Source organism: Coturnix japonica, chromosome 11 (assembly GCF_001577835.2).
Source record: "Coturnix japonica isolate 7356 chromosome 11, Coturnix japonica 2.1, whole genome shotgun sequence".
Classification (NCBI taxonomy): domain Eukaryota; kingdom Metazoa; phylum Chordata; class Aves; order Galliformes; family Phasianidae; genus Coturnix; species Coturnix japonica.
In genome coordinates this window covers 8,443,990-8,586,285 of record NC_029526.1, presented here as the reverse complement: position 1 = coordinate 8,586,285, position 142,296 = coordinate 8,443,990, and the positions used below count along the sequence as shown (strand labels likewise).

At 38.4% G+C, this 142,296-nt stretch overlaps 8 protein-coding genes across 19 annotated transcripts in view; 2 read left to right on the top strand and 6 right to left on the bottom strand.

Moving 5' to 3' along the window:
• TDRD12 (tudor domain containing 12) overlaps nt 1–17,853 on the bottom strand; it is a 21,126-nt gene extending 3,273 nt beyond the window's left edge. The window contains exons 1-23 of one of the 5 annotated variants that reach the window (XM_032447153.1): nt 16,870–17,853; nt 15,161–15,213; nt 14,206–14,361; nt 13,767–13,903; nt 13,004–13,123; nt 12,014–12,069; nt 11,197–11,282; nt 10,571–10,769; nt 9,946–10,022; nt 9,495–9,599; nt 8,929–9,114; nt 8,143–8,296; nt 7,764–7,891; nt 7,197–7,388; nt 5,942–6,070; nt 5,380–5,497; nt 4,522–4,658; nt 4,230–4,435; nt 3,976–4,075; nt 3,404–3,591; nt 2,873–3,077; nt 2,650–2,742; nt 983–1,152 (exon numbers count right to left, since the gene is read on the bottom strand). In XM_032447153.1, coding sequence (XP_032303044.1) covers nt 983–1,152; nt 2,650–2,742; nt 2,873–3,077; nt 3,404–3,591; nt 3,976–4,075; nt 4,230–4,435; nt 4,522–4,658; nt 5,380–5,497; nt 5,942–6,070; nt 7,197–7,388; nt 7,764–7,891; nt 8,143–8,296; nt 8,929–9,114; nt 9,495–9,599; nt 9,946–10,022; nt 10,571–10,769; nt 11,197–11,282; nt 12,014–12,069; nt 13,004–13,123; nt 13,767–13,903; nt 14,206–14,361; nt 15,161–15,181 — 2,963 coding nt within the window. In that variant the 5' untranslated portion in view covers nt 15,182–15,213; nt 16,870–17,853. The other 4 variants (XM_032447150.1, XM_015873928.2, XM_032447151.1 and 1 more) reach the window with 4 other exon arrangements.
• Nucleotides 17,854–18,160: 307 nt separating this feature from the next.
• On the bottom strand, nt 18,161–20,930 carry NUDT19 (nudix hydrolase 19). The gene is made up of 3 exons (XM_015873946.2): nt 20,194–20,930; nt 19,913–20,120; nt 18,161–19,657 (listed from the first exon to the last, which is right to left on the bottom strand). Exons 1-3 carry the CDS (start codon nt 20,893–20,895, stop codon nt 19,431–19,433), a joined length of 1,137 nt encoding a protein of 378 aa, XP_015729432.1. The 5' UTR covers nt 20,896–20,930; the 3' UTR covers nt 18,161–19,430.
• A 5,486-nt stretch (nt 20,931–26,416) lies between these two features.
• Nucleotides 26,417–30,635, bottom strand: RGS9BP (regulator of G protein signaling 9 binding protein). Its single transcript, XM_015874031.2, has one exon. The coding sequence runs from the start codon at nt 30,299–30,301 to the stop codon at nt 29,588–29,590; it is 714 nt and encodes a 237-aa protein (XP_015729517.1). The 5' UTR covers nt 30,302–30,635; the 3' UTR covers nt 26,417–29,587.
• Nucleotides 30,636–30,656: 21 nt separating this feature from the next.
• On the top strand, nt 30,657–65,288 carry ANKRD27 (ankyrin repeat domain 27). 5 transcript variants are annotated; one of them, XM_015874026.2, is made up of 29 exons: nt 30,657–30,850; nt 39,621–39,751; nt 40,619–40,729; nt 41,762–41,918; nt 43,429–43,583; nt 43,883–43,942; nt 44,037–44,090; nt 44,175–44,240; nt 44,315–44,391; nt 44,734–44,855; nt 45,295–45,373; nt 45,781–45,913; nt 49,262–49,354; nt 50,137–50,264; nt 50,716–50,798; nt 51,364–51,479; nt 52,264–52,356; nt 52,723–52,920; nt 53,231–53,290; nt 53,404–53,523; nt 55,442–55,486; nt 57,112–57,234; nt 57,764–57,961; nt 58,281–58,400; nt 58,993–59,154; nt 59,983–60,091; nt 61,387–61,468; nt 62,203–62,275; nt 63,391–65,122. In XM_015874026.2, exons 1-29 carry the CDS (start codon nt 30,670–30,672, stop codon nt 63,655–63,657), a joined length of 3,396 nt encoding a protein of 1,131 aa, XP_015729512.1. In that variant the 5' UTR covers nt 30,657–30,669; the 3' UTR covers nt 63,658–65,122. The 5 variants fall into 5 exon arrangements, with proteins under 5 accessions (XP_015729512.1, XP_015729515.1, XP_015729516.1 ...); XM_015874027.2 differs by lacking the exon at nt 30,657–30,850 and adding an exon at nt 30,961–31,288 and having other exon boundaries at nt 63,391–65,288; XM_015874028.2 differs by lacking the exon at nt 30,657–30,850 and adding an exon at nt 32,063–32,246 and having other exon boundaries at nt 63,391–65,288.
• A 391-nt stretch (nt 65,289–65,679) lies between these two features.
• Nucleotides 65,680–68,857, bottom strand: PDCD5 (programmed cell death 5). The gene is made up of 6 exons (XM_015874032.2): nt 68,725–68,857; nt 68,458–68,498; nt 68,028–68,089; nt 67,338–67,429; nt 67,038–67,109; nt 65,680–66,644 (listed from the first exon to the last, which is right to left on the bottom strand). The coding sequence occupies exons 1-6, from the start codon at nt 68,788–68,790 to the stop codon at nt 66,597–66,599; spliced, it is 381 nt and encodes a 126-aa protein (XP_015729518.1). The 5' UTR covers nt 68,791–68,857; the 3' UTR covers nt 65,680–66,596.
• Nucleotides 68,858–70,078: 1,221 nt separating this feature from the next.
• Nucleotides 70,079–114,326, top strand: LOC107319315 (neural-cadherin-like). Its single transcript, XM_015874041.2, has 33 exons — nt 70,079–71,206; nt 78,134–78,331; nt 79,127–79,352; nt 81,736–81,937; nt 82,264–82,375; nt 83,190–83,439; nt 85,368–85,510; nt 85,726–85,898; nt 86,827–86,995; nt 87,683–87,853; nt 88,294–88,466; nt 88,873–89,040; nt 89,619–89,868; nt 89,975–90,102; nt 90,930–91,116; nt 91,820–91,963; nt 92,512–92,795; nt 93,308–94,922; nt 95,528–95,621; nt 96,629–96,813; nt 96,997–97,226; nt 99,891–100,168; nt 100,935–101,149; nt 101,703–101,830; nt 102,356–102,483; nt 102,964–103,087; nt 103,466–103,646; nt 104,241–104,407; nt 105,185–105,449; nt 105,964–106,144; nt 106,925–107,169; nt 109,378–109,532; nt 110,599–114,326. The coding sequence occupies exons 1-33, from the start codon at nt 70,180–70,182 to the stop codon at nt 111,010–111,012; spliced, it is 8,610 nt and encodes a 2,869-aa protein (XP_015729527.2). The 5' UTR covers nt 70,079–70,179; the 3' UTR covers nt 111,013–114,326.
• Nucleotides 113,300–138,086, bottom strand: DPY19L3 (dpy-19 like C-mannosyltransferase 3). 2 transcript variants are annotated; one of them, XM_032446976.1, is made up of 18 exons: nt 137,956–138,086; nt 136,436–136,569; nt 132,525–132,615; nt 131,575–131,696; nt 131,201–131,346; nt 130,581–130,704; nt 130,092–130,226; nt 128,400–128,531; nt 127,712–127,813; nt 126,808–126,881; nt 126,499–126,657; nt 126,024–126,140; nt 125,556–125,667; nt 124,963–125,019; nt 122,735–122,817; nt 118,223–118,355; nt 117,352–117,510; nt 113,300–116,721 (listed from the first exon to the last, which is right to left on the bottom strand). In XM_032446976.1, exons 1-18 carry the CDS (start codon nt 138,056–138,058, stop codon nt 116,560–116,562), a joined length of 2,145 nt encoding a protein of 714 aa, XP_032302867.1. In that variant the 5' UTR covers nt 138,059–138,086; the 3' UTR covers nt 113,300–116,559. The 2 variants fall into 2 exon arrangements, with proteins under 2 accessions (XP_032302867.1, XP_032302868.1); XM_032446977.1 differs by lacking the exon at nt 131,575–131,696 and having other exon boundaries at nt 132,508–132,615.
• Nucleotides 138,087–141,243: 3,157 nt separating this feature from the next.
• The window catches only part of ZNF507 (zinc finger protein 507), an 18,488-nt gene continuing 17,435 nt past the window's right edge, over nt 141,244–142,296 (bottom strand). For all 3 annotated transcript variants that reach the window (XM_015874034.2, XM_015874033.2, XM_015874036.2), the window contains one exon: nt 141,244–142,296. This exon is cut by the window's right edge and continues 2,624 nt beyond it. The gene's annotated coding sequence lies outside the window, so the exon portion shown is untranslated.

Sequence of the window (142,296 nt, the reverse complement as noted above, 5' to 3'; positions counted from 1 at the left end):
TGAATACAAGAAGACATACTTTTAAAATGAAATGTTTAAAAACATTAAATATTCAAAGGATTCCTAATGAGAATTGGAAATTCTATTTAAGTTTTTAATTTTAACGTAAACAAAAAATAGTGCAAAACTTCTAAATGCATTTCCACACAGAAACCAACCAGCCAAATTGTTGTCTTAATTTTATCAGGGATTTAATTGACTTCTTCAGTATTTGGTACAATGCTGTTTTGATTGTATGACAAAAATGATGATAAAACACCAATGTTTATAGTTACTGCTGAGCAGCATTTTACAGAGCCAAGATCATCTGCAGCAAAGGGCCCAAGGAGTTGGGAGGAAACAGAACTCTGACAGTTGACTTAAACCAGCCATAGGGATATTCCATAGCATATGACATTATCCAGGAGTTCTGAAGGGGGCTGGGAGAGGAAGGAGGAGTTCATCTCTCACTCTCCTGTTGCTTGGGGGAGCTAGCTTGGCATCTGTCAGGGGCTGGTGAGCAACTGCTGATGCATGGCTAACCATATACATTTATACATACACACACACCATAACTACCCTTTTCCTTTTCTCTATCTTAGTAAATAGCTTCATCTCAGCACATTGGGTGGGGGGAAACAAAGCAAAAGGCCGCGCAGTGCTTAGCCACCTGCCAGATTAAACCACAACTATGTATGCCTTCATTGTATGCATTTTAAATGGAAAACCTTGGAATCCTTGACAGACCACAAAAGTTGTGCCCTTCCACACCACATATTTACTCAGTTAAGAATTTCTTTTTAAACAGCAATGTGCACAGAGCTGTTGCTATAGAAAACATCATGTAACCCCATTCATTAAAGAGTACTGCCCTAATTATGAGAGCAAATATCACAAACAATATTGTCTGTTTAAATAAAAATCATACTCTACAAAGAATAATGTAAATATCCAGTTATTTCCCTAGTAAAACAAGAGCTGAAAATAATTTGGAAACACTCACAAAGGCTCCAAATCCTTTGTGTGACTTGATACCTTCATGTGCTCACACAACTTCTGAAGTTGCAATATATGTTCTGGATTATCAGTTCCCAGACCCGTAGACAAAATCTCAGATCGCACGCTGTATTCATTGACATACATCTTCAAATCTGAAAGCCTGGTAACCCGGACCTTGAATTAGAAAGTGTACCACATGAACACAGCTCAGATTGCATCTCTCCAACTCTAAGCTATTCTTTAGATGAAAAACATTAGATATCTGCCCATTTACTTCTGATTTTTTTGAACCTTGAATAACTTGCTAATATTTAACTGTTCTCAAAATACCAGCATTTTTTAAATTGTAGTAAGTGCTCAAATAACCAATAGTTACTCCATCTAGAAGAATCAACCTAAGTAAATAAGTAGGACAATTCTTGAACCGATTCCAGAAATTACAACCAAAATATATACCATACAGTTATAACTACTTCACTAGGTCCCTCAGTTTATGGACTGGAAAAAAAGCAACAGCTAGAAATCAAGAGGAAAAGTTGAGGTGCCATACCAGAAAGGAAGTACTGAGGTAAAATATTTGCAAATAATTTTCTCTTTCCATTCTATTTTTCAGTTCATTGAATGGACAGGAAAACAAAGCACAACACATTTTAAAGTGGAGGAACAGCCTCATGTCCTCTTGAGCAGAACCAGAACAGAAAAAATGCCTCATGATCACGTGTGCTTTACTTGGCTCATCAAAATGATCTGAGGATGCCTCATCAACTCCCGACTGTAAAAAAGATTCTACACCTTCTGAGCAATGTTTGATAGCAATTAATGGAAATCCCAGCTCTTAAAGTTATTTTTGACACAACAAATTTATTTATGCCATTAGTAAAGGTATGAAAGGCATCTGATTTTTCTATTTTTCTTCTATGTCAGTACTGCAGTCGTTATATCCAATTGATTGTTATGGGAATGATTCTGGATGTTAACAAAAAGTTCCATTTATGAAAAATGCACACAACACTGCCCATTAGTTTTCCACAAGACCAAGAAATCATCCAGATGTAAGTAGGAGTGTAAAAACAATACAGAAACAAGAGCTCTCATTCTTCCTACCCTGATGAAAAAAAATTAATGCAAAAAACATTTAAAAGCTTGTTCTAAACTGCAGAAAAAAAAACCAAAACAATAAAACTGGCTACAGGGTTGAAAGCAAAAAAAAAAAAAATTAACGCAAAAAGATCATTAAATCTGAAAGCAATCAGCAAATTTATCATGGAATAAAAACAAAATCATAATACAACTAGTTAAACAATCATCAATCATTCCTAGTGTGAAACAAGTGGCACCTTCCCTTTAGTCCCACTCCTAACCGGTACAAGAACCAGAAGAGACAGTAAAGGATTAGAAATATAACCAGAATAAACTAAGGTATAAGAGGTCTTAGGTACTCGGAAACAACCTCAGAGTATATCCACCTGGACAAGGTATCCAATTGGCTTCTTAGTACATCCAGTAATAGAGAGTATACAGCCTTTCAGCAGTCTATTTTAGTTCTCAGTCACACACAAATAACACTAATTAAAATCAAAACAGGTACCAACAGAAAGCCAGGTATGAACGAATGTTCTTGCTATAAAGGAGTATTGCTAGAAACATGCAACTCAACAATACCACACGTACCATTGGGTCAATCCATACTGTATTTCCTAAAGTAAGCACTACCTTTGCTTCATGAGGTTTTCTTTCAATTTTCTTACGAATACGATGAGTTACCTGGGGAAAACAAAACCGTCTTTGAAATGTAAAGCAACATAAATTGGCAACATAAATTTTTCTTATAGAAAATAAACACACAAATTAAAGAACTTCAGGAAAATACTATAAAGAAACCAATGACTATTACCCTTGGGTTCCATTCTGTGTCATTATCAATGGGTTTAACTCTACAAACTACAAATTCCACAGCCTGAGGTGGCAGATGCTGAAATCTTGCAGGTAAGTGAAGAAGCTGAGAGCTTTGAACTTGACTGGTCCTGCCTTCATCTATGTACTCAATTTTGATGTTAAAATTTTCTTCTTCTTTTGAAGAAGTCTCTACCACCTGAACCCTTCACACAGTGGAAGAAAACAGAATTAATATTCATCTCATCCGTTAAGAATGCTTCAAGTACTTTTAACAAAAAGTGGAAGATTCAGATTAAAACATTAAACTATAATGTTTATAATAACAAATACATATTTGTATTTTTCACTTGACAAACTTTTTTTTTTGAAGTTTCTTTAAAACAAAGACTGATCTGTATTGCATTTATTTCTTGTCTTTGGAACATGGTGTGGAGACAGAGGTTGTTCTCTTTTTAAATCAAACACTGATCTTTTCTTTAAATATATATAAAAAGTATACATGAATAAGTAAAAAATTAAACATATTTACCTGTGAAAGACTGTTTCCTCACAGAATCCATACAAAGCTAGCTTCTCTACCTTTTGAACAGCAACTCTATTGCTCGTTTCCTTAAAATACTCATTGATTTCTTCAGCAAGAATGGTATATTGGTCCTCATGTTTATCTACTATACGACCAAAGTAGTTTGTTGCATTTACAATATGGAGAGGCAGTACCTGAAAGCAAAAAATAAATTGGGGGGCAGGGAAGAGTGTTTCTGAAATAATGAGATACATGATATAAATATATAGTAGTAAATAAAACATAAACCCCCTTTGCATTGAAAGTTAGGATAAAAACCTCATCATTATCAACACAGAAGTAAATCTGAATTACCTGCAAAACAAGTTCAGTTCAAACTAAAGATAAAATCTGGCACACTTGATGCTGCAACCCCTTCAACAGACCAAAAAAAGCTGAACAAAAAATTCCTTAACTACAATACACATATTATAACAGTATTCATGTAATTTGGAAAAAAAAAAAAAAAAAAGTACTATGCTGATGCAGCTATTTAAGACCTGCCTTCTTACTATCTGGGACAAATAAAAACAACTTACAGTCACATATCCAGAAGTCTGTATAGGTTTAGATGGCATATTCTGGAGCATGTCTACTTGTAAATTAATTTGATGACGATCTGGACACACCGTTCTATTCCTACATAATAAAAAAAACCAAAACACACGAGCAAAATCTGATCTGATGTACACAACAGGATAGTTAATGAAGGAATTAGATTAAGTCGTTATTCAGGGCATACATTTGTGCAAGGACGAATAACGAGCTTTAAGATAACTTAGTATTTCCTTACTTGCAAGTCCCAAACATTTTAAGGTAGGTGCACAACGGCCGTGCAAACTTCTTCTTTTCTTCAGCTTCTAGCACCCCAGCCAGTCCTGGTGGAATGTCAGCTTCAGCATGCTCCAAATAACGCAGGATACCAACAGTATGGCACTCACTGGTTTCTGTTAACATTATGACTGACCTTGCCTGTAGACAGTCTTGATCAGATGAATCCTAAAAATACGTGTTTCTTCAGCTTTTATTTATCCACTATTAAATTATCACACATGAATATTAATTTGTTGAAGATTCATTCAAACCTTTATCACATTATAGAAGTTGTCAGACATGCTGTATAGACGCCGACCGAAGATTATTGGAGAAGAAGGAAAACTGAAATGTATCACACAAGATGCATCTGTAATCTCCAAGAACTGCATGCAGTCATCTGTCAGAACTGAACACATGGTTTATACATAAGGCAACTGCTATACTTGTGACATAATGCTTCACATGCCTTACTTGCAATAGCTGCTTCCTCCTCCTCATCCACTGACTTAAAGGTAAGGTCTTTTCCCTATACAGATTCATAAGATACTGCATTTTTTCAGTAAACATTTCTGAAGTATATGGAACACAGTACTACATCACCTCTAGTTCAACTCTGCATCTTGTAGCAGTATCAATGAAGAAATACCATAGGACACAGACAGATATTTCACGAGAGTAAGACTGAAAACATTTCCAGTAATGCAGAAATGCTAATCTTTGTATAAACCTATGAATCAGGTACAATTAAGTCAATCTTCTTGCTCTATAATATAAAAGGGTAGAAAATATGTTTAAGATCAGGTAAGAGTCTTTGCTATTGCAAGCAACTCCACCAAAGCATAAGGGAAATAATTATACTATGACTTCAGAGGTTCTGAATTTCAAACTGAAAATATCCTCTGCATTAGCAGAGGATCATGAAACTAGGAAAGGTCTCAAAGTGTTAGAGGTTCTCATAAGGAGAAAAAAATGTTAGTATAGGCATAGCACTAACAAATAAAGAGATAAAGTAATTTGGACAGAATTGACCTTGCAAAGCAAAGAGAACTTAACATAGTTATTTGACGGAGGACATTAAGTCACCATGAATAAATAAACAAACAACCAGAAAACAAGATGATACTCACCTAACACAACACGACTGCCGCTGCCGTAGCTTTTTGTCCAATGTTCTAAGAAACCCTTGATATTAAACTCCATCTCTTTATGTATTTTGAAGGCAAATATTGAATTTCTCTTCAGTGCCTGATGACAAAATAAAATCTGTACGTTTTTCCAATACAGTAATAACTGCTCTAAGAAACTCTTAGTAATTTATCGTAGTATCTGGCATACCCTTAGTAATGTAAAGAACTGAAGGCAAGGCAGAAAAAGAGGAGCAAAATAGTGAAGTTCTTAGGTTCTTTAAATGAAAAATACTGAAGATGAAGTTTACTTATTTCCTGCACAAAGCAAAAACTATAAAAGTTGGCAGCTGTGTGGAACTTAATACTTAACATTCTATTGTATGTCATTTAAAACGTGCAAAGTTGGTATATACAAATACTACTAAAAACTTTCTCTAAAAGCATGAACATTTGTAGCACCCTCCTTTTTTTCTTTTCAGTGGTATCATTTGTGAAGAGTGCAAAATTTAACCCTCAGACATTCAAAAGAAAACACACACAAATTTAGGTACTTTGTTTTTACCTTATGTACTATTTCTACTTCATCTATGGAATTCGTGAAAACCAGCACCTTCTGAAGATTATTAGGGGTAAAATCCATCATTTTGAGTAACACAGCAATTCTCTCACTGCTCACACAATGCTGCACAACCTAGAAATTGAGATAAAAGATGGGTGCTAGTTAATATAGTCTATACACATATACATATTTTACAACGTACTCTTCCTTTTACTGAGTGCTGTGCATTCTTACATAATATGGCCTAAATCATGATAGAAAAGGTAAATGGTTGCTCTTAAGTTTACAGTAAATACAATTCTCACAGAGATAAATTTACAACAGCTTCCAGAAGAATATATTCACATCAAAATTAATAACCTATATTTAAGCATTTGACAAAATACTCCATTAAAGTTACAGCTGTGATTTCTCATTCATTCTGTTTTAAACGATTTTTCAATTGAACTTCAGCATTGTCAAGTACCACTAAAAAAATTACCTTAATACTTCAAAACACATGCTGCACTCCCTGAAATACTTCTATTAAATAAAGCATCAAAGTACTGACATTTTCAGTTCTGCTCAACCATTTATTAGACTTCTCACAGGAAGGGATTTGTCGTCTTCTTCTGCACTTAAATACCTAATGTTGTAAGTCTCTTAAAATTTTCAATTATAAATAATTTTTAGATACAGAATTCAAGTTGTACTTAAAACCTTTTATATTATTATTTTTAAGGACTCCACCGGATTTTCCAGCAATTAACAAGCATCTAAGAGCTCTTAATATCTTCTTGACTTAAGATTTAGCAACGTAAGTTCTTCACTGTACATTATTTCACAGTGAAATTGTTTTTTAGTTGCTGTATTTTAGGAAAATTTGCCTTGTAGTTCTGTCACTCACAATTCAAACAGTGCAAGAACTTTCTAATTTATTTATTTATTTTTTGTCACAAAATATATGATTTGCAAATGCTTACATAAAATTCTGACTCATACGCATTACAGTGGATAGTTGAGAGAACATCTTCACCTCAGCCCTAGAAAGAAAGTTAAATCACATTCAGCTAATGCAGAGATTATTTTGTATGTTTCCTAAGAACCACCTCAGTTCATACATGGGAGGTTACACCTGAGCAACCTGAACTGCAATTCCAGCACTATCCAGTCAAAACAAATAAACAAAAAACCCAGCAGCTACATATATTGAGCCTGATCACTACAAACAACAGAATATCTTAGTTAACAAATAACGACACCACCTCCAAGTTTTTACCTGTTGCACATTTCCAAAAATGGAAGCTTCTTCCAAAGCTGTTATCACAATGTAAGGATCATTCATGAACTCCTTTATTAAACTTCCTACATGTTTATTCCACCGAGTTCCAACAGCAATAATTTGACGTGGTGGATATTTCCATTCCTCAGTAATGCGGCCTTTCTTGTAGTAATTCAGTATAACAAAAACCTATAAAACAAAGAAGAGCTTTACAATCTTAGCCCATTCCACCAATGAGTCTGTAAAAGAAGTGGAAAGAACCCTGCTCTTCCTGTCAAAAACTAAACTAAAACCACCATCGACAAGACTCAAGTTTCATATCCCAAGCCATGACTTAGCATTTCCACTACAACTGACTGTACGACTATATTTTTCCAGCGTTTCAATCTACCAGAAATATGTATAACATTTCCATTTTATTTATTTAAATTACTTTGTCTTTTCTCAACACTACCACAGCGTCTGAAGAAAGCTGGTATCTGTAATGCCATCTACTGTCTTCAAGACTGCTAGGGGCACTAAAAGTGAAAGGCATTTTACCATCAGAATGCATAACCTATTTACCTGTTCAGCAGCTTCAGAGAATAGTACCTCCATTTCATCCAAAATAAGATGGCTGAGTCCAGAAAACATTAAAATGTGATATTCATACAATCTCAGAAGGCTGTATGGTGTAGTCACAATTATTTCACCTACAAGTTATTGAAAAAAAAGCTATGAGTATTTTTAATTTGTAACCTCAAAGAGTAGTAAAACAGCCTTAACACAATTTACTGTTAAATAGTAGTACTGAACTTCAAACATATCACTATGGAGTTACAGCATTAAATAAACAGTATAATACTATAAATTAGTAACTTAGTTACTTATTTCACAATTTCCTGACATTAAGACAGCCCAGTGTTTTCAAGCATCATTAAGAAAATAAAAAAAATATTCTTACATCCTTGGATTTTCGCCGTTTCAGCTTCTTCTTTGTTATTCCCAAGTATTATCAACACTGGATGAAGCATCCTGGAGCACCTGCTGTACTTTTTCAGTAACTCAAAAACAAGCTGTGCCTTCCTCCAACCAGGACATAAAATAAGCACCAGTGGCTACATAGGTACACACACAGATTACAGTGTATTACCTACAGTTCTCAACTTTTATCTAGAACTGTACTATTGCAACATTTAGGGCAAAGAAAATCTGAAGAACATGCCTTCAAGCATTTCCAAAACAAAACTTTCAGTACTGCATCATCTAATAAATGCAGATGTTACAGATCTAAGGAATCACATGCCAGGCTACCCTGAGACAAGAAGGACACATGCAGTAACTAGCATAAAAAGTCTAAAAAAATTTAATAGCAGTAGCATCTGATCTTACTTAGCTTGCACTGCATCACCTCCACAGAAGACCCTTAAAACTTCAATAGCTCTATTCTGAGATCTAATACAAGTTACAGAACAATTTTCAGTATTTTAAAAAGCTAACACAAATACAAATTCAGTGAAAACACTTAAAGTGACGCAGCAATAATCACTTGTTAAGTATTGCTTACTATGTCTTTGTTGTATTCACAAAGTCCAACTCTGTAAGCTTTTATGCAGAAAACTTACATAAGTTGTCAAACTTCAAGATCACATTAGATACATACATTTTAGATATCTGCTATTTTTTGCATTATTATACTGCATCAGCACTTCAGAAGAGAAAATCTGATAGTACTTTAACACATACGTACTCCATTCCTTTTTGGCAAGGCTTTGTAGCAGCTTTCCACTTGCAAGATAGTAAGGACTGGTGGGATATATATGAAAGGGTCATTTCCTTGATAGGAGATGGCAACTACATCACATCCTCGAGCTACTGCTGGCCAACAGTAAGATTCTGTGAAGTTAGGGCCTAAAAACATATCCTGAGCAAGTTCCTAAAGAATGAGATATTAAGAGTTACGTGTGAAAACAGTGCATTAACATATTTACAAAAGCAGACAAAACATGGAGTATTTTAAGAGCTTTCTGATCCATTTCACAATAAATATCCTCAGCACAATATGAAAAAAAAGAGTTAAATTACTATAGTAAAATAATGGGAATAATGGCTAATACGTCAGTAGAAACCTATATGATGCTTACAAGTATCTGTGTCAGCATCTCTTTAAAAGTTTATTTCATCATATGAAAAATATCTTAAGACATTCCTCAATCAAAATAAAGTATCACTATAGTCACATATTTAGTTTATAAAGTGACAACACCATACACTTGTTAGGAGAAATTCAGCATAAAAATCAAATGTTGGTGTTACCTTTTTCAGACTATCATGAAGTGGTGCTTTTTCCAAAACTGGAGTTGGCTCAATTTTGTTGCTAAGAAAGACAAAGCTTCGTTCTTCACTAAGGTTTTGAAATCTCTGGAATCATGTAAGTAGAATACAGTATTGAAGGCAATACATAATAAAACATCAAGTAGCTGTAGAAGACAGTTCAGCTGGCCATTCACAGAATATTAGAGAAGCAGAGCAGGATAATCATTTACTGCTAACAATACTGATTCCCATTTCCCCCCCCCCAAAAAAATTTTCTTAATTAGGTGTTTCTCTTTAAGTTCTGTAGTGGTTGTCACCTCCAATACCCAGCAAAACTGGAAAAAAAAAAGTGATTCAGAAGAATTGGACAGGTGACTACAATATTCCTTATCCGTCTGATGTACATTCAATCAAATTCACCTTTGACAATTTATTACAAAACAATACTTACAGATTCATTATTTTCATTCAGATCCTTGTCTGACCTTTTGTATGTTTTTTCAAGAGAGGAACTGGACACAGTATGACCTGGGAAGAAGATGAAATTTTCAAGTTATATGAACACACAAATCCATTATTATTATTAACAGCCACAGCTACCACTGCTTTTGTTTAGTTTCTTGTATTATTTGCTAATAGTAAAAAAAACAAAAAAAGTCCTCCATGAGGATGGAAAGTTGCACACCTTTTAATGGATTGGAATCACTACAATTAGCACAACCTGTAAATCCTACAGTTTTACAACTACTTCTGCTGAAAATAAACCCATCCAAATGCAAAACAACAGTACTGCATCAAACAACTGATTTCAATAATACCCAATGCTATAAGCACATTAACAAACAAACACCAATACAACTCGCTCCCAGTTTTTGTCTCACGCAATACAAAACAAAGAACACCTCGAAGTATTCCTGCATCTGGTGATTTGATGACTGTGAACTCATAAACATCTTTTGTTAACAGAGTTGTCTGATTCAACTACTGGATTCACACTGAGACAGCAGGCTTAAGTTCAATATATCCACTTAAAGATATATTATATATTGTATGTTTCTAACATATATTGTTCCCACCTGCTTCAAGATTCTTTGGTACGTTCTCTTGCAACCGCACTGGCCTGAAAGCAAGTGCTGGATTAATGATTTCTACTGGAGGAGAAACAATATTTAATGATGTCAGGTTATCTTGTTCTTTTGCTGGACTTGGAATATTCTCTCTAGCTTCCTCAAAACGAGCAAAGTTCTTTAACACAAGATCATCATTAATGCATACCTAAAAAAAAAAATTTAAAGTATTAACACTTGAGCAGTATTACTGCTTTTTGAATAAATACAGAGTAGGAAAGGAAGCTGTATCTTCTAGTACCTTCTTGAAAGAGATTTTAATTAGCTGTAATTTCATGTTTCATGGTTTTAACACTGATATTAGCACTCACTTTTTTTTAACCTATTTGTCAACTTTTTTTTTATATTAGTCTCTTATATTTGCTTCTTTTTTATAAAATAAAATATAGTAATAATAATTAAGAGGGTAACAATATTACTTCAATTTTTAACATGACTGAAACACCTTTAATAAATAACACAGCACTAACTGTATCTGACATAGGACAAAACTCATTAGTAATGCTTTTCAGCCTTAAAAATTGCAAAATTATGATTTGTGTACCAACAGGTTTACAGATATAGAAGTATCCTACCTTTTCATCTTCTACCGTCACATAAAGAATAACATGAAATATATCACCTTCCACAGAACATAACTTCGCTTTGATTTGGGTAGTTGCTAAAATATAGCAATAAACAAGGAGATCTATTAACACCTCACTAGCAGTATTTTTCAATCATTCAAAAAATAGAACAATTAGATGATTGTGATCTATTAATTTCAAGAGTACGAATGTTTTGATTTTTAAAAGGAATAGGAACCAAATTAAGCAATAAGATCTTAACATTAGAAAGGCATTTTTCTCAACCTCTGAAGGAAAACTTGCAAGAGTTGGAACAGACCAGTGACTGGTCCACAGATACTAGTCAGACACACACCAGAAGTATTTACAATCCAACCTCAGATGAACAAAGCATAGTGCCATAGAAATTACTTTGAGCACAATCCATTTGATGATGTAAGTATAACATTCTCTTCTGAGCTAATGTTTTATGTTCCTGCCACACAACTAGCAAAGACAGCTTTTAAGCTGATTCAAAGAATTAAGCTAAATACAAAGAAATGTGCCACTATTTAAAACAGTTGTGCTACCTTATTCAGCCTGCCCCAGAGAACGACACAACTTAGACACCTGACACAGCTTATGGAAAAATGGAAGCCCTCAGTACTCGAGATGCACAACTACATATAATTCTGGCTAAGTCAATTCATACAAAAAGAACTATACAACTCATTTCTATTAAAAATTCAGTGAAAATTCAAAACATATATTCAAGTACTATGTTTCTCTGCCAAGTTATTTTCCCCCTAAACAGAAGTACCAATTATGATTCCAACGAGATTTTTACCTTTCAGAAGACTTTGAAAATACCACGTAGCAGCATTATCCCATCTTTTGGCTGGTCTAGGGAAACAAACACAACCAGTTATCCCACATCATCACAAATTCAAATGGTAATCTGAATAGTGAGGCATGTACAACAGAAAACTGTAAGTCATGCTAAGTCTCAAAAAACACATCTAACAAAAACATTAGCAGAAACTTAATACTTTGAATATAATTCTGGTTTTGATGTAACAAATTACTTGAAAATTAATGGATATTGCTTTGCCAATATATGATGGACGCATCCAACATAAAACAAGCTAGTTAGAAATAAAATAGTATAATGAGAAATAAAGCAAGAATCCATTTACAGAACATATTAATTACTTGAAATCAATACTGAACGATTTTAAAATGAGCACTTTATAAACACTGAAATTCTAAAAACTTAAAGGACTGCTACAAAAACTTAAGCTGTCATTGCCATCATCTGCAGCTGCAAATATAAAATATAAGGGTTCAAACTAAAAACAATTAAACATGCTCAGGTCCTCTCTACTTATCAACTAACCTCTTGATAATTCACAAAAATAGCCCACTCAAGATGCTGTTCCTATCCAAACTAAGCTACTATTTTTTCTGTCAGAGTATGTAAGTAAAACATTAATTTTCTTTCAAAGTGTTTAAAAAACACCTGTTGGACTACTAAAGAACACGGAAGAGCTGGCAGAGAAGCTTATGTGTTAGCAAACAAGTAACAACCAAGTAACACAGCCCTAGGATGGTAAACAAAGGGCAAAAACTGCCAAACACATCAAAATTTCTTACAGTTTCTAGACAAATATCAAAAGTTTCAAATAGATGAGAAAACAAATCCCAAATGTTCCGGGACAGAGTTTTATTTATGAATTGCTCTTTAAAAAACAAACAAACAAAACAACGTTTTATTCTTGAATGAAATTTTACATCTAAGAAGTGTGTGACAAGAACACAACTACTGAAATCTACTTACACTATTTTTGCTGTATCTTCACAGAAGTTGACACGCAATGTCACTGGCTTTGTGCAATACAATCTACATTTTTTTGCTCTAAATGGGATTTGTGTAAATTTTTCCATTGCAACTCGAACACTTAAAAGAAAAAACAGAAATAATCTCACTTTATAGATTACATTGTCCAAAAGTCACTGGTTTTTCAAAGACATTCTTTTATTATCCTACATATGACAACACAGTTCTTCTAGATGTTTGGCTCCTACTGTCAAACTCCACACTTCCCATTTAGCAGAGAAAGCTCAGTTTAAAGTCTTTTCATGATAGCATACATATGTCTTCTGGCACTGCACACACCATTTGACAATTCTTACTCTTAAGTAAGAAATAATATATTACTAAAATTATTAAGGAAGAAATTAATATACTTACTTGCATTTGTACTCATTACTCTTAAAAAAGAAGGTATTATTTATATATTGGTCAAGACACTAGTGAAAGCTACACCGTTATCCCTTACACGTAGCATTTTGTTTTTATTTTTAATATCAATCCCTCATTAACAAAGGAAAGTAAGTTTCAGTAATGTTAACTGGCAGTCACACATTTCAATCATAACTGCCATATTTAAATCCCCAATGACAATGTAGAAGTTTTTTGTGGTGTCACTTCAATTAAACCAGAGCCCTGTTAGTATTTAGTTAGAAAAAACAGTCACAATATTTACATACATTAATCAACCAAATAAATTTCTGTACTGCCTTGAAAAAAAGACACTTACTCCTTTGATTTAACAAAAGTATATTTTGCATAATCCACTAGAAAACATTCTATTTGATAATAGTCTGCACAGTACATGATAGACTTAACAACCGCTCTACACCAGCACTTCAGCTCCTCGCTGAAAACCACACAAAGCTGAAAAAGAAACAAGAGAACAGGTTCTCATAAATGGAATAAATTACTCTTAATTTTCTTAGAGGCAAAAATATGGTACTTACTGTATAGCCCTAGATTTACTTTGTAAACTGTAAACGTTACAGCTAACACAGTTATGAAGCTACACATAAGAAAAATATCCTATACTGATACAATTTTCTATTTCATAGCAGTAATTTAAAAAACAATTTAAAAAAATTAACATATCTTGGATGTGCAAATAAACCACTGCAAATATCACATTATTTCTTTTCATGTGTAAAACACACCAATAATTTTACCTGGTTTTTTTCTAATGTTATTGGCTTTACTTCATCTTCATAAGCTTTGTCATAGAATTGATTCATTTCTGCATTCAGCTTTTCATATTCTATTTCCTCAACGACATGAGGCCCACATCCTTTCATAGTAACCCAAAAGCAGCCTGGATCTTCAATCTGGTGTGAACGGCAAACAAAAATAACAAAGAGTATCACATCCTCCTGAAGTGACAGGATACTTCTATGAACACCTGGGCAGTGAATGTAAAAATAACATGCAGTCCTTACTGAGGTACGTTAAAATTATGAGAATATTAAACAAACAGAATATTAGTAACAAAACATCTTTAAGCATCAAAGCTTCTGCTCAATAAGTGATGTCTCAATTTGCACTCTTTAGTACCACAGTACCATATCCATCCTGAAAAGTTGTAGCATTATTTAAAAGGCTCGTTAACTGAACATAATGAGTTAACTGCAATCACAGAAGCTTTTTATTTGAACATTACTTCTGGAGCATACAACAAACAGCCAAAAAAATACCAGATGCCAACACACTTTCTTCAGGTTCAGAAGGTCTATAAGACAACATTTAAATTAGGGCCACAGTCTTCCACTCAACTTCTTTAAGCATTTTACATACTAGTTTTTTTAGATAATAAGGTTACACAGCATTCGAGGAAAATAAGTTTTTGCACAATGTCCTGCAGGATTCAGTAGATGCTATATTTAAAATTATGCAGGATACCTTCCATTTTAAATTTTAGCTGCATTCCTATTAACTTTTCATTAGAAATCAAGACAAAAAGAAAATCAAAAAGAGTGAGAAAATCTATATAATCCACATATATCCCCAGCACACGTATAAGAAATGACTACTGAATAGAAATAAAAGCATCATCTTATTTGCAAATTTGACTTCCAGTTTCATTGAAATAAACACCAACCAACTTAGCTTTCAAAAACCCCAGCTTACTCGTAATACGAAGACTTCCATAACGCCCAGCTGTTCAGTCTTCTTCAACACTACTGTAAGAAACCAACAAACGTTTAACTGTTTTAAAGCTTTCACTGGTTTTGAAGCATAGCTAAGAAGTATACAACAAATATACATGAATAAAAGACTTCTAACTACATAGAGACCTAATTGAGATTTGCCATCCACCTATTCACATACTGATTTTCTGTTATGCTACCACATCAGTTATATTTATTATCCTCAAACTACTTACAGTCTATAGGCTGTTATTTTACTCCCAAAGGCCAAAGCAAATCTTTTGGTTAAAGGATTGCTACAGCTACCTGGTCACCCTCATCAACACCAGCAAGAAACTCAAACATTACTAAAAAGAAGCAAACACAGACACGAGTCCCATCCTCAGCCAGTTTTAAATATCACATATTGCTACTTATATTTCACACAACACTCACATCGAACAGAATTACAATAGCAACACACACCACCCGCCACATCAAATGATGTACACTTGTCACGGTTTTGCATGACAACACTCTATTTTCACAGACTTGTGCATTGCAACACTGCTCCCCACAGCACTGCTCAGCCTATTTCTTAAAAGAATTTACACTGAGGTAAGTTAACAAAGTATTTCAGGAAAGATAAGCCAAGCCAGCACTAAAACTGCTCATACAGTAACTCCTGCTAAAATATGATGCCAATAACACACAAGGAACCTAACTTCTTCATGTCTCTCTAAGCATAAAAGCTTGTAAGAGATCTATCAAGTCACTAAGGCCAACACACACACAGGAAAAGGTCTGGTTCCCCTAATAAACTGCCACTCCATCACTAAGAGGACACCAAGGCCTGCACCCGACCACAACCCATCCAACACCACTATTCACAGAATCACTGAATGACCCGGGTTGGAAGGGACCTCAAGGATCATGTAGTTCCAACCCCCTGCCTGGCAGGGCCACCAAACATACACCTTCACTAGATCAGGTTGCCCAGGGCCCCATCCAACCTGGTCTTGAACACCTCCAAGGACGGGGCATCCACAACCTCCCTGGGCAGCCTGTTCCAGGGCCTAACCACTCTCCTAGTGAAGAACTTCCCCTGACATCCAACCTAAAATCTTCCTCTTTTAACTTAAAACCATTTCCCCGTGTCCTGCTATTGTCCAGCCCTTTCAAAGAGTTTACTCCCCTCCTGGGAGTAAGTTCCTTCAGGTATTGAAAGAATGAGGTCACCCTGCAGCCTTCTCTTCTCCAGGCTGAACAAGCCCAACTCCCTCAGCCTGTCTTGACAGGAAACATGCTCCAGCCCTCTGATCTTCTTTGTGTTCCTCCTCTAGACCCACTCCAATATGTCCATGTCTTTTTTGTACGGAGGGCTCCACACCCGGACACAGTACTCCAGGATTCACCTCAGAAAGACACTTGATTACAGCAACAGCTACTTTAAGCACACAGGGAAAGGTGGAAGGACACCCTTCAGACAACATGGGTCTGATGCAAGCACTCTAAGTTCTAACACCCTGCCCCTACCTTCCTCCATCTCACAAAGGCACCTCACCAGCACAAGAAAACACACAACACAACAAATTCCAATAAGAAACAGCATTTTCTCCCTTATTGTACCTTAAAGTTATACTCTCCCTTAAAGAAATAAAAGCTTTAGGCACACAATGCTGCATCAAACACTCACACCTCAGCACTCACCACACAGAGCTCCACGACGCTGCACAAATCCCGCCGCCTCCCGCGCTCACCAATAAGGGCGGATGTGCCCTCAGGCTGCGCATGCGCAGCTCCGCCTCACTGAGGCACCGGGGGGAGGAGGCGGGAAGGCGTTGTCAGGGCTGGGGTGTGCTTCGTTTTCAGCTCTTTAAACGCATTATAGTGGAAATAACGTGTTGTGGAAATAGAAGGAGACCTCAGAGCAGCTGGCAGGGGGCAGGTGTTGCTGCCTGGGCCTGCAACGGGTCTCGTTTCCCCTCAGACTTTCTCAGTTTGAAGCACAGCATGTATTGAAAGACTTGTGGAGGCAGAGGGAGATTGCGCTCGGTGTTTCTCTCTTGGTATTAGCTACGCTGAAAAGCATCACAATCTCTGAGAAAGCACCTACATCTTTTTTGATGATGATCATTCTACTACTGTATACTCACCATTCCATCTAGGCCTTTATTATTATTTATCATCTCATCTCTGATTTGTCTTTGTGCAGCCCAAGGGTGAAGCACTCAGCTGGAATCCAGTCCCCCCCACAAGCAGCAATCTGTTCTTAAGTGCTTCAGTATTTCAATTCCACAGTTTTAACCACCACTTTTTAACTTAATGTCGCAAGATATTTACTGTCTGTATATTGTAGAACATTTATGTTCCTATTTGACAGTTATATTCATTTTTATAGCGAAGTAGTATCTTTTCTGTTATTTTTGTTGTTGTTTGGCCTTCAAGCTCCCCCTACTGGACCCGTTCACTTTTACTAGTGTAAAAAACAAGTTCCAGGAGGCAATCAGGAGAGGCAGACTATTCATTTAAGCAGGTTTAGTATTGAAGTCACTACTTTTTGACGTGCAGCAACACTTACACAACCTATAGGAACATACTGGACCATAAAAGTTCAGAAAAAATCTAACCTCGTTGCAGAATCACTTATTTAAATAACTCTGAAGCCAAGGTACTTGTGTTATGCATAAGAACAATGCTGATAGGCATGCTTTTTCTTCTTACCTACCTAGTATTACAGTGCCTGGTGTTAATCTCTAAGCGCTGCAAATCATGTCAGAGGGTAACACAGGATCCATTCTTTGCTTCTTCCTCTCACCATTTTTCTAATTTTCCTTTCATCTTTATGCTGTAAAGAATTAGCCAGAATACTGTGAAGGACAATGCTTCACAGCAGCAAGGGACTTCTAAACCTAGAATCATCTGAGCGTGTTCAATAAAATAAACAGAGAAAAAACAGGAACATTTTTCCAGTCCAAATGAATGCTACAGACCAGTTCAGTATAATGAAAATACTGCAGAAAATTTTATTTTAATTGAAATACAGAACAAAAGTTGAGACAAAGCTTTCAGAACAGCTTTACTGTCTAATCTTAAGTCATCCTTCCAGATGAAGAAGGTATCACATCACAGCTCCGTATGCTCCACTTACTGCTCCCTTCCCCCAGATAAAAGATCAAAGAGTAGCTGAGCTTCCTCTGAAGTCTTTTAATCTCAAAGACACATTAAGAAGCACAATGTGGGATACTGGAATGTGGAAATAGTTGTTTCCAAGGCAGTACGTTATTTCCTGAACTTTTGGAAATCTTTTTGGAGCCAAACAATTCATTTTTCTTTTTGAAATTACAAGTAACTTGAAGGTAAAAGTTAAAATGAACAAAAAGAATGTTTGCACTCAATCTGATAGATGATAGTTTATGTCTAAATTCTCTCTACCTTTGAAAATAGTGACGTTTTGCATAAATTACCATTAACATAAATTATTTCATTTTATCAAATATAAATATTGCTTGTAATAAATATTTCATAGAATCATTGAAATACTTGGGTTGGAAGGGACTTCAAAGCCCACCCAGTTCCAGCCCCTTGTTATGGGTAGGGCTGTCCCCCACCAGCTCAGGCTGCCCAGGGCCCCATCCAACCTGGCCTTGAGCACCTCCATGGATGGGGCATCCACAGTTTCTCTGGGCAGCTGTGCCAGTGCCTCACCACGCCCTCACTAAAAAATGTAATGTTAGCTAACAAATCTGGATATATGCACATACACTGTTTTTCCAAAATTTGAAATATATCAATTGAATTGGAACAGGAGCTACATTCATTTCTAGACCCAGGTTACAGGTTTAGAAGAATAGTAAAATAATTCTTCAACTCAAAACATACTTGTTTTGAACATGTGATACACCTTAATTTTCAGTAAGAAAAGGACCTCTGTGACCCAACAGAGCAGCTGGAATCCCACTACTAATGTGTAAGTAGAATAAGTTGGTCATTGCTCAGTATAACTGGTATCAAATCACTCTCAAGTTTATCCAGGTAATTCAGTTGGTGATCGTATAAAATTTTCAGTAGCTTCTGAACATCATAACTGGCACAACTATGAAATTTCAAAGACTCCAGGAATTAGATACAAATTGAAAACCTACAATCACATTAAATGCTTTGGCAAGGAATATTTAAGTCTGTTGTCCTGAATAATCGGAAACTGTTAGAAAGGATGAGAAACACAGTGAATATGTAATTAAACATATTCTAGCTTCAAACCAAACAGGTTATAATCTGCTATTGTAGTTTGAACTATCAGTGTTTATCATCAGCGGATTCACGTGCTTATATTTTGCTTGAATATTAACATAGACAGCAACACTGTTGGTATTTTTTATTACTATCCTGTGTAATATACTACCCTCTTTCATGAGATCTTCAACTGTCTTATCTGTTGACATTGTTGGTTTCTTTTCGCCTGTATAATCTGGATCTTCTGGGTATAACTCGTCACCTGAAGAAAACAAACAGAACAGTGTTTAGTTATACAATGCCTGGCTTGTTCTACAGCTGTTTGATTGAGTGATACTTGCAATTTTAACAAATAAAAAAGGGTGGCAGAAGAAAAACAGTAGGAAAAGAGTGCAGTAATGTGACTTCCGAAGGTTCTTCCCTCACAGTTATAGATTGGCTTATGAAAAGTGGCTCAAGTATTTATCAATTCCCAAAGGTTTTACATACTTCAAAGAACCTTCATCTGTTGTCTTACCTGGTAAGAGCTGAATGAAGCCATCTGCAGCAGTTAACATCACAGGCAGCCAACGTTCACATCCCTCTAGAGCTCGATCGGAGCTGAACTTGTGTAAGGCATCCAGTGAGGAGAAGTTGCACAGTCTACATACTTCATAGAACTGAGGTGGAGCGAGCCAGATTTCTTGAGATTTAAAGCGTTCGATAGCTTCTAGGGGCGATGACCACTGAATGAGGAAAACAAACCTGAAATAACTGCTTCAGCAGCAGACCAAATTACGAGTCTGCCGCCGCCCTTACCATAAAGGCCGCTATCTCCTGGTCGTCCTGCACGGTGTGCGGCGGCCTGCTCTCCAGACAGCACAGGTAGAAGGCGGTGTCGTAGCGCCGCCCGCCGCGGCCCGCCCTGCCCACCGGGGTCAGCCAGTTGCTCCACTCGTGCAGCGCCCAGATGTCGGGGACGCAGCCCAGGTGCCGGCAGAGCTGCAGGAAACACGCGGGGTCTTCCTGCACCCGGCGCCGCCACTCGCCCAGCTCCGCCGCGGAGAGCAGCTGCTCGGCGGGCAGCGAACGGACCGGGCCGCTCCCGTCCCGCGGCCGGTCCCCCGGAGCCAGTAGGAGGATCCCCGCCTCCTCGAAGGTCTCCCGGATAGCGCAGATTCGGAAGGCGACCTCCCCGGGCAGCGGCGAGCCCAGCTGCTGCCGGTCGGTGGAGAAGAGCGGGGCGCGGCTGCTGCCCGGAGGCGGCGGCCGGACGGCGCCCAGCCCGCAGCGCGGCGTAGCGGGCAGCAGCCGCAGCCACTCGGCCGAGAAATCCGCCGCCTCCACCAGACCGCCCGGGAACACGTGAGCGCTGGGCATGAAGCTGCTGCGGGAGCTGCGCTGTAAAAGCAGCAGCTCGTAGTCACAGGGCCCCAGCGGACACGGCGCCCGCTGCCCTCGCGCGCCCGCCGCCAGCAGAACCGAAGCCGCTTCCCTCCAGTGCCGCAGCCTGGGGTTCATCTTGGGCAGCCGGGAGGCGGCGGCCGCGATCGCGCTCCGAGGTCGCTCGGGCAGCAGCGCCGCCTGCGGTACCGGAGGAGCCACTGCAGCCCCGAGTTGCGGAGGTCGAGGGGATGGGATGGGATGGGATGGGATGGGATGGGATGGGATGGGATGGGATGGGATGGGATGGGATGGGATGGGATGGGATGGGATGGCAGCTCGCGTGACGGAGCCTGTCAACCAGCGGCCCCAGTTCTCAGTCCTGGTCGGTCCTAATCCCGTAAGCAGTGTTCGTGCGGTGCAAAGCTTAAGTAAACGCAGCGGGTTTGCAGGCACGTGGCAAATGGCTGAGGGAAGCAAGGAGATCGCTGTCACTTCACTTGAAAAAGTAAAAAAAAAAAAAACGAAAAACGAAAAAGAAACCCCAGAAAGAGGCAGTTTGCACTTCCTGAGTTTTCACAGCACCGAGTGTGTTCACAACAGGACAAGGAATGTGTCCAGTTGTTGGTTGCCTCGAGGCGGCGGCTCTATTCGAGCGGTGCTGAAGGGACAGTGGTTACAGCCCCGGGAGTCGCGGGAACCGAGAGCTCCGGTTTGTAATCGGAATATGGCGAGTGCCCGAGGCCTCGGGGCAATCCCGTTATCTGTGCTTCACATTAGAGGGACAAAAATTATGTCAGTAAAATTATGTCAGCTCTTCAGCTAAACGTTCGGCACCTCGGGTTGTTTGACTTTTTTTTATAAGCTTTTGAAGGGCAGGGCTGTTCATCATCGTTCTGCTCCTGATTTGGGTTTGGCAAATACTCGTATACCCTCCCGTGCCTCTGACAACCACTGCATTTTATTTTCTATTTGTGCTTAATCCTCATGGGATGTGAACCGTCACTGAAATGTTTAGAGGCAATTGAACCAGTGGGATCCCAGAGTATAGCAATCGACAAAAAAAATAATATTCAGCACAGACACAGCTGGATCCTACGTTCATCCTGATGTCAGGCTCCAGACAGCAGGGAATAGGTCAGCCACTGAGCTGATTATACGGAACTGGGGCAGAGCAGCAGCTGCAGTACAGCCAGACAGCGCTCACGTTTGCCCTCAGTCTCCCCCTTCCCCATGAAAAAATATGCATGTAAAACCAAGAGTTCTTGCAGCCTCTTTTTTGGTACTAGCTTAACCACTATTGCCCATCAGATAAAGTACATGGCGCTTTCCATCGAAGACATTTTGAACCTGAAATCGTGGAGATTTTGTCATGTTTGTTTTCCTTTTGCATTCATTTTATTTATACATCTTGTTAGGAATGTGCTTTGTCTAAAAGCTGCTTTAGTGGTAAAATATTAATAAACTGTGTAGGTCTTCTAAGATTTAATGTCCAACAAGCATGATTGCTGATCTAAAAGATTTAAGGTCCATTATGTTGGATAATAATAGCATGAAGGCATTTTAAGTAGCAAGTAGTCATGTTCTCTGGAACATTATTTTGCAACATTTTTCCAGGAAAATCTGGTACTAGAGGACAGTGCAGATTGCATTGTTAAGCTTCTAAACAGGATCTTATCTCATTTTTATTTTATTTTTTTTTATTTTTTCAACTCAGAGTAGTCTGAAGAGTTGCCATTAGTAGGGTGCCAACAAGCTGGAATATCCTGGATAATTCCTGCAGCTTTACTGCTATACAGCAGTATTACATTTGGCAGATCTAGCTTTGTAGTTATTCTTTCATAGGTGGAAATGTAGTCTTTAGGCTGGAATATACACTGCATCCTTAAGCATATATAAAATACAGGGACTGTGGCAGAGAAATAGTTGTAGTTATAGTATTGCTTACAGCAGTCCCTTGGAACAGAAGACAGGTAAATGTGAGTTAAGGCACATTATTCTCCACTCCTGTTGCTGCATTTTACCAAACAACCCTAGGGTATGGAAGCCACCTCCACCTGTAAGGAACTTCCTCTCAATAGTGTCTTTGAAAAAGTAGTTGAATATTTTTTCACAGCAGAGCTGAACCACCTCATGCAAGATTCCAGAAGCAGATGAACAGGTTCTGAGGATTCCCTGCACAAAGATCTAGGGTGCAAAGCATTGTTTTACTTCCTCTCAGTTTCCACCTAAGAAAGGCAAAACCTAAGCACTGCAGATGCGCATGCATCTCCTCTTTCAAAGCAATATTTAGGTTGCTGAAGATAGTTCAGATAAATATGGAAAATGTCCTAAAGCCAAACTAGATTTAGGTTAAGTATAAAGCACGCTTATTTTATTCATCTCCAAATTACATGATTTCTTTCTTCAATATATCCTGCTGAAATGCAGAGTTCATCTCATTGGTACATAAAATTTTGAGTAACGTTATGAGTCAGTTCAGAAAGAATGCAAAATCTGAGATACCCTTTTACTCACGAAAGCCAGACCTAAAATGAGGATAAATTATATTGCATGTCTGCTGAATGATGAATCAGTGCAAATCGCACCACTTCAGCAGTTAATTATGGATGAAAAGTAAGGTTCATCATAATTTCACGATCTAATTTTATTTACACACTGTCCTATGACTTGGATGTGGTTACAGGAAATCAGTATAACTTGCATCTGATAGAAGTTTGGTCCCCATGCAGGTTTAGTGCCTCACATATCTAACCAAATGTTACAACTTCATGTATCAAAAAATGAAGCGTTTAATAAGGATGTCTTAAAATGCCTTGTTTCAAATGGAGAAATTCTAAGGCTTTTAGATTGTTTAAGCTCGTGAATTACAACGAATAGGCAGACTTACTAAAATAAACAATACATTATAAACTGTACCCTTTTCCAAGTACTGTGTCCAAAATGTGAATAAATGTCAAATCTTGACGGTGCAGGTTTGTCATTAGAGCATCATTAAAATTTGTGGTTACCTTCATAGCAAATAATTTCCAACAGATGAAAGCAAATCAGAAAACTAGGTTACAGATAGCATTAACAACTGGAAATGTTCTGCTTCCAACAGACACATGATGGATTATATCTCTCACGCACACTGAAATGATGGTTCTAATTCTGCAGCCTTTAATTACATGAGCACTCTTTATACGTGTCATTTCTCACGAGTAGTGATGGTGTACATGAGCAATGATCCAGACAACTCCATCTGGGACCCAGAACTCGAATATATATTTATATATAAAGTTACACACACAGTTAGCATGTTAGATTCAGTTGCTATAGAGTACATTTGTGGTGTGTGAAGTACTCCTCAGTAACTCAGTATTTTTTCTTAAGGTAGTTATACATAGTGTGTGATGTCATATTTACTCTTCTTAGGAAAAAAAACCAACATGATTTTCAAAATAATGTTTTAGGCTGTGTAAGTCCTTAATGCTGATATCTCAGTGAGTTCAGCTGTACGTATGTGAGTATGTGTGCAAGTGACAGACTTGACTGATCATGTACTTCATTGGTTTTTCTTCATACATAGTGAAAAACTGACTGAAGTTCCAAGAAGGTGAAAGACACACCTTGTGCCTTTATTCCATGGTTACTGTGCACTGAGTTACAACCAGCTTTTAGAGGATTTGTTTCTATAATGTGATGTAGATGTTATCAGTAAGTATATGATAAATAAAGCCATGTAATAACAGTGTAAAAAAAACCCATACAATACAATAAAAACAACAGGGAAAACCAAAATAAAATAAAAACAAAACAATAACAAGGAAAAACCCACAAATGACACTGTAGAGGCTCAGGAAGTGGATTTCTGCCTCTTAGGAAAAGCACTGTTGATTTTCTGACAGAATGACAAGAGCAGAACAACGTAATTACTTTCTCTAACTGGTCTCCGCATTTCACAGAATTTCAGAGCAGCTGTAATTTTATTTGTTTCTGCCTACACGGCCTCTAGGTGCCATGTAGTGTTTGTGCTTGGCTGTACAGGAGGACTCAGAGGAGCCTTGCTGTTGGTTATGTGCCATGTGACTTTTCACCTTCTTAAAGGTTTATTCAGTGGTAGCTGATTAAGCTGCGTTTCCAACTGCATTACAACACTGCAACAGCTCGCTGATAACAGATTCCATCCTTTGGGGACCGCTTCATCTCAGTAGCATGAAACAGAGAAAAGGAGTTTTCTTTCAAGTAAAATTGATACCAACATGTAGCTAATTAAAATGTTTTTGATATTTTTACTCTTATTTTGTATTCGGTTAATCAGAGAATGGGTTGTCAGCTCCAGTCAGATATTCTATATTTTCCCAGTCACTCTGGATGTAAGACATTATGTTCTTACAAGTCATAGCTTAATACCTTGATGCAGTTGTTTGCTATTTAACAAAAAACGTACTTTGTTTATGTAAAATGAAGACAGTATTTGCATCCATCTGTCTCCTTTCAGTACCTTGTCCTTCCCTCAGCACAGATATAATTTTATGAGAAAGACAGACTTTTCTGATCCTCCTTTTGCTGTATGCTTACCATAGCAAATGCTGTTCACGTGTAGACTACTATTTTGTCCAGATCTCTTCCCGCATTAAAAGACTTACATAATCGTATTGAGAGAGAGCACTTAGAGATCTATAATCCACTGGTCTTCCTGAATGACTTTTTACATAATGAAAATCTGTGAAGGGTAAATATGTTGAGTAGGAGTTCCATTAGCACTTAAATATAATAGATTTCTGGAAAATATATATAAATAACACAAACCTTGTGTTATAAGATGGAAAAGAAAGCACATAACCAATCCTTACAGACTGTAAACAGTAAGCATGTATTTAATTCTTAGTAATGGTATCAGCCAGTTTCCTTGGTTGTTAAATAACTGCATTCCCATCACAGAGATTCCATGTTTACTTGAAGAATTTTGAAACCAATTTTATTTCATGCTCATAACGCTGTTAAGTTTAAAGTGTCATTTGGGCTGCAAGATGAGGAGAGCCACTTAACTGTGGTTCTGCATTCATTTCGTTAGCAAATTAAAAAACTAACATGGTCTTACATTTATGGACTGGGAGTCCTGAAACAAAATTACATATTGCAGCATTTAGCAGATCTCAGTTCAGATAGTTTGATACAACTGCTCATCATTGTTGCTATCAATACCACAAGACTAGATTTTATACTCCTTCAACTGTGTACATCTTTTGTTAAAAAAAATACTAGAAAAATGAGGACAGCATTTGGATCCTAACACAAGAGGATCTTCTTCAGGTTATTCTGACCTAAAATCTCTAGATTTCAACTTCCAAAGCCAGTGGTTGAGACTTTACTCAATGCTCTTGAGCAAGCAGTGTTGAAAGCAACATCATGCCTGCTGTCCTAAAGGGAGCTGTTTCTTAAGGCAGAGGTTTTTTGACTTTTCAAATGCCTGATTTCCCTGCTTTATAAATTTAGATATATCACTGTATTCAACTTCATGAGAAGGGTGTGTTTATTGAAAGACAACGTAATGTGAAGTCTCATTATGTTAGCTTAATTTCTGTAGTTTCTTCTTTAGAAGAGCTCATTGAAAAGGCCCATCAATATTCCAGTTTTTGTTTGTTTGCTTTTAATCACTACTGCAAACCAACCATTAAGTTATAAGAACATACTTTATTTTAAGTTAAATAAATAGTGACAATAACAAGTTTCATTCAAGTGTAGAAAATACCACTCATGCACAGGCAAAAAACAATAGAATTCAAGTCAGTGATAAGATTTCAGTATTCAGCAAATTTAGTGTGTGTCCTATGAATAAGGACAAAAAACTGAAGTAGAACAAGATTCAAATTAAGCAACGAGCATCTTCATTTGTAGTGAAAACACAGTGACGTTCTCATTCACTGGTCAGCAGCAGAGTATTTGTGTTCTCATCATGCTAAATTCAGAGTATTTGAAATTTGACCTTCCATTTCCATTCTCGTTCCACTTCCACTCCACTGGGAAAAAATCGATGACTCTAGCACACTTATTTGTTTCTTAATTTAAGAGAAACATCAAAGCTTTTGGACAGTGGTGGTTTCAGACCATTTTGATTTGTGTACTCATGCTCCTAGACTCTGTCACATTGTGCATACACTTGTTTCAAGTGTGCTTTTTTACACAGGAGATTAATAACAGGAATTAATAACACTATCCATTTAGAAGAGACTGTAACGATCCTCTTAGAATTCTACTTCATCTTTTGATTTCATATATAAAAAAATACAGACTTTAATGAACAAATTAACAGTGGATAAATCTGAAGCCGCCTTTGTCTTAGAATCTCAAAAGACGTTATTTTTACACGGTTCAATCCTTTACTAACTGCATGCACACTCAAATGAAGTAAGACTTACATAATTACCAAGTCTTCAGGTCCTGCGTTATTGAAAATCAAAGCAAAAAAGTAATGGACTGAAAATATTCAGCTCATGAGCTCACCATGGCTTCCTTTTGAAGACTTAAAAATCCCTCTATACAAATAACTGTTGCTAAATGTTATATCCACTTTGTACCAAAGCACAAAATAATGAATGCAGTAGATGTTATGTTACCATGTTTTTTTTTATCCCCCAGAAACCCGACTCACATTACTGGGGTTTTCAGAACATGAGTTCAAATTCCCTGATTTCAAAAGGAATATGACATTTTCAAGAAGCAAAGAAAAAAGTCCAACTTCTGATGCACCTTCATGTGAACTAAGTAACAGGAGACTACAATGACAAACAAACCCTTAGTGACTAGTGGTGGCCATCCTTAACAGTACATTCTCCTGCAGCTTTTGCTGTATTTTCTATAAATGTGTTTACTCAGTGTTATTGTGAAAGAGTTCTCAGCATTTAAATCAAAACACAGCTATTACACCTCATATATGTCTAGACAGACTGAAGCAGTAGCACCAATTAAAACAGGCTTGACTGTTTAAGAGTGCTGCTCAGGATCTATCCTAAGTTCAATATGTACAAAACACATCCTATGGAATGACTGAAACACAGTAGAAAGGAAGAGTCTTATACATCAGTTCCTATGTGAATCGTGTCTAGACTGGATCAATGTGCATTACTCACAGCTCAAGCCTTCACTTGGCATTCTTTTTCCTCACTAGATTCAAACTTGTACATGCTTTTTCTACCCAAATCCAGTTTTATTACACATTTAAAAGTCACCTGCTGCTGTTCTTAAAAGTTTTGTCCTCAACTCAAAAACTTATCACCTGTTCATATATGTTGGTAACATTCACTAACAAAGATAGATTGTTTTCTAGTAACTTCACCAGCCATATCTGATGATTACCTTTTGATATGTGTCCATAATAACTGGGGTGGCAGACTAATTATGTATTAAAACCCCCATGTAAATGGGTCTCTATAATTGCCCTGCAGAATGTCTCATACGCACTATAATGTATGTACTAAGCATTCCTGAATGAATGGTGTGTATTTACATGAACAGAAAGAATCTCCATAAATTACATAATAAAGAACATTAACACATGGGTCCTTTTACGAGACATAACAGAGCTTCTCTGCAAAGTCAGTGTCCCCTCAGTTCTACATTTCAACAGGCAAGTTTTAGGTAAACACTGGGAGTTTTCTGCTGCTCTTGCTTTTATCGTCCCAAACTGCAGGGTATCCAATTGGACCAGTTATGTGTCCAGTACTACAGACTTCCTCTTTCCCAAATGATTTCTCAGAAATGAATGAGACATGAAACAGATTTTTACTTTTATTTTTTTAGCTTTATCTGCATTTCTGCAAAGACCTCAGGAGTTTGCAGAAACGTGACTGACTGTCAAGAAGCCCAAATCTCTGCCCGTCGACATGAGAGACCATCTCTTTTGGGATGACTAGAAAGGTCTGCTTTCACCCTACATCGCTGCTGTTTGCCAAACTATTTCCAAAAATTATGTCATCTGCTGTTGGTGGATTCGCTGCTTCTCATCTCATGGTCAGCTCTGAAGTTCAGACAGATTGCATCGATAGAAAGAACCTGACCAGAGGCAAGGATCAGCCTTTCTCCAGGGGGAGACAAAATCACGGTAAATGTGGAAGTAAACCACAGGGCTTGCTAGTATTTTTCTGACTACGCAGCTCTACCTTTGCTCTCTCAGGGTGTGGAAAGCCATCCATTTGTGCAGTGCCAACCTCGGTATCTGGGTTCTGTGCAGCCCAGTCTAAAGCTACAAACTGTACTTGCTGAATACTGCTAGTTTGCTCTGCCCTCCTCCACACCTCCCTGATCATTAACGTTTATTAAAATAGATATTTACATGCTCTTACTGGTGTGTCCATCCTTTTTCCTCCACTTAAATAATATCTTGTGTATTGCTGGAAAAAAAAAAATCCCAATCCATTCTGTTTACTGTCACACAAAAACACCTGTGTTGGCCTCCAAATTTGTGTCAGTCAGAAATACTGTAAACAGTGAGCAGCAGCAAACTGCAGAGCCTAGTCAAGAACAAAAAATACAGGCTTCTCAGAGTGACAATCTATTAATAGCAGACAAATCGCTGTTATAGCCAGTAGTGATAATACCTTCAGTACCTCACAGTTAACCCTTACAAGTCCAGCTAACAAACACATCCTAGTTTGCAGGCTGATCTGCATCTTTTTCTTCAAAAAGCATGAAAGGAACTGTGCATTTCAGGATATTGAGAGGCAGATGTTTTTAGTTACATTTCCAAGTGCTAGGATTAGATACTCAGCGCACCCAGGTGACAAGAGACGTGTGGCACGAAGCACTTTTGGGCGGCCCTGTGAGAGCTCTCCAGTGCCAGCACAGTCTATGAGAGTTTTACCACACACACTGCCAGCACAATAGCAATAATGAGAACAGCGGAGAAAACAATCCCAGCCAGAACTTTGCTGATATCGCAGAAGGATTTATTTTCCTCCACAGAGATCATGCCAATGGAAGAAGCGCCCACGCTGATGGTGGATTTGAGTTCAGCCCCAGGGTCTTGCTTAGCCTCTACCGTCCACTGGGGGACATTGACCTTCATTTCCATCTCGTACATCATTTCTCCTACCTGGTTGATTTCGTTCTCTAGGTCCTTCAGATCCACCACGTCAATGTTGTGCTCGGCCTCGTACTTCATGTTCTGGACACTCATGGCCCGGGCAGCCACACCAGACGTACCCCCGCTCATGCCCGTCTGGATCAGGTGTTTTTTGGGGACGTTCAGCGGGAACTCGTGCCCCAGCTCCAGGGCTCTCCTCATGTCGATCTCCAGGATCTCTAGGCACGTGGAGAAAATCACCCATAGTCTCTCAAACTCGGCTTTGTCCTCCTTACTCACGGTTTTATCCCTCAGCACCGCGGTCAGCTTGTTCCTGTTGGCCACCGCCAGCTCCTGTGCTTTCTGCCGGGTCTTCTTCAACTCCTCGCGCAGGTTCTGCGAGTCCGAGGTGCCGCCGATGGTCAGCACCATGTGCCGGTAGCAGGCGGTCACCCTGCTGAGCGCGTCCAGCAGCGCCTTGCACTCCTCCTTCACCATGGTCCCGCCGTCCGGGCGCCTCCTCCGCGGTTACCTGGCCCCGGGATCGCGGAGCTGCCCAGCGCAGCCGCTCCCAGCGCTCATGGCGCGAGGCGGCCCCGTGTCGCGCCGCCCCGCGGTCCCTCAGGCGGCTCCGGCCGCTCCGGGCAGCATCGCTTCCCCCGCTACCGCCGGCGGGAGCCACGACCCGGGCGCGTCATCCCGCAGAGCGCCGGGCGTCCGCCGATGGGGCGCCGTACTTTGACAAGTGCCAAACACGGGACAAAGGCGAGCCCGAGAACTAAAGCTGAGGCTCTGCAGATCGGCAGCTCTCGCCGCCCGCTGTCAGCACCGACCCGATCCGGCGCAGCTGGGCGCCGCGCGGTCACATGGCGCCGAGCAGGGAGCGCCCGCGGCCTCCGGGCGCGGCCCGGGCCGGCCCTATAAGCCCTCGCAGGCTCCGCCCCTGGAGGCTCCGACCCCCGGCGGCCGCCCGCTTCCTCGTTCGCTTCCCGCCGCTGCCCGGCCATTGGCTTCGTGCGGCGCCGCACCGGCCCGCCCTGGATCCCGGTATGGCTCGGCTGCGGCGCGGGGCGGTTGGGGGGGCGGTGTCGGTGGGGCGAGCTGCTCTCACTCCTCTCTCACTCCTCCTCTTCCTCCCCCAGCCCGACGGTCGTTTTCCGCGGGGCCGCTCCCGGCGGTGCCCTCCCGGAGCGGCCGTGTCGCGGCCTGTGAGCCGTGCTGCGAGAGGGGAGGTGCCGGCCTTGGCCGCGGCCTGCTCCCGGGCTGGGGCTGCCTCGGAGCCGGTGTGGCCTGGGCCGGCTGTGCTCGGGGCGCTGTGCTGTGCTGCGCTCCCCGCCGCGTTGGCAGCTGCGGCTCCGGCGGTGTCCGGCCCTTGGCGCGGCGGCTCCCGGTGCCCGCGGTCCCGCTGCCACCTGCGGGTAGACCCGCTGCCACCTGCGCGGCGTGGGGAGCGCTGAATGCAGCGCTGAACTTTGTGTCACCCCGGTACGTGCATTATTTATACCAGAGGAGTGCACTCGGGTTCCTACCGGGCTGTGTGCTGCATGCTTTCTGTATATCGGTGTCACGAATACTTCAGCTTGTTTGTCGGGGGTGAGAATTTGTGTATTTTTCCTCCTTTTTTATGGATTGTTTATGAAGGCCCCTAGGAAGTGTGAATATGGGGCCTAGAATATCTAAGGGTAATTGAAATCAAGTAATCAGACATCAGAAGGTTTAGCAAACACAAGCTTCTTACTATCGAAAATGGTATGTTAGTGGCTGCCCTTGTGTGTGTTCTGAAATACGATGTGGTCAGTGAGGAGCTGTAGGCATGTTTGTACACACACCTGTGTCTTCCAGGATAGATAACACTGATGCTGAGCACTATGTAGCGGTCTGGGCTCTGTCTCTTAACACATGTTTCACCATAGCAGACTTCTGGAGAACTTGCTTGTCATGACGTGCACAGCTACTTATGCCTTAATGCTCCTGGACAACTGTATGGTTTGATGTTGCTACAGTAACTTATGAGAAGTGAAAACATCCTCCAAGAGGTTGATCGTGACCCTGTCCCTTATCGTGGCAGCACAGTGTGAGCCACAGGCAAGATGTGGTGCTGTGCTAGGCAGGCTCTGGGCAGGCCGGGTTCCTGGGGCTGTGCCAGGCCTGGGGGTATGTCGAGGCCGTGTTCCTTTTTTATGATTCAGTTGCATGGGGAGTTTGGTCCTTTGCTTTCCTGACTGCTTTTTGTTCTGCTTTTGTGTTGGACCAGGCCACAAGTCGTGTGTGGCTTCTGCTGTACCCATGTGCACCTGTGGAAGAAACCAGCTGCCAAGTCCTGCAGCAGGCTGTGGGGTCACTGTGGAGCCACTGGGTAGCTCCCTACCAGTGGTAGGCAAGGTGTGGTGAATCAATGTCTGTTCCTTGCTGGAATGAAGAAGCACAAGATGCTTTTGACCTTGTGAGTGAAGTTTTGTAACTGCTTAATTATCGTCATGTGGTAGAAGGATTAGCTCTACCTTTCAATCTGGAGTCCTGTGTGACTTAAGCTTAATCCTAACCACATTACATGTCCATGTGTGTGTGGACAGGATCTGTGCTGCTGCACCTTACTGAGGCTGCTGTGCCTTGTGGCAAGCCAGAATCTTGGAACTTGGTCTCTCTCAAATCCAGACATAGCTGAGGAGGGGAAGCGATGTTGTTTTAGGAACATGTGACTGTGTGAGTCCAAAAGCAGCAGCAGTAACAATCTGTGTCAGGTAATGCCTAAAAACATCTTTAGGTATGTCATGTGTGGAGAAAGGTTGTTCTGCAGATGAGCTCTAATGAAGTTCAGTTGTATGCAATTAACAGGTAGATTCTGAAAACTCTTTAAATTTATTTGTAGCTTATCAAACGTGATGCTTTGAAGTCCTGATAACCCTTTCAAAGGAGATGCTGACTAGCTGAGACTTTGTCCAGAATTTTTGACAAAAAACAAACCCCAAAATTACAAGGGAGTTAGGAAGCAGCAGAATGAGTGCAAGCAGAAATGTTTGCTGGCTCTGTAGAAGGGCTTCCTTCCAACAGGTGTTTATGATAGTGTTTTTGTACTGCAGTACTCTTAAAAACTGCAAAATACTCTGCTGCTTCTTGAGCATTAGTGCTTGTTAAATCCTGTATCATTTTAATAGACTTAAGTGGTATTTTAGGTAAATACAAATCTGTTTTGTTTGAATGGTTGCTAAGTCTTGCCTCATGGCTTTGCTTCTGGGATGAGCTCACACACTGAGTTCAGGCATCCAAATGCTGTGACCTGAGATGGTTGAAAGCCACTGAGATGAGAATGGAACGTAAGGATTAGATGCAGTGTGAACAAAAGTGGTTGAGTGTCTGATAACACAGTGCGGCTTTGTTCAGATAACTCCTGGCTTGTGTTTTGTAAAGTGTTTTGTCATAAAGGGTCTTGCAATGTTGATCCAGAGTGAGAATTTTCATGTCTATCATGGAGGATCATCAGTCTGATAAGTCTTTTCTGGGCTTGCTGTCAGGTGGCTTTCAGTTACCCTGGGCCAGTGTACGGTGCCCGATGTGGTATTAAAGCCAGTAGTGCTTGGAATTGTTTGCTGTGCTGGTTGGAAGAACTTATTCTGTGCAACTGCTCCCACCTTCCTTCCTCAGTGGTCTGTGACTCTGTAGTCAGTGTTTGTCTCCATTTTAATTTGTGCTCCCAGTGTGTAAGCTGAGGAGTTCTACAACTTCTTTGCTTCTGTGAGTGAAGGATCACCATAATTGGCTTAAGAAAACACCGTTTATCTTTGTTCTTTAGCACCTTAGTTTTTGTGTCTTTTAGTGTGGTCAGTCCTCTGTGAATTTGTATGCTGGTACCTCTGCAAGGCTGCAGGGGTGACATTGTGTAAATGCATTGAGCTGATGGTGAGAACTTTGTCCCTTCTGTTAATGTTTGTTCTCTAAATGTGTTCTTTTTAATCTCTGTAGTTCTACTGATCAGCCTTTTCTGCTCTCTTCCTTCACAATTTGCTCAGGATTCCCAATTTGAGTCCTGAGTGCAGCCTTATTAATGGTAAGCTACAGAACAAACACGGCTGAGGAATTTGCAGCTACTCAGAATATTTTTAAACCTGCAAGAGTTGGGAATCCAGTCTCTCTTGTGTTGTTAGGAATGCAGCTTGTTCTAAGCACCTGGCTAATGCCAAGAGAGGTGATCTCTGAAATCAGGGGAACTGACTGAGAAGAGTAGGCAGCATCCTGTTGGGAGGGTGAGCTGCACATAGAGTGCTGGTCAGAGGGATGAAATAGGTGGCTGGTGGGAGTCAGGCCAGTATGTACTTTAGCCTCAAGCCTGAGAGAAATGCACATGTTTTAGCACCAAGCTATAGCGTGAATGCACTAAATTAGAAACGTTGAATGTTCTTTTTAAAAATGAGCTCTGGTTTAGAGTTTTTTGGGGGCTCATAGTGGAAAGCAGTGTGAGGGATGGGCAGAATGCACCTCCTGCTGCCAGGCACTGTGCTATGCCCTGGGGTGCAGCGTGGTGCTGGGAGAAGTGATGAGAGATGAAGCTGTCTGACCCCAAATAGGGAAGTGGGATCTGCATGGAGAGGGATGTGCTGAGATACTCACATTTCCTCCCCTCATCCCGAAAAAAAACCCCAAACAAACAAGAAACCAAACACTGCACACAAAAATCTGAGCTCTGTACCCTTCATCTGAAGAAATGTGACTGCGGGGGAGATACAGTTGAAAAAGGAGCATCTTCCTGGAATGGCACTGACCTCTCTTTCCCAGAACCTGCTGCATCATGTCAGGCTCACATTCTGGGATGATATAACTGAGTTTTCCCTGGGTTTCTAGGAAGCCTTGAGCTGACTGATACAGATTTACTACTTAATACTCTGACAGTTCAGAGGTGATACTCTGATATACTTCACTTCAGTAGAAGTCACTATGATCTGCAGCTGATTGTAAGAGGCAGAAATAGTTTCCTCTTTACCTGTCCCTTGTGGTGAGCAGGGTACACTGGAACATGTCTCACAGCAATAGTTAACCAGATGCTCAGTGCTCATTTGTTAGGGGTGGGAGTCCAAACTGTGACGTTTAGCCTCAAGTAGTGTAAATATGAGGAGTAATACTACAAATAAAGCTGTGGTTAAAGTGGTAACTAGTTTTATTTGGACTGAGACTAGTTAAGTCCCACTGTTAAATTTCTGTTTGCAGAGTGCTTTAAGATATGCTTAGATTCAGCTGTAATACTAACAAGCGGTGCTCTGAGAGATATTTGTGTGTGTGTGTGGGGTGAGGGAATGATCCCACTGTGTTTGAGAAGTCATTTGGAACTGGGGAACAATTGTTTCATCCAGGTTTCTTTCTGGAGAGCTTTACAGTTTGCTAATGTGGTAAATAAACTTTACCAGGAATGTCTCAGTATAATGTTTAGCTGTTCAGAGATAAACAACTTGTAGCTGAGTAATAAGTTACTGCTTGGTCTGATTTCTGTCATTCTTTTGAGCTTTTCAGCAAGTGATATGCTAGTTATTGGTTTACTCAGCTGAAGTTGTTACTGTCATACAAGAGTCTGCAAGCAAAGATGAAATTGATGTCAGTGTGTGAAATGAGGAAGTCAGTCTTGTGCTGTTCACCACTGAACATGAAGTGTTTCCATACAGAATCCTTTGTGCTGTTATGAAAGGCATTTTCTCTGTAGTATGTCTCATTAGGTCTGCAGTGTTAATGCAGGATATTCTGGAGGTGTACTTCAGAACTGAATAAGAATTTTTAGAATGGGGACATAATGTAGCTGTCAAGTAAAAGCAATGGCATCTACTTCAATGACTATTTCAAAATGTTTCTTAAAAAGAGCTGGAAATGAATAGGTCTGTGGAAAGCACCTGATTTCAGTATCTCTAACAGGAAACCTGATGACAAAAACTTTCATAGCTAAGTCCTACTTATTGCTGTCAGTACCAAAGGTCATAGGACTTGGTTTCCACTCTTTTGGAAAGAAGTGATGTGCTTGGATTCATTGCATGGCTTTTCACTTCAGCTGTTCCTGGTGCAAGATGTGTCATTAGAACTATCACTCTGTTCTTAGTCTACAAAGGACTTGGCTGTTCTAAGGGTATGATTATGTTCTTGTTTTCTTTTTTTTATAAAGAGTAACATAATGCTTATTGGGTTCTCTGATGTGCTGGCTTCTGTTCTTCCAGCAGTCACAGCTATTCCTGTGTTTACAGGCGTGAAGCCACGCAGCAAAGTGGTTCCATTTAAACATTTTGAAATTAGTACTTATGTATTGCTTTACAGCTTAGCATGATAGAATTTAATAAACGTAGGGAATATGGCTTATGAAAATTTTAATGGGCTTTCAGTTGTGTTACCAGAACTCTTCAATGCTTATATGACTTTGTGCTTTTTCCTGCTTGCTGAATGTTAGTAAATCTAAAGCTGCTCGAGGTGCAACTAGAGGAATAATTCCACCACTTGCCCCTTCAGTTCCATTAGACTAAAGTTGGATGCTGTGTTCTGCCAGCGAATTCTCAATGGAGTATTCTAATGCGTTCTTAGAATTACCGCAGTGCATTAGCTGTAATGTTCAGATGCACTTAACTTTTGAGATGGAAAGAAATTGACTTATCTCAAAAATGCTCGAGCCAAAATTTGGGGGGGTCTGTAATGTATTCTTCAGTTTCTGTAGACTTGATCTGTAGAAGTGTAGTGTGAAGGACTTGGCTTTGTTGTAATTACTATTACTACGTGGCCTATAGATCCCTATTTCTGTCTCGGCAAATGTAGCTGATTAATTGCTTCAGTTAATTTAATGAACATTTCATCCTTTCTTTTGCATACCCATGCATTAATCAGATACAGTAGCCATCCAGTAATGGAGCAGTGCACAGATGTAGGGCTGAGGGAAAAGAGTGAGAAAAGAGAAGAAAATGGAGAATCCATTCTCAAAACAGCACTCATTTGATTACTGGCTGCTACTTCCTGCCTTGCAGGGACTTGGTTGCAGCTTTATGTGCCCTGCTGGCAGACTGGAGTCTTCAGTCTGCTTCTGCTCAGGGTGACCTGCAAACACTTCTGTGAACTAAGCTTCTGTCTTCTTCGATGAGATGCAGTTTCTAGAGAAGGGAGGTTTATGGGATGTGTTCTTCCTTCCCTTTTCTACTATGGGAAAGAATTCTTTGGACTTAGACTATTAAACTGCAAAAATGGGCAATATAGCAATTGGAAACACATGCTCACTGCAGTTTTGTCTCTGCAGTCTGATGCTTAGTTGCCTTCTTGTGTCATTGTGCTCTAGTCTCACCTCCCCACTGCTCAGCACCTGGCATCCTAATACCTTCATGCACACTGCATAGAGGGTCACAGCGTTCTCATCTACCAGTTGGCTGGATAGTGAACATGAATTCACAAATAAAAAGGCAGGTGAAGATGTTTTCGTGGGCAAGTTTGTTTTGGAAAGCATCTCGGGAGATCATATAATCTAGTGAGGCTAGAAGGCTGCATCTGTATCGCTTCCAGTAGAGGTTTGTTTAACAGGTTCTTAAAGATTTACAATATCAGACACCTGATAGCTTTGACAAGTGATCTAAAACATGTGTTTATCTTTATTTTAAAAAGTTGTTACCTGACTCTCTTTACCTAAGCTGAGGCCTATTACTTCTTTTACAGATGTGGAACAAAATGCCCTTGCTGAGACCTTGGTACATCTGTGGGATTTTCTTACTTACCTCATGCAGTTGCTTTGCCTTAGCTAGTATCATTGCACTGTGTTCTACATCCCCCTTTTCTGCCTTTCTCACTTCAGATTCTTCAGTAATATGAAGATTCATCATTTCATCTTCCCTGAAGTGCACCCAAAAAGGAATACAGGACTCCAAAATAAGCTTTGCCGAGGCTGATGATTTTGCTAGCTGCATGTGTTCATACGGCCCTCTGTGACATTTGCCTTCCGTATAACAAGCTGGTGTTGAATCTTGTTTGAACTGTGAGCTCTAAGTCATTTAAGGTCTTACTGGAATTATTGCTTAGCTGATTGTTAACAGGCAGTTAATAGATAAATTAGTCCTGCTTGGTAAGGCCCATCTTAGGGCTGTGATAGCCAAATTGATATCCTTTCATGGAAGATATTTTTCCACTTTTGGAAGGCGGATGAACTGTTTCATCTGGAGCTTCATAAGGAAAAAAAACTGCTGGAGACAGTTACCTGCTGCTGCCTTAGTTGTCTTTAGTGGCTCATGTTGAGGTGATCCAGGCTGCAAGTAACTGCTGATAACTTCATAGTGGGAATGACTTGCAGGCTTAACTGATTAGGTTTGTGTTGAGTTCTCCTTGTGCCTAATTATAAGGAAGGATGAGACTGTACGTAGATCAGGTAACAGACAATAGATCAGTTAACAGCATAGCTGAAACTGAAGGACTATTTAAAAATCTGTGTGAATTGGGAATGTATTTTTCCATCCAATTATACTGTAACACAGTGGTTTCATGTCTCTTTACCAGCCTGTGGAGAAGGACGTGTTTGTGGTACCAGTACAGCACTACTGTAGCTCGGTATTTTGAGTACTACATGATAAGCATCAGAATCTCACACTGAGCAGGTATTGTGCTTAGTAAAAGTCCAGACTTGAGAAAGCAAGGAAATCACAGAATCACAGAATGGCTTGGGTTGGAAGGGGGGACCTCAGGGATCATCAAACTCCAATCTCCATATCTAATACTAGACCAGGCTGCCCAGGGCTCCATCTGACATGGGCTTTTTGAACCTGGAAATGCTAACTGTATAAAAGTGGCTTGCTCAAATTAAAGTTCTATTGCTCTTCTTACCTTTTCCTGGTATGTATAGCTGAAATTGCAGGAGGAAATCGTGTGACTTATGTTTATTCTTTCCTTGGACAATCTGGACAAATGGAAAAGACATAAGACAGTCTACTTAATTAAGCCCCTGTAAATCTGTTAACCTTTGTTCTTTAGAATAAAATAATGCTGAAGTTATTCTAGAAGGGTCCTACTAGGGTTTTTCATGTCCTTGTGTCTAGAGAATTAAAAGTAAACAGAGGGTTTAGTGCCTCTGGAAATCCTCTTTCCTTGTGACGCACCTTGTGATAGCTGTCCAGTGTCTGGCAGTTGGATTTCTGTCTCTGGTAGCTTTTCTGCTTTTCTGCTCACTGTTTTGCCAGATGTTGTGTCAGTCTGACTTTGGATGTTTCAGACCTTTTCTGTGGAAGTAGAGGTTACCACAAATATTGGATTTCATTGGTGTCTTTTTAATTACTACTTGGTTATACATACCTGCTTCTTGTACCTTTCCTATAACTTTCCCTGGAAAGTTGGGGATTACATTACACGAGGATTCCTGTTACACTGTCTGGGTGTCTCACCAGTCAGTAGTTGTCACTTACCTGAGCTTACTGTGAAAGCATCAGTGTCCCAGTGTTGTAGAATTTGCTGTGAAGAAGCTTTTAATTCCTGTCTTCTGGTTTGTGTTAGACCTTAGATTGTGTATCAGAGTGGTTATCATGTAGGTGTTAATATCTCTCTTCTTCCATTAAGATTTTTCCCAGCAGATCATGCACTTTAAAGGGCAAAGGAGACATGAAGATACATGTGTAACAGGAAATGTTTTCTTTGGTGTTTGTGGACATGGTTCTTTCTGAATAACTTTTGAGTGACTATGATTAATTTCTCATTGGTTAGGCAGGACATTCACTGCTCACATGGGAGACCTGAAGCCACTTTTTCTTTTTAGACACTGCCCCTTTGGTATTAGGCAGTTTTACACATTCACAGATACCACACAGTATGCATTAACCATTCTCCATATGTTTTCCAGAAAATCTCCTTGAGGTATCTGAAGTCCATATGGCTATGTATGATGAAGACCTCTTGAAAAATCCCTTTTATTTGGCCATTCAGAAGCGACGTCCTGATCTCTGCAGCAAAGTTGCAGAACTCCATGGTATTGTAAGTATAAATAAGTGTATTCTAAATTAACTTATTAAATAGCTGCAAATTTTTATTTAAATTCAATGCTTCTTAAGACTTATGAAGTTCAGCACAAGTCTGCTAAATATTTTATCTGCAAATGTGGACCTCTTGGTAACTGTGCAGTAGTAACACATGGAAGTGAAAGCTTCTAACCTTCACAGGAAACTTGCTTTCTTTTATACGAATCAGTTGTATATTCTTGCACTTGTCAAATATCCGCAGAACCCAGTTGTTCTATTAACATGCAAAATTGTCTTTCTGTTCTTGAGTCTGACCTCTTATGCTGGTGGTTCTAGAGCTGATAATGGAATGACTCTACATTTCCAGCATAAAAGTATTTGTATTGTGAGTTATACTGCTGCTTCTGGAGAAGGAAGGCTGTCATTTTAAGAACAGAAGCAATTTGAAGATGCATTTCCTGACAATGAAATGTATTTTCTTTCAGTGTGTATAGAGTTCCTGGTATTGAAAGGAATGAGATCTCGCACTACGTAATTTTTCCTCATTGAATAGTATTTTCCTGTAACTTGAAAGTGCTCACACACTGCTTTTACTCCAAATGACTGAAATTACTCCAAGAAAGTATTGTCTGAATGGAGAGTAACTTAGTTAAAAGAAGAAACTCAGGATTCCTTTTGTATTGGTAGTAGGAGTTTGAGCTTCTTGACATCAGAACAAATTGAAAATTAGATTAGCATTGTGTATATGGATGTTAAAATGAGTCTTGCTTACTAGTCAAGAATTTGTCTTTATCTGCCAATCTATTATAGTATAAAAGGCAAAAGCAATCAGAATGGTGATTTATTGTATTTATCTCCAAATTGTGATCTAACTCTATTTTAGGTATTAGTTCCATGCAAAGGAAGCCTTTCAAGCAACAGTCTTTCCAATTGCCAGTTTGAATCTTATGTACTGAAGCCGCTAGAAGAAAGTTTTCAGACCTTAAATGGAAAGGTATTTCCGTTTTGGTATCTTGGGGACACTCTGGTAAATGATTCACTGCAGTTGGTAACTAACTGAACTAATGGTGGCTACAGGAGCCAGTGAAGAGCTAGTGCTAACTGGCAAATATATATATCAGCCATCTAAAACAGTGTTCTCTGGGATATGTTGCTTTCTAGTGATATGTGTTTTGATATGCTCTCAGGAGTGATTATCCTATTTAGATGGTTCTGACTCTGATTTTCGGTTTACTACATCAGTGAAGCAGCTTTGTCAAGCTTATCTATGTGTTTTAGTTATGGAACTTTTGACTGCGTAAATGGGTTCTCTCCATTTTTGGCTGTTAGGAATCCTGTTGCCTGGCTTAAGGGCCATTTTCACTTAATTAACTGCATCTTTAGCTTTCATGCTGCCTGTACTGTATGCAGATGCAAGTTCACCAAGGATTAAGACGACTAAGATAATACTGAGTAGTATCTGAGGCCTGATTTAGAAACTAATGCAAAGCCATTATAACCAATGCTAACACTGCATAGATTTAAGATGAATTTTTTTTTTTCCCCACTTGCCATTTTTGCAATACAGTCTGAGATTTTTGCACCTATTTGCAGGCAGTTATTTAGGTATTCCTACTGTAGATGTTCACTCTAGAATTCTTTGGGATATAAAGCTGAGCATGAGGCATCATAGATAAGATAGATGGTGTCTTACTAAGGTGAACCGTAGACAACAAATATAAATTGCTTTTTTTCCAGTTACTATTCTACTAAAAGTGCTTGAAAATCTGCAAATAGTTACTTGGTTTCAGATATTCTCTAAACTAACTTTAGCAGAGGGCTTGAAAGGAAAGTGAGTACAAGCAAGATTTAGCTGGCTGTTGTAAACTGCAGGATCCCTGTTTCAGCCTACACAGCGTGAGAATATGAAAAATCTGGAGTCTGTGACTTTTCCATGTTGCAAGATTCTTATTTCCCTGGGGGTATAGCTGTGCAATGCAGAAGTTAGAAGAATTGTTTTTTGAATTTTTCCACTTCTTCTTTTCAGGAGATCTTCATACAAGGAAATCTTGTCATCTTAGGAACTGGTTTTAACTATCATCTCTCGGTACCTGTTCTTTTTGAGGAAACATTTTACAATGAAAAAGAAGAAAGCTTTAGTATTTTGTGCATAGCTCATCCACTGGAAAAAACAGAAAACACAAGTAGGTGTTGCAGTGATAAAGTGATAACTGTTGGTCTTGTTTGCACAGTGATCAAATCAGTATCTTTATTAGATGTATTTAATTCATTCTGAGAAGTGTGGAGTTGACTGAAAGCTCACAGCACTTACTGATATGCTGGTGTGGGTGTTAGTATGTTGTTGTAAAAGCATTAAGTTGGTGCAAGCCAAACTTTATTTTTATAGGGCTTGTGTCCCAGTCTCCATGGTAAAGAATTATGGAGTACTTGATACAGCTTTTGTTTTGTTTTTTTTTAACAGTACTCAGTTTAGTGTTGGCTGTTTAAAGGTAGAATTTAATCTCCTTGACACCTGTCTTTGGATGAAAGTGGATGCACAAAATTGGATTGTGGTAAATTCGTAGTCACTTCATTAGTGTTTAGAGGCTGTGTAGTATGTAGCAGCTCATTTGGAGGTCATCTGTCTCATTTCATTTAATGTATTCTTTTTTTTTTTTTTCCCTAATATTAAATAAGCTGCTTGGTGAGGCTAGAATGCACTTTCCAAGGCTGCTGTTCAAGCTGTGAATGTAACAGGATTTCCTTATGGAATTTTGTACCAAATAAGTAACTGAAGCTTCTTGAAATGTTTGCTTTTTTCTGAATTAAAAGCATCTCATCTTTCTAAATAAGTAATAATGTAAACAAATGACAAAGTGGTACTGGGCAAGTGTGAAAATAATGCTGTGAGAAGTGTGGATGTTATGCTGGAAGTAAAATAGCTGAAATACATAGAGGCTCAAACTGTAAATAAGAATATATGCATAAAATCTGTTTTTCAGTTTTTTTGGCTATTATTAGTGTAGTTGTACAGCAGCCTTTCAGAACTGAGGTGACTTGTAATTTCTAAGTAATTTGAAATGAATGAGATCTAAGCCTATTATTAGTGCATTGAGTGCAGATGAAGGGCTTGCCTAGAGGATTTTTCTTGGAAAATCTATATATAAATAAATGAATTCCAAATAAGGGATCAAACTGTATTATTTAGAAGAAAAGTGGATTTGATTCAACATGTACATGGAGCAACTTTGCCCTCTCATTCAGGGAAAAAAAAGGTGCCTATAATAATAGGCTATTAAATAGGCTATGTAAAAGTTCAGGATGTGGGTGTTTTTATTTTTTACAGCTTATTTAGAGCACGCTATCTTCCTGCATGGGCACTCAGTCAGTACTGTAATATGCTTTTCTTAAATTTCATGCCTGTCTCATGCTTCAGTTATGAGCAGCAATAAATTACCCCAGAGTGAAAGAGCATGCAGAATCAGTTTTTAGCTATTCCAAGCAGATACTTGACATAAAAGGCAAGAAAGCTGGCTCCAAGTGGGGTTATTTAACCGCAATAAGTTTTCATAATTGAAAGCAACACCTTCATTTAAAAGCGTAGTAAGCTGAAATAATGTTTCAATACACACAAGCTGGCTTGATATCTATTACCAGGAGGAGCTTTACTGTGCATGTGTATTCAATGTGTTAATTCTTGGGTTTCATTTTTAGATGAATCTACAGCTTCATCAAACCTTTATTCTCTCAAAAATATCGAAGATGTTAGAGAATTCTTGGGAAGGCACTGTGAGAGATTTGATAAATACATAGGATCCTTCTACCGAACATTTAAAGAACATGAACGGAAGAGCCTCCGCCACTACATTGTCAGTATTTTGCTGCTTAGTTCACTAAATATAATTCATTTCACTGCTTTGGATATCTTTTCCTGTTAAGATTTGCTATGTCAGAATTGTCCAGGGAAGAATGTAGGGAGGGAGGAAAGAATTTATAACTGTGTATTGCTGCATCTTGACTGTTATGGAAATGCAGTTCTTGCTAAAGATCTTATTTTGCTTATTGATACTGTGTGCTTCTAAGTCAGGGAAGCTCTCCTTTCTTTACTATTTTATGCTTTGTTGCTTCCTATTATTAACACAAATCTACTTTTTTTTTTCCTTCCTAGGATTCTGTCAGTGCACTTTATACCAAATGTCTCCAGCATCTTCTGAGAGATTCACACTTGGTAAACACATCACTAAATACAATAGTATGTAGCATTACTTAAGCAATACATCATTTAACTCTCTTGCTGTTTATGTGGCTTTTCCTTTTTTTAGAAGATGCTTGCGAAGCAAGAAGAGCAGATGAATCTGATTAAACAAGCAGTTGAAGTAAGCATCTGAAATGAAGGAAAACAATTGGCAAGCAATTTTAGCTGTCCCTTTCATGTCTAAGCTACTGTTCTTTTCCAACAGATGTATATCCACCATGCTATTTATGATCTAGTCTTTAAATATGTGGGGACTATTGAGGCAAGTGAGGTAAGTTTGATTGCTGAAGATTAACTACATTAATCCAATGCATTTTAAAAACTTATTGCCTTTCTGTTGATTAGGATGCTGCTTTTAACAAAATCACAAGAAGCCTTCAAGACCTCCAGCAAAAAGACATTGGAGTAAAGCCTGAGTTTAGGTGAGTGTTTTTGAGCCGTCACTGAGATCCTGTCTCAAATAGCTTTCGGACAGGCCAAAAAGTTATCCTTCAGACAATAGCAAATTTTTGTTATGCTTCATTCCTTTGAGATAGAACAACTGTGTTCTTTTAAGGCAGTTGTTTCATTGTTACTTCTTTGCTTATGGGGTTTTATGCCTCCCTTTTGATCTACAAGGTGCAGAAATGCAAGTGTAGGGTAGAGATAGAAATGTGCCAATACCAGTCTTCATTTCATCTCTGAATAAGTTCAGACTTGGATTTTAGACATTTCGCACAGGAGCTATGATGTATGTTGACAATTTCTTTCAAATTATTTCATAGTTTTAATATACCACGAGCCAAGCGAGAACTGAGTCAGCTGAACAAATGTACTTCCCCTCAACAGAAGCTACTTTGTCTACGGAAAGTGGTACAAATTATTATGCAGTCACCTAGCCAAAGAGGTCAGTAAATAGTGAATTAAAATAAAGCTCTGAGATTAGTTTTCTCTTAACATCTATGCACTGTGGTGTATAAACACCTGTTTGAATTAGTCTTGTGGGTTAAACAATTACATTGAGGTCTGCTGATATCTGAAAACAAAATCATTGCAACGCAAGCTCCTCAGCACTTTAAGATATGAGTGAGCTGAAGTACTTGATTAACTGTATGTTTTAGCTAGAGCATGTGGCAAGCTTATATGATCTAAGACTTTCTTAGGTGGGAAAAGTGTCATTAAACAGTGAAGATTGCTATTGGCTTATTCTTGTCTGCTTGTCTGTATTCCATGTTAATCTTGAAATCAAAAGTCTAGCGACTATAAATGCAGAGCTGCGTTTATAGGCATCAGTTTTGGTTTGAACTGTGAGATTACTAATATCAGATGTAAATTCTTTCTTCTAGTTAACATGGAAATCATGTGTGCAGATGATCTTCTCTCTGTCTTGCTGTATCTACTTGTAAAAACAGAAATCCCAAACTGGTATGTAACTTCTTTGGTTGTACAAGGCTCCATCATATTGCATTTAATGGTACAGTGGGGCCAAATGTTTCTGGACCTCTAGTAATAGCCTACCCAAAATGCAAGAGGGGTAATGTGATTCAGAAAACTAGTCAGATAAACAGCAAAGATGTGACAGAATTCAGGACTACTGGGAATTTGTGTTGATTCCAAGTCTGGAAAACTGTTGTAATGGGGAAATCTTCAATTTACTGGATCTGTATGTCCAGCTCAGAACAGCTATGATATTGCCAGCCTAACAGTCTTTCTAAAAGTTTTTTCTTAACTCACATTTAGTATCTGCCTGGATTGTCTGAAATGAGCTGTGATATTAACATATGTCATTCTAGTATCAACTTTAATGGTTCACTGTCTTAACTTTATTTCAGGATGGCCAACTTGAGTTACATCAAGAACTTCAGGCTTTGCAGTTCGGTGAAGGATGAATTGGGATACTGTCTAACCTCAATTGAGGCTGCAATAGAATACATACGACAAGGCAACCTCTCTGACAGATCAACAGTAAGCTAATCTTAAAGTCTGTCAAATGTGGTTTTGGTAAGGTTGTGCAATTATGTACCACTGTGGGGGTAAATCAAATCAGAAGAAGCAAACAGCTAACAAGTTCACTTTTCACACCTTGAAAGGTTAGGAGGCAGCTATACCTGAAGCAGAAGATTAAATATTCTAATGAAGTGCTAGTCCTGTAGCAACACTTGCTCACTGTAAGAAGCAGATAAATCTGAAATAGATGTCTCTCTGTTATGACTAGAAAAAATGTCATCTCTGTTTTTCTGAATTTTAAGAAGAATTTTAATACTTGTCTTCATTCTGTTGTGGTTGTGAAAGCAGTGCAGTACATCATAGTAGGCATAGCTTGAACTTAAACCATTTTTCTTGGAATTTTAAAAAGCTTAGCTAGCAGAATGAAGATTTACTGGATAACTTTACATTACACTGCAGCTGAAGTTCTTTAAAAATAAGTGTTTGCAGTGCACGTAACTCCATTAAACAATGTTGATAATTTAGTGGGAGTGCAGGACTGTATCATGTTAAATGGTGCTTGAAGGCTGAATTTGTTTCTCAGGATTTCTAACACAGCAGGGACTAGAAGTTTGTGGATTCATTGCAGCTAAACCTTCTGTCTATCAGGTCCAGTCCCTTTGGGCTACTCCAAAATGATATTGATGTGACCTTAGAAACTCCTGTACTCTGAAAACTTTCTAGCTTATTAGAGATATCCATTCTTGTATCTTCTGCTTAAAAGAAAATTAAAAGTCTACTGTTGCAAAACTGCTTCTTCATGCTCTGTTGTAGAAATTAAAATAGCTAACTCAGAACCAATATGAATTTTGGTGTGTCGGTTTGTCCAACTGCAGAGCACTGGAATGTAATTGCAGGAGCCAGACTAGTGGCTCGGTGTGCAGGGATTGGGATGGGACGACCTGGGGCACTTAAACACTTAACTGTCATTTTAGTCTTTTTGCTGTTTGTGGTTTTGTTTTTTGTTATTCTCTCTGTGAATTAGTCATGCATGTGTTTGTTTTGTACACAAAAAAGCACTCTTTTATGTGTAAAGAAATTATGGTGGTACTTGTTTGCAGTGCTATTTCAAATTGTTGAAGGAAAAAAAGAATAAAAATGTTAGTTTAAAAGGAAAACAGCTCTCCAGTCAATTTTGCTTCCTGCAGTCACTTGGCTTACATTAATAATTAATACACAAATAGCAGTGCTAATGGTCTGGAAGGAGAACTGGAGCCAAAGTAGAATTATCTTCCACAGAAATGTCAGCAAATTAAAGAAAATAAAAACTGTTTCTGATGAAGTGCCTGCTCCTATCTCTTCTTATACAGTATGACTAGCTGTTTGTTTTGTTTTTTCTTTATGGGCTAGAATTGCCCTCAGTAACTTCTTGGTAAGTATCACCGACAATAGAATATTGTACTTATTTATCTGGGAGGTGCTTGTCTTGAAAGATGAGCTACATCTCAGTTTGTGTGAGGGCTGTCCCATGCTTCTTACATAAGTGTCTGCACCAGTATACAGTGTTCAGAAGAGTGAGCTGAATCAGCTCCAGGCCTGTACTGCTAGTTCCCTGCTTTCTGTACTTATAAACATATACTTGTGTATATGAGCAAGCAGCAGGAACTCACACACTTCTCACAGTAGTCAGCATGACTTGAAGACTAGATGGGGAGGAAATAAAAGGAGAGCCTTGGAGACAAGGAAGTGAGTCACCCCTTGGTCTCTATCACAGGTTAAAAGGAAAGACCATTGTCCCTACTGCAGGTAGAAAGGAAAGGTGGCACACCTAGTTTCTGCCTCTTTGTTGTAGCAGATAGCTTCACTATGGGAACTGAAAAAAGGGAGTAAGGAGATGGATGAACGTAGCAGAAACCTCTGATGGAATTGTGCTCCCTTCAGAAACCAAGCAGTTTAGGTATTTCCTTTATTCTGTGATAAAGGGAGATCTGCTTTCTGCTTAAAAGCAGCAGTTGTCAGATTGATACCCCACAGCTTCCATTTACAGATTGTGCTCGAAGGTTTCCAGGCTCTGAGCAGGAACATTGCTGTGCCCTGGGCCTTCGTTACGGCTCCTCATGTGGCTATGTTTAATTTTATAGTTGGCTTCAGATGGCTGACTAATGCTCTTGTCCAATCCCTAATGAAACCAACTACAGAAGGAGAACTCCACAGGGAGCTAATGTACCCTGTGGGAAAATGGTATGTCTTCTTCATGTCAGTAAGAAAATCACACTTAAAGACTTACCCGGACCTTCACTGAAGATGATACAAGTCTTGGAAAGACAATTTCAGTGTGGGTCAAAATGAGGAGAGAAGCATGCAACTGATGGCATGGAAGACTACATTTTTCTGTCAAACTTCCTTAATGCGATTTACTTACTATGTATTAGCTGTGCACAGGAACTTAAACGAGGGTTTTCATGTAAAACACACCACGAAAGGGACAGTATTAATGCTATGCAAAGTTTTGCTGCTTTTTGAGATTCTCTATAAAATAAAAAGCACATGAGTGGCTAATTAAATTCTTGAATAATTTCACTATTAAAGCTTTAACATTTTTCATAGCTAATAAACATTTTGATTTTTCTATCCAAGGAGATCAGTGGCCACATACTTCATTACTCTGAAAACATAGATGTGGGTATCTTTAGCTGAAGTGCCCAGGTTTGAAAAGCTGGTAAATGTCACCTTCAAGTCTCTAAATTCAAAACCAATAATAATTTCACATCTGCCAACAACTTTTTGTTCATAAGAAGGTGAAATCTGAGCTAACAGATTTCTTTTATAGAAAAAGCAAACAAATAGCATAAGTACCTGAGCACAGCTTGCCTACCCAAATAGTTTGGGTTCTAAAAGCTGTCAGTTAGATTAGCTACATGGTTAGGATGGGTGATCTTATAAACATACAAGCAAATGAACATGTAGACATGTTAAGATTGTACAGACTGACTGCTGAGTTTACAAAGATACCATGTGATTTATGAAGGAGGTTTTAATTTTGCAATAGAGGACAGAACCACATCCAGCTTGAAGCTGCTTGTTTTCTCTTGCAGTTTTGGATTATTTATCCATTCCAAAATCTCAACATTTGAAGTATTGAAAGAAGTTCAATTTAGAGATAACGTGCTGTGAAGTATAGATCTGAACTTTCATCTCCATAGGCCTCTCAGATGTTTCTAACAACCTTATAGGCTTTAACAACAGAGGATTCTTTTAGAGAGTGTTGCAAGAGAGGTACTGATCTTGAGATTTCCTTGATGAAAACTAGAAAATCTGAATTTTCACTGACTGTGATTTTTAATTTGTACTTGTAAATGTTAATTTATTTATGTATATTACCTTCAGGAATCTGACAGGCTGTATGACAAGCTGCTTTTAAGACAAAGGATGAACTTTTTGTCCCAGATGTCTACTACTCCAATCGATTGTTTATTTAAGGTGAATAACTTTATTGGCAAAAGTATATACATACTTAATTATTTTATATTTACATACTGCCATTTGTGGGATTTTTCTGGAATGTAACACAGCATTAATTATATTAGTACTGCAAAGTATATTTTAGTAGTTGTTAAAAGTATGTTTGTATTTCTGTGCCAAAACATTACTAAGTTAATATGACTGTATGAATTCTGGCCTAAGAAATATGGACTCAGACAACGATGAAATGCTACTGCTGTTGGCATCGATCAGTCCTTTTAAAGCATGCATGTAATGCTAGTAATTACTTGCGTCTCACTATCTTCAGTCCTTAAAATTAAAGAAGTTGCTGAAATAAGTTGTGTGGCCACCTGATAGCTACTTCATATTACGCGTTTATGTCTAATTGTTGTTCTAAAAGAATTTTCCTTGTACAAGGAAACAAAGTAGAGCTTCTAATTATATGTGTTTGCTGCTTATGGCTAGAGATGTTGTAATTTTATAGAAACGTTTTTGCACAGAGGGAGCTCAATTTTGTGACCAAGTCTAATTGTTGTGTTATTTTTAATAGAAAGCGAGGTAAGCCAAGAACAGATTATTTTTAATGCAGAATGCCCATTAAAGGGTTTTGTGCTGTGACATTGTTCATTTCTGCTTTCTAACGGTTGAGTATTTGTCTTTTATGATCAGTTTCTTTGTTTTCGTGCTTTGGTAAATCGTTTTTCTTTTCTTCCAGGTTTTTGTGAGGGTGGCTTTTTAGATCAGTTCCTCATTCTCTATTTTCTCTTGGCTTTTTGTAGCATATTGCTTCAGGTAATCAGGAGGAAGTGGAGCGATTGCTAAGTCAAGGTGACAGCGATAAGGACACTGTACAAAAAATGTGCCATCCTCTCTGTTACTGTGACAAATGTGAGAAGCTAGTTTCTGGGTAAGCACTTTTTGTTTCTGCGAGTGCAGGAAAAACTGTGTGGAACTGTTAGTCTGAGATTCACTTTAGAAAGTATGCTGCTTTCAGTTATGGAGGATGTTGGTAGCGTTTAGACCTAGCTTATGTTCATATAGTTTGAAACAGCAGAAGAAATATATTAGGAGGGTGCTGAATGCCTTGGATCCAGGCAAATTTTGTGATGGAGGCTGTGTATCTTTAGGTAAGTGTGGTGTGGAATGTTTCTTCTCTTGAGCAACTTACACATTGTGGACAAAAACACTCTCAAAAAACATAAAACTCTGGATAGAATAATTTGTCAGTGTGAAAAGTTAAAGGATAAGGAGTTTCAGCATCAGTTTCTTGTAAGCCTTGGCAGTGTCTCTCTCTTCATCTCCTCATTAACCCTGCTGCATAGGTAATTAAGCTGCTTTTAAACCACTGTGTTTTGTAGGAAACTGAATGATTCTTCAATTGTCACTCCATTTTCCCGAGATGACCGGGGATATACACCACTTCATATAGCTGCTATTTGTGGTGAGTCTCCATGTTTTTTTTTTGCTAATGTTTTTACCTTCTTATGTTCTACTTTTTCCTGTTAAGATCTTTCCCAGCTTTCACTATATAGTGAATTTTACATTGAAGTGTTTTTAGCCTATTAGCTATGAGAGCTGATATCTTGGCCCATGCTGAAGTTGCTGCATTTTCTTTTAAGCTCAGTTTCTTTACAGGCGGGTTATTGTTTGTTTGCCAGCAGCTTACTTTTGCTTACTGTGGTTTGTTCTTCAGTTGTGATGAAAGTTAAAATTTCATCAGAAATTTTCACCTTCATTCATTAATTATTATCTTGAATCCTAACATGGGAGAGCTGTGTGTGACATGACTTCATTTTCTTACTTAAAATACAAACCCAGCTTGCTTGTAGCTGGTGGTTCTTTGGCAGAATTTTGACCATGTGTAACTTGCAACAGAAAATACCCAGTGGGAATTAAATAAGTGTGTAGAAAGTATGCAGAAATGGAGGTTATCATGTTTGAATATGAAAAGTAGCAATGTTCTGTAGAAAACTTTGTCTCTTCTAACGACTGTTTATTTTTCCAAGGGCAAACATCATTAGTGGATTTACTAGTAGCCAAAGGAGCCATTGTCAATGCTACAGATTACCACGGTTCAACTCCACTTCACCTTGCCTGTCAGAAGGGATATCAGAATGTTACAGTAAGCACTAAAAGGCTTAATTAGAAATAAAAGCAAGTACTTAACCTAAATAATAGATATCTAACTCTTATTAAGCTGTTTTACTGTTACTGTCATTTAGGTCTTTTGAGAAGGTTTTACTAGACGTGTGTGTGCTGTCAGAACTGAGAATCTTTCAGCATTTTTATTTGCATAATGTATGTTTTACTTTACTGGAAGGTTTTCTGCCATTCATGATAAGCAAGTAATTGACAGCTGTGAATGCCTGAGAATTAATCCATTTTATTAATACTGATCTCTGATACCTAGTATCAGTAGAAAGCCTGTTAACTTTTTGCTCTTGGTTGGGACAAAAGAGCTGTTGCAGTCATTGGGATTAATTAAATTTCTTTGAATTGTGTTTAGGATAGACCACCTATGTTATGTACTCGAATTTTGTATATGTGAGATCCCTGAGTTACCGTGACTTAAATAATTCTATGTCTTCACCACTATAGACTGATAATATGTGGGATAAATTATTGTGTGGTATATATATTGCAGTGTTTGCTGCAGTAGGTGATTCATTTTCTTCAATGACAAATCTGAATATGTAACCAGCAGCTTTATTTGTTTCTTGGGTTAGGGAAAAAAAGAAGTACTGTAATGACAAAAGAGACTGTTAGTATTTGAAGCAGGAGAGACACAGACGGGTTTTCATGAAGTGCTTCATCATACTAGAAACCTAAAGGAACATACAGAGTAACAATTGCTTCTGTATTAATTTTTTAGTCACATAGATGTCTGCTTTTATTTTTCTTCTAAGCTTCTCTTGTTGCACTATAAGGCAAGTGCTGACGTTCAGGACAATAATGGAAATACTCCACTTCATTTAGCCTGCACTTACGGCCATGAGGATGTAAGTAATTGTTTTGTAACAAACTAAGTGGACATCTAAATGGAAAGGAATTAAACCATGATGCCAGTTTGCACTAGGCTTCCATGTTTTAAAAAGAAAAAAAATTGGAGGCTGTTTAATACTGTAAATTAAGAATTTATTCAGTAGTTCATAACAATTTTAATTAAACATTCACATTAAATATAATATTGTGCTAATTTAGTTATTTGATTTTAACTCTTTGTTTAACAATGCTCAACTATAAAAGTCTGCCTTTTAGGCAATGGATTATATGTGTAGGAATGAAAACAACCCATTTAAGCTTGCACATATTATATGACTTGAAGACTAATAATAATTTATTGATGGCTTTCCTTTTCTTTCCAGTGCATCAAAGCATTAGTCTACTATGATGTGCATTCCTGCAGACTAGATATTGGAAATGAAAAGGGAGATACCCCTCTCCATATAGCTGCTCGCTGGGGTTATCAAGGGATCATAGAAGTGCTTTTGCAAAATGGGGCAAATCCAAATACTCAAAACCGGATGAAAGAGACTTCACTGCAGTGTGCATTAAATTCCAAGGTACTGTTGTTTATCTTCCAGATTGATTTCACTGTGATGCAGTTCCACAGAAGTGTGGCTGCTTACATGTTAATAAGATTTTGTACTTTAATACTGTTTAAGTTAAAACGTATGTTTGCTTTTGAGGTAAAACGCTTGTGTTTTAAATCTAGTAGTATGAATGCAATCTCTCAGTAGTACAGAGCATAAATTTGTGACTGCTACTTTTAATCTTCTCAGTTGTAATCTATTACTAATACAACATTGTCAGCTAATTTATGTTTCAGTCAGTGGAGTTACATTGGTTTTCCTTATTAATATTTTTATGCAGATTTTGTCACTGATGGAATTAAACTATCTAACCTTTGAGCGGGGACAGAGTGCTTCTGAGGTAACAATCAATGGAAATCAGTAAACATTTTTTTCCTTATGTTTAACCTGCTCAATCTGATGACGTAAATTTTTCTGGTTTTTTTGTTGGTTTTTTTTTTCCCCAACTTGAAGTCACCACTTAGGTCTCCTCAGCACTCAACAGAAACTTTCAGCAGAGGATCATCCGTCTCTAGTTTGTCATCAGCATCAATTGATATAAGGCAAGATGAAGTGAAGAACACTTATAAAGAGGTAAGACTGAGGCAAAAGCAAAGTGAGTGAACCTAAAAGATTGATATTGTGTCGCACTGCTTTAATCTGCTTCTTCAAAAATATCCTTTTTTTTTTTAAACTTCATTTGGAACCTTAAATCCATACTTTTGGTTTATACCCTCCCAAGACGGTCCCTGATGCTTCTGTTTGTATTTCTTTTATCTTCCTGTTCTGTTTTTTCCGATTTGATTTCCACAATATCTTTGCTTCCCTCCATATCATTTCTGCATTTTAATTCTTTGCATTCCTTCTGCTATCATGTTCTCCTCTTTCCAAACTTTCCTGTTTTCTAAAAATCATCAGGAAACTTACAGATGTAAAGTTTGCCAAAAGGACAATATTAAGGTACACTTTGGTATCTATTTACTCTGTGGGAGCCTGGATGTCAGAGTGTACTTCTCTGTGCACACAGGCTCTGTAAATGAGGTCTAATGTATGTAAAACTTTACCTGATAGATTGAGGATTTGCTTTTCCTTGAGGGAACAAATTTATCACTCAGGAGAGCTAAGACTGTAGTTCAAACCAGGGGAAAAGATTACAAGCAGCTTACACCTCATATTCTTGGGGTTAATGACCTCTTCCTGTAATCCAGCTTTAGGACAGTTCTGTTTGCCAGGTTTCAAATGGGGGCTCACTGCTGTTATTCTTACTAAGCAAAGAGACAAGGGCCTAATCCTGAGAGATCCTCATAAACGGAGTGATGCCACTGGAAGTAATGGGAAACTGATAAGGTCAGTTTTCCAGACTTCAAGGCTTAGATCATGGATTAAAGGAATGCAATGGGGTCTTCATTACAGCTAGTTATGGCATATAGTTTTGAATGTGTCTCATTTACAACTTAGAAAAGGAGCCAGGCATGTAAATTTGGAGTGTCATTTGTTGGAACTAGTAAGTCTTAGCACAATTTCTGTTCAGCAGCAGATAAGCTGAATATGTGAGTGAGCTACAGTAGGTGTCATCAAGTGGCTTTGTTTCTTTTATTTTTTACACTTGAAGGAGAGTACTTACCTTCCACAGAGGAATGAGAAAGCACGCTGGAAAGATGGAAGAACACATGGAGCAGGCATTTTAGCCCAAGTACTCTTAATAAATAATCCATAAGCTGCATAATAGATTTATACATTTCTCCACTGCTAAGGCCTGGGGCAATTTTTAGAACTCTAAGGAAGCTGTTTTTGGAAAGAAATTATCAGAACTTGTGGGTCACTTGCTATTACTGTTAGGTATCTTCTATGTGATAAGACTGATCCCTGAAAATCATTAACAGCTTCTATGGTGACGTTATTCTGTATGATGAGGGAACTGTGCTAAGGGAAATTTAAGAGAGGTACAGATCTTATTAATATTTTTTAGTCCATTTTAGATGTGCATGTGCAGAGGATACAGCTTACCTGCCTTCACATGTGTGAAAGACAATTGTCTTAAGTTTAGTCACCTGTTTTTCTCCTTAATTGATGGAGAGAACTTAGTACCTCCAGAGCACCATTCATTTCCGACATCTTAGATGCTTAATTTGAGCTGAGCTGTACATAGGTGTTGTTTGTTGTCTGCATTCTATTTTGCAGGTGCCAGGGAGGGAGTTTAGCTTTAGACAGATGGCTTTTAGACATTGCAAGCTGGGTAAGAAGAATGCTGCCCTGAGGGCCTAGTGCATGACTTCAAGGAACTTCACATTATACTAGAACTGTAGTAATGTGGAATAAAACAAAATTTAGTAGCTTCCCTAAAAATAAATAATAAGGGTTGGAGAGATTTAATCTAGCCTCTGGTCTTTTGCCTGTACAAGATTTGTCCTGTTCTGTTAAAACCCTAAGGAGATCAGACCAGTGAAATATGACAGGATTTTCCATGCACAGCTTAATACTAACAAAGCAAATCAATTTTCTTCATACATAGGTGGAAAAACTCTTAAGAGCAGTTGCTGATGGAGATCTGGAAATGGTGAGTCCTAAAATGGCTGTTGAATATTACTGAATTCTAATTTACCTCATTCAAATTGAGGAAGTTATTTGTAAATAATAGGGTAAGAATGCTTCACTTAGTATCTTCCTTCAGAAACAAATCCAGAAATGCTTTTTAATCCCTACATTTCTGCATTATCTAATGGTTTGAATGTTGTCTACTATTTGTTTTGTATTTATAATATCTAGCACCGATCAAAAGACATAGTCAGTGAGAAGCATTTAAAAAAGTAATTTATGCATTCAGATGACAGTCACCTTATTTTTTTTGTGGCCTTACTTTCCATATTGCTGAAGTTAGAATGCATGTATATACATACATGCTTGCATATCAGCATATCATCTACAGCTTGCAGATCTATTTAAAAAAGGGTTATTTGAAAATCCTTATCTTGTTCTGACTGCCTGAGTTCTGTCTCCATAGAAACAGAAGCATCAGAAGGGTCATTGGTGCTGTTGTAGATTTCTCGTCTGATAGCCAGTTCAGCTTTGCAAGAGGAGGCATTAAACAAAGTGCCACGAAACTGGAAGTTGTAAGAAAAATAATAGTTATACTCTGATTCTTCAAGAAGCCAAAACCCACAACTTTTGTCATTATCATAGCACCTGTAAACTTCAAAAGCAATTATACTTTAAATTAGAGATAATTATGTTAATCGGTGAGAGTTATTTTAATTAACTGACCCAATGACAGTTCTGCATTCTGAAAATAACATTCAGCTCGCTTTGGTAAATCCTCTGTGTCTTTAGTGAGAAAGAAGTATTTGAGGACAGTATGGAAGATCTGTCTAGAAAGGATTAAACTTTATTCCCCAAATACATTTCAGTTATGTAGCAGTTTTTTGGAAGGAGGTTCTCAAGCTATACTTTCTACAGGTATAACATGGTCATTTACTTCACTAATGGACCCTTAACTAATTCTAGGATATCTTTAGTTTACACTGGATTAATGATTCCAGTGCAAAAGTGTATTTTTTAAATGGCTTTGTTGCATAGAATTTAGTTTAAAATTAACTTGCAGTAAGTGTTGCTGCTTGTAGAGCCTGCAGGAGTGCTCTGAATCCTAAGACTAGTTTCACTGAAGAGCTCTCTCTTAGAAAGAGGGCATTATACGTTGTGGAAAAGTGAAATTGTCAAGCTTCTGGGAAGTAACCAACCTAAGAAAACTCAGTGCCCCTGCAAACTTTGGGCATTGATTAAATGTTGTTATCCTTGTCACTTCTTATGTTTGTTAAAGAAAAAGATGAAACAGAATTCACGTTGACACGAGCTGGCACAAATCTAGGTCTAATCATCATCTGAGATAAAGGGATTTGGAAGGTTTGAACAGAGGTGAACACTAAAGTCTTGATTAGGCAGCAGGAAGTCATTTATAATTTACTTCACTGCTATACTTGGTGAATGTTCTAGCTGCTTTGTCAACAATAATATTTGAGGTTTTAATTTGCCTCAGGGGAAGTGATGCTAGGAGTAGCTATATAGTCTTCCTGTGATATTCACACATATGGGTTTGTAAAATTGTACTTGTATAAGATGCAATTATGTGGATTTATTAGGATGTGGAACCTCTGGGATCTATAAAGGAGGACTTGCTTTTTCTACCAGGTACGTTATCTCTTGGAATGGACCGAAGAAGACTTAGAAGATGAAGATGACACAGTCAGTACATCAAAACCAGAATTCTGCCATCCTTTATGCCAGTGCTCAAAATGTGGGCCAGCACAGAAGGTTGGAATATTCATTCTGTAAATAGAATAATTTGTGTTCATGAATAAAAATAATTTTAGTTAATTTATGTGTTACCAAGTACTATTATCTAGTGCAGTAAAATAGGTAGTGTCTGCAAGAGCATGAGTGTCTATTTGTGAAATCTAGATCCATAAATTATTAACACCCAGTCTCTGTATGTAACAGCATCCTAACAGCTATATAGAAACTCTGGGGCTTGCTTCCCTCTCAACATGCACAGCTTTAATCCGTTTCTAATAACATAAATACTTTGCCAGGAATTCCTATATCGGGAGCTGTATCTTCCAGTATACTGGAAGGAAAAAAGAAAAGAACTTGAAAAGTACTGCCAAACTGCTCTGGTTCACCAGCTCTTTTCCTGAAGGTCCTCGGCGAGGTTCTGTAGTTGAAGTTCTTGCAATGTCTGTCCATCTGCTTGGTGTCTTACTTAGTAGGTATTTGATTGTTTTTTGGTCAGTGGAAAGTAACAGAATTAATTATGTATTTTGTTTTGTGAATTGCTCAACAGATATTTGCAAGGGTCCCTGCTAATGGCCTTGGTGTAAATGTTTCAAATCAAGATGGTTTTACACCATTGCATATGGCTGCTCTGCATGGGCACTCTGACCTTGTCTCTCTCTTGTTGAAACATGGAGCCAGTATCAGTGCCAAGAATGCAGAACATGCAGTGCCTCTTCATTTAGCCTGCCAGAAAGGTCACTCCCAGGTAATGGAGCCTCTTCATAAATGCAAGCTATTTAACACAGAGCCACGAGTAAAATTAGTAACAAGATAAGTCAGTTACAGTTAAAATTAATGATGCTTAAGACTGAGGTGATAGTTGGCTTGTACAACCTAAAGTATGGCAACTAGTATGATAAGAATTAATGCTTTTGATTGTCATCTGTTTGGCAAAACTGAGACTTGTTTTCTTCAATCTTTTCCATCCCTTTTTCAATTCTGCATTTACAGATTTATACCTGTAAAGAAACGTGCATGATTGTGGTTAGGTACTATCTTAAATTAAAAGTTATTTCTTCCAACAGGTGGTAGAATGTCTAATGGATTATAATGCTAAACAAAATAAAAAGGACGCATATGGAAATACTCCTTTAATTTATGCGTGTTTGAATGGTCACTATGAGACTACTGCCTTGTTGTTACAGGTAAGATCACTGAATACGGTGTTCAGAATACTATTTTTATGTGGTACCCATGCTTGTTTAGGACTCATATTAGTATTACTATTTAAGCTTTTCTCCATTAAAGTTACTTAGAAAAAAAAAAATAATGAGCTTTTGTTCCTCTTTCTCCTTTCACAGTTTTTGATGAGATAAATGTTACTCTGTGATTGTACAGCTAACTGCTTTTGTGGAATTTCTCTCTGGCAGATGGCAGGTTTTCTTGCTTGTGATTGTATCAAATGGGTGTGTTTTTTTAGCATTTTGTGTGTTGTTTATTTTTAAGTCTCCTTTAGACTTGGCCCATATAGAAGATACACACAAAAAAATGAAATGAGTTTCTTCATGAAACTGTGGATAAGAGAGGGTAGGAAATAATAATATGACCAGGTGGCTTATTGTTGAACTGGTGATTGCTAGCATATGCTTTCTGTTTTTGTATATAGCTACAAGGCTGCTGTTGCTTTGTTCTCGTTGCTGCATAGAAAATGAAAGGGGAGAGAAGCACAATAATAACGTGCTATCTCAATTTTATGCTGCTTTTTCTTTATAACTCTGATGTTATTTCGCTGTCCAGCATGGAGCGTCTGTTAACCTTTGTAATGCCAAAGGAAACACAGCACTGCATGAGGCTGTCATAAGGAAGAATGAAGCCCTGGTAGAGTTGCTGCTTCAGAAAGGTGCAATGACACACATACGGAATGAAAGGAACTGCACCCCTGCAGACTGTGCTGAGCCAGTGAGTGCAGAAAGTTTGCTTCCAACATTTGATTTTCCGAAGTTCCATAGATGTAATGTAAAACAAATGTAACTGTTTGTCACAGCAGCATTTTTGGCCCTTCACTGGCCAAGGCATCTCTATTCAAAAGTTATATGTGATATAAAGACTAAGATGCCTGATTATTGCACGATGACTTGTGATATGTGAAAACTGTAGTGCTTCTAAAACAAAACTCCCAGACAAAACAGATGAGTTTAGGAAGGGTGAAAGCACATACATGTATGAAAAAGACACTAAAGAAAATGCTAGTAGTGGCAGAGAGAGCATAAGAAATGCAGGCTGTAGGAAAACAAATACCCTGTTCTAATCACTTGCCCTGATAGCAATCTTGTTTCACCCACCATGTTTTGCCCTTCATGCTTTTTGATACTGTTTATCTTGTCATCATCAGCTCGTTTGTTTCATTAATACTAGGTTATTAGGAATTATTCTCTAAATGATTTGATGCATGGTTACTATCTTATGGTACTTAAATAGCTTCTGATGTGTAGCATAACAGCCACAAAATTCTATGCATATTATCGATCACAAATGAGCTTACCCATCATTGGTATAATTTGAAATAGTACACAGAGATGGCAGAAGCATTCTGGTACAGCATACCCTATGGAACAGAAGCTTTGTCCAGAGTCAAGCTGATAGGAAATCTTTATTTATAAGAAGATATTCTTCTGTACATTTGTTTTGGCAGCTAACACACCTGCATGAACTGTAATTCTGAATTTGTACTTTTCTTTCCCTGTTTTTATTTCAACACTGATAAAAATGGAAACTTTTAAAATTAAGAATTCAAATATCATGAAGTTGCTGGAAACAGCAGCAAGCTGCATACCTACGTCAGCAGAGGGAGAAAAGGAATGTGAGCGGCATGCTACTATCAAGATAAGGAAAAAAGGTATATATGATATTTCCACTGTTATGAATAGAAAGAGATTTAGGAATTAATGTGTAACAATATGATTTACTCATAATTAAAGAATAGCCAAATGTTTTTCATATTTATTACAAGAAACACTTAAAATAATATAACTAAATTCGGCAGACTTTTAATTACATGTATGACATCTTCCACAAACTCAGTTTTCACTTTTTTGGTGCATAGCAGGGAATTTTACATACTAAATCATTTCATGTTAGAAAAAAAACACAGTACATTTGAGGTGATATAATTAACCATGCAATACTTGTCCATTTCAGTGCAAAGAAGAAGGGATTAAATCACCTCTGGTTGTCATTCACAATACCCTAAAACAGATTAGGCAGTGGTACTTCAGTGTGTTACTGTCTCTCAGATTATGGGACAGAAATCAAAGCTTCAGGAACAATTTTCTAGGCCAGCAAGCAAGATTTGCAAAAGAATGCCTTTTGTAAATGACAGTGTTTAGTACAGCCTAAACAAATACGTTGAGAGACATCATAGAGTTTGGTGGTACAGCTGAATCTCCTTATCTCTCCTTCCCTCTGCTTCTGGTTGTCCTTTTCTACTGCTTCCTTATTCTGGCTTTGAAATTTCTCAGTTGATTTCCCAGCTGATGCAATTCACAAATAGAGGAGAAGGGATATAACAAGTTTTGTGCTGGGCTGCACAATTCAGCATAGCAAAAGGCCTGCTGCCCTCCCATTTGTGGAAAGAAGACATTTGAGGCTGCATGGCCAGAACAGAAGGAAAAGAAGAGGTAGCAGTGCCCATTTCAGCATCCATGAGTTTTAGTTAGACTTTTCAAAATACCTCATCTGCTTCCTCAGGAAAGAATGTAAATATTTTGTTAAAACAAAATTTATCACCATATGTTGATGCCAGAGACTGATACAATCCTTTCAGATATCATGGGAATAGTTTTAAAAGACCAGCAAAAGACATAACTGAGAAGCACTGATGAAGAGGTGGAATAGCATTAGTTACACACATTTGTAAAAACTGGAATTGGGAACCTCAAGGTCCAGAATTAAATGGTCTCTCCAGAATCTTGGCCAGTCATGTTAATCTGATCAAGAACACTCACTCCTGCAACTTAAAATGGTTTAAAATTTCCAAAGAGAAATGGTGATGGATTCAAGTTATTACTGTTGCGTTTTTACAACGAAATTTAAGTTGTCTGTCAGTAGATATCACTTTTCAGTCAGATTTTTTTTAAATACTTCACTGTGACTCAGCTGTACTTACAGCTGCCTGTTCTTTTAAACTCCTAGTGAATTCTGAGCCATGTGAGAAAGCTGATGATCCCATAAGCAGACAACATCAACTCGTCCAGTCAATTAACAGATTTAACAAGTAAGCATAGAAGCTTTCCTGGAAGTACATTTATTGTTCCCCATTAGTAAACACAACCTGTCATTACTTAATAAAGCCCAAAAGTGGGCCAAGCATTGTTGCACATCAGACATGACTAATTTGACAGTATACATTAATCCACAGAGGCATAAACATTAATATCACCAGACAGATGTTCTAGGCAAACTCAGTGGTGGTGAACAGCAGTGATGTGATGTGAAGCAGGAAGGGGAAAAGCTGACCTCTGAAAGGAGTACTGGTAAACATATTGACAATAGTTTTTGCACTGATACTTGCTATGCCATAAATCAGCAAATTCTGAGGCAGGCTGTTTTAAAAATATCTGAATGCTTCACTGAGATGTTGGGTTTTGGCTGTAGTCTTCCAAATTTCAGTTCTGTGATAAAATGATGCCCCGCCCCTAGAGACTTTCAAGGGGAGGCTGGATAAAGGCCCTGGGCAACCTGATCTAATTATGGTGTCCCTGTTCACTGCAGGGGAGTTGGACCAGATGGCATTCACAGGTCCCTTCCAAATCCAAGGATTCTATGATTCTAAAACACAGGAGATAGTAGTAGGCTATTATTTTGTGGAAAAAGTGATTGTCAGATAGTTGCCTTTGTGTGCAGAGATAGTGCCACCTAGTGGGTTTTCCATCATCAAGACTCGTGGAAAGACTGAATGAAAGTGTCTCTTTATTAAGTTAAATTGAATTTCTTTAAACTGTATTTTAGAGCGAAACATTTACGGAGAACAATAACAAGAGATAAAAGTGTCCCTAATTTTGACTATCAGTATTTGCACCAGGTAAGATGAAACACATTACTTGTATAATATATATCTGCTATTAACATAGATAATGTAACGGGGAAATCTCTTTACTGGTGGTGGTCAATGAATTCCCAAGGTTCTGATGTGCTTGCTAAATTGCTAATGTTCCATCCTTGTCCAGACTTAATCGTACTAATATACATCTCTTAAATGTCTCAAACTTCCTTTTAAATTTCCTAAACCTCTTCTTGCAGGTTTGATTCCTTTGTCTTTTCTGTTGCTTGTCCAGCCTAGGATATGCTTGAAAAAGTGCATATTGTGAGATGTCTCTGTCTCTTATCCTCATCTATAAAATGAAATGCTCCTCTATTTCCATGGATTTCTTGTTAGATTTAATATTTGCAAATTGAGAATGCCAAATTAATACTACAAGACTGTAATATTTTATTAATTCTTAATAGCATTAATGATAATATCCCGCTAATTAAATGTGGGATTTGGATTTTATAGCTGTGGATCATCAAAGGCAGCATATCATGGAAGTGCACCAGCTGACAAAAAATCTCATATGTGACAGTGACGTATGGCACACTTACCATTTTTGACTGTCATAGATCTGTAAATTCACAGGCCATAACCTCTTTCTGAAGCTTTTTCAGTTTTTGGCCATTATTTCAGCCAAAGGGTCTGATGATTGTTTTCTGCCCTTCATTATTTTCTCAGAAAATCTGTCATTAGCATGCTTGGTTTTTTGGTGTCTAGTTGAGCCTGTCTCTGTAACTGCTTGCACATTTCTTAGTGTTATGAGAAACAATGGTTACAGTAACTTAAGAGCTGCATTACAAAAGATGCTTGTAAGAGATAAGATCATACTGGAAAATAAGTTTTAGAATGCCTTGATGGTCTTTTCAGTTCTGGTACTGATGGATGTGTATGCTGTGGCAAGTTGGTCTCTTTTTGTTTTCACATATTTAGACTGAAGATAACTGTCCTACAAAGTGCACTATTTCTAATTCTTGACTGTGTTCTCAGTGTCAAGAATATCATCACATTAATGTGATAATTACATTAATGGAACTATTTTAATTGTCCATTTTTGTGGTGAAGAAACCAGACAGTGCTTTTGATGTGCCATTTTTCTCTCCCCACAGTTAGCTATTAAAAGCTTTGATAAAACCAAGTTAAGATCTGTTGAAACACTGGACCAGAACAAAGCTAAGATTACTGACGCAGAATGCAGCGGCGAGTTCATGAAACATGATGACATGACAGAAACTCCTTGTAGGAGTAAATTAATGCACCGAAGACACACCGTTAATGTACCCCTTTCAGCAGAGAGTGTCAGTTTATCCAGCCCTGAAAGTCCAAGTATTTCACAATCAAGAGACTATTGTGATGACTTGCTTTCCAAACAATGACAAAGGAGCGCAAATGTGATGTCAAAAGCTGAGGAATGAAGTGGTGTTGATTTCAGTATCCCTTTGCTGCATATCAAAGAACACAGTGACACTTGCAAGCTATGCCTTCAGAAGAGAATACAGGGATGACTCTTCAGCAGAAACAGAATGTTCCTGGAACTTTGAAGACTGAATCCTCCATCTGTGCTGGAGGTAACTACAGAGCCAGATCGTTACTGATCTCAACAAACAGGGAAGTACTGACAAATGTAGGCAGTAAAGCTACCTTCCTGTTCTACTTAGCACTTACTAAAAAATTACATGTAACAGTAAACCAGACCAAACCCTGTATTGTATTTTTTCAGCCATCCGCCTTGTTTTTAAAGTCTTTGAATAATTTTTGCATTTTCAGTTTTTACCACTACAATGGATAAATATATATAAACATATATATATATTTATATATAAGAAGATATATTGGATAACGAGCTATTTATTGACAGAGGTAATCAAAATGTCTATTTTTATTGAAATATTACAAACTGTTATAGCATATATTTCTGTATATTTCAGTAGCTGAGAAAACAGTAGTCCATAACATCTGTGACACCACGTTAGACATATATACATGCTAATAATATAAAGGGAACTAATCTTTGCTAATTTCTTTGTAACGCTCCCCTGTATCGGATCTGCAACATCAAGGTTTTTTTAGGAGCCAAGACAGTGGGGAGGAGAACCCTTGCAAGGCTAAACTGTCAGCTCAGTGTTCAGCCTGGCTAAAAAATATGTAGAAGCAAGAGTGCATAAGGACACACAAAATCATTTTAAGGTTTGTTTTTTTTTCTTCCTCTGAAGCCAGCCATTCCAAAAATGCTCAAATATTCATGATTCTGAACCTGGGCGACATCTGCAGACAAAACCGCTGCTTAAGAGCCTGAACCCAGACTGTTATTTAAAGAAGTGACCTTCAATTTCTGAAAGGTACCTCTCGCATCAGCTGGCTTTTGTTGGAATAGATCATTCCCAGAGGTCATCACTGAAGATTCAAAAGCTCACAAGTAACTGAGGTGGCTGCTTAGATTTGGACTTTGTTTTCTACCATTTTGGTTACAGTAGTAAAACATGTACATAGCACAGGCCAGGTTCCTAAGTGCAGTATTTTTTTTATTCTTGCCTCACCACATCCAGCTTTCATTTTATTTCGTAAAATATTTGTATGAATGATTCTGTTTCTTTTAATTGCAATATTAATAAACTGCCTGGCAAAGTAGAAGGCTGGAGGACATACTGGTGATTTTTTTTTAAGTAACTTTTTAATCTAAGAGGTAAAATTTGCAGCAAAGTGCACACGTGGACATTTGGAGTTGAGGATCTTGTGTTTATTTTTCTAATAATTTATGAGTTTATCTGATTTTTCTAATGTGCCTTGGATTCGTGCCAAAAGATGGAAAGAAAAAGCTAGTAAAGGTAATTCTTGAAAACACTGTTTTCTCTGAGTGCTTATTTAAAGCATTGTGTCTTTTTGTGGATTTACTTCCTCTTATTTTCGTAGGCATTTAAAGAGTTCACCTCATATCTGTGCTGTGTGGTTTGGGATTTCAGGCATACAAGTGTTAAGTACACTGAAGAGTAAACTGAACCTGAACATCTTCACTTCTAAGTTCCTTCTTCATTTAAAAAAAAGGAGGTGGGATAAAAGAGCAAGTGGAGAGATGAGCAGATGAACTCTGTAGTCTTTTTCCTTCCTGTGACGCTACAAAGTTGTCACAGAGTACATCACTTATCCCTGCAGGCATTCTGGATTTGTAGTGTATGGAAGCACTACAATCCCAACCAGTTCCAAGTAACAAATGATTTATGTAAGTGAAAGATTCCTCTGACATGCTTAATCAAGCAAGCTTACCACTAAAGAAATATCAGTACTTTATGACGTGATGATCCAAGTCTAAACTTAGATAAGATTTGAAGGGAATATTCCTATAAGTTCTTCCCAACAGACATGCTGAAATCACGCTTTTTGCACAAGAACAACACACTTACTAGCGCTCGCTTCAAACAGTTTTATTCTGTTCCAAAAAACACTGCAGTTGGGATCATACATGTTTCTGTTAAATGATGTCAGAAAAGGGCTTTGTGGTTGTAGAGTGTTTATCAGCACAATGTTTTTGAATAAATGCACAGCACAGGTTTTACTTCATGCAGGAGTTGCAGAAATTCAGGGAAACTATTTCTTTTTTAAGAAACACTCCAGCCATTTGATAAAAATGGAGGTAGCTTTAAGAACGTACGACACCAGATGTCTGAACAGTGCTGTTTTACAATTACACAGTTAATTTTAACTTGCTTTTTTCTTTTTAGACAGCCTGATCATTTTGTAGAACACTTCAATTGTACGATGGTAACAATTTCTTTATAATAGAGACTGGGCCCAATCCAAACACAAACAATGCCTACTTTGATGCTTTAACTTTGATTTATACATTTCTAGTAAAGAGCTGAGAGTCTGTGAGCTGCTGGAGGGGCTTCCTTGAGGGAAACCTTGCTTCCAACACTTCCATGGCTTAGACTCTGGAGGCAAGTCCATTAAACTCCTGCAGGGAGTGGCTGCTCCCAGCTTTACACTGAAGTTCTCATGTTACCGTATCTCCAATAGCAGCAAGTTAAGGGTGTACGGGTGCTGAAAGCATGGCTTACACACTGAGTAAGGGGCAACAATGTTCATGCTACTCAAGCAGTGGAGAACTCCACACCGCTCAGGCCACTTATACTACAAAAATGTAAGTTATAAAATCCCCTTCTCAGGTGTATTTTACAAGACAAGTTCATTTGTTGGCCTTTATACATATTTATATATATTAAAAAAAAGTAAAGAAACGTAAACATTTTCAGATCTTGCATTCTGCCTGATAACTGTTGCCTTTCTCTGGGCCGTTTATTTGGCAGTCTTACAGTACTATTTAATAATCATCCTCTTCATCAGAATCCAATACTTTCCTTCTGTTGAACTAAAATGAAATACAAGGGTCACAGTAAATCCAACACAAAGTCTCCCCAGCTCCACCCATCTGACAACCTATTGCTGGGAAGCAGAAGTTTCACTCCATCACAACCTGACATAATGGGACAGAAGAAAAGCACAGGTCTGTCTCACAACAGAACACTGATATCCCAGTGATAATATCTGCAGAATAGGCCATTCCTAATGATATAACCCACTACTTATTTACCATTGCAGGTAGGAGAAATGATGGTAAATACAAAGGAAATTTCTATGCTGGACTGAAATAGTGCACTACATTCAGTTTTCCTGCTTGAGTTTTTAACTAGACTATATTACATATATATTATTTTTAGATTGTGTTATATCTAATAAACCACATTTAGGAAAGAAAACTTACCTTTACTGTTGTTTTCTTTTCTGTTTGCTGACTCACTTTTTCAAGTATTTCTATCAAACCTTGTTCTGATACCTAGGGGAAGTAGCAGCTTCGTATCAAACAAATGAAATGCATTTTCCCTTGTAAAAGGTATTTGACTGATGAATTATACCACAGTGGTTAGAAGTGTTCCCAAGCGCCCTTTTCAATTGTTTAATTATACAGATATAAAAAAACATTAAACATTTTTGAGAGAATTAGGTTTGAAGATGAACATATGCAAAGAAAATTTAGGGGGGAAAAAAGCAAGACAAAACTCACCTTTCCAGGTAACTGTCCAAATCTTGCCATCTGTATAAGGTAATTCTCTACTGCTTTTGCTTTGTCTGGTTTCACAAGTGCCAAATTGCTTACTGCAACAGAAAGGGCTCTGTTCAGTTTGTTCTAGAACACACCTGAGTATCTTCACTGTCACTTTTTAGACACGAAAGTGGGAAACTGTGATCTTTGTGCCAGGATGATGAAATAAACTGAAGAAGGGACTTTGACAAGGAGCAAAAGCTGCATTTCTTACTTTTAAATACCTGTTCTTTATGAGATTAACTAACTTTGAGTCACAGCAGTTCCTACTATTAACTATGGAAGAACTGTCCTAATATCATTCAGATGTCAGTTGACCACTCACTCTCATCAGCAGCTGAAAAGCTGAAGTGGTTTCCCCCCAACCATTTTTTCAGCATGGCCTCTATACAGACATGTATGGCCTCTATACAGACATGTATGGCCTCTATACAGACACGCATGGCCTCTATACAGACACGCATGGCCTCTATACAGACATGCAGGCTCTATACAGACACGCATGGCCTCTATACAGACGACGCATGGCCTCTATAGCAGACATGCCATGGCCTCTATACAGACATGCATGGCCTCTATACAGACACGCATGGCCTCGACTTGCTGAGTGCAGGTGAGAATTCTTTATTTCAAAGCCCCTCGGGTACTTACATCTGGCACGTGCTGCTTGATCAAGAACTTGAGCTAGAATTGTATTTCTTATCTCTGCTTCCCTGTAATGAGAATGAGATACGCCTTAAAAGGGAGATTTCAAACACGTGAAACGATAGGCACAAAACAAGAAAGATCACAGAAGGGTTTCCATTGGTATAACTAAAAAGAACCCCATGTTTATATATTGCTTCTTCTCTAGCATTTCTGCCACGGGCAGCTGTACACACCACCAATAAAGCTGCCACATAACAGCATCCTGAATTGCTTTGGTTTGTTTTTTTGCCCCCCTTATGCTTAAATCTTTCACGTTTCTTTTCTGACAGTTTCTTTTTACTCTGAAACTCAACTTTAGTATTAAAAATGGGGGGAGGGAGGGATTCAAAACGCTTAGAAGACCCGTGTGAAAACCAGCAGTTCCTCCTGGTACCTCTGTTTTGCCTCCTGTTGTGACGGATCACCAGAAGTATCCTACAGAACGAGAATAGAATAAATCAGTCACGATCCAAAAACATCACAGGACAAGAACGATAAATCAGCATGGATCAATGCGAGCCAACCCGGCCTGTGTGCTACATCCTGAGCAGCAGCTCCAGGCCGTGCTGCCTGCGCTAAGTCACACCGACAGCTGGGCCCCCACACACGGGGAGTTCACCTCGGTTCGGCTCAGCCCGTCCCGTCCCGCTCCCCGCCTCACCCCGTGCTTGGCCTGCAGCTCCGCCAGCCGCTGCTGCCGAATCGCCGCCAGCTCCTCGTCCGCCATGGCTGAGGGGCGGTCACGGAGCAGCCGCACTGCGCATGCACCGTCCGCCGGCTGCGGGGCGGGGGCTGAGCGCGTCACCGGGGCGGGACGGGCGGGTAATGGGGGGAGCGTGGGGCGGGTTGTGCCCGTATGATGTATCACACAGTATATGATGTATCACACAGTATATGATGTATCACACAGTATATGATGTATCACACGGTATATGATGTATCACACAGTATATGATGTATCACACAGTATAATGATGTATTCACACACGTATAATGAATGTATCACACAGTAATATGATGTATCGACAGTATATGATTAATCACACAGTAATATGAATTATCACACAGTATATGATGTATCACACAGTATATGATGTATCACACAGTATACGATGTATCGCACAGTATATGATGTATCGCACAGTATATGATGTATCACACAGTATCACAGTCTCGTGCGGGTTGGAAGGGACCTGAGCGATCATCGAGTCCAACCCCCCGGGATTCGAGCCTCTGTGTAGCAGAGCGGCACTGCTACCACTTGCACCACAGGGGGGATTCGAACCCGGGGCGTCCGGTGTTGCAAGAAGCGGCGTCCTTAACCACTGCGCTGGTGAAGTCGGCTAAAATGCGTTCGCTAAATAAAAGCAACCCGACGTTCATCCCGCGGCCACACGGTCCCTCACATCGGCGCTGCTGTTTGTCACGGGGCGCGGCGTTACCCCGAGCTGCCAGCAGAGGGCGCCCGCGTCGCACGGAACAGCGATTAAAGCGCGAGGTTCGATCCCAGCGCTCGCCGCTCCTTTAGCGACGCTCACACCAACTCTGCAGGTATCCTTAACAACACAACGGCACCCACCGATAAACTCACAAACAAAGCATCCCCCTTCCTACAGCCATTCCAATTCCATTCCTGCAGTTCAGACAGCAGCAGCTGTGCTTCTGAATAACTGCGCTTCGCTCTGCAAAATTAGACGGGAAAGAACAGACCAGCATTCCCAGAACAGACCAGCTCCATTCGGGACAACGCTCATGGAGCAGCCGGCACCTGAACGCAAACCCTTCCACAACGCAGAGAGAACCGCGACGTGCTGCAGAGTCACGCAGGGCTCAGCACGACGCCCCACACACCCGCTCGGTCGCTCCGTCCGACCGGCGGTACGAGCACCTTCCCCCCAGGGCTTAGCTCCCTTATTGCCCTTATTGCCCTCAGCTCCCTTATTGCCCTTATTACCCTCAGCTCCCTTATTGTCCTTATTGCCCTTATTGCCCTCAGCTCCCTCCCATCGGCGCCGCCCGCAGGGATTGGCCGGGCTCTCCCCTCTCCCCCGTTCGGCCCCTCCCCGCCGCCCATTCCCGCACCGCTCGGCGCAGCGGTGCCCGGTCCGTAGCCGTGATGTGGCCGCTGGGTGCCGGTCGTTTTGCGGGCTGCCTGCTGCTGTGCTGCGCTCTGGCCGCGTCCCGCGTCGCCCCGCGGCGGAGGAGGCCGTCGTTCGTCGGGCAGGTGGCGGAGAACCGGCCGGCGGGGACTCGCGTGCAGGGGCTGAGCATCCCGCTGACCCGGCTGGGACACGAGTCCTGGTGCGCCGAGGTTCGGGGCCGCCGCTGGCGCCTGCAGCTGCTGGGTGACGGCCACGCGCACTTCCAGGCTGCGCTTCACGCCCGCTCGGGACGCGTTTGGCTGCGCACCCGCCGCCCGCTGGACCGCGAGGCGCGGCCGCTGTACGCGCTGAGCCTGGGGCTGTGCTGCCGGAGCTGCGCGCCGCGAGGAGCCGCCCCCGCCGAGCTGGCCGCCATCACCGTCCGCGTGTTGGACGACAACGACAACGCGCCGCGCTTCGTGGACGGGCCGCCCCGCGGCGTCGCGCGGCTCCGCGTGGAGGAGACCCTGGCGCTGCGCTCCGCAGTGTGGCACGTCCGGGCCGAGGACGCGGACTCGGGGCGCAACGCGGAGCTGCGCTACTTCGCCCGGCCGAGCAGCGCGCATTTCTTCGTGGTGCCGCGCAGCGGGCGCGTGGTGCTGGTGCGCTCCCTGCTGCACCTGCGGGCGCCCCTTGCGCTGCGCCTCTACGCGCGGGACCGCGGGCGGCCGCCGCTGCTCAGCGAGCCCCTGCGGCTGGAGGTGCTGCCCCAGCCCCGCCGTCTAACGCCGCCCCGCGCCCGACGCCGCGCTCCTCCGCCGTCGCCGCCCTCGGCCGCTCCGCTGGCGCTGGCGGTGCCCGAAGACGCCCGGCCCGGCTCCCTCGTGGCCGCGCTGCCTCCCGCGCCCTTCGCCGCCGCCTGGTTCGAGCTCGTGTCCCCGCCCGCAGAGCGGTGCCCGCTGCGCGTGGAGCGGGACGGCGGCGCGGTGACCGTCGCTGCGCCCCTGGACCGGGAGGCGGCGGCCGCGTGGGATGTTAAAGTCCGTGTCCGGCAGCGCGAAGGTGCGTGCGTGGGGATCGGACCGGGCGGGTGGGCTCCGCGGTGCGGCTCTGGGCTCTGGGCTTTGGGCTTGGGGTTTGGGCTTTGTCGGCTCCCGGCCGTAATAAGGGGCTCGTGTTGCGGCTGCCGAAACTCGGAGTCATTAACAATAGCACAGAAAACCGCACGGGACCTCAACACGGTGTCCGTAGAACGGCCTGTATCGTTTATCTCCGGTTACTTGACAACTGTTGGGTTTTTGTTTGGTTGGTTTGTTTGAATATTTCCATTGTCTGAGGTGTTTTTTCACCTACCCGAGCGCAGTGTAACTCCGCTATATTTGTAAGCCAGTGGATGGTGATCGTTGTGTCCTTTCGCATCTTTTGTTTGTGCTGCTTGTGCTTGTGGTGGTGTTAAGAAGATGCGGAGTCTCCCTGTGGAGCCAATATCCACAGATAATCATCTTTATTGAGCTTGATTGGGGCTCTCATAGACCAGGTAGAGGGCAAGTGACAGCGTGCAGTGTAATGTTCTTTGCATGTTGGTAGTTGTTAGTTTGTTTCAAGGAGCGGGAATTTAAAAGATAACTTTGTTAATACTGTTGTTTTAATCAGGTTAATAGTGACTTAGTACCTTCAGAGCTCTTCAAGTTGCTGAATACTGATTGTCTAATACCCTGCCTGCAGTCTCTGCCCCATGCCCTGGGGGGGACTCTGTGCTGCGACTCCAGCCCGGCCCCATCTCCACTAGGTATGGAATTCTATGCTTGGCCATGTGCCTTGCTGACCCTGTACTGCCTTCCTAGCCGGCTCCCTGGCTTGACCTCAGTCATACCTCATTACCGCAGACCTGTCTGGTGACGGCTCAGCTGCTGGGTGACCCAGAGTACATCATAGGCCCTGCTCTGCTCTTCCTGCTCACTGCCATTGAGGTCCCTGCCTGCCTTGCAGTCAATCTGGACTCCACATTCATCTTTGACAGGCAGAGCAGCACATCCTTCCTTCCCCTTGGCAAGCACACGTGCATTTATATTAAATGCTCTCTCTTAATACCACAAGAACTTAAATTGCTTTTCTAGCCAATGGACAAAGATGTAATCTTACAGTGGACATAGATGTAATCTTAAAAGATCTGAAGTCACTAATTTGAAACTATTAAGATAGGCCCCAAGTGTTTTTGCATTTTGCAAAAGTTACAAATATGTTATTAAAACCAAAATCAATGGGAAACACCAGGAAAGACTCATACATTGGTCTTGTACACCAGATTCTAACCTGAACACCTAAATTTCCGGCCTTGGCTTCCTGAAGATGTTTTCTGTCTCCTGGTCCTTGACAAGCACATTCCTCTGGTTGGCCTCTATGACCATCCAACCCTGAGCACTATTCTTCACTTACCCATTCCTGGAAGAAGCATTGGTTAGGCTTACATTTTCTGTAACGTTTTGTTCATTATTTCATTTATTAGGGCTCAAATAATTTATTTAGATCTCCCAGGAGCATAATGCTGTTTCAAGTGTTTGTCCAGTGAACAGAAGGAAAAATATCTTACACTCACAGACTCTTACACTCATAGAGCTAACATTTCATTTGAGAAGGAGCCAATATTATTCTGTTAATGCTTGGGGGAAGTGCATGAAAGATCCCATCACACTAATCCTCCTCCATCACGAGCTCCTTTGACCTTACTTCATCCATGGGCATTAGCTGGGTAATCCTGTCTTTCATTTTTTCTTATCAGAGGATTTACTGGGGGTGATGCTGGGCTTGCCTTCCAAATAGTTAACAGCAGTCAGTTGTGTTTGTCCTGCTTAAATTAACACAACTTTTTCTGTCTGAGTCAATATATAGGAGTGGAGGTACAAACATGAGTGATGCCTATATTTTAAACCTTAGAGGTTTTCATCCTTGGCTCACCTGTTCTAATTCTATCTGAGACCTTAATCCCTTATGAGTTGTACTGATTCTCTGTGGACCATCGCTGGCTGATATTTGGTCTTCTGTGGTTCCTATTACCTCTTTTATGATCTTTGACAGCTGTACATCACCCTGAGCTTCAGTTGAAACCATCCATTTTCAGGCAGATGTACTTCTTTAAACTGCAGCGGATTTCACACTATGAAATTGAAAGAAAGTGGACATTGAGTGTGTGTGTTTGGGGCAGCTGTGGATGCTGACAGTTTGAGGATCTTACTTGTGTTAGAAAGGAATATTTCAGGAAGCTTTAAAGTCCCATCTTGGTGTTCATTCAGCGTGAACATTACACACAGTCTATGCCGGGCAGTCTGATTAAAGATATCTTTGTAAGTCTTCTGGGACTTGAGCAGCAAAGCTGTTAGATGCACTGTCTGTTATCCTAAACATTTAGTTTCTACAAGAATAATAGGCTTTTTTCTTTCCTTATATTTTAAAAGATCTAACTGAATTCCAATGCATATCCGTTAATCTGATAGAATTGTAGAACATATGGGTAGGATCTGTCTTAAAGCTGATTTATAACATAACAAATTGGATATTGATCCCGTGACTGACGTAGCAATTAAGTTAAACTTTCTTTGGTTCTGAAATAGTTTTATTTTAGTTTTTATTTTTGCTTCAAACTGTTCTGCTGCAAAACAAGTCCAGCAGTTAGAAGGCTGTTTCCTTTTAGTTCAACTAATAATGTACAGCATTCAGACATTCCTTATTCTGGTGAGGTGTTGTAATTCCTTAAATAAGGAAATCTGATTGTTTGAGAAGATTAATCTTACTCGTATAAAGAAATTTCACTTCTTTAAATGGGGACTTTTTCCCCCCAAAAAAAATTCTTAGCAAAGTTTCCAGAGGTCTTCTTGCTTCACACATGCACAGTAGCTGCTCCTGTATAGCTAAGTTCTTTCATTACAAAGCTTTTTGGTAGTCACCATTTAAGACCTGTTATCTGTTATCTCAGGATGTTTGCTGCGTTTATTAATGCAGTCATTTATCTCAGTTTGGGGCATACTTGGATTTCTGTCTGTTGCTGGTGGTAGATGTGTGCTGCACTGGGAATTCCTGCTAAAATGGTTGTCACTTTACTCTCTTTTAATTGGTAATTAATAGATGCACCCTGACACAATCATGCAACTCCTCTGACTCTTTACTTTTATTTTTTGGTTCATTTTTCATGTTTTAACTTCTATTTTAAAAGCCAGATGAGGGTAAGGACATGACAAACTACCGTTACTCTATCTATGAAATAGATAGGTCTTATTAGGAGAGAATGGGGGCTGTCCACAACTTGAGCCCCGTAACATCATCTCTTTACAAGGGTTGTGTTTTAGTTATGAGCAAACTACTGTACTTCAAAGTGGCCTGTTGCAAACTATATTTCCTTTGTCTTAACCCAAATAAATAACAAGTCCTTTGTTTCAGAATCATTTGTGTGTCTATAGTAAATGTGTAGGAGTTGGAAAAACTTTAAAAGCAAAGGGGAAAATACTGGCTCGAGTAGATAGTTTGCTGACCCATGTAGATGGGAATGTCATAGTGATATTGACTTAAAGGCTTGCAAGACTTTTAACTCCCTTATAAAATTTTAAGAGTAAACTGAAGTGACCTAAAAATGCCAGAGCAGCCCGGCTTCTCACCCAGTGTTGTTTAATCATGATAATACAATACCTTTCCCCTCGGTAAATTCAAGGCATGTAGCGTATTTGTCTGCAATTGCAGAGACATGTTCACTCAAGTAAATGCTCTGTATTGACGGATGTAGAAATCAGAATGTCTGGTGTTGTCAGTTTTATCAATTATACCGTGGCAGGGAAACCCACATTTTTAATGAATACGATAATTTTATTTTTAAATCTCGTCTTACAGATTCTTCCGTTGGATTCTTGAGAGAAAAGGCAGTCATAATCCTAATGAAATCCGAAGTCTGAAAGTACGCTGCATTTCACAGATTGACAGCATCTTTTGTAATTTGACATGGTGAAGGGAGATGGGTTTGGAGGCAAATCCAACCGATGCTGTTTGGAATTGCAATCAGGCTATTTCAGCTCATGTGATTTTGAGGCTGGGTTCAAGCAGTGCTGAGCATCAGAAGTTGTGGTTAGCTGAGCTGCTAAGATCTAATGCCTTCCTGTCCTTCCTGCCCCTCTCACAGTGGAAGAACATATATTCCTTTTCTCTGCGGGTTAAAAAGTGGGTCATTGCATATCAACATGTTTCCCATGAGCAGAAACTTCTGCCAGCTAACATGTTTTGTTACACAGTGCAGTCTGAGTTGCGTGTTCAAGGTGGTGTATGAGATCCTTTCTGTGCCCATCATTTTTCAGCTGCAGACGCAAGCAATTGTAGATGGGTACCTGTGATGAGGCTTCAGCAGCAGATTAGTGAGATTGATTTGGTGTTAGGGGATGAATTTCAGCTCTGTGGTGCTTGTCAGTAATATTGAGATAAAAAGGAAGTCATTCCTATGGGAGGGAATGTCAGAATGAGCTCCTCTAAGAAGGATTTTTGGTGAGAGATGAATTGACTCTAATAGGGAATTAAGCAGCTAAAGCAGGAAAAGCCTCTGGTCTGGAGTTTATAACATTAGTTTTATTTTTCTCTATAAACTCTAGAGATGTGGGGCGGATGCTGTTTCAGTGTTGTAAAGGGACTGATAAGTGGTGTTTGCAAATGTGTGTAAAGAGCAGTCTGCTCATGTAACCTGTTTTCATTGTACTGAGGAAAAATGAACAGGGGAAAACACTTAGTGATCAAATGAAGTTGATTTGATCCATTTGAATACTGTATAGCTTCTAAAAAATGCTAATTTTTAATGTGAGGTGTTCCACTGTTACATTACTGTCATCCTATGCAACAAGAACCTCCTTGAACTTTGTCTTGTTGCTCTGTTTGCAAGAAAGCAGTTATTTACATTTTTCTGTTATCTCAGGTTATGGAGGGAAATATGTTAGATGCAAAATGTGCATGTGTGCCTACAAGATAACCAGCAGTACTGTTCTTCTAGGAGGAGTTTTTTAAGGAACAAAAATTGTGTAAGATATCTACAGTGTGCCTGGCTTGAAAGTCAAGTATCCAGTGTGTAATACTGAGAAATTCCTATTGGCAGTGTGTTACAACACTCTATGGCAGTTCCTTCCAAGGTGATTGGGCCCGTGACAGCTTCCTCATGTAGGACCTCCTTGGCCTTTTGCTGCTGAACAAAGTTGCAGGCGTGTTGCCTTGCTGTCACCACTCCGTGTTATGAACCAATAATTTAAGTAGAACCCGTTTGTGTGTTTGTAGGACTTAACCCAAATACACAGAGGATTATCAGTTTTAAGCTGTTTTTGCTAAGATTTTGAGTGGAATTGTAGTGTATTATTTCTTCCATGATGTAGTACTTATATACTACTAATAAACCACTATTAATCATAATGTACTACAGCAGACATGTAACGATCTAGTACTGATATTGACATACTAGTGTATACATGTAGTTAATATCGCTACTGGTACCTGCTGGGGATGGTGGTGTGTGTGCTGTTGGAGAGTAGCAGCGAGATACCTTGAACTACTAAAGAGAGATATTGCTCTAAAATTCCTTCTGCTGTTGTTGAATCTGAAATCATTTTCATAAATGACAGTGTTTAATTCTCTCCTGTGGAAAAAATGATTTTCACATACCTTATTAAAGACCAGTTGGAGATCTGGTTTTAGCACCACTCCTTCTGTAGGAAAGCAACCAAGTTGGTTACAAAAGATGTCAGTTGTAAGAGACCACCTTTTGTAGGATGTATCTCATAGCAATTAAAACAAATGAGAAGCTGTTACTATTTGCAGCAGTTGTTGGAATAGGGAATTATATTTTAAACAGATTCATGTTCTTATACTTGGAACTTGTTAATGTTGTGTCCTGCTATAAATACATACATTACACATTATTGTCCTCGCCAGTCTCTTCATCACATTCTTTGTCCTCTGGCAAGTCCTTGTCTGGTCATGCTTCGTTGGACACCCTGATGTTGTTTCTACAAGTTGTCAGGTCACATTTGTAGGTCTCAGTGCAGACAAGTACAGTCCTGTGCAGTTCTGTTGTAGTCCTTGCTTTGATATATGGTACGCAGTCAAGGGGAAACTTACTTACAGAAATTTTCCTCCAGATTGCCTTTATCTGAAAGGGAAATAATCTCTAATCTCGATGATTTATGTAGTACTTCTGCCTGAGGATCAGATTGGCTGTGATTGATGGAAGAAGATAACATACTGGTAAGACCTGCAAGGCCATGAGCAGTGGATACATAGACAGGTCAAGAGAGGCACTTATGCCTGTCTCTTTGATTATATGGAATGCAGTTCATGCTGACTATCCTAATGAAATTCTGAAGTATTCAGATGTTTCAGAGGTACCCAACGTGTATTGCTGAAAGTTTTGATCTTGCCCAGATGTCAAATGACATTAAGGTCTCTTAACTATTAAAAGGCAGGTACTGGGGGGAACATTTCCAAGTCCCTTTAGTTTTTGATTACTAAAGCTTATTGGGTCATTTGAGGATGAATCTCAGTCTTGTTGCTGTTGTCCATAGTTTCCTTCCAAGCGGTGTACCTCATCTATGATTGTGTATTAAGAACCATCATATTAATGTTCAGTGAACTAACAATAAGTGACAAGAGGAGTTTGTATCTGGATGTATTTGTACTTTCTCAGTTGAAACAGCTATTCTTCAATTGTGATGTACTTTTTGGTGAATAAATACATGCAGGTTAAGAAGTTCAGCAGAAGTAGGAAGTAATATGAGTCACTCCAATCTTGAAGTTTGGCAGTAGTTGTGATTACTTTTCTCCCATTAAGTCTGTATCTGGATGACAGTAGGAGAAGAGCCAAAAGGTTTTTCTGGATTGCATGCCAACAGTATTGCAGACATTATATTCTCAGGATACGTGTTTGTAACTCTGCATGCTGTTATATAGCTAAGTATTTCTTCATTTTAATTTGACTGCTAGGGAAAGAATGGTATTTGTTGCACTTAACGCTTACTGTGATGGATGTGAATGACAACGTACCTGAATGGGCCATGGAGCCCTTCCCATTCTTGGCCGTGGTTTCTCCCCAAGCTACAGAAGGAACTGAAGTATATAAGCTGCTGGCTGTGGATGCAGATGAAGGGATCAATGGAACCGTAGAATATTTTCTCCTGGAAGGTAAATGTAAATCTCATTTTGGCATTTGTATTAAGCTTCAGTATTATGATGTTTTTGTCTTCTCACTTTTAGTGGAAAACCTTCCTTTCCTATTTAGGAAAGATTTACAAGCCTTTGGTGTTGTGGGTGAGAAAGACAAACTTGTAGTGAGTTTATGGACAGACTGGTCAGTTTGGAAGCATGTTCTCTTTGTGTGAGGCTGGTGGACACAGGAGTGTTATTCCAGAACCACAGGGCTTGGGCACAGGAGCAGCAGTGGTAGCCACAGTCAGCACCTGCCTGGCTCGGTTGGACGAAGCTGACATTCCTTTGTCCTTGTGGGGGTTTTTGTGCTTCTGGTCAGTTTCAAACAAATTCTTAAGGCTCTGGGTTTCACCTTAGCTTTGCAAAGCTGCTGCGGATTCAGTCATAATTTTTCTTTGTTGTGGCACTTGAAAGATAACTTTGGTTCAAAGTTGTCTAAGCAGAAAGGGAGTAGGAACACCACTCCAGAGGTGATCTGTTTCTCTGGGCCAGAATGTACCCTGGCAGGGTATTTTCTTCAGAGTGATATTTCAGCATCAAATAACAGCAAAATATTGGAGGCTAAAGAAGGCTGACAGTTGTCGAACAAAGTAAAAAGCAGTTTAGAAATGCAGTCAGCACTGTAATTAGTGAGTTCAAAGCAAACTTTTTATATTTTTTCCATTAATATTAACTTTAAGACAAAACCAACTTGGGAATTGATTCCCTATTCTCAGTATTAATCAAATAAAGATGTTCTTGCTGACAGCAGTTCGTGACTCTTTTTCTTAGGTGGAGAAGGCAGATTTGAGGTTGAGAAGGACACGGGCTGGATTAAAACAACAGGCTTGCCATTGGTGAGGAACAAGGAGTATTTACTGACTGTGCTAGCAGCAGATAAACTTGGAAGCAAAGGGTCTCCAGCCTCTGTTTCTGTAATTGCTGGCTTTCGACCACCACAGTTCACTGAGACGTCATACTTGGTTTATGTTCCTGAAAACATCGCAGAAGGAGAATCGTAAGTAACAGAAAAAAAGTAGTGTGGTGATACTATGTTCTTAGTTTAACTTCTGCTTGATCTCCCCAAAACCTCAGTATTATTGACTATAAATCATAGATTCTGTGAATATTAATTTAGATATTTTAATTGAAGCAATTAGGTTCATTTGATGTATTTTAGTTATGATTTTATGCAGAAAAGTGGTGATGAATAAGTATGATTTATTTTTATTTTTATTTCTTTAAACAATAAGAAAAGTATTAGCAGAATTGTCTCTTAATTTTCAAACAAAATGCAGAATTCAAGTTAAAACTGGTACATCGCAAAGGAAGATGTCTTGGCACGAAGGTGTGTATGAGTTGTATGTGTCAGCACTGGAAAAGTACATTCTCTACCAAATGAAAGTTGGAAAAAACAAGAGGCTGTCTTTGCTGTCTTCATCAATCTTGGTGACAAACCGAGTGAAAATGAAGATGCCACAAAACTTGTCATTTTACTTCTCCATCCTTTGGCTAACCATGTGCATCCAAATAGCAAAGAAAGTGTTAGTAATGGAGGCCCACCTGAATGCTCTGTTCTGTCTTTCACAAATTCATTTGGTATCAGGGGAAACATTTTCCTTCTTCAGTTGAATTGAAAATATCTTCCCTTCCCCCCCCCCCTCCAGTAAACATCTCCCTTGTGTGGCCTTTCAGCTGCTATTCAGCTCTGTTACTATCTGAAGTATTGTATTTTCCTGTCCAGTCTACAACAGTTTTACAATGTCTGGAGTTTGACAAGATAAAAACTAAATAAAATCAGCAGCTGTTAATAGCAAATAATAATGTTTTTCTTTAGAACTGCAATAAAGTTATTTAGCACAGGCATAAAAGAAATCAAAGAACTGTGTAATGCCAGATTACCTCACAGGTATCTGCTGTTCAATGAGGATGTATAATAATGGAATTCTTTACAGCTCTTTTTTTGTCACTGCTAAAAGAAATAGGCTTGCACACCTGTTATAATGATGGGAGATAAATTGGTTTGTCAATTTGCGTAACATCCAAAAGAAATTCAATATTTGATACGGTTATTACTATGTCTTAAGAGGTTTTAATATGGACAGTGTGCCCAGTGAAAGTGCTTTACTGTTGTGTGCTAACCAGAAGCAGTCCTGAAAATCACTGTGGAATACTGAAGTTCTAGTATCTAAATTAGACCAACTGCAGGAAAACAGAGGTGCTGTCATGCACTGCATTTGTAGGGCTGGGGTTTCACAAGTGTATGTTGATATAAGACTGCTGCTGACAAGAAGCATTACCAAACCTTTCCTTTGGTCCAGCATTAGCTCTGATTTGCTAGCTGAGCTGGCGGGCTGATCCGAGGAAAGACAGAGTGAAAAGGAGTTTTCAGCTGGGTTGTTAGATGTGCTCGCAGCTGAGCCTTGTGATTGTGCTGACAGGAGGAGAGGAGAGGTGGCATGGACATGCAGCTGGGTTGGAGAGAGAAAAGGAAAGCAAAGTAATTCCTATTGGCAGGAACATGGTCTTGTGCTGGCTTAAACTGACTGAGACTACAGAATGATAAGACAGAAGAATAAAGCAAGAAAGTGACCTACAGCAACCTTTTGCAGTGTTTCAGCATTGCACCTGAGGGAGTTTAGAAGGCAGCAGCACAGAAATAAGGAAAGGACAGAAGTGTTCAGACAAACAGAGCTTTGTCTTTCTGAATGCAGTTGTCAGTGGATCTTACATGCTGTGGGGCTCTTCTGGGGGATGGAATCCTTTCTCTTCTGAAATAATCACAATAAGGCAACAGACATTTGAGGAATTAATATTCTGCTTTAAACCCCTTAACAATTACTATTTTATCATGTATTTCTCTACCTCACGCTGCAAATACATTTCCCACTTGAAGGCTTCAAGCACTTCTACAGGAAAAAAGATTGCCAGATAAGCTAAAACCATATAGTTCTGTGTGCAGTGCTGCAGGCACATGGTCAGTGGATGCCTTTTCCCTGTTTGCAAGTATATGAAACATTAGAGCAGTACAACTGGAGCAGCAAATTAACTATGTTGTCATTATTTTGCATCTTATGTTTCCTGCCTTAGAATCATCACTGCCTGATAAGAAAGATAGAGCAAAATTCAGTTGCTACAAAATAAAGTCCTCTGTTTCTCTGGTTTTAATCCTTACTGTGCTCAGCTTGCAAGAATCTTATCTTTTTCCGTTTAATCTCAAGATGATCAAAATACTATGTTATTAAATATGTGAATTTGGAGTTCAGGTAGAGCTATCATCATGTATTGCTCTAATCAGATCTATGGGATTGCTGCTGTTTCTGATGTGTAGTATTTTTTACCGTATTTTTCACTGTTGAATTATTATATGCTTAAGAGACTTCTATATTTTTTTACTGCAGCTTTCTTAGGGTCAGTGCTGTATCATATCAAAACAAATCCCTGAGCTACGCTTTGCTAACCAATCCAAGCGGTCTGTTCAACATTGATCAGGCAACAGGGGATATCAGCTTAACACGGAGCGCGGATTACGAGAGTGACCAACACCAGTACCTTCTTTTGGTCAGAGCAGAGGAAAATGAACAATTCAGTAGCGCAGCTGAGGTAGGTGTTCACCTCTGGTGTTCTATATGTCTGTATGTTTTTGTGTTGCTCTTGAGTCCTTCCCCATCTCTGTACAGATTTGCTATGGAGATAAAAATATGAATAGAAATGTTGCTGTGGGGGACGAGGACTTGACAGTTCCAAATGTATGATCTAATATCTAAGCAATTCTCAGCAGGAAAAGAGCAATATAAGCAAAATGAATTTTCCTATGTGCTATGGCTTCTGGAGGTCTCAGCTAATTCTTCCATCCAGTATTTCTAGAGCAATGGAGTTGTTACCTTGTTCCACTTGGATGCCATTTAACTCACTCTCTTTCCACTGAGGTTGTGGTTGTAATCACTGATGTGAACGACTGCGCTCCAGAATTTCATCAGTCCATTTACAGCAAAGTTAGTGTTCCTGAAACAGTTACTATGACTACTGCACTTCTACAAGGTTAGTACCTTCAAAGCCATTTGTTACATTCAGTACGAATGTTTTTTTCCCCTCCACTAACTAGATTTCACTTTAGGAAGCCTCAGGATGAGGTAGGAGCAACTCTTTGGCATCTTCCAGAATTGGTCATAGTTATTGACTACTACCACAGCCCAAACAATTTTGGAGGACAAGACATGAAGGAAACAGGTTTTTCACCCATAGACAAAGTTTTTATAAATCTTGAGGGTAAGAAGGAAATTAAACCACAGAGGAATTACTGTTTCCTGGTAAATAGGATTTTATAACCTGCTATTGTTCTACACAGTGATTTATCCTGTACTGATGGTAGCCTGTCAGTACTCTTCTGGTGTTTTTAGATTTTCGTGGGTTTTGAGCCGGATCTGACAAGTTCATTATTTTCATTTGCATCAGTTAAGTACTGTATGTAAATGTTTCATCTTTAATCACACAGAGTCTAATCTGTCCAAATGATCTTTAGTCAACAGTATATATCAGATGGATGTGAGTATATATAGCTCTGTGTAGGAATATGTTCTTGGTAATACTGGGCTTTTTAAACCTATCAATAGCAAGATCTAGTGGCTTAATTCAATCAGGGTCCTTAACATGTTTTTTTCATCCCCCTATAACTTACCTTGAGAGGCTGGTTGAATAAAAGCACAGGGTACAGCACGGTTTTATGAATCATTTTGAGCACTACATGCCAAGGCAATGCTATTACAGTTTTATATTATGCACTAATTCTCTTGTTAAAGTACTCACATTCCAATTCATAGACTCTGATCTACAGAGTGTCTTTCTCTTCTGACAGTGACAGCCACTGACTGTGATTCAAAAGAAAATGCCGAAATATTGTATTACACTTTGAGTCCAGACTTCAGTATTACTTCTCATGGTACTATATTCCCAGCAAGAGAACTGGACTATGAACGACCTGACCATCTTTATGAGTTCATAATTATGGCTGTGGATAAAGGGGAAGATCCAAAGACTGGGACAGCAACTGTTAGGATCCATATTTCAAATATAAATGATGAAGCTCCTGAGTTTTCCCAGGCAATGTAAATATATATTCCTAAATCTCTTTTATTTGACTGTTACTGTTTTTTTGTTGTTTTAGTCAGAAGACTGATTATTATAGGATAGTAACTGGCTTAGGTTCAATCAAGTTTGAGAGTTAGACTGACAGCAGAGACCCTCTTACAGCTGAAGAAAAAAGACTTGTGTATGTATTTAGATAGGGATGGTATCTAGACAGTCTCTTTTGACAGATCTTGCATTTCTCCTAGTTAGTTTTAGATCAGTTGAAAATGAAATTACAGTAGTATCCTAACAATTAATTGTTTTCCATTCATGAAATCTAAGACCTGCCTGTATGTTTGCCTGGGCGACCTGCTGTGCAGAACCTGTGTAGCAGGGGTTTGGACTCCATGATCTCTTGAGGTCCCTCCCAACCCCTGCAATTCTGTGATCTTCAGCTGATCTCTTTGTTGGTTTCTTAATAAGTAAGCAGCATTTTGCTAGAAATTCCATTTACTGATGCATTTTAAGTAGCTTTTTCCTGCATACACGAGCTTTTATCAACTATATGGATTGTGGCAACTTGGGAAGTAGCTGAGCATAGATGAAGTTTTCTGTCAGAGAAATTCATTGTGAACACCCACAAATTGGTTCATGTTGAGAGCCTCTGCAAGGCTAATACAAACCAAGATGATGATGTTGTCCTTCCTGCCCTTTGTTTAAATAGATTTACAATCCAGGGTAAATTCATGACTGCTTGCCAGGACCCCTTTTTCATCAGCTCTTCTTAAAGCACCTACTCTCTCATTTTGCCAGTTTCTACTTTCTTCTTTTTAAGTGACCTTTTCTGATGACTTGAACTCTTCTGTCCCTACATTTCATTTTCACAGTTATCAGAATTGCTGATCATTTGCATTCTAGATGAGAAGTTAAGGTAGCATACTAGGGTTGTGATTGAGCTAAACCACAATAATTTACCTCCTTTAATTCATCACATATTAAACTGGGGGAGGATAAAAAGCTGTTGCTGAAAATGTGGTGAGAACTCATACTGGGACAGCAAATACAAGCAAGAGGTCTCCTTTTCCTTTGAGTTTTATGCTGATCTCTGCATAATGATATATAGGTGTCAAGAGTAAATTATATTATGTAACAGCTGATGTCTTGAGGATTATATTTGCTATGAAATGTGGAGAGTGGACCCGTAAGCAGACCTAAGTTTTCTGAGCGCAGTGATACCCATGTATTTTATCTGTGCTGTTGGGCAGAGCCAGCTGTAACACATCGTTGTGGCTGAGCTTTGGGATATCCACCATAGGCTGGTCTGTTGTACACTTAGCCCATCCAATGCCAAATCCAGTCAGAGAAAATAAGTATTTGGGACTTTGCTAAAGCAGGGGGCTTTTCTACTACCGAGAGCATTAAGCTTAGGCTGATAATGCCTCTTAAGAGCTTACAGTGTCAGTGATGTGCCTCGTCCTGAGGAGAGATTTTTGTAAAACTGACATTATGCACATACCCCCCATATCTGATCTTTGTCCTGCTGCTGCAAAGTCTGTACTGAAACTACTTTGGCAACGTGTGCAAAATGCTATAACAGACAGTGTTTCTAAATTTAGTAAATATTTGCTTTGATTCTGTGAATTGTGTAGCTTAAATGGACAAAATAAATCAGTAAGTTCTGCATTTAGCTCAAACCTTTTGAAGGTAAGCTTGAAAACATCAACACTGCTGGAAGTTTACAGAGATCTACAGGAGGTAACCATAGAAAGACATAAGAAATAGGAAGTTGAATAAATCATCAGTGCTATCGTTTAATTTTGTTACAAATTAGCATATTAGTAGTGTAATTATGGTAATAAATTAGAGATTTCTGCAATACCATTTATACATATAGTAAGTAGAAGTCCTATAGGTTTTTTTTTTTTTCTATCTAAGTTTCATAGATGATCATAATTCTGTTTAACAGCTACAGGAGCTTCGTTTCCGAAGATGCAGGCCCAAATACATTGGTAGCTACAGTCAGTGCTGTTGACCCTGATGGAGATGGCGTGACTTATGATATTCCCTCTGGGAATCAAAAAGGAAACTTTATTGTCGACCCTAAGAAAGGTAATAATGTATAAGCTCCTTGCTGCTACAGCAGACAAAAAGTGATCACAAACAAAAGTATGAGCATGCAGCATCTGAGTAGGCTGGACTGTAGCAGCCTTGAGGTTTGTTTCTAAGTAGGTAAATCAGAATGGGTGTTGTCTTGCTTACTACTGAGAAGAGTAACAATAATCAGTTAATGTATAAAAAAATGCAACCTATTGTTGTGTTTACAGGGCTTGTTAGACTTCGTTCAAGCCCATTTCCAAAGCTGCAGGGGACAGAGTATGTACTTAATGTCACAGCTACTGATGATAACGCCTCAGGAGGGCCCCATTCTCTTACAAGCACTGCCCAGGTTATTGTGAAAATTGATGATGTCAACAACAACAAACCAGTCTTCCAGAAGGTACAAATATATGAGACTAGGTCATATGCATTGGACTGGGTAGTAAATGTTTAAGGCTGTTGTCACTGCAAGTGACACAGCAGATAAGTAGTTCAAGAGGTTATCCACTTCTTTTTTCCTCTCTACTTTTGATGCCCTGATCTTCTCCAACTCTCACATTTCTCTGCTGAGCCTCATGTGCTTCCTTCTTCTCTCGTGGCTGAGCAGCCCCTGTGAGCACTCCTTTCCTGAACCCCACCTCATCTCTGGCATTTTAGAAGTTAGGACCTATTGAATACCTTTTGGAGCTTCAGTATGAAATGTGAGGGATGGGTTTGGTTTATCCATCCAGTGGACTTGAGACAAAACATTCCAGAACACCTCTCTAAATTTAATGGGCTTCTTTAGGCCAATTTGCATCTGGAATTGATGAAAGAAGTGAAAGTAGATGGTTAAATGGTTAAGTACTGTGAAAAATAAATGCTTGAATGTGTTTTCAGAATATTTGCTGTTATTCACATTCTGTTGTCTACAAATTTAAAGTTTGATGCTGGTGGCCAATACGTTAGTGGAAAATGTGACTGTTCGTATTGATTTTGTAGATTGTCATTAATCCGTTCTTTGCAGTCTTACTTTGTTTGGAAGTCCCTTTTTGACCAGAGCAGTGGTGGTTTGGGCAAATGTATGCACTCTTTTTTTGTAAGGCTTTTGCTAACATAGAAATATATTTGCATTTGGAAGTACATGCAGCTGCACTTTTCATCCTAATATTTTAACCAGCTGGTAGTTGTTCAGTGTTCGTGTAACAACAAAACCACAAAGCGAAGTGTGTAAATTAAGAAATGTGGCTAAATAGTGGTTATTGTTATGTTGTCATTTTCCCCTTAATATCTTTAAGTCAAACAGCAAGGTATGTTTTGTTTTGTTTTGATTTTTTTGTTTTCCTTAGTGTCATTATTATAGGGAACATGCTTCTGTGTTGGAAAACCAACCCTCAGGGACAGTTGTACTGCAAGTTGAAGCCACTGATGCTGATGAAGGAGCCAATGGTGTAGTGAGATATGGCTTGATGCACAGAGATGGTGTCCTACCAGCATTTAGTATTCATCCTGACACAGGTAAAGTGAATGGCAGAACTGATACTGGCATGTGGAAACACTGATGGAAAACTAGCTGAAATAAAAACAGACTTTGTGCTGTTCACTGAATTTTTTGACAGTAGACAAGATGCAAGCTGTATTAATTCCATGAAATATGTAGTTTCTTACTGGCTCTATTTCGGTATTTGATATTTTCCCTAAAATGTGGAAGTTCTGCTGTGTAAAATAACCTGGGTGGCTTTGTAAGCAAATTAGTAAGAAATACCTATTTTTAGTGCACATTATCTTACAATGATGTATCCACACACAGAATAGTCTTACAAATGACCAAGAGACTAAAACTCTTAGAAGGGCAAAACTAAATTCAAATGGAAGCTTCAGAGGGTAGATCACGGGACATGTCTTATATCCCTTACTTGCTTTGAAATAAACCATTTTTATAAACTTCATCACTTAAAGCTAGTTGGTATTTATCTTTCTTTTGAACCAAAGATGTAAGTGTATGTGAAGTTTGTGTCTGCATGAGTGATTAAAGTTCTTGAGATTAAGTCTCATGACTGAAGCTTTAAACCTAAAAATCACATTACAGATGTATTTAACCTATTGGGTTGTATCTCAGTGTATTTACTGATGGTCAAATAAACACCTAAATATTGTGTTCTCAGATGCATAGTATTCTAACACTCATATTTCATTTGTTCTCAGGAGTTCTGACAACTGTCCAGGTATTTGATCGAGAAAAACAGAGGGAATATCCTGTCACTGTGACAGCAACAGACCAGGCAGCAGAACCGCTCATTGGAATATGTCAGATAAACGTTGTCATTCTGGACCAAAATGACAATGATCCCAGATTTGAAAACACCCACTATGAATGTAATTGAGAGTCATTGGATAGCGTTTCAGTGCCTTGACTGTGAGCTTACCTGATGTCTAAGGTTTTTGGATTTTGTCTGTGTTGACAGTAAGCCTTGTGACTGAGTGACTGTAGCCAGAGATGCAATTAGTTTAATTGCAGAATTGTTGTTCTGCATGATGTGTGACATAACAAGTACAACTTTAGCTAATGGGCCTTTGTGAGTGCACAATCTTTGTGAGCAAAGATTGATATTCTGTTAGTTAAAATATACCAGTCCTAGAAAATGGGTTCTGACATTTTGGTCCATTGTTCCAAGGAGGATAAAGTTGTATCTTCTACACATTTTTACTTCAGTATTTCCCTATGTCTCATGGTAAGATGTTTGGTGTTCGTGGTAGTTTAGTGAACTGATGATCAGTTTGAAATATTAGTCTGAAAAATCCTTTCCTTACATTAGATTTCCTAAGAGAGGACACAAGAGTTGGGACCAGCTTTCTTCGTGTTACAGCCCGTGATGATGACTACGGCTCAAATGCTGCCATCACATACTCCATAGCAAATGAGGAAACAGATTATTTACAAATTAATCCCACTAGTGGCTGGATATTTGTTAACCAACCCATCTCTCAGGTATGGTGCTTATTTTCCTTTTCAAGTGCTCTTCTCAATATGCCATAGGAGGGACTGAGGTCATTGCTTTTTCCTTACTGCCATGCTATCCCTTCACTTTAAAGGGTCAATGTATTGTTTTAAAATTAAACCTAAGGCTGTTTGCTTTAAAGTTAGTGTGCTGAAATTCGTTAAGGTTTATTGAGATAAATAGTGGTATTTACCAACAATACTGAATGAAGAAAATAGATTTTATTAGCAACTTTGCACCTATTTCATATTCTTTCCATTTGTGGATGTTTTCCTTTTGCACAGATTTTCTTAAGTATGCCTTTAACTTCACATAGTCTTTGCTAAAACTTTGCTAATAAAGCTCACCTGTGCCCTGATCAAAACCTTCTGTAATGAACCCCTTTTTACTGTTCAGAGGTCATCTATAATTCGAGATATTATTGCTACAGATGGAGGCAATAGGAGCAGTAAAGTCGAACTTGTTGTAACTGTTATGAGTGCAGAAAACCAGACTCCACAGTGGGAAAGAGACAGCTATGAAGTTGTCATTCCAGAGAATACTACACGAGATGCATTAGTTTTGGTAAGTTTGGGACACACTTGATGTTTTAAGGCTTTAGAGTATCTGAATGTGCTTGTTTACTGAACTAGTGAGCTTTAATAATGGTTTTATAAATTATGGTGGCTGGTCATCTGCTATCCCTTTTCATTCAAAAATGCTATCAATAACCAGAATTTTTCTTTAATTTATTTGAGGATAATTGCTATTTAATTTCCCTCCCATTTGGACAATACTATAGGTAAATGAATTCCACTGTTCTGAATGCTACTGTCTTACCCGAGATTATTGGACTAAAAATACTTCTACTTGCTCAGTTTGATTTTTCAGAGCAGGCAATCAGATGAGTTTTACAAAGCAAGTCCAAACTACATGCTTTTAGAATAATGTCCTGAAGAACCAAACTTGTAGTGGCTGGTAACATTTGGCTGCAGCTCTTTGTGCCTGGAGATGTGTCAGGTAGGGTTATGATTTGATAAACAGCAAGACTTGTCTTAGTGTTTCCAGTTGAGAGCTGAGGATCTGGAAGAGTTGGTGAATCCTTTAGAAATGTTACTGTACTTACAAACCTGTTGATTATGCAAATTTTTTGAACTGTGCAGAGAATCAAAGCAACTTCTCCCTTTGGTGATCCTCGTGTGACTTACAGCCTAGAAGAGGGACTTGTTCCAGAAACCAACATGCCAGTTCGCTTCTACTTGACACCAAACAGAGTTGATGGCTCCGCTTCAATCCTGGTAGCTGAGCTACTGGATTATGAAACAACAAAGAACTTTCTGCTGAGAGTTCGAGCACAGAGTGTTGCTGCAGTTCCTCTGGCAGCATTCACTATGATTTATATTAATGTAACAGGTTTGTAAGTTCTTCAGTGATCACATAATCTTATGCTTGTTTTTTGTATTTTTTTTTTTACTCTGTTTTATACTTTCCTCTTTATGTGCTCTTTCTGATGCTTTAGATGTTAATGACAACGTCCCATTCTTCACCTCATCTATTTATGACACCTCAGTAGCAGAGGGAGCTGGTACTGGGACATTTGTCATTCAGGTCTCTGCCACTGACCGTGACCTTGGTCAGAATGGTGAGGTAAGCAAGAGGGATCTGTGTTTTATGTAATGAAATGTACAGTCACATAGATTTGGTATTAAACAATGACTGAGTAGGAATCCTCAGCCTAGGAAAGGGATGGCTACTAAAGAAACTTGAGGTGGAATAAATTAGTTAATTACGTGTTTCCTGTCATGTCAAAAATGCAAATATATTTATTGTTTTTTCTTTCATACTTACTAATATTTCTTTATACAATACATAGTTCAGATGAAAAACTCCTTACTATAGAATGCTCTGGTTTTGAAAGGTCTACACAGACCTAAAATGTAGTTGGACAAATTAATGAAAAAGTTATTGATGAATATCAATATTAATAATCAAATTAATGAAAAGGTTATTAAATGCTTCTGTGAGTAGTAAACTATGGGAGGCATTCACTACTGATATTAGGAATCTAAAGTAGGCACAGCCTTGAAAGCAAACTGTTTTCCCTCTGGGGAGCAAAAATGAAAGCTGAAGTCAAGTGCATCAAAACATACTTATACAGAAATGAGAACATAGTCCATAGCAGTGAGCACATTCAGCTCACACATGGCTATTATGTTAGTTCCTGGAATATTGAGCTAAGTTTGAATGCTGTTGCACAAATGCTGTGTACATGTGATGGTAAACTCATGAATCAATTAGACATGACAAATTTATTTCAGGTTAATTGACTTTAACCTAGAGATTTCTCAAACTTACATTTTTACTTCGTTTTCTTGAATCAAGTTCTCAGCTGTTGGTCTTCCTCTCTTTAAGTACTTTAGTTACAACCTATCCAGTGAAAGTATAGATTTAACAGCTTGTTTTTAATCCTTTAGATAACTTACTCTCTGTTACATGACCATAGTGGAGACTATGCATGTTTTCACTTGGACTCACAGACAGGCTCAATATACACTGCCTCAGTGTTTGACAGAGAGAAGAAGGGATCCTATCTTTTAGAAGTTGAGTCAGTTGATGGCTCTGAATCAGCTCGACCTGGAAAACATGGGAGGCCAAATTCTGGTAAGAAACAGTTACCTGTGACAAGTGTGATTTTGCCTGGGCTGGTATCTGAAAACAGAAGCTCTGAAATGCAAGATTAACATTCAATTTTCCTTTCCATTATTATTATTATTATTAAACATTTTGTCTGTTTTATCTTCTGAAAGGAATTTTTAAAATGATGATTGTGATGGTCAAGCAGGTTTTTTGTTCTGAAACTAAAAGAAGAATAGGGATTCATAGTTAGAGTTCAAAGAGCATTTTCTGCCTAGTGGAGATGCACCCATCCATAAGATACAGACCTTGTTTGGGTCGTGAAGAAGTTTCTTATAGCACTGTATTCATTCAAGACTAATGACAAAGTATGAAGGAGGAAAGTTTGAGACAGAAATTCTTATTCTCAATTGACAGCTATGTCAAAAGAAAGACTTAGCTTGACTTTTGTGGCTTAAGGACAAAAAGTTATGACTTAAAACTATACAAGTGTCATATTAGGCATCAATTATTCATATATTATCACTTTAAGCAAATTCGATGTGAAGTTCATTTGATATCCAAGTGCTTTTGAGTAATATTGGAATGTATATTGTCTTCAACCCTAAGGGTTTGTTTCTGTATTGTCTACATATTAGTCTTCATTTAATGTACAGCTGGACAGTTTAAGGAATTGTAGCTGACAGAAGTACAGCTGAGTATTTTAACCTCTTGTTTCTTGTCTCTCTAGACACAGCCTATGTGCGTGTTTTTATCACTGATGTGAATGATAACAAGCCTGTCTTCACTCAAAGTGTCTATGAAGTAAATGTGAATGAAGATCAGGATGTGGGCTCAACTATCATTACAGTCAGTGCTAATGATGAAGATGAAGGTAAAGTACTGGAATTCCCTTAGCTGTTTTTAAAATATTAATGTGTTAATCTCAGTGCACCAAGAGATATTTAATGGTGTTAGGAAGATTGCCTTAGATTTTAAAACTTTGAGTGTGAACCGATCACTTGTGAATGCTAGTTCATAATGGAGTCACAAATAAGTGACTCCTATTTTATGAAGCAGTGCACTAATGTGGGATAATGGGGAATGATTTCAGTGCCAGCAAAAATTTATTAGAGTGATTTTTTTTTGTTGTGTTTTTTTTTTTTTTTTTTTTTTTGACAAATGAATACATTTTTATGTCCTAGTAAAGTTCAACTACTTTGTTCATGGACAGTGAAATGTTATTTTTTGATACCTGTTGTCATAGCTGAATCTGAACTTCTGGGTAAGTAGTCTGGCACAGCTGCAGATTTTAAAACGTCATCGATGTATAATACCAAAAATCATCAGTTATGAGTTGTGCTTCATTTCAACATCCCATGTTTCAATGTACTTCAAGAAATTGTGGTGGTTTTTTTTTCTGATACTATTGTTAATTGCCAGGAACAAATGCTAAGTTGCGTTATCAGATCACTGCTGGAAACACAGGAGGAGTGCTTGGTGTACAGCCAGAAACGGGAGCTATTTTTATTGCCCAGCCACTGGATTATGAAGAAACAAAAGTATATGAGATCCACTTGTTGGCTTCTGATGGGAAATGGGAAGATTATGCAGTTACTATCATCAATGTTGTGAATCAAAATGACGAGTCTCCAGTTTTCTCTATCAATGAGTACTATGGAAGTATAATTGAAGAACTGGATGGGTTACCAGTCTTTGTGCTTCAGGTAGTGTGCTTCATCTGCTTTCAGAGATTGTAATATTTCAGTGAAAGAGCACAGGTTACTCTGGTACAATCGTGTGAATAATGATCCAGCACATATATATTAATGTACTGTAGTTTTACTGAATATTTTTGTCAGTTGAAGAAGGGAAATGGACTTCTATGGAAAAATAATTACAGAGATATAGTAAGCAAGATAAGCAGAATGGATCATTTGCGATCCTAAAAAATACATCATTAACACTTTAAAGTAGCTATCAGAATAATATAGTTAAATTACCTCTATAAATATGAAAAAATATAAGGTGATTGTAGTAGTGTGATATACTACGTTGTTATTGTAGCGTGAAAGACATTTAACTAATCTTAATTGTCCCAACTCTCAATTGCCATCTAACATGCACATATTAATAGGATGTCATATGCTTTTGCTTTGACTCTGTTAGATTATAGAGGCACACAGGATGTAATGTAATCATTTTATAATTATTGTACCTGTTTTCAATACTTTTTCAGGTTATGGCAAATGATCCTGATAGTGATGTGGACAAAGGAGATTTGAGTTACTCATTGCATGGGCATGGTGCTGCTGATATTTTCACAATAGATGAGTACACAGGAAGCATTTATGCTCACAAGATGCTGGATCGGGAAGAAAGAGCACTTTGGAGATTTGTTGTATTAGCTACTGATGAAGGTGGAGAAGGACTTACAGGATTTGCTGATGTAATTATTAATGTGTGGGATATAAATGATAATGCACCCACGTTCACATGCATGCCTGATGATTGCAATGGGAGTGTCTTTGAAAATTCTCCTGCAGGTACATTCATCATGGAGATGCGTGCAGTTGATCACGATGATCCAAATGTAGGTCTTAATGCTGTTTTGACTTACAGGATAACAGAGAATGTAAAAAATGAGTTTGGTAGTGACATGTTTGATATCAATCCCAATACCGGTGCCGTCCATGTGGCAGAAGGAGTTTTAGACAGAGAAAGGACTGCAATTTACTTCCTTACCGTTGAAGCAAGAGATGGGGGAGGGCTGACAGGAACTGGTACTGCCACCATCTGGATTGCAGATGTCAACGATCATGTACCTAATTTCACAAAAGAGATGTGGCAGGTGGCAATTCCTGAAAACACTGCCATCAACTCAGAAGTTCTGCGAGTGTCTGCAACAGATGCAGATGGTGGGGAAAACGCTCGCTTAACATTCAGTATCATCAGGGGAGACCCAGATCAGAAGTTTTATATTGAGAATGACAAAGAATGGCAATGTGCCACTATCCGACTGAAAAAAAAGTTGGATTTTGAAAAAGCAAATGAAAGACAGTTTAATCTTACTATTAAAGTGGAAGATGTTGATTTTTCTAGTACTGCTGTGTGCCTGATTGAAGTTGAAGACTCTAATGACCACAGTCCAGCTTTCCATTCTCAGCTTATTCAGACAAGCCCTATTCTTGAAAACATGCCTGTAGGTACTACAGTAACCACAGTGAGAGCTACAGACAAGGATTCAGGTTTGAATGGGAACATTATATACTCTATAAAGACAGAATCAGATCCTATGAGGCAATTTGTCATTGACCAGCATGGTCATGTGATTGTGGCAAATAAACTAGATCGTGAAGTCATTCAGAAATACAGTTTGATTGTGCAAGCTTCAGATCAAGGGACACCTGCTGAAACTGGAAGTGTTACGGTTTTAATTAACTTGCTTGATGTTAACGACAATGGACCAAGGTTTGAGGCACCGTACATGCCAGTAGTTTGGGAAAACATGTTGAGCCCTGAAATAGTGCACATGAATCATTCATCAAAACTACTTCATGCTTATGATCCAGACAGCGAGGAAAATGGGCCACCGTTTACATTTTCACTGCCACCAGATTATTGGAATTCTTTGGATTTTTCTCTTACTGACAACAGAGACGACACTGCAACCATAACTGCTCTGAGGTCCTTTGACAGAGAAAAGCAGAAGGTGTTTCATCTGCCAATAGTAATAACAGATAGTGGGATTCCAGTTATGAGCTCTACAAACACCTTAACAATAACAATTGGTGATGAAAATGACAACTGCCATGAATCTGGCCATAAGGATGTCTATGTTTACAGTAACAAAGGTAAGTGTTATCTGATGTAGTTCTGTATTGGGCTGCAAATTTTATTATTTCAGAACAGTTTTTCTATTTTTAATGGATCTTCCACTTCTGTGACAGACCACAGGAGCCTGAAATGGCCAAGATCTGGAACAGCTTAGTGGCTTCTTGCTCATTTCCTATTCTTGGTCATGTCCTTCTCTCCCAGTTGTGCCCTACAAGGTGCTTTCCCTCTTTTTCTGGGTTCCAGTTGTGTGCTGGCCGAAACAGCAGTGTAGCAATGGTGGTTTGTGGTTTTCACTCCTGATGTTGTGATTATTATTATTTTTTTAAAATTTAATTTTTTTAAATTCTGAGAATTTCATATAGAGTTCTGTTCATGTATCTCGTATTGTATTGGGTTGTGCTTGACCTTTATGCCTTCCTGTGACATCCATTGTATACTCACCTCTCCAGAAGTGTCAGAAATCAGTGACAGGCTATGCAGTGTTTTAAGAATCTTGGATCATAGCCATCACCAAATTAAGCAGGAATCTGAAAATAATTATCACAGTCATGAATGCTGTGGAATATAAAGTGCGCCCAAAAGCAAAAATTAAATGCAGATTTATTATAATTTATCTCAACAGGAAAATGGTCAACAACAGTGCTTGGGGAAGTGTTTGCACCAGATCAGGATGAGTGGGACAATAAAACATTCCTCTCTGAAGGAAAACTGTTCAAGTGAGGATTGTATTTGTGTCAAAATCAATAATACTTATGCTTCTGTAATTATTTTACTGACCGTGTATTTCTTTATGCTGAGGATGTAGACAGTACTGGGATTATTGTGTCTTAAAGAACATACTTTTGAATGTACTTAACAAGAACAGAACAAAAACAAGCAAAGCCCTGGTAACTAGTTACCAAGAGCTTACTGCATGAAATGATTTTCTTTTCTTTCTTTTCTTACTATAGGGAAAGCAGGCTCACACCGTGATGTTTGTTTTTAATCCTTAATTTTTTAAGAACATACACATTCTGTAAGACCCAATTTAAAACTCAGCAAAGCTTTTACTGCCTGTCACTTATCATTAGAGCTGGTAGAATACGAATCACAAATTCCAAGGTGCATAATATAATCATTTCATTAAAAGAGGAAGCCAATTCCATGGTATCTGTGATGACAATTCACGATTGCATTGGAAAGCCATAACTCTTAACTTTTTGGAGTTAGTGTATTTATCAGTAGCCATTGGGACTGCTTCCATTTTAGGAGGCTACAGTGTCATAGTAACATTCATAGAATATATCTGTAGTTACTGATTACTGTCCCTTTGAGGTGGCACATGAAAAGTATGTCAGAGATTTCATACTAACTTTTTCCTATTCTGTATGGATTAACGAGAAACTTGAATGACTGTGTGTGCTTCTGTCAGTTTCTGTTTTCCTGTAGTCCTATACACATTATGGCTATATTGAATTCCACTTCTATCGACTGTTTGCTTTGATTCAGGACAGGGAAGGTTTAGGGCTTTGGAAGTGGAAGGAACATCTTTGTATAAGCTCTGCAAATTGTTTTTCTATGCTGAGCTCTTTCTGGTTGTTAGTTGATGTTGTTTGTGGATTCCCATAAGTTTTGATCTATAGCCTTTGTAACAATATTTAAGGCCTTGTGAATTAAATTAATCATTAATGTAAGCTCTCGGTTTGGATTTATTAAGTTTTCCTGACTGAAGGTTTATGTCTAGGTCTTTCAGAATAAATCAGAGAACTGGTTCGTTGATGATGGTGGATAATGCCCCTCAAGGAATATACAACTTAAAAGTCAGAGTTTCTGATGGAGTTTGTCCTGATGTTATATCTACAGTACAAATCCATGTAAAAGAGCTGGAAAATGAAGCCATACAAAACTCGGCCACTGTGCGTCTCTCAGGTTTGTTTTAGTGCCTGCTGAGAGTTTAGATCAACTGCTTCTCTATTGAATGACTTATTTGATGATTTTGATTTAGAAACAACTATAGGGCAGATGCACTTTCTTGTATGTTTCCATATTGCTAAATAAGGTGAGAGATTAACCTCTATTTCGTGTTTATCTATTTTTGAATCCCAAACTCAGATATCACTGCAGAGGAGTTTATACAGAGCGGTGAACGTGGCAAAAACAGATACAACTTGTTCAAGGAATTACTGGCAAAAATGCTATCAGTTAAGTTTAGTGATATCATTGTCTTCGGTTTGATGAACACTGATGGAAAGCAGGCAGATGTAAGATTTGCAGTTCATGATGGCTCAGCATATTACAGACCTGAGAAACTGCATGCTGAGATGGCAGCATTTAAAAATGAGGTACGTTCTAGGGTTGTCCCATGGACTCGGTGTTTGAGTGAAGGATACCCATTCAAGGTATGTTTTCCAAACATCAAACAAACTTTACTGGAAGAATATGCAGGATCTGCAGATACGGGTTTTTTTTTGCCTCAGTTGAGACAAAACATTTGTCAAGCAAATGCTGAATTCAAGTTGTCTTCTTTCCCCATGATCCCATGAATACAATGAGTGAACTCAGTTGCAGGAGATACAACTTCTAGTTGTGGATAGATGTCTCTGCATTCCTAATCATCGTACAATTCCCTGTGTTTGCTCCAGTCAGTTTCATTGTATAATCTATCAGAAATGATTTCATACTCTGATATTAATCAGAATAATCCCTAGAGGATAAAGTAGTACTGTAATACAGAGAATGTCTTGAAAGTGACAGTTTTTTGAATGTACTACATGCTGACCAAAATACCAAATCTTCTGCTTGTGGTTAAACCTTATAGTTGAGGCTTGATTGAAGTTCTGCTGTATAAAGAGGTGGCAGCCTGTTGAAACAACCGTGATGGAAGGAATATAAAGAACAGTTAGATTAGATAGATGGAGACAACTAATTATTTTATTTAACTCATGAAAGGATAACTCTTAAGGACAATGGGAAGCCTCCTCTCAAATTGTTATTAGAAAGGGAAATAGTAATAAAATATGTTTTCTTTCTCTTCTGGATGATACCTAACTCTCTTCCTGTCTTACCACCTTCTGCACACCCACTAACTGAGTTACCCAGATGTAATCTATCTTGCCCCACTCTAGTTGAATTTAATACATGGTGCATAGTGTCTCTGTGATTCTTGGAATCAAACGGTATCTTTTTTGCCACCTGCCTTGCATCTTGTATAATGTTAAACAGTGGACTGTGTGAACCTACTCGGAGAGCAAGTTGGAAATACAGGTGCTATTCATAAAGCGTAACATCTGTTTCTTTTGCTTATGTGTAGAATTATTGCAACAATAGCATGGAAGATTGCACAGATTTCAGATATTCTGTGCCATAAAATATGGCAGGTGAATTCGTCAAAGTGGTAACAAGGGATTGCTTCACATGTTGTAGTAAAAAAGTTGTTAGTATTAATTATATATAACCTTTCAATATTTAATTAATAGCTCTAGTGACTAATCACCAACAATTCACACAAAACTGGTCATATCTGAAGAATTTCTACAGATTTTTGTAATGTTTAGCTATAAATAAATAAAATAAGTAATTAGTGCTGGAATTATTCATTGAATTGCTAAATAATTAATATGTTTGCATTACTTCCTTGGGATGTAGCTTTACAACAACTATTTTTTTTTAGCAGTAGAAATAATCCATTCTAATCCTATAAAGGAGCTGAGATTGTTTATATACACTCTGCTTTGCTGTAACGGTACTACATGGCTGTCTAAGAGTGCATTATTGACTCCCCGCTAATGGTGTTTGATGGGAGCAACAGGCACCAGAGTGCCCTGACAGGACGCATCTTGTCAACATAATGTACATTTTTTGCCTTTGGGGGATGTGATTTCAATACGTGTTATGATATTGGAGGGTATTTGACAAATGATTACAAAGGTCAGTTTTCTCAGGGCTGTGAATTCAAGTGACTGCAAAGTAAAACAAAACGAAAGCTTCAGTATTTGTGTATTCATTCTGGTCTTTTTGCAGCTATTTGTAAAGTATTTGTCATTCACTTTATCCCTTGAAAAAATATGTATTTAGTGTACAAAGAAGAATCTCACATTATTAGCATTACATTTATGTATCTCTACTGTTTGCAGCTATCCATAGTGAGGCCTGTTGTTTTCAGGTTTAGCCAATAAATTCATGTTATTCAGTGTGTTCAAATCCCCAGATACAAATCAGATTATGAAGTTTTGGGTACATTTTTAATGTCTGTTTGTGGAAGTGCTTTTACTATACTACAAGACCTCTTTATTTGGGCCTTCCAAAGCTAATTTTAATTAGTGATAAGAAATAAAGGAAATAGCAGAGATCAATATAGAATAAAATATTCTATATTGATAGAATATTTAGAATATATAGAACTCAACCCAGGTGTTGAGTTGATTGCATTTTGTTTGAGACAGTTTGAGATGAAACAAAACTTAGGGTGTAAATCAGTGGGCTGAATCCTAATTGCTCATACTTGTCCAGTCACTGCCTGTAAACATTCCTACTGAACGCAGCTAAATGCTGCCATTTTCCAGTCTGCATCCTTGTAGATGCAGAACTTGAGAACTTAAGGTATAATATCTAAGCATGAGTTGTGTTTGCTGTCAGTGTGGGAAGTGTGAGACCACGCAGCTGGGAAGGCGGAGTATCGTTGCTGTTAGAGCTTTGATCCTGAGCAATAGCATCAGTGATGTGCAGCACTGATTTAACACCTGCAATATCCACCATGTCAGTGATTTAAGTTTTCAGGAAATACTCCTACTTATAAAGTTTTCCATGAAATCATAGCATTTGTTAAATCCTTTTTCTTGCCTATGTGGACAGGGGTGTTGCTAATAGGAAACTAAAGTTTTCCATTAATTTTATGATAGCTTAACTGTTGTTTTGTTTTGTTTTGTTGTGGTTTTTTTTCACCCCTGAAAAAAAAAACATGACTAAGGAAAAGACTGGTTAATATGTTGAACTCTGTTTTCCCTTAGATCCAGTCAGCTTTACAAGTGAGCATCTCACAGATTGACGTGGATGAATGTAGGAGTGCAAATTGTAGCGAGGGCAGTGATTGTATGAACCACCTCTCTGTAAGCAACATCCCAACAGTGGTGGATGTAGGGAGTGTGTCCTTGGTCTCTGTGACAACCACCATCAGCGCTGTCTGCACCTGTGCTGCCAGGAACCAAGTCCATCAGCCTTGTTCCTCCTATGCCCGCAGCCCTTGTCTCAATGGTGGGATGTGTATTGACACTTTGAATGGTTACAGGTGAGGAAACTTCTATTGCATCCCTTTTCTTACCTTTTTCCTTTTGTTTTAGAAGTGCCAAGTTTAGCTAACAAGGTACAGCTCTTGTAAAATGGTGAGTGCAATGCTAGCTGAAGGACAAACAGAAAACCTGCAAGTCTACTGGAGTGTAAACTCAATGACAGCGCGGTGTCTTTACCAGTGGCCCAAGAACAGTTGCTTTAGTCCTGATATTGATGGAAATACTGCAAGAACAGAAACCCTGGGAAAAAATGGTGGCATTATAACAACACCTCACTTTTAAGAGCATTTCATTCAATAGGAATTAAGTAGCAATGGGGCAGAGGGTAATAGAATGTAGTGAAAACAGCAACCAGTAAGGACTTCAGAAAACACTACATAGGAAAATTTCTTTTTCTGCCACATCAGCTTGCATACAGCAGCGTTCCTTTGGTGAAATGACACGTTTTATTTGAGCTGAGTACTGCAATAAATTGACAAACCAATGTTTGATGTTTCATTTTGCTTACCAAGTGAAATAGTTTGTTGTTGCCAATGTCGTGGTCTCAGAAATATTTCTTGGATGCAGATTTTATGGTGGCCAACTATTCTTTTATATTCTTAAGGCATTTTAATAATTTGCTGAGCACCTCTGTATGCCTGAGGTGGCAGATGCCATTATTCCACTTCAGAGTGTGACTTCATCTCTACATTTATTGCATATAGAACCAAAGAAACAGTTGAACACTGGGGAATTTCAACATTTATTTTGTTTGTGCTGTTTCAGGTGTCTTTGTCCTGCTTCGTTTCATGGACCAGACTGCCAGCAGACAAAACACAGCTTCCATGGACATGGCTATGCCTGGTTTCGTCCCATCAGGCCTTGTTTTGAAAGCTCACTTTCTCTAGAGTTCATTACCACAGTTCCGGATGGACTTCTATTATACAGCGGTCCTTTATCAAATCCAGAACCTGGGAATACAGAAAACTTCATTGCAATAGGTATTGCAGCAACTGTGTGGAGAAGATAAACCTACTTGCATATCATTCTTATCACAGGAAAATTCACACACAAGTAGCACTCGTTGCCTGAAGTTGACACTTCAGTAACAAGCTGCTTCTTTATTGTGAATTAATTAACATACAAGATGCATGGCTTAATTGGTGCTTTCTTAATTATTTGGAAGGTAATGTTGGATGTTATTAATCATTAATTTCTTCTGCTCTATTTTACAATTATTTGTACACCTGGGGAGAAGTTAGGAGGGAGTAAAATCTGCACGTGCTTATTGTTGTAGAGCATTATAAAACCACAGATTGCTTATCAGGAATTAGCTGTAGTTTTGACTCTTGAAAAAGAAGTGGCACAATCTAAAGTAGAAAAAGACTTTTAAATGAGTATTTCTACATAGCAGTGGTCAGAGAATATAGTTTATACTGAACCTTCTGACTAGCAATAACCATAAAATCAGTACATCCACCTGCTGTGCCAAAATATCCAAAACAGGACACCTGTAGCTGGATGTGATGATTTATTTTTTCTGTGCTGTGTAAGAACTCTCCAGTGGCGTTCCTGTGCTGAAGATGAGCCATGGCTCAGGTTCTGTGATGCTGCAGTTTCCAAGTCACCTGAATGTCACAGACAAAAAATGGCATCAACTGGAAGTGAGAACCAACGGCCAGGTCAGTTATTTGATTTTCTGCTTCAGAATATTGGCATTTACCTATGCAGATATGTGAGTGTAGAGAAAAGAGACTGGATAATTCTATGTATTATTCTAACCATCCTTGTAGATTTTATGAGTAATATGGATTTTGGGAAGGAAGCATTGTCAATTTCAAATCTACTTATGTTGTAATCTTCTGTATGTATGGATCAGAGGATCAGTCCAACGCTGAAATCAATTACCTACGTGCAAAAAGCAGATAATTGCTTACTTGCAAATGCAGCTACAGATTTTGTAGCAATGGCCGAATTACTCAGAGGTAAAAATTAAATGCTTTTTTGTTAGATGATTCTGTTTTAGCTTTATTGTTTCTATTGCAAGGTCAAAAACACGCACACACACACACACAAAACAACAAAGAAAAACCAATGTTTTTTGCTTCATGATGAAAAAAATAATTTAAAAAATGAAGAATTACTGTCATTCTGCTTCCTGATTCTTACAGTAATTCTTAATTCAGTAACCCTATGTTTCGCCATAGGACGTTCGATTCACTTTGGATCGCTGCAGCACAGCTGTTGTTTCAGAGATGGAAGGAGTGGGCAAATGGCTGTCTACTGATGATCGTACAAACTGTGAAGTCTTGGGGTCTGTTCCCCGAAGGGCCAGGTATGTTTCCTTGACTCAGAGGAGTGATGGGAAGAAACTGCAGAGCATAGACATGGGTGCTGTACCTTTAAGACTGCATTGAGCCAACTTCTAAGTTTCTCACCTCAATCAATGCAGAACTGTCTTTGTTCCTGCAGTATGGGAGGAGAAAAAGAGCTGTAGGACAACTTTCTGTCTGGGGTATTACAGCTTTTCCTGACCTGATCACAGACATTTGAATTGCAGTAAAGTATCCCACAGTTAAACTCCCAGTAGACTTTGCCATGCTTAAGAAAATATAAATTACCCTTAACTTTAAAGGGCCAGAGTTTCTGTTCACTGGTCAGCTGTATTTCAGAGACAGAAGGAGAAAATTGGGTTCTGTTATTTTGGAAAGCTTGTTTTCCTCAGAAATACAGTATGGGTGCTTATCTGTCTTACTGTGTAATGTCTTTGAAGATACATTCACATTTGCTTTTGTTATGCGTATCATGTCAAAAGGTATTTGAATGGGAACCACGTTCTTCAGCTGGGCGGTGTAAAAGAATCGTTGCCATATTCCTACCCACAGCTGCTACACAAACACTTTTCTGGTTGTGTGCGCAATTTTGTCTTGGATAGCCAGGTAAGAGAAGAGTAATGCTTTGCTTTAGCAAAGGAGAAAATTTCAATATTAAATTTTTAGTAAATTTGTGTTACATCTGAAATTACTGCTTCCAGAAATCTACTAATGTATCCTTCTGCATCAGTGCAAAATAGAAGAAAATTCTGGATTTTTCTGTTGTAATTAGAATATCTGTCCTGAAATAGAGTTTTGTAATTACAAACAGATGGTGTGTTTGTGCCAGATGTGTTGTTTGTTTGTTAGGAAATATTGGACTTTATTTAAAAATTTCAACGTCAAAAAGCAAACTGTGTCTTAAACAGCACAACTGAAGAACAGACTGGCATGGTACAGCTAACTCTATTTAAGAATGATTAAAAATTATATTTTCTTTTGAAGATATACGACCTTCAGTCTCCTGCAGAGTCCCTGAACAGCTTTCCGGGCTGCGTGCTTACTGATGGGAGCTGTGAGGCCATAGGCTCTTCTTCCTGTGGTATTCATGGCAGGTGTCTTGGAGACTGGGGCTCATTTGCTTGTCATTGCTTGCCTGGCTACTATGGCTATCGATGCGATAAAGGTGAGGTCTGCTTCTCTTACATTATCAATAGGTTCATTTTACTATACAAACATAATACAAACTTAAAATGTTTGCAAGTAGTGATTGTTGAGAATGAGAACTAAGCAACTGGGCTGAAGTTTGTTTCTGTTGATGTCTGAAATAGATTGTGATGGGTTAAGGGATCTGTGCTTTTGATACAGGATCCTTCTTTAATGGATTTAGCCCTCATGGAGCCAAAGTCTGCAGCAAAAAGACAACTATAGAATAGGTTGTGAAAATTGGTTGTTGCGTTTTGTCTGCAGTATCTTCTTTTGTCTTGGTCAGAGCTTCTGCTTTCCTGCTGTCATCCTGAGCGTTGTAAAGAGGAATGTTAGGAGGATTAAGTCAGGAGGGATGTCACCTCTTTATGGGGGAAGATGAAGTAGGAGAGTGACTGGGAAGCTGTGGAATTAGATGAAAGAATGTAGCCAAGTTATGTCTTACGAATCCCATGCTCTGCACTACAATAATGTATTTTACTTTCAACTATTATTATGAAAATAATAATAATAAAATAATAATAATCCTCCTCGCTACAGAATGGATTAAAGGTCTTTATCCCTGTCTTTTTAGTTGCCAAAGAGTATACATTTGGGCCAGGAAGTCACATTCGCTATCAGCTTCCCGTCAGTGTACCTGCCCGCAGGACGCTGTTTGAAGCTATGATTAGGACGCGGCAGCCTGACAGTGTCATCACAAGCATGTTGTCTCGAAATAAGGATGAACACATAACCCTGCAGGTGAGCAGGTCATCCAAGACAGTAATAGCATAAAGTTAAATCGATGCCAGCCTATACTTAACCCAGATAAACTAATCTAAGAGTTGGAAATAGAACTCAAATGCTTAAGCTAAGCACAAAAACCTTTGGAGTTCTTTTTATGGATGCTTAAGGATCTCAGCCTTCGGTTTAGACATTGACCCTACAATCCACTTAGAAATCTCACTGAATTTCAAAGGAATTTAATGCCTTTAAGGTGAAGTTAGCTATACAGAAAAGCTCTGTCTGCTCTGGTGTCCTATTCAGCTGTGGCCAGGAGTGTCTGAATCTGCATAGATCAGATCCTGCCATGAAAAGCTGCCTGTAGCAGATCTAATGGTATGGGCCTCTGAAAGTTACATCCTGCTCCATTTATACATACCACTGAATGAGTTGTCTTTGAGCTAAGTTGTCACTGTAGAAGTGATGCACCAGACTCTCAAGCTGTTGAAGAACCCCATCAGTTTGCCTGAGAGAGGCAGGGTAAAATTGCTCTGAATTAATTATGTACTACTGTGGATACACAGCTGCCAGTATTTAGGCTGTCTAGTTCAGAAGCACCTGAAGCAACTTTACATTGTAATGCAGTCATTTCAGTATGCACAGTGTAAATGTTCCCTACATTTAAAGAAATATATAATTAAGATTGATGACTATGTACACGTCTTAGTTCAAGTAATGTGATAGTTACAGATCAATATAAACTGTAAGGTGATGACTTCTCTTTTCTGTCTTACTGCTTTGTTAATTATCCACAAGGTTGTTCGGGGATTCTTAGCAGTCTCGTATAATCTGGGTGATGGAGATTATTCTCTAAGCCTTCCATCCTACAACATTGATAATGGTGAGTGGCATCACGTCACACTGGACAGAAATGAAAATGAATTTATTCTTCGCCTTCACGAGGGAGGTGGGAAGAGAGAAATTCTGAAAGCAGCGGGAATATACAAAGAGATTGTGATTGACCCCAGCAGCTTGGTCCTAGGAAACACCTACCCATTTGATCTCAACAAGAGTTTTCAAGGTAAGGAATTAATGATCTACGATGTTCAGAACATGAACCTGCGAAAATGAAGGTTTATTGATACTGCATAATCTGTTCTGACTAGGAGAAGATACAGCAGAGTATGTATGTGGGCATGCTGTTAGCTGCAAGATTTCAGTCAAAATGGTAACCTCTTCCCATGACTGTATGTTGAGCATCTGTAACTAAGATGCAAACATGAGGCATACTGGTACACATTGAAAGATGTTGCAAAATTGCCTCAGTATTTGGAATTCTCTTTTGAAAACACAGATGCAGGTCTGCAGCAGCACTTGGGTTTTGTAGAAAACATGTGGAATCTTGATCAAAACTTTAACAGATTCTGTTAGATAATAGAGGAGAGTAATAAAAAAGTTTAGATAAACTCAGTCCCAGATTTAAGCTTTAGTAGCCGGGGTCCTTTGTTAAACATAAATTATGCCAAAGCTTACAGCTGCTTCAAATCATTCTCGCTGAATGGCCTTTAAAGCAGTCTCTTTGTGTCTTGTCTCAGGATGTATGAAGGATGTCAGATTTAATAACTACAGGATCCCACTGGACATTCACACAAAGGAGCTGGTGTCAGTATTAAGTGCCCAAGGTGTCACAGAAGGCTGTTCTTCAGAGGCTTGTAGGAATAACCCTTGTAACCAGGAATTTATTTGTATTGATTTGTGGATGATGCATGAATGCAGGTAATTAATGGAAATGAAAGCACCCTTCGCATTCAGGTAGGAAAGGGTGGTTGCTGGAGAAACATGCAGCTTGAAGACTGTCACTCATCAAATTGGCTGAACTATGGGGAAACACTGAACAGCTGAATGCTGCATAGACATAAGGTTACTCAGGGAACACTCTCCTTTCAGGTGCTGCCCTTAGCTGATGGAAAAGAGTCATCACTGATTCTGCAATGATTTTGGCTGCCTGTCTTAACTGAGAAGTGTTTAGAGAATAGCAGAAAGTGCAGAATGTTTCAAAACCCCCCAAAACACAAAATAGGGTATATTAGATAGAGAGGAGTGCAGTACTAGCATGGATCTCTCTTGAGCTTATGCCATGCAATTGTAGATGTGCTTTCTTTTGCTAGTACCTGACTCCTACACCACTTAAGCTGTGACCTTTGTTCTCCTATAGGCCTTTTAAGGTGAATTAAAGCACCACATAATTTAGCTAAGTGTTGTGTTTAGCTGGGGCTGAGTTTAGGTTTTTGTAAGATGGGTGATATTGCAGAAGGCAGTGCAACTACCTGAGTTCTGAAAGTCCCGTATATAAGAGCTTAAAGTTGTGGAGCTTGCTATTGTATGACTGCTCTCGAAAAGACCACAGTCCTGTAATTACTCTAATACAAGTAACTTCATGCAGCAGCTTCAGCAGTTATACAGAGTCCTCAGAGACTCTTCTTAAGTATTAAATAATTTCTTTCATGTCTATTTTTCTCAGAGTTTAATGGTTTTGTTTTGCCTTCATTTTTTCAGTTGCCCTCCAGGACACATGGTTGTGGAGAACGCCACTGGTAGACAGTGTGTCCCCACTGCATGTGCACAAAGGCCCTGTAACTATGGTACCTGCATCTCGCAATCGCCAACCAAGTTCCAATGCCACTGCCCTGACGGCTATACTGGACGTAACTGTGAAATCACATTGGCGATCTTTCACAAGGATACAGGCCTGACCTTTAGTTCCATGTTTGCTATCTGCATTTGCTTTTTGGCACTGTTAGGTAGTTATGGCAACTACTTACTGTACTACCTCTGGTGATCTCATTTATCCATCTTGTCCTAGTCATCATCTCATCCTCATGCTGAACTAAAGTTTTCTAAAGACAACTTGACTCTGCCTTCATTTCTTTGCCATGGTCACAGCTCCATCAACAAATTCATTTCTCATCCTCATGTGTATATGTTGCTAATTGAATAACATTTGATAGCTATGGAAAATCTTCGCTGTTCTATTTTTTGCACATTTTCACTTCATTCCTAAGAAACTGTTCAGATAGTAACTGGAAGCAGATGCAATTGAACAGAATGAGGAAGAAACGCTACCAAACACGCATTGTCTGAAATACTACTTATCATTAAACATTTTTTTAGTCCAGGAGAAATATACTTTGTGATAGGAATGAACTTGGCTGGAAAGAGCAGTCCTCCTGCATCTTAACCAGTTTTGACACAACTCTCAGCTGCTTGTTGCTTTTAGAACCATTTTTGTGCTTTGATATTTGGTCTCAGAAAGAAAAGCCAAAGAAGGATCTCGTTGCTGAGGAAGGATCATGCATGCTGGCCCTTCTTATTCATGTTTCATGAAAATTTGCCTGAGTAAGAACACAGGATTTGCTCATAGCTTTTACGACTCTTATTCAGAAGTTGTAGTAAGAGTATGAAAGTTTATTGAGGGCTGTTTTGAATTTATCTATAGCTACAGGAAATAACATCTCTTTTCTTGAGTGTGCTATGTTTGCCATGCAAATATGAGCTGCAGATACACAGCTTTTAGAATCTCAGTTACTTGTCATTGAGATCATTATGCTAAAGGACTATTTTTATTTTCTCTTTCCTGTGACATAGCAGTTTTATTGTAACTGTGTTTTGTTACCTGGACTTGACTGAACCTCACTGAGAAATCAATGACAACTTGTACATGATAATCCTGCTGGTCTTTCAGGTCTAAGTTAAACATCAGAAACAGTTGTTTTTAACCAGGTTGTGTGTGTTGTTGTGAAAGATGTGGTTAACTGTGGTACTATCACATACCTGCAGCTTTTGTTAGGAGGAATCTTAATAAAGTCACTGTTGTCAAGATTTCAAGTGCCCTTTCTCTTACATACCTTCCAGGAAGTGGTAATGTGTTATAAAGTGATACATGCGATTCTGTTACATGTTTGTAAATTTCCAGTAGATTAGAAAAGCTGTTTTGACATCTGAATGCATCTCTGAAATTCAGATTTGGAACCATTTTGCAAGTAAAGCAACACTGGGGTGGCTTCACCTTGGTTCAGTATCACAAACAGAAGAAGTGCAGAACATGAAAAGACTACCTGAGTATCTCAACATCAGCTCAGCTAAACAGCAGCTGCCAAAACGTTACTGTGTGTAAAAAATCATGTGTTACGTTTCTGGGAATTGGAGTGGGGAGAAAACATCCTGAATGCATTGATTCAGCTTGAAGAGTGCAGGCGGACAGCAGTGCAGGGAATGGGTCCCAGCGTGCCCTCAGTTCAGAGCTCATATAGATGGTGTTACAGAGCTGCACTACAAAGGATATTCTGGTTTGTTTAATTCACTGCTGTGTTCATTAGTGGTACCAATGATTTAAGGGCATACTACGAGCTTTCATCTATTTTTACAAAGTTGGTAGCACAGTAACACACAAGTTTCTATTTATACTATGTTCAGTATCTTATACTGAAGTTTTCCAGCTATCAGTGTGAGAAATGTTAAAACAGACAGACATTAAGGCAAAACATGACTTTTTTTTCCTATTAGGATGTGTAAAAATAATTTCCTCTTCTGTCTCTTGTCGTCTTGAGCTTCATTTTTGTGACTTTCAGCTCATTGTTATGTGCTGCCCCTTTGTACATTTTCTCTTGAAATGTTTAACTCAGTGTAGTAAATAGGTCTCTGAGCACCATCTGTGGCATTCAGTTCTTCAGTTACTTATGCTCTTATCTTCAAAGCTGTACTTTACAGGTTTGTTTTTGTTTTAAAATACTCTCTAAAGGCTTTTTCTTCTGTCTTTCATATTCACTTGTAACTACACTGAAGAGTGCAGAAATCAAACAGTTGTTGAGAAATGCAAAACTACAGCCCTACTGCTTCTGATTGTACACATGTTCTGTAGTCCTTGTGTAGAGTGGCTGATGTCTTAGTCACACTGCAGCACTTCTGTATATATTCTGAATTCTGTTTTTTGCTCCTGTGCATTTACACAGTTCTGTTCAGCGCTGTCTTCTTGTGGGCTCTCTGGAAGCATCGCAAAAGTCTGGACAGCGGAGTTCACAGCGCAGCTGCACATCATGATGATTTGGAGGACATCAGAGAAAATATCCTCAACTACAATGAAGAAGGGGGTGGGGAACAAGACCAAGTAAGGATTGTTGTGTTACATTACTGTTAAAAGGGGACTGAAGCACACCATGGTAATGCAAATGTGTATTATTAAGGAAAACCTTTACAGCTAAGGACCTTAACTTTTTTTTTTTTTTTCTGCTGTTTCATTAATGCAATTGATAGATCAGTTATTTGCAAGGGTTTGTATATAAGGGTTCATGTTTTGTAAGTAGATAAATGCCTATCAATTTTTGTCTTGAAGTAAGTGATCCTACATGCGCCTTTAACATTTCGGTAGCATGAGTTTAGTAGTAAAGAGCCAACAGCTGATATCTGCTTTCATGGCTCAGGAGGTGCTGTGGTTCTCTGCTGAGTACTGCTATAGGACTGCAGGCTTTCTTGAGCCTAATGTGGACTTCTTTATAGACTATTTCTTCTTGGAGCCTGGAGATAGCATTTCGTCTGTTATTCTAGATGCTATACTTGTTTTCTCAATGATCTCAATGCAGACTTGTTAAGAAATTCAGGTACTACATTTGTTTCAGGATCTGCAGAAAAACCATCAGATGGCATTAACTGCTCCTTCATTAGGAGAAGGGAAACTTTTTGGTCATAGATAGTCATTTCGTTTTATAGTAATGCTATTTCCTTGTAAGAAAACTAGCACTTACTCCACATGGATAAATCTGTAACAGAAATCACATTAGATATTTGAACTTGAAATAGCTACTTGTGAAATATCCTTTCTGAACTTGATTGTTATCCTTGGTGTGTTTAGTGAGGAAAACTTACTCAGATCTGAGTCTGAAAACAGGGGCATTTCCATCATTCTTATTTGGTTTCTAGTAGAAAATCGAACTTGATTTTGAACCTAACTGTAGCAGTGCAGGATGCACAGGTGTTCCTCAGCCTTTCTCAGCTGCTCAATGGTTTTTGGCTTTAAGTTTATTGTAGGCGGTGGTTAACTTAACAAGCCACTCCTTCATGTATTGTTCACACTAAACAAACTGCCTCAGGACTGTCTCTTCTTTCTGTCCACTAAAACATGAAAAGTTGGAACTGCTAGAGAATGTTAATGTAATGTGAATGGTTTCTCACTCCAGAATGCATACAACATGGCAGAGCTGCAGGTGTCTGTTCAGACCAGCCCAGCTTATTCCCTCTACAAGAAGAAAGCGAAAACAACAGAATGGAACAGCTTCTTTAGTGCTGCATCTCCAGGCATGCAGGAGCAGACCAGAACATCTGTGACTATACAAACACCTTTTACAAGCAAAGCCTTTGGTCAGTACTTGTCAGATATTGTTCAAGATGCTGACCACAGTCCCCAGGCTGTTCCCCATGACTCACTGCAGGTGTTTTGCACTGAAGGAGAAGGCTCAGTCGCTAGTGGTCTCAGTACCTTGAGCTCCTCTGAACCAGATGAGGATGTGGTGTATGATGACATTAAAGAGTGGGGATCAAAGTTTGAGAAATTAAGTGAACTCTACTCACATACGGATGCAGAAGATCGGTAGATACCAGCTGTACTATTATCTGGAAGGGACTGTGAAGGACAGCTTTTCATGTTCTTGCTACTTACTTTCAATTATCATGTACCATTGCCCTTCCTCCTTTTATTTTTAAAACAACTTTCCCATTAATGGACAACAATTTGCACTTGAACAAAATATTTAATAGTAGGAGCTTATCCTGGGACATTCAGAACATTTAATTTGGGGTATAAAAACTAAAGGAAAAAAGCATAAATCAGTGAGCTGCTTAAACCATTGAATATCTTCATTTTTGCTTACAGTTGCATCAGTAGCTTGTTTGGGGAGGTCTGGCTTTTGTTTCTATTTTATAGGTTAGATTAATTTGCACATTTTCAAATGATAAATGTTCATGCGGAATCTTATTCTTGCACATGTCTGTGACACAATTTCAACCAACAGTTACACATTTCATATAACATGGCATCTTTTCTGGAAAAAGTAAAGGCTATTTTTACCCATCCCTGCTAATTTTGATTCACAGATGGTACATAAGTTATATTAGTATTGTTTCCCTGATACCTGTAAAGAAACATTGGCTAATATATCTTCTAATGCTCACAAGGTGGGTATGTCAGATTCTATAGTTCATTGCCAGAGCAGACATAAACAGTGAATGAAAATTGGAGCAAACAGAAAACATGCAAAAAAAGAAAAAGAAAAAAACAACCCCAAAAAAAGATCCCTTCCTCAAACATCATTAATTGCGTCTGCACATCTTGTGTTCTTGCCACAGCCATGGATATACTGCCATTTTGGTTGCTTTTAATTTAATTTAGCTTGTAAGCTCTTTGGGGCAAGCAATGTCTTTATTTGTCTGTGAAGTGTCATGTATATCTAAAGCACTATTTAAATAATAAATAAGCCTTCTGAATGTGATGTCTCTTCCTTGCACATGTTTAAGGTTGACTGAACTTTGGACTCCTGTTAGTTGTTCCTTACTCAGCTTTGATCAACCACTTCCACAGACACGTTCATGGACCCTGTTCTGGCTGAGAAGGAGCTGAGGGAAGCAGCTCACCTTCCCAAGAAAGCGCCCAAATGATCTGACTACAGGGTACAGTGATAAGGTGAGCTCAGTCCTGGAGAAGCACTTAGACTTCTATAAAGTACTTAAATGGTTACTGGGTGGGAGTGAAAACAAGCCAGACCAGAGCTTGGTCACTTTGAGCCACATGGGCAGCTGGGTTGCTCAGACAGAGCTGTAGATTTGCTCAGGTTGAGAAGTCTCTCATTTCCATTCCCAAAGAGGCAGTTTGGAAGCCAAACTGAAGTAGAAACTGAAGTTGCTACTCTACTACTTCTATCCCAATTCCAGCTATGGAACTGATTTGTAAGCAAACAAATAATAAATAAACACTCAGTTTATCTGCATTTTGACAAAGGCTTTTACAGAATAAAACAAAAAGGTCAGAAAAAAACATTTCAAATGCGACATGAACTTATGTATATAGAATCTCATCACATACACATTTACAGCTGTCACGCTCTATTAAAAACACACTTTCCTTGTTTCTAGAGATTACTAATTAGTTCAATTAATCTATGTCTTAATTTGCATTTGCTCTTTTAATTACTGTGCAGTTTGTGAAAGCACTTGTTTCGCATATACAAGACACAAGAATTTCAGTTCCTGTACAAAAACCCTTATCACAGCACAGCACAAACATCTTTCCAGAACAAGGGACAGCTGGTCTGCCAACAGGAAGCTTTGCAATGAATGGGGGGGAGAAAAAGAATTTAAATAAACATCACTGTGTCCCTGGGTAGTTGGATTTTCAGTAATCTGGTACTTCTATTAATCTTCTTCCACATTCTTTACAGAATTTAACATGTACTAAGAACATTTTATTTAGTATAAAATATTTGTAAAGGTCTGAAATTTAAATAATCGTGTGGATATTAGTATTTAATCTGTCTGCCTGCCAACTGTATTAATCTTCGTGTTTTTCCCCTTTTAACATAACATTCCAAGTATGTAACACGGAGCCAAGCCATATGAAAGCTGATTGTCCTTAGGTCTGACCTACTGGCTGGCACACTTAGAAGAAACCACAGCTGTAAGAGAAGCAGGGTTAGGAAAGGAGGAGCAAGCTGAGCTTCTTACTTACAGAAATGACTCATTCTAAGATCATTACTGTATGTGTGAAGACACCTGAGGAAAGTAGAAACTACTGAAAAATTCTTTCTTTCCCTTAATACAGCCTGAAATAAAACAGAAGTTTTCCTACCAGAAACTTTCTTAGTCCATCCCAACATAAAAACCAAAATATTTGAGTTTCCAATTACACAATTTATTTAGTACATACATCCCTTTACAACAACATATAAAATAACTATATATTAGATCACACCAACAGACCTTTGAAACACAAAATGAGAATTACTTACAGACCTCAAAGGCTTTTCTCCCCTAAAAACACCTTGACTACGTGATAACCTTTTGTCTCTATGATCTCAAATAGGTCATTTGATGCCTACCATTCCACTTAGAGTGCACAGCTTAGTGTTCCTTCCTAACAATAGCTAACACAGACAAGAAATCACCATGGTGTCGTTCACATGGTCATTATTTGTATGATTTTTGTGAGTGCGTTGCATTCTTGGGTGTGCATCGTATTTAATACGATGAAACAGTGATGCCACAACAGCCACGTGGAAATAAGGTGCATCAGAATAATGTGGTTCAGGAACAGATGAAGTTATTATAGAATAGACTGAAATAAAATAAAATTGCATATTTAAATGCAGTTTTTTGTCATAAGACTCAGGAAGCAGAGGAAATCAGCCAGACAAACACCTCCTGGAGGTCTTCAGTACTTACACCCAGCCTCCAGGAACACAGAATGTAGCCCTTTGTACCACCTGTGCCTTGGCCACCAGCCTCCCCAGCATACCTCAGTGCTGGCAAGCTTTTAAAGTCAAGCAGGAGAACAGCTGCTTGCTGCTTCTGAGGGCCTTTCCTTGGAACTGGTGAGTCCTTTTGTTCCTTGGCATTTTCTATGTTGCTGTTGTAAGAATGTTTTTCTAGCTGTTTTACTATGTAGTCATTTAAGCATGTGCTTCCATCTTATCTTACATGTTTCAAGTACAGAAACTGTTGGTGTTACTTGAAAGTACCACAAATTCTGCTCAATGCAGAACGTTAAGAAGTGCTTTGTATCTGTCTAATGCTTCAAATTTCTGTGCCCTAATTTAAGGGGTCATCTGGATTAGGAGCAGACATTGTGTTACTGTGGTAGTTCTGCACCAGGAGAGCCATGGTTTGCATGCCTGGCTTTTGGTTTTTCTATTTTTTTTAAAAAAACATTTTGTAGTTTGTACAAAGAGGTTGAATTTCTCCTTTAGCAAAATGAGAGGCTGTGCTTGTGAAGAAAAAGAATCTATTTAAGAATAATTATTGTTACGGTCTGGAATAGTTTTAGATGTTATTGACAAATAAATAGTGAGAATCTTGGGGTGCCTCAGGAGCTTCAAATCTCTCATTTCAATCAGAAGAAAGTTACTGCACCTTTAAAGAAAGATACAACCACATTTTTAAAGTAAGACAGTTCAGTCTGGATATACTTTACCTTACATGTGCTTGTTTTCAATTACTGTAAGGCACTCACTGAGGAATTCACTGACCCATGCTTTCAGCAAGAACAGGCATGCATCATTACAGGCCTAATTAAAGTTTTAATACTGATTAAAATGTTTTATTATTGTATTATGTTAAACTGCAGTGGTCTCCAACCTCATTAAGGGATACAGAACAGAAATTATTCAGGAGTTTCAGTTGCTCGGTTTAACAACCCAGCCACTGTCAATGTTTGATTTAAATACAGTCTGATTAAAGTACGCTTTCTTTTTGTGTTAGCGTGGAAGTACAGAGAGATGTTCAACATTGTTTAATGAGTATTTACTGAATATAAAATTGTTTGAGCATGTGACAGAACTATCTCCGTCTCTGCAGTAATTTACCTTCGTACAACTGAAAAGGGAAAACATTTAAATCATTTGGAATTGGAACACAACTCAGTTGTGAAAGCTAATCTCATTACACATCTTGATTAAATTAAGTGTGGAGTTTGCTATCAGTAGCACTTTAAGTTTCCCATCATTAGAAATTAATTGCAGTGGTAATTATTATAACAGAGTTATTTGCACAGGCCACAAACACTCTTATAGGTGTTCAAATGTTAATTCAATGTTGGCCTAGAGGCACTTGATTATTACAATTCTGTTTTTCGTAAGAAATAAATGATCCTAGTGGATATCTAATTAAAGTTGGAGAGTACTGTTAGACTTCCAATTAGATTTAATCTCTAATTTCAATATAAAACCAAAAGCAGTGCTAAAACACAGTCAAAGTGATACATCATCTACATAGCATTTAAAAAGTCAGTACAATCTGCGAAGTTCTAGCCTGGAAAAAAAAACAAATAACAAAGGCAACAAACAAATGGCAAAATCTCAGGATTGAGGACTGCCTTCACTTCATCTTCCAAATGTATTTTAGCTAACTGTAGTCTGTCTCAGCCTAGAGGGCATGGATACGGGGATTTCTGTGACAAAATTAACAGCTTTGCATCTGGAATGAAGTAAAGCAAAGCTCCAATACTGAAAGTTCCTGTCAATTTTAGGTTTGTCTTCTTTTTTATGTGAAGTTGGCACTGTTCAATTTTGGTACCCTACTTCTGGAATTCATGTGTGTGGGGGGTGGAAATAGATCCCCTGTAGTTCAGAGAGCAAATAGAGAAAATAACACAAGAGTCCATGCTGAGAAATTTGTTCTTTGTTTGTCCTGAGCATTCTAAGGGATATTTTACAGGGGTACATGCAACGTGTATCAGGCATGCTCTGACCTTAATTTTCATCAGAAATACGACACTCCATCATTAAATGCTTAACATTATAAAACAGTGTGTTTCAGTCTCGCTAAAAATGCAGGGCAATGGTTTCTGCAGTCACACTCACAAACTTCCAAACTCATACCCACATACATTCCCAATGAATTCAAAAGAGAGGCACTGAAAGAGCATACAAGACCTGGCAGAACAGATCAGATCTGTAAGATTAAACCCTATTTTTCTTTTTAAAGATTCACACAGATAATACATGTTCCGTATGGAATAGCATGACCTGCTTTTGTTGGATTTTTATCATTTTGTAGTAAAAATGCACAGCACTGAGCGGATCTGCATAGGCTGCAGTGGTCATTCATGCTGCTTGTTTTGTGTGTCTTTAAACTGGTTACAGCTGGAAAACAGTTACATCCTACATATTCAGCAGGTCAGATTTGATAATCAAAATGGTCCCAACTAGCATTTCTTTATGAATCTATGAAAATCTTGGCAACATCAAAAAGATTATCAAAACTAAAACTGTCTTTAAGAAAAACCCAAACAAATAAAAAAAAGAATTGCAGTAATTAAGCAAGAAACCATCCGTGTAAAATGTCTTACAAACGTAAAATGTTTGTAAATTTCTGCATTTTCTTATGTGGGTCCTAGCATTAAAATACTGAACTTGAAGCCGTTGTTGGAAATGTTATTTATGCTTAGCAAGTTTGTAAACATGGAACGTTTTGTTCTGAAACACTCTGGTGAAGTGTGCAGTATAAGAAGGCAGATTTTTTTTAATTTCCTCACAGAAACGAGGATACAACGAAGGCTTCAAATCAGGTTCGTTTTCTCCCAAACCGTCCATGATCTGTAATGAAATTGAACAGATTAAAATATGATGAAATAGCTTTAGCCAGCTCAGTTACAAGAAATAACAAGAAACTAAAAACAATAATGTGACAACACGTTCAGGTGGTTGGACTAAACAGAGTTGTTAACAAACTCTAATGAACAAGTAAGAGTAAGATTTGCTGTACCATTGCATAAAAGGTTTGCTTGTCAGTGGTAAATACCTGCTGTGGGCAACATCATCTGCTGTGGCTCCAGGTCAGTTCTAGAAAAGCCTAAAAATTCCCCTAACACAATGGAGTAATACAATTGTCTACTTTCCCCAAGGGAACCAAAGCTGTGATTTGATTTACTCTGTGAAAGAGAGCACGGTTTGTGTATTGCTAACCTGAAGCTCAGCAGGAAGCTATTGCTTATTTTGTGCAGGCTGAATTTCATCAACTACTTGTTGCAAGGAGGGTTTGTATTTATAGTTGTAAATACTTGCAAGGAGGATTTAATATGACAATTTTGAGCATGTCCATAAGCTCCATCAGATTTTACTTCCCACACTCATGATGAAGTGTGTGTGGTTGAAGCTACTCCAGGTCATAACAGAATGAGAAGCTGAGCAAAACATATTTTCTTTATAAATCTGTGTGATACTTACATGACCATTCGCTATATCTAGAAGGTCACGCAACCGACAGCCTCTACTGTGTCGTCTTTCATAACAAATGCTGTCTTCTAAGATCACATAGTCTGTGCTGAAGGAGCGCAATATTCTGTAAACATCTTCAGGAGACCTCTTGGCATAGATCTGATAAATCTATAAAAGAAGAAAATTAATTTGTAAGATACGTGCATGATCATGTATTTGTGTGCTCTTTCATGATTCTGTTATCTTGAACATGAAGAAATGAGATCCGAGTGATCTGAATTAGAAATTAGAAAAACAAAACCAAACAACCCAACATACCCACAATAAACCATAACCCCACTTGTATTCATTTACCACTTAGTTTCTTATATTATATTACATTCATACTTACATCATGGATGCTGTGATAACAGTACTGCTGCTGACTGAAACATATTTCAACCCTTTTCAGAAAGGTTCTGGTAGATGCCTGTAAAACTTTCAGAACAATTTTTCCATCTTTGTAGAGCTTCTCATGGTAGTTTTTGTATAAAATGTTATGTCTGGAACTGAAGGGATTACTGAGCAAATCAGGAAGTGCTCTATGTGAGTTTAACAGCCCAACTGGTCAGCAGGTTCAATTAATACCAACAACACCCAACGCAGTTCACTCAGAATGAGCTTGGGCATCTAGTTCAGTTATTTAGACATACACCAGATACTCCAAGCACTGAGCTTTGCGAATGAGATAAAACCTAGGAACTGTACCTCACAATAAGTTAGAGCAACAAGTACAGCACACGATGATGCTTGCAGTATGCCATTAGAGATAGGAAGAGTTTTCCTGAATGAAGCCAGTGATATGGATAAACATTAGCTTAAGCAGTTGAAATACTCTTACCTGTTTTGTTCTCTCTCTCAGATGCTTATCCTCATAATGGGGATGGTTAGTTAATGTCCGTCCAGTGCAAAGTTTGACTCCAGCTAATAGCTGCATGCTTCCAGCAAACACTGCTGTGTTTGGAGTATTTGACCTAAAGAAACGTTGATAAGTCTGAGGATGTCTCTGTGGGGGCATTTTTGCATCACTTGTCACAGTTCAGACAGAAAAAAAGACTGAAAAAATATTTCTCTCTCCACTATTCAGGGAGCAAACTGGTCAAGTAACTGTGTTTTCAAATACGAGGCCTTAAATTCCAATATTCCCTTTAATGATGCACTCCTCAAAGTACACTTCATATTTCATAGTTTTCTTGGGTTCATATAAACATTCAATTTCTGCAGATTTCCATATCCTAACTATTTAAATACTTCAGGAAACTTACCGTGACTTACATTTTGTGTCTGATGTAAGTTATTCTACATAAAATGGATTATTTGAATGCATAAATTTATTACTGTCTTGGTATTGACTTGGAATGGAAATTTTATTCAGTCAGATGTACTACTTGGGCAGCAATGGGAGACAAATTATGAAAGAAGTGTCTCTAGTTGCAAAAAGCATGGACATTGCTGGGGGGTATGTAACATGGGGGAAGATAGCAGGCTGAAATACTACTATTGATTTTGTGATCTCAACTGAAAACCATAGCCATTGTCTGGAATTGTTAACTAAATAAGTCCTTGGCATTTCAGGATTGTTTAAGTACCCTGCACACAATCCCCAAAGATTTCTTATCCATGCTTCCCCCAACATGTTTAGAATTTAAAATATATGAAAAGAGACAACAGACAAAAAAGATTGTATAAACATGCAAGACAGGAGAGGCTGCTGTAAGTAAAGGCTGATAAGTGGTTGTAGTATGCCAAGTGCTTAGCTGGCTTCCATCACTCAGTGGGCAAATAACTAAGGGATTTTCTACCAAAACATTAAATCAGCAGAAAGAAGTGTGCATTAAACCAAGTAAAATTAAATTGAGGAAACGTGAACAGATGCCTAAAATTCATATACGTGCACACATGGCACCTATGATACTCAAACAAATGTGTTGCTTTGGGGTGCACTTTAGGGAACCTTTTGAAGTTGCATCTACAAATTCAGTCATATTTAAGCTCAATGACAGGCTTGAAAATACTGAGATACAAGTGTTAACTTTTACTATTTCCTTTCAAGAGATTATGCTTAGAAATGAATTAATAATTATAAAACCCTCCTAAGAAAATACTGCACTGCTAATCTCATCTGGGAAGGACAGAGGTAGTATTTTAATATGTCAGTTTAACTTTCTCAACATGTTTTTCAGCAATTTTTAAAAAACAGTTTCATTTTAAATTCTGAAAATATTTGATCTCTTTTAAAAATTTGTTTTACTTAAAACATTCACAGCCTTTATCACTATATGTAAATGTTTCACTATGAGAAATAAATTAGTCTTAGAATTGAATATAATGTAAATGTAATGGTCATGACAGGCTGCCAGTGAGGGTTCATCCTTGCATCTGCAGGACAGCAAAGTTCTTCAGACTAAGCTGGAAACAACATGGACAAGGTTCAAACAGGGGCTTAATGAAGCTTAGACCCTAAGTGGAAAACAACTCTCTCAAAGTAACTTTATGCCAGCGTTCACGTTTGTGTAACAAGAGTTTTAGTGTGAGAAGTCTATTTCTGTTCAGGATTTGAAGAAGAAGAAATCTAGAACAAATGGCAAATGTCCTTTTTCTATAATATACTAGTAACACTGCTGTCTAAAATGTAGAAGGTGCAGGTTTCAATTAGCCCTCTCTTCTGAAAGGGTAATTGCTTTTACTTAGATGGGGTGAAAAACTACTTTATTTTCCAAGCATTATTTAAGCCAGCATGTGCTCCTACCAGTGTGACCTTCCTGCAATGTCTGCCTTCCCTGTTCTTCTAGAGCTTTAGATCATAGCTGCTACTGACCTTTAATGTTCTGGAACAACCACTAGAGGGAGATGTGACAATTAACTAATATTCGTCAGGTACAGGATAATTTCTACATTTCATGCGAGCATCCTTCCTTAACACTACCTGAATCAGACACTAACTGCTGTGGTCTGTATCCAAGGCAGCTAATGTGCTTCAAAGCACAGAATGACACTTCTCTATTATAGAAAAATGAAGCAATTTTTACAAATGTCTGAGCAAATGATGTATAAAATGAAAGGATAATTTGTTTTTATAGCTTTCCGCCAAGCTCCATACCACACTGCCCAACCTGCAAACAATGTATTCTGTACGAAATGTCACTAAATAATGACAAGGACTTACAGGTCAAACTGATTTACATTATATAATTTAAATGTCATTCCAAGCAGACCCGATGGCATTTTGAACAAATAATCTAATTTATTTTTGAAGCTCTAAGCTTTCAACAAGTTAATTACAGCTGAACTGATGGGTAAACTAAGCACTATAGTAAAACGTGCGAAGCTTTCCTTTGCCTAAATTTGAGAATTTAGAGAATTATGTAAATACTTAACATTAAAAAATGAAGCTTCTTTACCGGAATTACAGGGTCTGTGCTTAACTTGCACAGATTCTAAAAGTAGTAGTTTCTCTTACTAAGCTGCCAAAGAATTATTGCAGCTTTGTTTTAGGGAAGTCCTGCTGAAATGGCAAATGTTGCAATTAGAGGTTTTATTATTAGAAAGAAAATAGCTATTCCTATTGAATGTCCACTGAAGTTAACTCTGTAGACAGCTTTGAAAGCTAGAAATCCTGATAGAACAGAGATTATTTCCTTTCCTAACACTTGGGTATGTCAAAAATTGTGCTGTAGAGTAGATGAAATCTGATACCATCTATAGTTTATATGGTTTATATATTTAAAATATTGTTTATCTCTTGAAAATGCTATGGTAGTGTTAGTAAGGGGGAGAGTTAATGATTCATCTGCAGACACTTTGTTGTGGACAGACTAATAGTTTGCTATGATTCAGGCTGTATATTTGGACAAGTTAATGTGCATTTTGATCTAAGCTGATAGAAGGATTTTCTTATTGTGCAGAGTCTGCAACACAGTTAGTTCATTGCTACACATGACAAATTAGAGCTCCTTATGCTGAATTTTAGTAATGAATGATGTGTTTCTGACACCAATCTTGACAGATCATTAACTGTAGCAGAATTATCAAGCTCTAGATCATAAAATACATCTTTTTTTTTTCTTTTTTTCTTTTTTTTTAACACAATGAAACTTAGAGAATAACTCCTACTTTAAGAAACTTACCATAAATATTTGTCTTGTATTAACTGAATGCCTGCAAATATTCTAAATGATGGAAAAAACATGGCCTGCTTTCAAAATAAGTCAGTGAAAGTTTGTAATACATTCCACTTCTAAGTTACTTCTTATTATAGATTAAAGAAATACAATGTTATGGAGCGCAATAAATATACTACTATGGCAAAATGGACTGGGTGAGTGGCTTCACTCAAGTTCACTGCATATAAAAACACAACAGAAGGCTCCAAGGAAATACTTCAGATAGGTCAGTATTCTATGTAGTAAACTCAAATGGACTTTCCAGAATATTCTCTGCTGTTTAAAAGAAAACAAAAAAACTGGCTTTGAAAAACATCTTTGCTAAAGATGTTGCTAAAACATCTATGCTAATAATGTATATAATTAAATGCTCCAAATAAATACAAATTCTAGAAATATCAGTCTTCAAAGCTTAACCTGAAAGACTTTAGTGATGAGCTGTATGTTAATAGAATGTATCTCTTAAATTCACAGTACTCCAGAGAACATCCTTTTTGGCATTTCTTCTCAGGATCTCCTATATGCTGTGCTCCAAACTGTTCCCATGACTAAAACACCCACTTTCCTATGCTCTGTGAGAAAGCAGATGTGATGAGGTGGGTTTGAAATAATTCTCACACTTCTGAAAGAGATGTTCCACCTATTTTTAGCCTTGTCAAATACAAATAATTTGTTTACAGTTTGGAGCATATGCTGGGACTAATTCTAGTAAGTTCAAGAAACAGACTGTGGGGTACAGATTTTCCAGCTGTACAACTTTAATCCCAGCTTTTTAAAATTATAAAGCAGGGGGTAAAATCCAAAAGGAAAGCTTTTGAATGTGAAGAACTACTAATGTAAAGAGGTGGACATTATATGATGGAAGAAACTTGATGCTTCCAAATTGACCTCCTTCAGCTGGGAAAACCGTGTGTTTATGGGAGCAAATGGAGTTAACTGGTTCCCAGACATGCATGCAATGCAATAGCATGGTACTGAACCAGAGAAGAGCAGGCTGTGAGGGACTGCATAAAGCTCTTCCCCACAGCCATTAATATGGTAACCTCTAGATACCCCATTCATCCGTAACTATCTCCATGGGTCACCAGAGTTCACTGATAACCTGTGATAAACAGAACAGAGGACTATAACTAAGAACATTAGATTTACATAAATAGCATTTAACTTAAATAGAGAAAAAATCCTCTTACTTAATCCAGTTCATCAGCTCCACAGTGTCTGGGTCATAGAATTCTCTGAGCTCTAACAGTTCATCCATTATTCCTGGCCAGAACTGCAATTAAAAGAAACAAACTGAAGACAGAATGAAACAAAACAATACAAAACAAATTCTGGATGCTGAAATAGATATTAATTCCTCTCAGTTGGTAATCAGTCTTGTCCAGCTCATTGATTACAAATCTCAAGCTCTACTCTTCTTAGGAAAGATATGTGACTGTCATTATAATGTAAAATTTGGGAGTTACAGATCTGCAGCTTCTGCTAGATGACCAGAGGATCGTATTTAACATCTAGAAGATGGTTATGGCAGCAATCATTGATTTGGTTGTGTATTGTAGTATTGTAACACTGTATTTCTGCTCTTCAGAAGATCTCCCATGAGATTAATAAGTCAATTAACCAGTTGTGAAATGAGGGAAGACAAATTATTCTCTTCGCTGCTGAATCACCCCAGGAAGCCAAATGTTTTGGGGAGCTTGGAACACCACTTGCCTAGAATTCTTTCTGACTGGAGGATATTGACTCTGTTTCAGTTCTATAGATTATCTTGCAAACCTGCTCTGTGATGTACTGAAAATCTGATGACACTGAGAGATCTACTGAATGTTGGGACAGCTAAAGAATTCACAGAAATAACACTTTCAGTTTATCTGAAAGAAGTTGTTTGTACTGTACTAATGAAGAAAACACGTTTAAATAGAAATACAGATGTTCTGTAGGTCTCAAGACTTCATCAGATCTGAACAGCCAACATTTTAGCTGTATCTGCATCTGAATAAAGTAATGATAAAGTGATGTATTTGGAACCCTAGTAACCTCAAACCTCAAAAGAGGCTTTCATTAGCTTATTTAGGATTAGGCTAATAATCCCATAATGCTCCTATTTTGAGGAACAGCACTAAAGCACGGTGGTTCTGACAAATGTATCCAAAACAGGCTATAGAATGCCAATTTGTATTCACTACTAGTTCAAGAACTAGTTAGTTCTGGAACTTCCTCTGTAAGAAATTTTTATTCCAGTCATTGAAGGGCAATCTGGTGATAAGTTTTCTCTGTTTGTCAGCTTGTCTTCCTGATAGCTCACCAACTCCTACTGCTTTGCGCATAGATATCCACTCCTACTGTAGCTGCATTGATAAGAACTGACTTCTGAAAGCCCAAGAAAAAATACCAGGCTGATGAATTTCATTATTCCCACTGAGCACTTTGAATGGTGGCATTTTTAATGTCAGTAAAATTTATGTCCTATATCTAGGGGGAAAAAAAAAAAAAAAAAAAAGAGAGACTGACTGATCTAAAGCATATGAAAATCAGTGATTTCTGTTGATTTCAGAATTGAATCTGATGGGATTCAGGAACTTTCTATCAGCTCATAAAGAATGAGAAAAAATACATTCCTATCTGATCTGTCACATTAGACCATCAATTAGATTGTTATGCTCATAGCATCACCTGTATCAAAACAAATGGCATTATTTCAATCATTTTCTTAGATGGTAGAAAAGGTAAATGACTTCCCCAAGTAGCTTCCAAATGAAAAAAGAAAGTCCAAGTTGACCACTTGTAGAATATATCAGTGTAACTCCACAAACTGTTGCAGAATTTAGTTCTCCAACAAAGTACCTTCTGATTTTTTTTTTCCTCTTGGCAAATGCAGGGAAAAAGTAATGCATGCCCCTTAGTTTAATGACATAGCTCTCCCTGCTGTGACAGACTAATAAACTTGTACACATTATAATTTTAGCCCATTATTTATGCTTTTTGTATTCTGTATTTTAAAATGTATCAGATGAGGCAGTGCAGTATATTTTGCTGTGAATGTTTTGATTATTTCTGCTCTTATAGTAAATCAGTGTGCAGTTGAACAATCTGCATGTAATCTGCATTTCTTATATAACTTAGGTAAAATCAGAACAGACAGCTCACATTTCCATAAAGCTATGCATATAAATATTTGGTAACTTAAATGTATAATTAGACAAACCAATTTTTTCTATGAACAACTACTTTAGATCAAATGAGTCCAAGTTACCCTTCCCATATTTTTGTGCATATGAAATTGTATTTACATGTTAAGTAGGTCTATCATGATTTTGACAATTTAGCAATAAATTTCTATGCAGTTATGCATAAACATCTTTTTAGAAAACTCCATTCAACTAAAAAAATGCCAAAACATCAAGTGAAAAAAACTTACCTTATATAAAATGTATAGTAATGTAATTATTGGTATCAAGTATTTAATCACTTGTGTCTAAGAAAAAACACACACACCAAAAAGGTTATTCTTACAATATATGTTTATGTGATTAATTAATTGTTAACATATTGTTCTGACACACTTATCAACTGGAATTTACACATTTTGAATTTTATGGTCATGATCCTATTTTGATTTTGTTTTAAAGTGAAACCCTTATTGAACACCCATGATAAAATGGTGGATTTTTAACTATAAATTTAATCTGCTTTCTATAAAAATACTGTGTTTTTTACTTTAATAGATTGTAAAGTTCTTTTTGGACTGTTGATGATTTCTTAGTATGGTGGCTAAGATGTAACGCTGTCAATATTTTTCATAGCTATATCAATATTGCCATCTAGAGTATTAAAATGGAATTGTTCAGTATATAAAACACTAGAAAATATACTTAACTAAATAAATAAAAATGCTTCTGAAAAAATTTGTTTGAAAGGACAAACAAAATTCATTTGATTTTTAAAGTTCTGAGTCTTGACTGGTGTAGCAAAAAAACTATCTTTATGAAATGCAGTAAGCATCGTGCTAACCCGCTGTGATGTGTAGAGACGAACACATTTCAAGATAAGTCGCCACACTTCGGTACTACACAGGCCAAAAGATGCAAATACACACATGTGGGATGTCCAGAGGTACTTCATTCTGAAATAACACAGAAAAGTTTTTGTCTTTTCACTTTTTGCCAGGCCGTATTGATAAGGGAATTTATGTCAGAGAAATTCTGAACAGTTTTCTTGGACTTTCATGACTCTACAATAATTTAATGAAAAATAAACACAACTCTTTGCTGTGTGCTTTTGAGAACGTATCTGCTCCCAAAATTCCAAACAATATTTTTGTCAGGACTTGGGGAAATTGGGCTTTAGCCAAGAAGGAATTATAGATCTGGGAGAGAAAGAAGGTTCATGGCCCTATCAGTTTATGGTCAGCATTTTTCACGCTTTCATTAAAACGTGTTGTCAACAAAAACATTTAGTAGATTAATAATTAGAAAGTACCTCATTGTGCTTAAAGCCAGACATCCAAAAAGAACGGTGTGAATTAAGTTGTAAGCAGCATCAGGCTTCAGTGATATTGTGCATTCTTCCATTTTTTCGAGGGCTTGATTTGAACAGCTGATTAAGCACAACAAGCAATAAGTGTTAACAAAAGCATCTAATCCTTCTGAAGTTAAAGGGCAAGACTGCTGTTATGAGTCCATAGCCTTATATTACAGTTGATGTAATTAAGCCTTCTAGCACCAGCTTGATACAGCATTAAGTATTTATTTTCGCATATGCTGCTCTAGAAGTGATTATTTCTAAACTGTAATTGTTTACAGAAACTCATGTTTGAACTTCTTGGTCTAATACAGTCAGTTCCCATGTCTGCTGAAGATAAAACTGATTAAAATAACCAAAACAACAATGACTAAAAACTAAAGCAAGAGTGACAAAACATAACAAACTGAATTATTTTTGAAATGTATTTTACCTGAGGTTCCGAAGAGCAACAATGACAGCTGTTACTGTCATGGGGAAGAGAACGAATATGTAGACATAAAAAAGTAACGTATCAGAGAGTCTTGAAAAAGTATTTAATGGCAATAAACCAAAAGCTTCTTCACAAAGATAGAGGCTAGCATCGAAATCTCTAAAGAAAAAAGAATAATACTCATCATCATGTATGTCATAATGTGAAATAAAGAATCAGTTTTGTTTTTTTTCTCAAGCAATCATAAAGCCACAGTGGTGCAGCTGTTGAAGTTGAACAACATAAAGTAGGACTGCAGTTAAATCATACCTTGTTGCTCCAAATCCAAATTTTGCTTTGAGGAATTTGAATATATGTTCGTCTGACTCAAGATTAAGAATTTTCTACGGAGAGGGGGAAAAAATAAAAGAGCAATCATGTTGTAAGTATATAAAAAATTAAACTTAACATTGTAAATAAGTTTTCTTAACCTTTTAAATTAAACTATGAATAAACACAGTCTTACAAAGATAGGATGTTTTGCAATCAAATATGCACTCATTTTGTAATGCAGTGCTGTGGCCCCAAGAGCAAATTATTTACATTTTAATGTATACTATTTTTTTCTTGTTTACAGATAAATATTACCAATGATAAGTTGGCTTTAGCTATACTTTTTTTTTTTTTTTACTTCAGTGACTTATTACATCTTATTGTGATGTTTTTATACACCTTGTATACTAAGTTTTAACCTTAGTTTTATACAGTTTCTTGAAGAAAAGGTATTACTGTCTTCTCTATTGTGTAGATCTCTATGCACAAAAGCAAGTAAAGGTCTACATCATCGTCTACATCATTTTTATAGCACATATTCAATTCAGCTGTGTTAACTGAGGAGTCAATCACTGAAACTTTGCAAATACTGAGCAGTATCATAATGTATTATAAAACTAGTTTATTCATAACTTGAAGCCAACTATAGGTTGGGCTTCTACATATAAATATGTATTTGAATATGTGGTGTTAATTTACATTAACAATTTTAAGACTATGTTTTAAAATCATACCAAAAAAGTTAGCAAAACAGTCTTTAATTTCTGAATCCTATTCTGAAATGCAGTGAAATCTCATGGAAATTTTTATTTAAAGATATTATCGTATGTGACCTCTTAACAAGTACCTTTCAATGTATTACATTTTTTAACACTTCTATATTAAAAAATAGTTTGCTTACCTTGATAAATTTATTTACTAGAAGAGTCAAGCTTGACACTAATAGTGCATGGAGGATAAGTTTCCCAAGCCTGTTAAGCAAGCTGCCCTTTTTTAGGTTTTTCTAGAAAGAAAAAAAATATTGAAATACAAGACCAACAAAGACTATCTGAAATCAGTTACGTGTTTAGGCCTTAAGTCAGGATGCGATTTGCATTAGGCCCACATAAGCAAAAGTTCAGACATGCAAATATCTAAAATAAAGATATATTTATTTCCTAAAACTGAAGGGACAGTATCATAAAAATTCTTCAGCATATTGTTGCACAATTCTGTAACTAGCCAAACGCGTATCTTTTCAAGAATCTGTTTGTTAGACTTTCCACCTAAATGTGGCAAAGTGACGACAAATGTCAGTCAATATGATTTTGACCAATTCAAAGCTCCAGATATGAGAACTGTTCTACTCATAGACAATTTGGAGTAGGTGCAGACATCATCTTAAGAAATAAATGAAATAAAATCACAGTTCTGATTTTAGAAGGTTGCATAAGTGAGAGACAGCAGGGTCAGGTTTATATATTCTGGTTATAGACTCTCAGCTGTTCCACTATTACTAGAAATTCAAGATTATAATGAATATAAATTACTCATATATATATGTATGTCACACTGTTTATATGTTATTTTAAACATATTTCAGTACATACCTGGATTGTTTTTGCTATCAAGATAGAAGCATTAAAGCTTACAAGTAATGATCCAAGTATCATTGAGTTAAAGAACTGTAGGGCACATACTAGCAGTAATCCAGAAATTTGGATGATATAGAGCCATGTAACCTGTAAAAATGAGACTTTTATGACTGTAAAACTTTACAGTAAATTGCTTTCCTTTTAATGTGTTTTATAATTTACTTCAACATCAGTTATTTTTACAAAACAATTTTCTTGCACAAAATCATCACACAGCCATTACTATATTTTTTCTATATTTATATCCCGAAGTAGTTAATATTTTATACTTTTCCTGGGATACCTGATGTTATAATAAATTGGACAAGTTAAATACTTGCAGAGTGAGGGAAATATTAATTAGTTAGGATTTGGGAAATGTTATCTATTTTCTTTAGTCACAAAAGTATAACTGTAGCCTCTAACACATTTTTATGACTAAAGACTTACAGCTTAGTGCAGTACAGCATTAAATATTATCTAATCTGTGTGACTTCCTCTTTTGTCTTTTCAAACAACTATGTCCATTCACTTGGATGCAAACTCTAAAAAAACAGCTGATTTTCTGATACATTGGTACCAAAACATAAACTTTACTTTATAGAAAGTGAACTTCAGTCTTGTGTTACTGTGGTCATCAAATTAATTGTAAAATGTCAATTAAGCAGCACTTTTGGAAAATTAATATGAAATAATAATGGTGTAGTATATCCACTATAGACCAGGATTAATCTGTTAATTTGCCAACATATAAGGTAGCTAATTAGTCGAACTAATTGTTAACTTCAACTAACGTACAAATTTACTGGACTATTTTAATTATCTCTTAAATAAACCACTTTATTGTGATATGTAGTCACCATACTAACATTTGGTTATGTTAATACAATCACTAATATTCAAATCAGCATCACATTTTAAATGAAATTAACCTGAATTACTCTTTATTCTGTCATAATTTTGTTAAATTTACGTGGGAAGCTTTTTCAAATTGTGTACTAATTGCAAGGGCTAAAATCTCAGCAGAATTGTACACTGGCACTAAATTTGAAGACAATAGTTTCATCTTCTATAGTGTACTTGTTTCCTAAGATCTTCCTAGTGATATTTGCTTTACTTTTGGCTCATTCAGTTTCTGGTAGATTTCAGTGTTATTTTGTGCTGGATGATAATGTATGATAGATAACTTCTGCTTCTTCTGAGCAGTTCTGTCTGACTTTGTTTTAGTGATGCAGTGCCTCTACCTAGCTTTCAAACATGGATGTACATAAGTTAAATTCATAAACTCTTATATCTTCATCTCAATTTTTATTTATTTTGTTCTTGGCCATTTCCATAGGACATGCTCAAGCTGTGCTATTAAATAAATGTTAAGATGGTGTTTAAAAGCAGTCCCCTTAATACTGGCAAACTATAGCAACATCTTAATAAAATCAGATGAAAGTTTAGCAACATAAGTTAACTATATGAAGTGAAAATCAGTTGGGAAAAAAACAAGCGAACAGGAATTATGTATATTTTGAGTATTCACTTTTTCACTTAAAATTTATGAGCTATGATTATTCAAAAGCAGAAGGGCATGCAGGCCTTACACCAGTTACTGTAATACTTCAGAACTGTTAGCCTTATCATAGAAAAAAGTGTGCTTATTTCCAAACATGATCTTACCTTTGCTGTTGGAAGTATGTCAAAGCAGTCCAGTATGAATAATGCCAGTGCTTGTATTAGCATCATAAACTGATTAAATTGCCAAGTCAAGCTAAAGAGGAAGGTTGCTACAAATACAGCCAGAAGCGTCAATCTCTAGGAGGGTGGAAAGAAGTTGTATGTAACATTTAATTTCTTTAAATCCACTTTTAAAATGTGAATACATGCACTCTAACTGCAGTAACTACTTGCATGAGTATCTTTAGAGCTCCAACTACTTGTATTTATGCTAAGTATGCATACATAGTATATACAGAAGCATAATTTATATATGTAATTTATATTTATTTATATATATATATATGGTGTGTGTATATATACATATATATTCACACAGACATATATATTTAACTCCAGTGCTAGAAATGCTTTTAAAGTGATTTTTCCCAAGTTTTACAGGAGCATCTCTGATATTAGTTTTACTGTGCCATACTTATAAGAAATACTCACTTCTTGAGCTGGCTGCAAATGACTTCTGAAGAGGTAAGTAATGGCTGCTATCTGAACCGCAAAGAATGGCAGGGCCCAGTTTTCTCTCAAGGGAATGGTGAATTCTACTCTTGTAGTGTCTATTCTGTAAAAAACAGTTTCATTAATTTAAAGCAAACAGAGAACCAACTTTGGTGACAGAAAAGTTGCAATGATGGGCATGTTTTGTGGTGTTTTAGATATGTAGGCTAGTTGCTCTAGTTTCTTAGACATTCCTGACTCTGAAAAATTATGAAGATTCTGCAGATCTACAGATTGTTTCTATGACTCAAGTGTTGTACTTAAATTTATTGTTAAAAAATTTATAGTATGTATTAAATCTTATAGATAAAATGCTGCCTGGTTAACTTAGAAATAAGCCTCAAAATGGCAGCATGTGGAGTTTAAGTCACAAGTAATTCTACTTTGCCTTTTGGTTTCTGTAAAAGCAAATATCATCAATTTTTTTCCTTTTTCTGGCTAATCTGGAGAGAAACATTCAGTTTCAATTTTCCTCTAATTGATAATGCGTCTAAAGGTTTAATGCCCTATCATTGACATGAGGTAAAGTTTTAGAAAACTGAATGTTGACTCTCACCTACCTGTTGGTAATATACCAGCAAGCTGCCAACAACCCTGAAAGCCATGTTCCACTAAGAAGCCAGCTTGTTACATACAGAGCAATGACATAAACTGCCTGAAGTCCAAACAAAGTGTAGATATAAAAATAAACAGGCTCTAGGTATTGCTGTAAAACACAAGAACACTGATGTTGACATCAAACACTTGGGGAGGGGATTATACTTAATATGAATTAGATTTTGCTTTAATAAATTCAAAAGGCATTAGAAAAAATTTTCTAATTGGAAAAAAAAAAAAGAAAAAAAAGGAAAGAAACAACTGAAAAGGAGAGCTATGATTCACTGGACAATCTTCATAATGCACTTACAGTCTAAAGCCATAAATAAATGCCTACCTGAATTGGAAGAATCCTATACAGAATGCTGAGAAACACCTCCTGGTAAACATTCATTCTTTCAAGTATGTTAATTGTCCTCACAGATTCAGTTTTATTGTCATATACTAAACCATGTAAACCTTAATGATAAAGAGAAATCGAAATAGGAGATTGTCATTTTTCCCCCTCCATCTTCATTTGAACAGTGAATAATTTTTTCAAAGGTATTTTAGGATCTTTCACCAAAACCTGCAAATGTTGAGCCAAGGATTCAGATCACACTGCCTCTAAATCACTATGACCATCTGAGGTTTTCGATTTCCCTGCTTAGAATATGACTCAGAGTGTTAATTCAAGTACTATGTATTTAGTGATGTTTAAAACATTGATTTCTACACTTAGATTCTGATTTGTACTGGTTTGTACAGAACCATTCTTGTCACTACACTGAACACATGCAATGTTAATATTGACAAAAACGTAGAATAAGCAAAATTGTGAGAGAGCAACAGTTAAGTATCTAGAAAACATGGCAGTCACAGTAAGCCCCACTATATTGCATTTGGTTTGCTTTTAGAAGTTGCTCGTTGTGTCACTAACTATGTATTGGTGTGCAGTGTAAAATTACCCCTTCCCACAAATACCCCATCATGTAAATTAAATAACAAGACACAAATAATAATGAGAATAATGTACTGAACAAAGTAGCAAGGCCAAAACCTGAACGGAAATGAAAGTTGTCCCTCAAGGTGAAGGTGTGGCACAGAAACCAATGGACCACTGTGAAATAGATCATGTCCATACCTTAGTGGGTCTCTGGTGGGTAAACAGGACAAATCTGTTTCCACTACAGTCATTACACCATCTTTCAAACCTAAGGCATTCCTTGTCCTCAACCATATTTGAAAAAATGTTAAGAATGTTCTGCTGGCAACACAAAATAAAACTTACTTCACAGTTTACAATACCTTGCTGGATGGAAGCAGCCTGAATCATCTGTTTGTAGTAGGAATAATAAAGTCCACATTCTGTTCGGAATGAAATTTCTCTTTCAACTTCCTGTAAGTAAAAGTTCAATAATAAATTCAATCTCTATTTGCTTTTCACATTTGCATGAAGCAGACAGTTGGTTGTTTTTTCTTCTGTTAAGCCAATCTGATAGGTGTGGTAGTTAGTGAACTCCTCAAATTTTGATTCAATGAATTTGATTGGGTACTCATCCAATCAATTACTGCAGTGCCAGTTTTAGAATAGAAAATTAGTTTCCAATTTCAATGTAAATAAAAAGTAGAAACTCTCATTCTATCTACATGGGGGAAACTGGCCCACACAGTGGTTTGAGTATTTGAGTTCATTCTATTAAACTTAGTTTAAATAAAGGTAAAATAAATGTACAAATTTGGGCGAGTGGCAAATGCTGGAGATGTCGGTGCCTCTGTTAACATTAGTAGCATATATGATTATTGTGTTTCTGATATGCAAATCTGAAACATTTTAGATATTTTACAATTTTTGTAACATTCAGTGTTTAGATACATGCAGTGGCCAACAGCTGGAGTTTAAAACTGCATATGTGTGCTCCGTGCAATTTAATGTTTCTTTTCCAGATGTGGATATCCTGTAGTGTTCTATGGCTTTGCCACCATAAGGCTTGATGAAGTCAGCGTGCTATGCTTGGGACTACAACATAATCCCAACTCTGGGATCTCAGCTGGCATGGTGTGCTGCTGCCCACTTGCTAAATGCTGTTTCTTGTTGGAAGCCAGGTGTTTGTTACTCTCATATTTTTATACAGAAATTTAGGGTAAAAGGAAAACTGACTAATTACTTGTTTTTATGCATTGGTGGACTAATGGACTTACACACCCCATATGTGGTGTAAGCAAGACTTATATTAAGAGCTTTCATTGAGATTCTGGAAGATAATCTTATTAATTCAGCTTTCTTTACAAAAAGAACTTTACTAGAATAATAATAGAATGATACTGTTTTCTGGTATTTTTATGAATGCCATTCTGGTTAAAACAACCTTGTATAGAATCCTAAAACATTTACCTTTCCTACACGGTCCCATCTCTTCTGCTGGCACAGAATTCATAGTATTTCATAGTTAAAATAAAGCTAGACAGAGAATCCCCTACTTCCACTACTGCCCAGTACAGAATCTTATCTCAAAACGCATGTTTTATTGAAGTTAACTTCACAAAATCAGTATTAGATCTGGTTTGAGAAAAATCAACAGATAAAAATGCATCTGATTCAAAACAAGTCCACAATGAAACTTTCCAGCTGCTCTGCAGCATGCAAATTTTTATAATATCAGCAGAATAAACTCACATTGGCACTAAATAGTGACAGTGACATACTTAGCAAAATGAGGGTGCTGGATGATTTCAAATTCATCACTACTGAAAAGCTTTCTAATACCAAAAAAGTGTCTGATTTTAAGTCTTAAAATAAATAAATAAATAAAAATGTTAACATTTGGAATTTATTGGGGGGGAGAGTGTAGTCACAGAGGGGAATCTAATTAGCAAAAATGCATTCAAACATGATTAATTTGTAATCCTGGCACCAGCTGCATTCACCCAAATGCTATACTTTATGAGACAAACACTAGTGAGTATTACATCTGTTTCATGCTAAGACAACATCTGTTTTATTCACTCACAAGACTTTTCCAGTTTTACAGCAATTTATACTTTTCCTAGTATTCTATGTCAATGATAAACATGCAGACTTATGGGTAAGCACTGTAAGAGCATGTTTGCCTTAATGTATGTTCATTTTCTAGGTGCTCAAAAAAAGAAGTTACCACTATAAGGAGGAAAAAAGAAATTTTCTGGGATACATGGAGTTGCATATAATTTTAATTTATGCAACTGTATTCTAATAATATTAAGCATTCAAAACAAAATACAAAGGACTCTTCATCTCTAGGGCAGTGCAAAATTCTAGAATTCAGGTTTCCTCAGGCTCCTTAGCCAAGTCATTCAGAACACTGAGCAAGCAGCCAAAGTTTTAGTTGAGTTTTTCTACAAATTAAGAGTACAAGCAAAGCTCTAATTTATTTTCCTTTTTGACAAAGCCAAAGCACAGTCCGTGTTACTGAAAATATTTTTTAGCTGCTCAATTTAGGATCAGAAAAATTTGAAAATGTCCTCGACTGTACAACCCAGCACAGACAGCTGCTATCAGTGTTTCTGGTTGCAAATCATGCCTTCAGCAAACATATTTAATCCACATACATGGTCTCTTGGCCGGTTAACCTCGCATCCATCTGTTAGGATGGCATGGTTCCACTTAGATCATACTTTCAATTGAGAGTAAACGTACCCAACAACCACTCAAAGTGTATTCCTTTGGAATGATATTACAAAAGTTCTGGACTGCCATTTTTTTTCTGCTTATAGCTCACATGTTTACTTTGTGAAGTTCTAATTAGGTGGCTACTAATTTTTCCACTTTTTGCTCATCTTTCTACTCAGAATGTAATGAAGGAAAATACAAGCACTCAGAGAAGGAATCCCAGTCGTCTTATGCTGCATGTCTGAAAGACTTGAGATTTGTTACTTTTATTCTTGGGCTCATTATTTAAAGAAAATTGAGTATCAAAAGAATAAATGGTTACTCAGAAGGGATGAGGAGCAAATGAAAACCATGAAATGGTTTGTGTTACAGTACTCATTTTCATTGTGGCCTTGGCTCATTCCTGTTTAAGGCTTCTTCAGAGTCTGCATTTGAACAAACAATATGCTAGCTGACAAAGAAAATGATAAAATTCCTCCCCATTCTGTTATTTTCATAGTAGAACATGTTTCCAAAAGACATTGTACTTGAGGTGTACCTTCATTATATATATCTAGTAATCTAGCTGTAGGCGTCTGTTCATTGCAGGGGAGTTGGAATAGATGACCTCTAAAGGTCCCTTCCAACTCAAACAATTCTGTGATTCTATATTCAAAAAAAGATGTCAGGGGGTACAGAACAGTATTACATGTACAATACAGTAGCAATTGTTTCAGTAAGTGCCAACTATTTTTATTTTCAGTGTGTATGTGAGTCTAGGACAGGAAAAGTGCCTAGGATAAAAAAATACTCATATTGCAATACAAGTATGCCAGTTAAATATAGTTGTTCCTTGAATATCATTATACATGTGGACCTAAAAAAAAAATCTACTTATTTTAGGAATCTTCAAAGAAAAATGACTCACCTAATTCTTTTCACTGGTTAAATTTAGATGTGTGTACAGCTGTATTATTTTCCCATAAAATGATTCTAGAGAGAAAACCAGCCAGAGCTGGATCTTGGGAATGAAAATTCTCCTACATGTAGATGTTAGTTTGACATTGGTTAATGTTTGAAATATGTTCTGAGTTTTGCACATTTAGGATATTCTTCCATAAATTTAGTATTGATTAGTAAGGGACTGCTTAAATTCCACTACAAGATCACAGTGTAATTACAATTAAATAATTGTGTGCCAAAATTCAGCATATTGTTTTATCTCTTTGTGGTGGTGGTCGTTTTGAATTGCTTTGGATATAGGAGATGATTATAAAACAACATATAGTAAACTGTTAAACTCTAGATAATGATCAGCTGCTGGAAGAACCATTGCTATTCCTGAGGTAGGCAAGTAATAGCACAGTTGTCTAGCAATGTATTTAGAAGAAAAGCAGTTGAATGTTATTAACAGAAATGATTGAGGATATAAAAATCTGTGAGGAAGGAGGTACAGCTCATGATTTTACATACCAAATTAAAAAAAACAAACCAAAACATTGAAATATTCCATGCCTCTGAGCAATTGCAAGATAAGTAAATGAAATTTCAACTAACACTCTTATTAATGCTCTATGAAAATAAATGTTACCTTAATATTGGAAAACCATAGGTCATTTTCATGCAGTGTAGCAACATAAATGGAAGTAAGAAGTCCAAGAAAGATGGCAACAATTCCACCAACAGTTAGTGAAAGTATATTCCACAGCTTTCCACCTGTATGATCTTGGAAGAGAAATATTTGACTGTGTAACTGCAAAGCATGTAATTTGATGTCAGTGAATTTTGGAAACTCATCTACACACCGTTTGTGCTAATATAGTTTACATTTCATAGGCAGCAGGACATTAGAACTAAGAATGCATGCAAAGTGAAATATGGCATGCCTTAACTGGAAATACGTAGAATTTTAGAACACAAGAACTCTATACAAATAGAGAAATACATATCTAATTTGTAAATATAAATTGAAATGCCCTTCAGGCAGCATTTCTGACTAAGGCTATACAAAATGACTGTTACATCACAAAGACATTGAGATCTTCAAACTTCTTAGTATAGCTGCCAGTTTGTCTGTTTGTTTGTTTTGGGGGGCTCAGAAGTCTCAGTAAGCACTCACAAGGAGACTGAACGGTGGCCAAAGCAGCCTTTGATGCCAGCATCAAGCTTTGAAATGCAGATAATCTCCTTTTCACATCAGAATGAGATTACAGTCATAACAAAGGGAAGGAAAGGTTGCATCTAGGTAGCTCAAGTATTGTATTAGTGTTGCACTGTAAGCATTTAATACTTACATTTATTTATTTATTTATTATGTTTATAAAAGACCTAATATGGATTTTAGTGATCTGGAATTCTGTCCCTTAAATGGCTATTTCATACTATGTGCAACGTCTACATAAACAGTAGCAAATACACAATTCAATGGAGTTGAGGGCTGAACAATAACACTAAGCCTAAATGTACTTGTGTGTAAGCAACTGAGGTAACTTTCATCTACCAAAAATATATGTACAGGAACACTGAGATTTTAAATCAAAAACTTCCTTAAACTAATAAAACCCAAACAAACAAAACCGAAACCAAAACTCTGATAACTCTGAAGTTACAGTTCCAAAGAACACTGTTAGTACTTCATTATTTAAACAGATCCTCAAATGAAGACACTTAACGTCTCTCTTTAAACTCATCTGGATAGTCTGTTCTTTTCTACAAGTGAGAGTTTGCAGTGAAATTAATATTCCATGTGCAATTTGCTTATACTTAAGTACAATTTATCAGAGGTCTTCAATTTCTTTTGTTACCGGTGACTTTTATATCTTCAAGAACCTATGATAGCTACATGACGTCTGATATTGTGTTACTATTACTAAACAGACAGAACAGTTTTGACTTGAAATTAAATTTAAATTAGGGTTTTAAAATGGAGGTGAGAGTGTTGTGCAGTAGACTACATACCCTTAGTCTCATCCAATTCATTTTGGTAACAGATGTTCAAGTATGAACATTTACTTGATATGTACCTAATTCTAACCTATGTGTCTAGGACAGAAACCTGAAGCTAAATGCTACCAGAAAGCCATAGGGTTACAAGCCAGTTCATTTACCCACCAGAAAGAATTTTCCCCTCAGACTTCACATTCTTCTCCTCTGAAGGTTGATCTTCGTCTGCTTCTGGGACTTTTCCACCCTTTCTCTGTCTTACGGTTGTCATGATGACAGTCACTTTATTATTCTTCACTGTGACTCCTAGGTGGACGCATAAACAGAATGCATCTTCCTACCCAAACATTCACTTACTACTGAATGAAATGCCTGAAGACAAAACTGTATCTTATGCCCTAAGAGACTTTAAATTACAAAACTTAAGTGTATCTTACCAGAATATAGTATTTCTATGTTGTTTCTTTTTCTTTTTAACAACTCGGATATTGAATGAAGTATTACCTTAAATTTGCAAAGATTCAGGTTCAAAAACTTGCATGTTCTTGACAAGGTTTTCAGAATGGTTCATACTTTTGGCTGCCCTTTCTTTTGGGTTCCTGACTCAAAACAAACATCAGGTTCCACTGCTTTGAAAATCATGAAGAGTGAGCTTTCACAGAAAGAAAAATCATTGGTTCTTTCAGGGTATTTTTGTGGGTTCCAAAAATAGAGAGCCATTTGTTTAAGTCTTGGCTTTCAAGAAATCCCAAAAAAAAGTGGGCTGTAAGATGCAAAAACGTTGCCAAAGAACATGTGCTAAAAAAGACAACAGACATCTTTGATGTTTTGTACTATCAAAGCCTCATAAAACACGAAAACATTAAAAAAAAAAGAAAGAAAAAGAGAGCAGCTAGTCGTTCCTTTGCCCATTGACTGCTCTCTGTTCTGTGAGTGGTCCACCAGTGAAACTGTTTCAAGCTGCCTTTCTGAATTTGGGAAGCGGTGGTTTCCTGTCTGCATGCACGAATGTTAACATTGTAAACACCGCTGTTTTGTTAGCAGGCTGTGAGTGAGTGACAGCGCTGAGAAACACACCTCAGCTGCACGGCTTTTTGGCACCGAATTAGCTTCACCTCTTTTTCCTTTCCCCAAGGCAGAAACACCTGGAGGGAAGTGAGCGTATATCTACGGCGCAGATTTTGAAGCAGCTGTTTTGTAGAAAGCACAATAACAACGTAACTGGGGAAACATGGCCATCGCAACCGTGCTTTCTTAAGCTGGCTCAGCCAGCTTCCATTCCCACTGTGTGCCGGAGGGATCGCTTTCGCCAGGCGCAGGCAGGGGAAGCCGCGGTCCCGCCTCCGAGGTGAGGTGAGGCCGGGTGGGGGCAGGCCCCGCGGCAAGGGAGGCGGGCGGGCAGGTGAGGGGGCTGAGGGCCCGCGACAGAGCCGCAGCCTGGAGCGGAGCGGAGCGGCCCCGGGGGCTGGGCTGGGCTGGGCGGGAAGAGAGGCGGGAGGCCGGGCCTGGGCCACCGCTCCCTTCCGCGCTGCTCCGGAGGCCGGGCCGGGCCCGACGGACAACGACGCGCGGCGCCGACTTTCCGCTCGCCGCGGCCTGCACCGCCGCCACGCCTCGTCCCCTTCCCCACCGCCCCCCGGTACCTGCCGACGTTCCCAGGGCCGCGGGGCGGCGGCTTCTGGTCGGCGGCGACGCTGCCTGCGCGGATGTGCCGGGCCCCGCCGCGAGGAGGGGAAGGGGCGGGGGTGGGGGCGGACGCGGGGCCGCTGCTCGCCCCTGCCAGGCGGAGCGGAGGGGATGCGGGGAGCGCCGCGTTGCGGGGCGGGCCGCGCCCTCCCCTTCTGCTTTCGGGTTCAGAGGGAAGAGAGCGATGGCGGTGGTAGGGCCCGGCTACAAACCCGTCCCCAAAATAAGTGATGTGGTTTGGTTGTTTTTGTGTGTATGTGTTTTGTTTAATGGTTTGAATGTTTATCAAAGCACCGCGTTTGCTACGGCCTCAGAGCCTGGTTGCGGGAAGGCCGCTGTCTGTGTGCGTTCCTCGGGGAGCACAGACCCGGAGATCTGTGGTCTTTTAGATTAGAATTCCAAAACGAGTGTGTTTTGTTGTGTTCTGTGCTTTGTAAGCTCTGTTGTGTTTAACTGCGACACAAACACTAAGGTGCAAAAACATCGTTATCTGTGTAGCAAAGTCCTCCCTGCAACACCAAACCTTATTTTTTTTCCAGCTTAAGAAGTGCAACCCACACTTCTTTACTGCACTGCCTTAAAGCTTTTTGTTATAGCGGAAAGTTTCCCCTTAAAGCCTTATCCAATTGCTGACTCCCTCATCCAATTGCACAAAGCAGATTTCCCCCTACAATTACTGTGGTTTGGGCTGAAGTTTTAGTTCCACAATTAGTTCAATATCAGTGTTTCAAACAGGTGGAAATTTAGGGAGCACTTCCTTGGAGAGGCACAGCAAACTGATTCAGCTGTTGGATCAATGTCTTAGAACATGCAAAGTCAAGAAGATTTTTAAGGATGAATCTCTGTGAGCAGCTGCAGTCCACCCTTATCTGGCACAGGTGGTGGGAAGGTGTGGGAGCATGTATGCACAGCAGAGAAGGGTACCAGCAGAATTATGAGACCAGGATATTGGCAGGGGTAAAATATGTTCTGCTGAGACGGTTCTGTTTGATGAAGCGCAAGGGAATATGGTTTTTCAGCCCAGTGAATGGGTAGTACCTAGATTCCGTGACTTTTTTTTCTCCAGGTTTTACATTAAAGACAATGTGAAAAAGCTGCACAACAGTGTTCTGCAGTGTAGCATCTGAACTTGTTTGTGGTTCCAGGTTTTTTATATGTATATTTAATTGTAATTGGTGCAGAGCCATAAGAGTAGCAAAGAAAGAAGTAAAATACCCTGCTTATGTCAGTGTAAGCCATGACAATGCCTGTAGTGGGGACTCCAGTGAGACTTTCTCTCCTTGGCCAGCAGCAGCAGACTTGTTTTGGTTTGTTTGTTTGCAAGGCCAAGAAATACGCTGTATAATTATTAAGTTGCAAAACTTAGTTTACATGATGGATAAGCACAAGTGCATCACTTACCTGAGGAAAACACAATATAAGGCTTTCACTCCATTTAAACTGGGGACAGAATTCCCACTAGATGCATTACAAAACTTGAAGGCAAAGATTGTTGTTCAGTGATGCTCTATAACCTCATGCAGGCTCCCTCACATTCTGACTTATTTCAGTAGTCTCATGTTTCATCGCTTGTTAACAGTATCGTCAGTATTATGAACTCTTTCAATTTTATTAACTCTAATATCTTGACTCAATAGTGTGAAATGGTAATAAAAGTATTTCAAATACTTTTTGATTTAAACAGATTCCCATCTCTCTGAACACTGGTTGAGTGATCATTTATCAATATTATAACAGTATTTCATGTAGGTCTAATAAAAGTGACTAAAGTGTTTAACCAAAAAAGTTTATTACCAAAATACAATATTAAAGTCAATACGTGACAAACTCCTGTAAAGCAAAATAAATTATTCTAACATTGTACAGTATTTCAGAAGGTAGTTAAAGTAGTACTACAGACTTTGCTTCGTAGTTCCAAACAGTCATCTATCAGGAACACAATCCTAGAGAGAGCTTAAGGCATGCAGCTTAATGTGCTGGATAATTTCATAAAACGGAAGTCATCCTATTTAATAAGATACAGTGTCAGCATTAACTGCAGTCTTTACATGTCAGTTCTATTTTTTTTTTATACTTTGGCTATAAAAGCAGTGCCATAGTGTTACAATACCTTTTCTTAAAAAAATACATGTACCCATGTCCATGAATATCAAATGCAAATGTAAATTTCTATTAAATATATCTTAACAAACGTTACTTTGAGCACCAACTGTACATTTAAAAAAATGATTAAATAAGTGCTTCTGAAGGAGGAAAATACAATAACTCTGACTGAATCCCATTTCTTCAGGCCAAGCATAAATCAGAAAGATGAAATACGCACCTATTTATCATTATAGCCTAGTATGAATGAAGGTTTCTCATTAGTAGAAGTACAGGCATTTAAAATCAAAGCTATAAGTTACAGTTCATTTCGCCGACTAAACTCTAATTAAAACAAACAGGAAGAGAAAAGCTGATCAGCTGATAGTGCTGTGACAGAAAATCCAAAAAATATTTTAGAAGCTTAAAAAAAAAGGGGAAGACTGCAGTGTTAGTGACTTTGAAATGTGCTTGAAAAACCCTTATGTAACATGCGGCCAAGCCAACCATATGCTTTCTAAAGCAGATAACCTGAGAAATACTTTGCTTTCAGAAACTAAGCCTATAATTACTTCACATGCAGAACTTCTGATAAAGGCCATGGGAATTATGGGTGGGTAACTAACAGCAAGCAGCACAGAGACAGTTAAAAATGCTTCTGTGCCTCCAGGAAAGAATAATTTGTTGGCACTTGGTAGATTGCTAGCGGTTTTAAGAGGCAACTAGCTTGATGCTATTGTA

What these genes read in the sequence shown, in the direction of transcription:
- NUDT19 (XM_015873946.2), bottom strand. Translation starts at nt 20,895, where the DNA reads ATGAACCCCAGGCTGCGGCACTGGAGGGAAGCGGCTTCGGTTCTGCTG. An exon ending in AGGAGATAGCGGCCTTTATG is followed by an intron (nt 20,121 to 20,193) that starts GTAAGGGCGGCG and finishes TTCCTCATTCAG; the next exon opens with TGGTCATCGCCCCTAGAAGC. An exon ending in CTTCATTCAGCTCTTACCAG is followed by an intron (nt 19,658 to 19,912) that starts GTAAGACAACAG and finishes TGTTTTCTTCAG; the next exon opens with GTGACGAGTTATACCCAGAA.
- RGS9BP (XM_015874031.2), bottom strand. Translation starts at nt 30,301, where the DNA reads ATGGTGAAGGAGGAGTGCAAGGCGCTGCTGGACGCGCTCAGCAGGGTG.
- ANKRD27 (XM_015874026.2), top strand. Translation starts at nt 30,670, where the DNA reads ATGGCGCCGAGCAGGGAGCGCCCGCGGCCTCCGGGCGCGGCCCGGGCC. An exon ending in GGAAAAAACAGAAAACACAA is followed by an intron (nt 41,919 to 43,428) that starts GTAGGTGTTGCA and finishes TTTCATTTTTAG; the next exon opens with ATGAATCTACAGCTTCATCA. An exon ending in TGAAGAACACTTATAAAGAG is followed by an intron (nt 53,524 to 55,441) that starts GTAAGACTGAGG and finishes CTTCATACATAG; the next exon opens with GTGGAAAAACTCTTAAGAGC.
- PDCD5 (XM_015874032.2), bottom strand. Translation starts at nt 68,790, where the DNA reads ATGGCGGACGAGGAGCTGGCGGCGATTCGGCAGCAGCGGCTGGCGGAG. An exon ending in TCAAGCAGCACGTGCCAGAT is followed by an intron (nt 67,430 to 68,027) that starts GTAAGTACCCGA and finishes TTTCTGTTGCAG; the next exon opens with TAAGCAATTTGGCACTTGTG. An exon ending in TTGGACAGTTACCTGGAAAG is followed by an intron (nt 67,110 to 67,337) that starts GTGAGTTTTGTC and finishes TACTTCCCCTAG; the next exon opens with GTATCAGAACAAGGTTTGAT.
- LOC107319315 (XM_015874041.2), top strand. Translation starts at nt 70,180, where the DNA reads ATGTGGCCGCTGGGTGCCGGTCGTTTTGCGGGCTGCCTGCTGCTGTGC. An exon ending in CCTGAGTTTTCCCAGGCAAT is followed by an intron (nt 83,440 to 85,367) that starts GTAAATATATAT and finishes TCTGTTTAACAG; the next exon opens with CTACAGGAGCTTCGTTTCCG. An exon ending in TGGCTATCGATGCGATAAAG is followed by an intron (nt 103,647 to 104,240) that starts GTGAGGTCTGCT and finishes CTGTCTTTTTAG; the next exon opens with TTGCCAAAGAGTATACATTT.
- DPY19L3 (XM_032446976.1), bottom strand. Translation starts at nt 138,058, where the DNA reads ATGACAACCGTAAGACAGAGAAAGGGTGGAAAAGTCCCAGAAGCAGAC. An exon ending in GTTGCTCTTCGGAACCTCAG is followed by an intron (nt 126,141 to 126,498) that starts GTAAAATACATT and finishes GTGCTTAATCAG; the next exon opens with CTGTTCAAATCAAGCCCTCG. An exon ending in CTGGCTTTAAGCACAATGAG is followed by an intron (nt 125,668 to 126,023) that starts GTACTTTCTAAT and finishes GTGTTATTTCAG; the next exon opens with AATGAAGTACCTCTGGACAT.